Source organism: Nycticebus coucang, chromosome 6 (genome assembly GCF_027406575.1).
Source record: "Nycticebus coucang isolate mNycCou1 chromosome 6, mNycCou1.pri, whole genome shotgun sequence".
NCBI lineage: Eukaryota > Metazoa > Chordata > Mammalia > Primates > Lorisidae > Nycticebus > Nycticebus coucang.
The window spans coordinates 34,405,909-34,550,087 of NC_069785.1; the positions used below are offsets into that span (position 1 = coordinate 34,405,909).

Sequence of the window (144,179 nt, forward strand, 5' to 3'; positions counted from 1 at the left end):
GTTTTCTTCTTTTCTTTATTTTCTAAATGTTAAAAATTACTTTATTTTCACCTTGGTGCCTGTGGCTCAGCAGCTAGGGTGCCAGCCACATACACCAAGGCTGGTAGGTAAGAATCCAGCCCAGGCCTGCCAAGCAACAATGACAATTACAACCAAAAAAATAGCCAGGCGTTGTAACAGGTGCCAACTACTTGGGAGGCTAAGGCAAGAGAATTGCTTAAGCCCAAGAGTTTGAGGTTGCCGTGAGCTGTGATGCCACCGCACTCTATCCTGGGTGACAGCTTGAGATTCTGTCTCAAAAAAAAAAAAAAATTACTTCATTATCTAAATAGTAATATAAATTGCCTTCATTTTAAATACATCAATAGGAAAGGGAAAATAGCAGCAGCCAGAGTATGATAGTTGATAGAAAGATCAATAAATCAACACCCCAAAGAGGAGGTGTACTTTTAACAAGAGGAAGTCAAGAGAAAGAGAAAAATAGAAATAAGAGAAATAAATCAGTGAAACCTCAGTATTTTCAAAGACTCAGAATAAAAGGTACTCTAATAAACTGCTCAAGGAATTACAAATTGATACTATTTATGAGAATTTAAAATGCACAAATATATTTCTAGATATACTAGCATAAGAATAAATGTTATTTATATAACTATACATTAATGTTATATATACATATAGTAGAATGTTATTGATATGTGTTTATCAGTAGAGAATCCCATTATAATGCATCTATACAATGGAATGCTATGAACCTGTTAAAACTAGTTTTCCATATACAGATCTGGAAAGAGTTCTAATTTATGAAAAATAAGAAAGTGCATAATAAAATTGATAACATGAAACTTTGTGGATGTGTTGGAATTTTAAAAATCTCCATAAGAATGGACCCAAATATAACCAATGTTGAATTGTGAAAAGTAGGATTACAGGAGGCTTTCACTTACTAAGGTATTTCTGTATTATATAAATGGTCTAAAACATGGCTTTTGACTAAAAAATAGAGTTTCCCACCAACCCAGGAATGGATTAACAAGCTGTGGTATATGTATACCATGGAATACGATTCAGCCATTAAAAAAAATGGAGACTTTACATCCTTCGTATTAACCTGGATGGAAGTGGAAGACATTATTCTTAGTAAAGCATCACAAGAATGGAGAAGCATGAATCCTATGTACTCAATTTTGATATGAGAACAATTAATGACAATTAAGATTATTGGGGGGGAAAGCAGAAAGAGGGACGGAGGGAGGGGGGTGGGGCCTTGGTGTGTGTCACACTTTATGGGGGCAAGACATGATTGCAAGAGGGACTTTACCTAACAATTGCAATCAGTGTAACCTGGCTTATTGTACCCTCAATGAATCCCCAACAATAAATATATATATATATATATATATATATATATATATATATATATATAAAATAAGGGTTTTGCAATGCAAATCCTGCAAATTCAGATTAGAGATGCCAGCATTAAACTTGCTTTTAAACTGACATAAAGTTTTATCAAAATAACTATCTTAAAAATTGAAATACAATTTGACAAATGTTTGAATAATTGTTTTCTCATTTAAAAAATCGCAATTATCACTTAATGGAAATTATTCTTAATGAAGGAGTCATTACCAAGTTAGAAACTCCTATTCTGAGATGTCTATTGCTAGTTTCTTTAGAAAGGAAAAATGAGAGAAAAATACATGGGAAGAAGAAGAGGGGAAAAACTGGAGAAAAAAATAGAGGCAAGAAAGAAGAGATGCTGTCGATAGAGATACCCGTGGGACCCTTTCTGTGTCTAGCCTACACACCACGTAAAATCCCTCCATGACATCCGTCTTCTCAGTACCTAACATCTGTCTACTATTCATCTCCCTAGACTCTCATCTGGCCGCTGCACCTCACAAACCTGAAGAACTACAGAGACACTCCTTGTTCCTTCAAGACTCTTGGGTTTGCCCATATGTTTTTTGCATTGAAGGAATCCCTGAATTTTGTCACTTATTTCATTACTACATATTCTAAAAATTCTACCTTATGTATCAATTCATTAAGAATGTCTCCCTCTCTACTCCAGGCTAGAATAGATATTTTTCCTCCTTGCTTTCATGCTGTACTTGCAAATTTCTTATTTTAACTGCTTTATAATACAATTTATAATGACTAGCTTCCTTGCTAGTCCCTGCTAGATCTAGAACCTCTTGAGAGCAGGGACTGTCTTGTATTCACAAATCACAGCCAACAGTAACTGTTGTGAGTTTCAGAGAAAGGTGGATGTTTGAATGGATGAGGACATGCATATGTATATAAATGGATGGATGATTAATAATAATGTTTATTCTATCTATACCTTAATCCTTTAGAAAACTGATGACAAATAATTATTAAGATATAATTGTTACTGTAGAAATGATCACAAACAAATGCAGGCCTTAGGAAATTTCCACTGCAAAACCTATTTCAAATGTCATTGCTAGTCTCTATTGAAATATTATATAATACAGGCCTACAAATTTCCTTGTAAATCAAGAAACAATTCAGGCATATGGACCAATGAAAATCCTAACTGCCCCTTAGAATGACTGATACGAGTGAATTTTCAATAAGTACTTGCTGAATCGAAAAATAGAAATGGAGATGAGTGAGAGAGTTTTAATGTTATGCCACAAGAACTATGCATCGCCTGTGTAAGAAAAATAGCAGATAATTTTGGTAGGTTACTGATATTAATTGTACCAACTCCACTTACCTGGCCAAAAGAGAAAGGAAAAAAAGTACCAGATTCACTATTACTAGATCTTTCAACAAATACTGCCTGTGGTTAGTGCTTCTCACGACTGCTTCAGCTCTAACAACAACTTAACAACAGCTTTCAGTGACCACTTGATAACTCATGATCTCAGCATCCAGGTCTTTTATCACGGGAATTGTGAAGTAAAATAATTTATAGCCACAGGCATTAATTTAAGGGAAAAAAGTTAAGAAGTCTTATTAAGAATGTAAATGCAAAACAAAAGAAACTATGTCTCTTAAACTATAACAGCAAAATACTAAGGATGTCAAAATCTGGCCTTTTAATGTTTATTCGTAAACTAAATATTATTTAGATAATACCAGGGAAAAAATAATAGCAAGGGAAAAATACAGTATAACAGCAAAATATCAAAGATGTCAAAATCTGGCCTTTTAATGTGTATTTGTAAATTAAATATCATTTAGATTAATAGAAGAGAAAAAGTAATAACTATTAACAAACTCTTAAAATAGATATAATTTTAAGTATTTTAATATTCATTAAATTTCCGTTGCATTTGGATATGTAGTTGTCCAAGCATCATTAATAAAGATATTATTATTTTCTCCCGTTGAACAATCTTGGCACCCTGCCAAAGATCAATTGCCATAACATGTTTGGATTTATTTCCAGAGTTTTAATTCTATTCCAGTTGTCTATATGTCTGTCCTTATGCTAGTACCATACCCTTTCTATGGCTATGTAGTAAGTTTTGAAATTGGGAAATGTGATCTCTTTATTTTTACTCTTCTTTGGTTTATTTTACTCAAAAGTCAATTATTCATAAGACAATTTTAAAAATATAAAATAGCATAAAGTGAAAATTAAAATTCTTCTCCTACCAGTTACCCCCCCACCAAGAAAATAGTGAACATTTTCTATGTGAATGCTATTTATCCTTTGTTTCAATTTTTTTAGTATACTATTTTTCATCAGTTATTGATTTATAGAAAAATTGAGCACAGACACACACACACACATCCAACCCAGTTTCCTGTCACCATCTTACATGAGTATGAAATATTTGTTACAGTAAATAAGTCAATATGGATAAATTATTATTAATTGAATTCTGTGTTTTTCCCCTGAATTTCTTAGTTTTTATCTCTTTTCTTTTGCTCTTGGGTCTCGTTGGGCTACTTGGCCATGACGCTTTCCCAGACTTTCCTGGTGTTTGTGGATCTTGGCAGCTTGGAGGAGAACTGATCAGTTTTATTGTAAATCCAAGCCCTGGATTTTATTTGATTGTTTTCCTCCTATGTAAACCAGGTTTCTGGGTTCGGGGTAGGAAGATCACAGGTGAAGTGCAATAATATGATCTTCATCACAGCATATCAAGGATACATTCTATAAATATAATTTATGCTGTTCATGTTGACTTTGGCCACCTGGCTGAAATAGTGTTTGTCAGCTTTTGCTACTATCAAGTTATTTTTACCTCTTTCAACATTGTACTCTTTGGAAAGAAGCCACTGGGCCCAAAGAAATGGAGAATTATGCTCCCTTTCCTTTATGGTGGATTATTCATATAATTTATTTAGAATTTCTCTGCACAGGAGATTTGCATCTTCTCTCCCACTTATAAATTTATTCAATCATTCATATCAGCAAGGGCTAGTGGATTTTTTTTATAATATAGGTTCCTCGTGGAACTAATAAGCAATTACAGCAAGGTGAGAGGTCATAAAATTAACTCAAAATGGATTGTAGACCCAAATATAAAACTGGAGAGCATCCAGTTTCTCACCATGAAGTGTGATGTTAACTGTTGATTTTTTATAGGTGTTCTTTGGCAAGTTTAGAAAATCACCCTCTATCCCTAGTTTACTAAAAATATTTTGGAGGAGACTGAGCACCAGGCTTATAGAAGCAGCCACGGGTTCTTGAAGAAGGCACTGAGAATGAGACTATCTCCTAGCCAGCATGGAGATGTTTTGCAGCCCGGAGAACAAGCCCTCAAGCAGCTGCGTGAGTTAATGAGACAAATTAGCAAACTTGTGTTATACTTTACAACATTCAGTAGGGCAACAGGATGGGAATTGAGCCCAGGCAGAAAGAGCACTTAGCAACCATTAAACATGTGATCCTAGCACATGGTCCCCCACTTCTGTTGTATGAGGCTTCAATAGAAGGCCAAGGGAGAGGTTTCTCCAGGCTCTCGGAGGACAGACGGGAAGCCCACCTCTTGCAGGCATGTACCTTCAATCTCTGTCCTGCCTGTTTTTATTCTCGTGGTAATGGAGTGCCACAGCGGGCCCTGAAAAATGGCATCATCAGCAGGATATGACAGAATCTGGACCAGGTCTTGGACCAAAGGGGAAATTACACTTAGAGGAAGTGAAACCTTTGGCAAATGGCAAGAGGGAGTTCCAGCCAAAGGGGGAGCTGAACTTGGTTTAAGCGTGAACTTTGGTGTCTTTCAGCCAAAGGGGAGCTGCGCTCAGAGCAAGTGGGACCTTTGGCAAACAGTAGGAAACAAAAGGTCATTTTCTGACCATAGAGTCACAACAGATTGAAACTGATGAGAATGGTAATGATGGGCAAAAATGCAAGTCTATAGACCTTGTGTCCTCTCATCCATTGTCACCTTTGCCCTTGAGTGAGGAGCAGGATAATAAACTGAGTGTAATTATAAAAAATGAATGTGACACTTATGAGAGTTCTTCTAAGGAGGAAGTAGACAATACATATAGTAACAAACAGGGAGATACCTTAAAAACTATTATGGCAACCCATATTCAACACTTGCAGGACTGGGTAAATAGTCTTACAGTTAGAAGCATTACAGATCACCCAAAACTACCCATAGCACCCCCTTATGAGGATAGTCCCTCCACAACTTTGGTTATGGAAGCTCTGTTACAGGGTCAACAAATAGGTGATTTTACTTTTGAAGATACTTTGGGGTTTTTCCCTGTTATAGTTGCTGATATTCTTCCTAGTCCACAATATCCTCAAGGGGGCCAGCATTTTAATCACCATATTATCACTTTAAAGATTCTGAAAGATTTGAAACAGGCTGTAACACAGGCATGAAGTCCCTGTTTTCTAGAGGTCTATTACAGGGACTTGCACAAGAGCAATGCCTTATTCCTTATGATTGGGACATGCTTGCCAGAACTGTTCTTGAATCTGGACAATATTTGCAGTTTGATGAATCACCAGAACCAACAGAGGAATGTTCCTAAAACTTCAGAATAGCTCACTGGCTCAGGTCGGTGGATGGGGATCCTGAGGCAAATCCAATATGATGACATAGCGATAGTATAGACAAGGTTGTGCTGTCATCAAGCCAAGGGAAAGGTTCAGGCTCCAGGAGATATCTCTAAATCTTTTATTAAGGTGATGCAATCTGGAAATGAACCTTACACTGATTTTCTGGCTTGATTAAAATCCTCAGTAGATAAAGCTGTTGCCCAGCCGGAACGTAGAGACATGCTTTTCTAGACCTTAGCATTTGAGAATGCTAATTCTGAGTATCAAAGAGTTTTGCATCCTCTGAGGTCACAAAATGCTCCTCTCAAGGAATATATGTGGGCATGCTCTGATCTATAAACTGAATTTTATAAAGCTAATCTTCTTGCTACCACCTTAAAAGATGGGTTCAAATCAAATTTTGTTAAATGCCATAATTGTGGGAAGCTGGGCCATATGAGAAAGGAGTGTTGGAAAGGAAAAAATAATCAGAATGGCCATCTTTCAATCGGTAATCAAAAGATACAAACAGAATGTAAACCCCCAGATGTATGCCCCAGGTGTAAAAAGGAATTCTGTTGGGGAAAAGACTGCCACTCTCAATTCAGTAAAAATGCAATGCCTTTACAGCAGCAAAACCATCAGTCAAGCCCAACCCGGGGCCCTCGGGCAAAAAATACATGGATGGGGCTCTACCCACTCACCAACAACTTCAGCCCATCCAATCCCTTTTGCACATCACCCATAGCACCACTTCAGATTTACCAGCATGTGATAATGTTCTGTTACTTCCCAACATGGGAATAAAGAAATTAAGAACAGGAAGATGTGATCCCATTACCCCCAACTATTTTGGATTATTGCTAGGAAAGAGCAATTTAACATCCCATGCAGCACTTGTCCATACAGGTATTACTAATAGTGACTTTTGGGGGGGAAATACAAATCATGATTTCAGTACTTTAGTCAACTCAAATTTTAACAGGACAAATGATTGCCAAATTGCTGCTCCTACCTTATGTTAAGAGACAAAGCCCTCATAGAAAATGTACCCATGATCCCAGCAGTACAAACAGTACTTTTTGGCAAACAGCTATGGATAATAATCGGCCTCAATTGACACTCACCTTGAAAGATAGACTTTTTACTGGCCCATTAGATACTGGTGCTGATGTCTCTGTCATGGCTTTGAATCAATGGTCTAAGGAATGGCCTAAACAGGTAGTTGATGTAATACAATCTTTGATCCAAGAGCAATTAGAGCAAGGACATATTGAACCATCCACCAGTCCTTGGAATTCTCCAATCTTTGTTATAAAAAAGAAATTAGGTAAATGGAGAATGCTTACCAATCTTCCTAAAGTCAATGAAATCCTTATTCCCATGGGTCCCCTGCAAACGGGGCTCCGTTTACCCTCTATGATTCTTTCTAATTGGTATTTGTATGGTATTGATTTAAGGGATTGTTTTTTCACTATATACATACATTCTGAAGACCAACCTCATTTTGCCTTCTCTGTTTTTTTCTATAATCAACAGAAACCCTACCAGCAGGGTTAGGGTTAGGGTTAGGGTTAGGTTGACTTTTTATCCTCTCCGGCTAAAAGCAAGACAAGGGTCTATATCTGAGATGAGGTGATATATAAACTAAATCTGATGAACTATTATCAGAATTTTAAAGATTATTTGTTCCCTTTTTTTACCTGAGCTACTTCAGTTGGTTACTGGTCAGAAATGTATGAAAAACAATAAGCAAACAAAGCAACCCTGAGGTTATAAAAGAACTCCTATTTTGGATACCAAAACATATGAAGTTCAGCATTTGTAACTTCACTAATTTCCCACAATCCATAAAGGATAGAGCCAAGATTCAGAATAGATCAGTATCCTCTTTTAAACACAATGCTGCTAGTGTTCCCATTATTTAAAATCCCTTTCTTTTCCCTCTTACGTCTTTGCAGAGTCTATCATTCAATCAAATCTGGGGGTCTAGTGAAATGGTTCACATTGGTAATTCAAGCAGAGTTAGAGGCCAAAGCAAGAAGATCAATTGAGGCCAGGAGCTGGAGACCAGCCTGAGCAAAATAGTGAGACCCCATCTCTACAAAAATTGAAACTTTAGCCAGGTGTGGAGGCACATACCTGCAGTCCTAGCTGCTTAGGATGCTGAGGCAGGAGAATCACTTGGGCCCTGGAGTTCGAAGTTACAGAGAGCTATGATTGTGCCACTGCACACTAGCCTGGGTGACAAAGTGAAACCTGCCTCTAAAAAATTAATTAATTTCACAAAAATCTGATCTATTCTATAGCACTTTCACCAATCGGTCCTATCCATGTTTATCCTTTAATCCTATACATTTTACAGCCCTTAATTGTATAGTAACTTCTGATGTTCAATATTTATTAATCTGGACTTAGCAATGAAATAAAGCATTCTGTTTTGTTTTTGTTTTGTTTTGTTTTGTTTTTGAGGCAAAGTCTTATTTTGTCACCGTTGCTAGTGTGCTATGGCATCATAGCTCATAGCAACCTCAAACTCTTCGGCTCATGCAATCCTCTTGCCTCAGTCTCCTTAGTAGCTGGGATTACAAGCACCCACTCCAATGCCTGGCTATTTTTTTGAGACAGGATCTTGCTTTGCTCAGGCTGGTCTCAAACTCCTGAGCTCAGGCAATCCACCCGCCTTTGCCTATCAGAGTGCTAGGATTATAGGCATGAACCACCACACCCAGCCTAATAGTATATTCTTTAAGATAAGAAATCTGTGTTCTGCGGGTTGAGATTTATCACTTCTCCTCAGACAGTCTCCTGTCAGTAGACTTCCCTAGGTAGACTGCAAGAAAAAAGGTAATGGGGACAAAGCAGTGGTATCTGCTGAAGAAAACTTTACTTTGAAAACAGTAAGTTGAAAAAATCATGACCTAATAAATCCAATGGTTCCATAGATGGATAGGAAGAAGATTAAAGTAAGAAAAAAACAACCCTTAACAAAATAGAAATTGTCATGTCTTGAGGGTCTAAGAGGAAATCATCAAATAATATTAAAATTATGAGAAGGGGAGCTCATCCACCACTTAATCCTTCCCAGTTCATTAACCTTGCACAATATTCAGCCCAAAGATGTCTTGATCTACCTTAGAATTATATTAATCAGGCTACAGTTTACTATACTGCCTTCTCATTACAATTTGGTAGGAGCCCCACTGCCTAGAAACTATATAAATACCATTTCAAAGCATTTGACATTCTTACTCTTTTTTTTTTTTTTCTTTTCGCCGGGGCTGGGTTTGAACCCGCCACCTCCGGCATATGGGACCGGCACCCTACTCCTTGAGCCACAGGCGCCGCCCAGCATTTGACATTCTTACTCTAGTTGGCCATGTGGACAAGTTAAGACACCAAAACAAAGCAAAACAACAAATACATGGTCTGTTTCAAATATTGGAAAGAAAGTAACTAAGAATCATTTTAAATGTTTTTATAATTCGTAGTTTTATTCACAAAAAAACAAAGGACATGAAAAACAAGGAAACAAAATAGAAGAACACCATTTTAATTGCCTTTCTATTACTTTGTGAAGGCCCATTTGAAGTTAGGTGATAAATACAAGTTGAGAATTATAAGAAGTTTGCTGACCAAGGACCTCAACACCATTTACGTATGGTCATTTAATTGTCCCTTACAGCAGGCTGAGTGAGTGTTCAGGCCAGCACTTAAGCCTACCTATAACCACATAAGGAAATTCCTTTTAGTACAGTAATCACTTAATGCCAAATCTAACTTTCACTGAGCTAGTGTTCCTACAGTAGGCCCTTCTAAGATAATCCACATCTTGGTTTGAGACATGGACGACAACCTCTCTTTCCCACAGTACTTTGAACTTGGAAACAACTCATTTGCCTACATAATTATCTATAGTTCACTTCCTTCCTTCACCTTGAACATGTAATGAGTAATATAAATCTTCAGGATAATTTTCCAAGTCTCAAGGATATTGGACTGTGTGCACATATGGTTCACTCTCATGCCTCAGCTGAGACTGTGTGGTTACTTGCCTGGCCCCATCAAGCTGTTATTTAAGTTTACATTGTCACCTTCACACCCTGTGGCTGATCCACTGGCCAGGAAGCCTCCTCTGTCACTTATAGATATTCACAAGTATCTCAGGATGAGGCTGGACAATTGCATTACTGTCCCAGGAAAAGTATGCTCAGGTCCAGGATGACCAGAATAAACCTTTCATTCCAATAAGACCACATCTTTTGAGGCAACATCTGGTGGTAGATGATGAGGAATTAAAATCTCTGTTTAATGAGTTTATCAATACAACACAAGAGGTATTGCTTCATCCTCTATTCTGACCCATACCGCCCAGACTCTGAAATCACTTTCATTTACCTGATTTCATTCACTTAAGGCAGGTCATAAATCCAGTGGCCTTTGCTACATAAAGGCTCATTTTTCTCAGTCAGGGCACCTGAAGCTCCCACCCTTTCAGCTTTAACCTGAGGATACTTGAACAAGATCTACTGAGTAACAAAACTAACATTTCCCTCTCCCTCTTAAAAAGTAATACAACTAACACTTACACAATTGAATAGATTGATTTTTGACACACCTTACTTCGTAAAGCTGACTATGAAGTTCATTTACCCTCTGGGATATATACAGACCTTCTCCCAGCAGAAGGATAGCAGCTATCAAGCTTGGGTAAATTCTTAGAACCTTTCCAGAGGCCCCCATCACTCAGGATGATTGAAATGTTTATTTAGCAAGTTCCTTAACAATTAGAAATCAAAAGAAAGTAAACAATAGGAAGACATTCTGTAGATACACTATTCACAGCAGGCCTTTCTTGAGGAGCTTATGTGGAGTTGAGATAAGGTATGTGACTCTGCTTCCTCCATAGTCAAATTCAGGGTGTCCGATCTGCAGCCTATGTGCCACGAGCAGATTATTTGAGGACGATTTTACTTATCTGTGGTGTCAGATATCATGAAAAATATGCTTAGACCTTTTCTTTTGCTCGTCACCTATTGCTAGCATTTGGTATTTGAAGTGTTGCCCAAGACAACTCTACCAGTGTTCAGCAGAAAAGAAAAAAGGTTGGACATCCCAGCCATAATTGCTATATTTACATGCTTGTGTCCTCAGATTGTTGAGAATATGCATACAAAGGAACCCGGATAGTTTATTTACTATTTATTTTTATGGTTTTCATTACTTAAGCATAATAAACTATACTTTTGAGTAGAGATATTTCTAGGCTATGTCTCAAGACCTGGATGTTCCTTTTTGCCCACATTTCAAGCGTAGCTGACCAGGAGACTCAACACTAACCACACGTTTAGTGTCAAACCCAAAAATCCTAGCCTTGTGGCTGCTTCTCTTCCCAAAGCCCAAGAATCCATTACTCAAGTGTGAAGAAAATATTTTATTTTTTTTTTTACTTTTGAATGAAAGTAGGTATGTTTTAAATACATATTCTCTTAGTTCTTTTTACTATTCTAAAAGGAGCCACTACATCGAAGGAACAATATTTAAGCATGAACTGATTTTAAATAAATTGGATATTAAAATACTGTTCCATATGCAGATGGTCCTGCTTAAGATGGTTTGACTTCACAATTTTTCAACTTTACATATGCGTTCAGTAAAAACTGTTATTTGAGTGACTCTACAACCATTCTACTTTTTTCTTTTAGTAACATATTCAATAAATTACACAACATAATATTTAATCGTAAAATAAGGTTTGTGTTAGATGATTTTGCCTAACTTCATGCTAATGAAAGTAAACTAAGCATGTGAGCTATGATCTATCAAATGAATTTCATCTTACACTATTTTCAACCTGTGATAAACATATCAAGATGTAACCCCATTGTAAACTGGGGAATATCTGTATTATAATTCAAATTCAAAGAGGACTCCTCCACATATATATATATCTTGACATATGCACATGTTATCATGTATTACACGGAAAAAAAACTGAAACGACCCCCCCAAAATCTGAATAAAAGTTATTTCTAGTGAAAAAAGTAATCATAAAAAGGCAATAGACACAGTCTATCATATAGCTTTCTTAAAATCTAAGGTGTTGAAATTTTGAACAGTAAAACTGAATTTACATAGTACTTTATAAATGATATCAAAATAAAGCATAGGCTTTCCATATTGCTTTGTTGTTTAGAAGAATATTAACAGTAGTATTTTGTATTTAGCTTGCTAAACGTAGTACATCGCTCAAATAAACACAGAGATATTTGAGACCTTAACATGTTTCTCAACTGCTCATTGAAACCCCACAAAAGCAGCTATAAAAGACTGGCTGCTGTGTCATAGACTGACACCGACTGCATCAGTGACAAGCTCTTCTCCCCCTGTGTGTCATTCACCTCCACCACGTAAGTCATCTGGCTTCTGCCAGGGTTAAAAGTGGGAGGTCAGTTGTGAAATAACATCTTCCTTAAAAAATATAAACAAAGGAAAATTTTAAAATTGTATCTAACTTTTATCATTAGAGCCTTTATATTTGTATTCACCAGGTCCCTTTGTCTTTGACTTTAACAAAAGGCACACCATCAAGTGATACTCCCAATTCAGAGAAACTCAGAACCGATGAAGTCTCAGAGGGGAATGATATAGGTAGCTTGAAAGTTTCTCACCCCAGAGGCTACTCTGCAGAGGAATATATGCATCCCACTCTCCCATGGACATTGGTCTTGACAGAAAATGGATTGTTTGCTTTGCTGCAATATGATTTCATATCAAAATTTAGTTAAAATACCGCCAATGCTTAATCCATGGGAAAAAATATTGTCTGTCTGGTAAGATACAGTCTATATTCCATACATTTACTAACTTGTCTTTTACTTCCCTTCCTTTATTACATTAAGAGATTTTTTTACAGTGGAGTTATTGTGAAGATGATGTTAAACATTGTGTGTGAAATTTTCTGGCACACAAAGAGACACAGAGGGACTGAGATTTCACATGCCCCTGAAATTAGTAGCTCAAAAAAGAAATAGGCTTTAAAAAAGTGAGTGAGAAATAGGCATGTTCTTATTTCCTTTTTTATTTTTATCTTTCTAAGATTTCTTCTCATTGATGATTTCTGCCTTAAATCATTTTATCTTATAAATATATACTCTTGGGATCAAGAGATTAATCTTTCCTCTCTAGAACATGCTGGAAAATTCATTATAATGGTATTATTACTAGTGCTATCAATATTATTTATTTTATTAGTAATACTTTCTCTTTTGTAATTCAACAGAAATAATACTAACCATTTTAAAGTAAGTAACAAGGTGGAAAAGCAAATATCGGCTCTTAGAGTGTTTATGTAATTTGTAGCACCTACCATCTATTTCTTTTTCATCTGAAGTATGCAGTATACAGCAAGAAAATATTCAATAAGGTCTTATTGACTTGACTAGAAAAACATAAAACCTGCTTCCAAATATGCTAGTTTCTAATTCTGTTCTCAGTTTATCCCTCGTAGCCAATAACACTACTGAATTTAAACAATAAAAACAAGAACAATTTCAATTATATGTAACAACAAAGATAAGCCCAGACTCAAGAAGCAAATAACTTGAAGCCATTAGTGCACCAGCAAAAGTAATAGAATTATTATGGATACATAGAATATGTTTCATACAGCTTTGGTCCTTTGTATTTCTTCTCATATTGGTTAACTTTTCACAGCACATGTATTCTTAAGAAGAGTTTCTCATTTTGTTCATGATTCATAGAAATTATATTCATTCCCAACCACACTAAACTCTTCTCTAAAGCGGCACTCTTTTCAAAGCCTAACCCTAGTATGCTGTTTATCTGTGCTACTTTGGGCATTTACTTTGTGTTCACTTATTCTTTCAGTAGTAAATGACCCTAATTGTTATCATAATTATGAAATAACTATTGATAGTACTTAACATAGCCCTAAGATATATAGAAATTTTTTATTTCATATTAATATGAGAGTGCATATGATTAGATCATATTGTTTGCCTTAGGTGAAATCCAAGTTGTAGTTTGAGCCCCTCTTCCAAGAAGTGTGCCATATACCTTTACATTGTGCACATTAGGTGATAGCTTACAACCCTCCCTCCCTTCTCCCCTCCCCCTTCCATCCTGATTAAATTTAATTATGTTTTTCTCTCATGTAAGTGTGTAATTCATCCGCTAGTTCCACATTAGTATTGAGTACATTAGATGTTTTCTTCTCCATTCTTGTGCTACCTATATACTGTTGGTGAAATAGCAAACTAATATAGCCTTTGAGAGGAAGTAGAGAGAATTCTCAAAGAGCTAAAAGTAGATCTTCCATTTGCTCTCACAATACCATTACTAGGTATCTACCCAAAGGAAAAAAAGATCATTTTACCACAAAGACATTTGCACTAGAATGTTTATCGCGGCTCCAAAGTTGCCAAGATGTGGAAACAACCCAAGTGCCCAGCAACCCATGAAAGGATTAGTAAACTATGGTATATGTATGCCCTGGAATACTAACCAGCCACAAAGAAAGATAAAAACTTTGTACGTTTTGTATTTATCTGGATGGATTTAGAGAACATCCTTTTAAGTAGAAATTTTATAAAATGCTACTTAGCAATTTCCCAACTTTGATAAATGACTATAAAGATGATTCATCAGGAAAGAGTCATGGCTCTTGGAGGTAAGTGATCCATTGTAGAAAATCCCTTGAGATCTAGATATTTAAAAAAGAAGAAGGAAAAGGAGACTGCAAAGTGGGAGATGAGAGAAAAAAGAAATGGGGACTGGGAAAGCAGGAAGTGGAAAGACAATAAATCTATTTTCTACTTGACAGAATTAGATTTTTAAAAGAGTTCATTTAAATAGCAAAAATGAGTAATTTAGAGACAAAGTTTCTATAAATCGTTAGCAATAAACCTAATTGGATTGTATATGTCATTCACCCTGACATTGCAAAGAAAATCTTCTGCCAGTGATAGTTAGGGAGAACATAATGTATTTCCGAATCCGTGGCTTCTTAGTCTGAGGCAAGTGAGACAGTAGAAATTGCTGCCATGGATATGGTGGAAATGGAGGGAATTATCTAACTAGTATTTTGTATGTGGAGTCTCTGGGTGCCAACAGCCTTCTCATTTCTAATACTAAACTTTGTTTCTCAAGTTGCTAGTTCCTCTCCTAGTCTTCACCACAGAGTTTGGTCCATTTTAGTCCATGTAGAGACTTCCAGATACTAGTTTCTTAGAAACCAACTTGTTTTGAATTAGAAATTTAGTATCAGAAATGTGTCCTATGGGACTTATACCATGTCAGGCAAAATGGGCTTCCAAACACATTTTAGTATTCTATACTGAAGACTCAACTTCATGAGTCATCGTGACTGTGGTATGTCTAAGGTTATGAACAATTCCTTATGGATTACATAACCTTTGAGTTTCACGATCAGAGAATATTTATCCCTGACACTCATGATTTCCTCCTGCCTGGAACATTTATTCTTTCACAGGTAGCTAACCACCTCCTCCTTGACTGGTTTTGCTCTTGTACTTAGTTGTCTACGTTCATTGGTGTAAAATGTCTTGTCATTTTGTTAAGACTTGTTAAGTCTATTTTTTTGCTTATTCATTTATTTATGAATGAAACAACTACTGACATTCAGTAATGTGTTACTCTTTTCTAGACTTTCAATTTATATACCAGAACGCTTTGTCTACCATATACTCCTTAAACAAAATACCCTTTTAAAGAAGACTGTTATTTTACCTCAGCTCTACAGTACTTAATCGACCATAATTCTTGATTCATACTATATTCTCATCACTTTTTCATGCCCATTATGTATATGTTTATTCATTCATTAATAAAATTACACCTATGAAAACATGACACCATACATGAACTAAATTTGTAATGTGTTCATGTGCTATGTGCTCATTTTAATTCTAGGTTGGCCCTCCCATCATCTGAGGTTACATATACCATACATTTTCTCCTTTTTAGTTTATAAATAGTTTTCTTACTCATATACTAATATTTTACCTTGAAAAGTTTACTGTTAGTTTTCTATTGCTTTTCATCTGATAAGAATTGTGCTGAATGGATTCATTTTAAACTTTTTTACTAAGATATTTCTATATGATTTTATATAGCATTTTTTGTGATTCTGAACAATATTTCATTGTTTTGTCAATGGGTGTTATTATAAACCTCTCCTTGTACACATATGCAAGAGTTTATCTTGGAATGTAAATGGGTAATGAAATTAATGTGCCATAGGATATGTGAATGTTACTTTCCAAGAAAATACTAATTGTTTTCCAAAGTCAGTCATCATTAAGAAATTCTCTTATTGCATGTATTGTTCATTCAGAAAATCTGATATCGCTTCTCTCTTTTTTTTTTTTTAAGGTGAATTTACAACAAACTGGACTAAATGGAAGAAGTAAACCAATCTGTGGTGTCTGAATTTATTATTCTTGGGCTTTGTGATTCATGGAGGCTCCAGGCCTTGCTCCTAGTGATATTTTCTTCCCTTTACTTGATCACCATTTTAGGCAACATCTTCACTGTGGTCATAATCATTGGTGACCTCCATCTGCACTCCCCTATGTACTTCCTGCTAGCCAATCTCTCATTCATTGACTTCTGCCTTTCCTCGGTCACTACCCCTAAAATGATCACAGACTTTCTCAAAGAAAATAAGACCATCTCCTTTGGAGGATGCATGTGTCAAATTTTCTTTGTACACTTCTTTGGAGGGGGTGAAATGGTGCTGCTTGTGTCAATGGCCTATGACCGTTACGTGGCCATCTGCAAGCCACTCCATTACTCCAGCATCATGGACAGACAAAAATGCATCTGGCTGGTTGTGATATCATGGATCATTGGATTTCTGCATGCCATGAGTCAGCTAGCAATGATTTTGAATCTGCCCTTCTGTGGACCCAAAGCAGTGGATAGCTTTTTCTGTGATATCCCTTTGGTGATCAAACTCGCCTGCATGGATACTCATATTCTGGGAATAGTGATAAATGCCGACAGTGGGGTTTTGGCAACAACTTGCTTCATTCTCTTGATGATCTCCTACACTTATATCCTGATAACTGTCCGCCTGCATTCTAAAGATGGAGCATCAAAAGCTCTGTCTACCTGTACTTCCCACATCACAGTGGTGGTGCTGTTTTTCGGACCCTGCATCTTCATCTACCTGTGGCCACTCAGCATCACTTGGGTGGACAAGTTTCTTGCCGTGTTTTACACAGTAATCACACCTCTCCTGAATCCAGCCATTTATACATTGAGAAATAAAGACATTAGAAATGCCATAAAGAGACTGATAAACTAGCATAAGGATTCAAGGAATAACTTTTAGATATCTCATGAAATCAGAAAATCCATCATGTACACCACAGTGTGGCCACGATTTTGACCTGGAAATTTAACTGAGAATACTACTTATTCATAGATGTAAGCTATGAGTAGTCCTAAGAGTATGTTTATATTTTTTCCATTTGAAAATAAGCTCCAAAATCCAACAGTTAGATTCTTACCACTTAGAGAGAATAATAATTCTGCATAAATATTTCTTTGTATGTGTTCCAAAATTACTAGATGATAACAATAATGATATTGATAACCACAAAAATAATTGCCACTATTTAGTAAACACTATCAATGCGCTCAACACTGTGCAAAGCAGTTTACTAGGATTATGTATTACTTACAAAATCACTTTGAGTTAATTATCATTATTCCTATTTCTAAAAATACATAACATATCCATTCTAATTCTAACTTACCTAGAGAGTATACTAAAGATATTTGAGTAATCTACGTCTACTTAGAAAACAAAATGATAAATGGATCAAGCCATAATACTATTGCCGTGTCCTCCACAATGTAATCTCTTTAAGTTTTCAGGTGTCTTAATCATTGACATAAACATAGGGTTTCCTCTTAAATATACAGGAAGGAAAATAGCTGATTCTTATGTCATTTGATACATTATTTTTATGATTACAGTCTTGCCATTATGAAGAAATAAATAAAGTTGGTGATCAATACAAGTTGAGAATTATAAGAAGTTTGCTGACCAAGGACCTCAACACCATTTACGTATGGTCATTTAATTGTCCCTTACAGCAGGCTGAGTGAGCATTCAGGCCAGCACTTAAGTCTACCTATAACCACATAAGGAAATTCCTTTTAGTACAATAATCACTTAATGCGAAATCTAACTTTCACTGAGCTAGTGTTCCTACAGTAGGCCCTTCTAAGATAATCCACATCTTGGTTTGAGACACGGACGACAACCTCTCTTTCCCACAGTACTTTGAACTTGGAAACAACTCATTTGCCTACATAATTACCTATAGTTCACTTCCTTCCTTCACCTTGAACATGTAATGAGTAATATAAATCTTCAGGAGAATTTTCCAAGTCTCAAGGATATTGGACTGTGTGCACATACGGTTTCACTCTCATGCCTCAGCTGAGACTGTGTGGTTACTTGCCTGGCCCCATCAAGCTGTTATTTAAGTTTACATTGTCACCTTCACACTCTGTGGCTGATCCACTGGCCAGGAAGCCTCCTCTGTCACCTATAGATATTCACAAGTATCTCAGGATGAGGCTGGACAATTGCATTACTGTCCCAGGAAAAGTATGCTCAGGTCCAGGATGACCAGAATAAACCTTTCATTCCAATAAGACCACATCTTTTGAGGCAACATCTGGTGGTGGATGATGAGGAATTAAAATCTCTGTTTAATGAGTTTATCAATACAACACAAGAGGTATTGCTTCATCCTCTATCCTGACCCATACCGCCCAGACTCTGAAATCACTTTCATTTACCTGATTTCATTCACTTAAGGCAGGTCATAAATCCAGTGGCCTTTGCTACATAAAGGCTCATTTTTCTCAGTCAGGGCACCTGAAGCTCCCACCCTTTCAGCTTTAACCTGAGGATACTTGAACAAGATCTACTGAGTAACAAAACTAACATTTCCCTCTCCCTCTTAAAAAGTAATAAAACTAACACTTACACAATTGAATAGATTGATTTTTGACACACCTTACTTCGTAAAGCTGACTATGAAGTTCATTTACCCTCTGGGATATATACAGACCTTCTCCCAGCAGAAGGATAGCAGCTATCAAGCTTGGGTAAATTCTTAGAACCTTTCCAGAGGCCCCCATCACTCAGGACGAGTGAAATGTTTATTTAGCAAGTTCCTCAACAATTAGAAATCAAAAGAAAGTAAACAATAGGAAGATATTCTGTAGATACACTATTCACAGCAGGCCTTTCTTGAGGAGCTTATGTGGAGTTGAGATAAGGTATGTGACTCTGCTTCCTCCATAGTCAAATTCAGGGTGTCCGATCTGCAGCCTATGTGCCACGAGCAGATTATTTGAGGACGATTTTACTTATCTGTGGTGTCAGATATCATGAAAAATATGCTTGGACCTTTTCTTTTGCTCATCACCTATTGCTAGCGTTTGGTATTTGAATGTTGCCCAAGACAACTCTACCAGTGTTCAGCAGAAAAGAAAAAAGGTTGGACATCCCAGCCATAATTGCTATATTTACATGCTTCTATCCTCAGATTGTTGAGAATATGCATACAAAGGAACCCAGACAGTTTATTTACTATTTATTTTTATGGTTTTCATTACTTAAGCATAATAAACTATACTTTTGAGTAGAGATATTTCTAGGCTATGTCTCAAGACCTGGATGTTCCTTTTTGCCCACATTTCAAGCGTAGCTGACCAGGAGACTCAACACTAACCACACGTTTAGTGTCAAACCCAAAAATCCTATCCTTGTCGCTGCTTCTCTTCCCAAAGCCCAAGAATCCATTACTCAAGTGTGAAGAAAATATTTTATTTTTTTTTTACTTTTGAATGAAAGTAGGTATGTTTTAAATACATATTCTCTTAGTTCTTTTTACTATTCTAAAAGGAGCCACTACATTGAATGAACAATATTTAAGCATGAACTGATTTTAAATAAATTGGATATTAAAATACTGTTCCATATGCAGATGGTCCCACTTAAGATGGTTTGACTTCACAATGTTTCAACTTTACATATGCGTTCAGTAAAAAATGTTATTTGAGTGACTCCACAACAATTCTACTTTTTTCTTTTAGTAACATATTCAATAAATTACACAACATAATATTTAATCGTAAAATAAGGTTTGTGTTAGATGATTTTGCCTAACTTCATGCTAATGAAAGTAAACTAAGCATGTGAGCTATGATCTATCAAATGAATTTCATCTTACACTATTTTCAACCTGTGATAAACGTATCAAGATGTAACCCCATTGTAAACTGGGGAATATCTGTATTGTAATTCAAAGACAAAGAGGACTCCTCCATATATATATATATATACACATATATATATATATACACATATATATATATACACATATATATATATATCTTGACATATGCACATGTTATCATGTATTACACGGAAAAAAAACTGAAACGACCCCCCCAAAATCTGAATAAAAGTTATTTCTAGTGAAAAAAGTAATCATAAAAAGGCAATAGACACAGTCTATCATATAGCTTTCTTAAAATCTAAGGTGTTGAAATTTTGAACAGTAAAACTGAATTTACATAGTACTTTATAAATGATATCAAAATAAAGCATAGGCTTTCCATATTGCTTTGTTGTTTAGAAGAATATTAACAGTAGTATTTTGTATTTAGCTTGCTAAACGTAGTACATCGCTCAAATAAACACAGAGATATTTGAGACCTTAACGTGTTTCTCAACTGCTCATTGAAACCCCACAAAAGCAGCTATAAAAGACTGGCTGCTGTGTCATAGACTGACACCGACTGCATCAGTGACAAGCTCTTCTCCCCCTGTGTGTCATTCACCTCCACCACGTAAGTCATCTGGCTTCTGTCGGGGTTAAAAGTGGGAGGTCAGTTGTGAAATAACATCTTCCTTAAAAAATATAAACAAAGGAAAATTTTAAAATTGTATCTAACTTTTATCATTAGAGCCTTTATATTTGTATTCACCAGGTCCCTTTGTCTTTGACTTTAACAAAAGGCACACCATCAAGTGATACTCCCAATTCAGAGAAACTCAGAACCGATGAAGTCTCAGAGGGGAATGATATAGGTAGCTTGAAAGTTTCTCACCCCAGAGGCTACTCTGCAGAGGAATATATGCATCCCACTCTCCCATGGACATTGGTCTTGACAGAAAATGGATTGTTTGTTTTGCTGCAGTATGATTTCATATCAAAATTTAGTTAAAATACCGCCAATGCTTAATCCATGGGAAAAAATATTGTCTGTCTGGTAAGATACAGTCTATATTCCATACATTTACTAACTTGTCTTTTACTTCCCTTCCTTTATTACATTAAGAGATTTTTTTACAGTGGAGTTATTGTGAAGATGATGTTAAACATTGTGTGTGAAATTTTCTGGCACACAAAGAGACACAGAGGGACTGAGATTTCACATGCCCCTGAAATTAGTAGCTCAAAAAAGAAATAGGCTTTAAAAAAGTGAGTGAGAAATAGGCATGTTCTTATTTCCTTTTTTATTTTTATCTTTCTAAGGTTTCTTCTCATTGATGATTTCTGCCTGAAATCATTTTGTTTTATAAATATATACTCTTGGGATCAAGAGATTAATCTTTCCTCTCTAGAACATGCTGGAAAATTCATTATAATGGTATTATTACTAGTGCTATCAATATTATTTATTTTATTAGTAATACTTTCTCTTTTGTAATTCAACAGAAATAATACTAACCATTTTAAAGTAAGTAACAAGGTGGAAAAGCAAATATCGGCTCTTAGAGTGTTTATGTAATTTGTAGCACCTACCATCTATTTCTTTTTCATCTGAAGTATGCAGTATACAGCAAGAAAATATTCAATAAGGTCTTATTGACTTGACTAGAAAAACATAAAACCTGCTTCCAAATATGCTAGTTTCTAATTCTGTTCTCAATTTATCCCTCGTAGCCAATAACACTACTGAATTTAAACAATAAAAACAAGAACAATTTCAATTATATGTAACAACAGAGATAAGCCCAGACTCAAGAAGCAAATAACTTGAAGCCATTAGTGCACCAGCAAAAGTAATAGAATTATTATGGATACATAGAATATGTTTCATACAGCTATTGGTCCTTTGTATTTCTTCTCATATTGGTTAACTTTTCACAGCACATGTATTCTTAAGAAGAGTTTTCTCATTTTGTTCATGATTCATAGAAATTATATTCATTCCCAGACTAAACTCTTCTCTAAAGCGGCACTCTTTTCAAAGCTTAACCCTAGTATGCTGTTTATCTGTGCTACTTTGGGCATTTACTTTGTGTTCACTTATTCTTTCAGTAGTAAAATGACCCTAATTGTTATCATAATTATGAAATAACTATCGGAAGTACTTAACATAGCCCTAAGATATATAGAAATTTTTAATTTAATATTAATATGAGAGTGCATATGATTAGATCATATTGTTTGCCCTAGGTGAAATCCAAGTTGTAGTTTGAGCCCCTCTTCCAAGAAGTGTGCCATATACCTTTACATTGTGCACATTAGGTGATAGCTTACCACCCTCCCTCCTTTCTCCCCTCCCCCTTCCATCCTGATTGAATTTAATTATGTTTTTCTCTCATGTAAGTGTGTAATTCATCCGCTAGTTCCACATTAGTATTGAGTACATTAGATGTTTTCTTCTCCATTCTTGTGCTACCTATATACTGTTGGTGAAATAGCAAACTAATATAGCCTTTGAGAGGAAGTAGAGAGAATTCTCAAAGAGCTAAAAGTAGATCTTCCATTTGCTCTCACAATACCATTACTAGGTATCTACCCAAAGGAAAAAAAGATCATTTTACCACAAAGACATTTGCACTAGAATGTTTATCGCGGCTCCAAAGTTGCCAAGATGTGGAAACAACCCAAGTGCCCAGCAACCCATGAAAGGATTAGTAAACTATGGTATATGTATGCCCTGGAATACTAACCAGCCATAAAGAAAGATAAAAACTTTGTACGTTTTGTATTTATCTGGATGGATTTAGAGAACATCCTTTTAAGTAGAAATTTTATAAAATGCTACTTAGCAATTTCCCAACTTTAATAAATGACTATAAAGATGATTCATCAGGAAATAGTCATGGCTCTTGGAGGTAAGTGATCCATTGTAGAAAATCCCTTGAGATCTAGATATTTAAAAAAGAAGAAGGAAAAGGAGACTGCAAAGTGGGAGATGAGAGAAAAAAGAAATGGGGACTGGGAAAGCAGGAAGTGGAAAGACAATAAATCTATTTTCTACTTGACAGAATTAGATTTTTAAAAGAGTTCATTTAAATAGCAAAAATGAGTAATTTAGAGACAAAGTTTCTATAAATTGTTGGTAATAAACCTAATTGGATTATATATGTCATTCACCCTGACATTGCAAAAGAAAATCTTCTGCCAGTGATAGTTAGGGAGAACATAATGTATTTCCGAATCCCTGGCTTCTTAGTCTAAGGCAATGAGACAGTAGAAATTGCCATGGATATGGTGGAAATGGAGGGAATTATCTAACTAAAATTTTGTATGTGGAGTCTCTGGGTGCCAACAGCCTTCTCATTTCTAATACTAAACTTTGCTTCTCAAGTTGCTAGTTCCTCTCCTAGTCTTCACCACAGAGTTTGGTCCATTTTAGTCCATGTAGAGACTTCCAGATACCAGTTTCTTAGAAACCAACTTGTTTTGAATTAGAAATTTAGTATCAGAAATGTGTCCTATGGGACTTATACCATGTCAGGCAAAATGGGCTTCCAAACACATTTTAGTATTCTATACTGAAGACTCAACTTCATGAGTCATCGTGACTGTGGTATATCTAAGGTTATGAACAATTTCTTATGGATTACATAACCTTTGAGTTTCACGATCAGAGAATATTTATCCCTGACACTCATGATTTCCTCCTGCCTGGAACATTTATTCTTTCACAGGTAGCTAACCACCTCCTCCTTGACTGGTTTTGCTCTTGTACTTAGTTGTCTACGTTCATTGGTGTAAAATGTCTTGTCATTTTGTTAAGACTTGTTAAGTCTATTTTTTTGCTTATTCATTTAATTACGAATGAAACAATTACTGACATTCAGTAATGTGTTACTATTTTCTAGACTTTCAATTTATATACCAGAACTCTTTGTCTACCATATAGTCCTTAAACAAAATACCCTTTTAAAGAACACTGTTATTTTACCTCAGCTCTACAGTACTTAATCGACCATAATTCTTGATTCATACTATATTCTCATTACTTTTTCACGCCCATTATGTATATGTTTATTCATTCATTAATAAAATTACACCTATGAAAACATGACACCATACATGAACTAAATTTGTAATGTGTTCATGTGCTATGTGCTCATTTTAATCCTAGGTTGGCCCTCCCCTCATCTGAGGTTACATATATCATACATTTTCTCCTTTTTATTTCATAAATAGTTTTCTTACTCATATACTAATATTTTACCTTGAAAAGTTTACTGTTAGTTTTCTATTGCTTTTCATCTGATAAGAATTGTGCTGAATGGATTCATTTTAAACTTTTTTACTAAGATATTTCTATATGACTTTATATAGCATTTTTTGTGATTCTGAACAATATTTCATTGTTTTGTCAATGGGTGTTATTATAAACCTCTCCTTGTACACATATGCAGGAGTTTATCTTGGAATGTAAATGGGTAATGGAATTAATGTGCCATAGGATATGTGAATGTTACTTTCCAAGAAAATACCAATTGTTTTCCAAAGTCAGTCATTATTAAGAAATTCTCTTATTGCATGTATTGTTCATTCAGAAAATCTGATATCACTTCTCTCTTTTTTTTTTTTAAGGTGAATTTACAACAAACTGGACTAAATGGAAGAAGTAAACCAATCTGTGGTGTCTGAATTTATTATTCTTGGGCTTTGTGATTCATGGAGGCTCCAGGCCTTGCTCCTAGTGATATTTTCTTCCCTTTACTTGATCACCATTTTAGGCAACATCTTCACTGTGGTCATAATCATTGGTGACCTCCATCTGCACTCCCCTATGTACTTCCTGCTAGCCAATCTCTCATTCATTGACTTCTGCCTTTCCTCGGTCACTACCCCTAAAATGATCACAGACTTTCTCAAAGAAAATAAGACCATCTCCTTTGGAGGATGCATGTGTCAAATTTTCTTTGTACACTTCTTTGGAGGGGGTGAAATGGTGCTGCTTGTGTCAATGGCCTATGACCGTTACGTGGCCATCTGCAAGCCACTCCATTACTCCAGCATCATGGACAGACAAAAATGCATCTGGCTGGTTGTGATATCATGGATCATTGGATTTCTGCATGCCATGAGTCAGCTAGCAATGATTTTGAATCTGCCCTTCTGTGGACCCAAAGCAGTGGATAGCTTTTTCTGTGATATCCCTTTGGTGATCAAACTCGCCTGCATGGATACTCATATTCTGGGAATAGTGATAAATGCCGACAGTGGGGTTTTGGCAACAACTTGCTTCATTCTCTTGATGATCTCCTACACTTATATCCTGATAACTGTCCGCCTGCATTCTAAAGATGGAGCATCAAAAGCTCTGTCTACCTGTACTTCCCACATCACAGTGGTGGTGCTGTTTTTCGGACCCTGCATCTTCATCTACCTGTGGCCACTCAGCATCACTTGGGTGGACAAGTTTCTTGCCGTGTTTTACACAGTAATCACACCTCTCCTGAATCCAGCCATTTATACATTGAGAAATAAAGACATTAGAAATGCCATAAAGAGACTGATAAACAAGCATAAGGATTCAAGGAATAACTTTTAGATATCTCATGAAATCAGAAAATCCACCATGTACACCACAGTGTGGCCACGATTTTGACCTGGAAATTTAACTGAGAATACTACTTATTCATAGATGTAAGCTATGAGTAGTCCTAAGAGTATGTTTATATTTTTTCCATTTGAAAATAAGCTCCAAAATCCAACAGTTAGATTCTTACCACTTAGAGAGAATAATAATTCTGCATAAATATTTCTTTGTATGTGTTCCAAAATTACTAGATGATAACAATAATGATATTGATAACCACAAAAATAATTGCCACTATTTAGTAAACACTATCAATGCGCTCAACACTGTGCAAAGCAGTTTACTAGGGTTATGTATTACTTACAAAATCACTTTGAGTTAATTATCATTATTCCTATTTCTAAAAATACATAACATATCCATTCTAATTCTAACTTACCTAGAGAGTATACTAAAGATATTTGAGTAATCTGCATCTACTTAGAAAACAAAATGATAAATGGATCAAGCCATAATACTATTGCCCTGTCTTCCACAATGTAATCTCTTTAAGTTTTCAAGGGTCTTAATCATTGACATAAACATAGGGTTTCCTCTTAAATATACAGGAAGGAAAATAGATGATTCTTATGTCATTTGATACATTATTTTTATGATTACAGTCTTGCCATTATGAAGAAATAAATAAAGTTGGTGATCAATACAAGTTGAGAATTATAAGAAGTTTGCTGACCAAGGACCTCAACACCATTTACATATGGTCATTTAATTGTCCCTTACAGCAGGCTGAGTGAGTGTTCAGGCCAGCACTAAGTCTACCTATAACCACATAAGGAAATTCCTTTTAGTACAATAATCACTTAATGCCAAATCTAACTTTTACTGAGCTAGTGTTCCTACAGTAGGCCCTTCTAAGATAATCCACATCTTGGTTTGAGACATGGACGACAACCTCTCTTTCCCACAGTACTTTGAACGTGGAAACAACTCATTTGCCTACATAATTATGTATAGTTCACTTCCTTCCTTCACCTTGAACATGTAATGAGTAATATAAATCTTCAGGAGAATTTTCCAAGTCTCAAGGATATTGGACTGTGTGCACATACGGTTTCACTCTCATGCCTCAGCTGAGACTGTGTGGTTACTTGCCTGGCCCCATCAAGCTGTTATTTAAGTTTACCTTGTCACCTTCACACCCTGTGGCTGATCCACTGGCCAGGAAGCCTCCTCTGTCACTTATAGATATTCACAAGTATCTCAGGATGAGGCTGGACAATTGCATTACTGTCCCAGGAAAAGTATGCTCAGGTCCAGGATGACCAGAATAAACCTTTCATTCCAATAAGACCACATCTTTTGAGGCAACATCTGGTGGTGGATGATAAGGAATTAAAATCTCTGTTTAATGAGTTTATCAATACAACACAAGAGGTATTGCTTCATCCTCTATCCTGACCCATAGCGCCCAGACTCTGAAATCACTTTCATTTACCTGATTTCATTCACTTAAGGCAGGTCATAAATCCAGTGGCCTTTGCTACATAAAGGCTCATTTTTCTCAGTCAGGGCACCTGAAGCTCCCACCCTTTCAGCTTTAACCTGAGGATACTTGAACAAGATCTACTGAGTAACAAAACTAACACTTCCCTCTCCCTCTTAAAAAGTAATACAACTAACACTTACACAATTGAATAGATTGATTTTTGACACACCTTACTTCGTAAAGCTAACTATGAAGTTCATTTACCCTCTGGGATATATACAGACCTTCTCCCAGCAGAAGGATAGCAGCTATCAAGCTTGGGTAAATTCTTAGAACCTTTCCAGAGGCCCCCATCACTCAGGATGATTGAAATGTTTATTTAGCAAGTTCCTTAACAATTAGAAATCAAAAGAAAGTAAACAACAGGAAGACATTCTGTAGATACGCTATTCACAGCAGGCCTTTCTTGAGGAGCTTATGTGGAGTTGAGATAAGGTATGTGACTCTGCTTCCTCCATAGTCAAATTCAGGGTGTCCGATCTGCAGCCTATGTGCCACGAGCAGATTATTTGAGGACGATTTTACTTATCTGTGGTGTCAGATATCATGAAAAATATGCTTAGACCTTTTCTTTTGCTCATCACCTATTGCTAGCATTTGGTATTTGAAGTGTTGCCCAAGACAACTCTACCAGTGTTCAGCAAGAAAAGAAAAAAGGTTGGACATCCCAGCCATAATTGCTATATTTACATGCTTGTATCCTCAGATTGTTGAGAATATGCATACAAAGGAACCCGGATAGTTTATTTACTATTTATTTTTATGGTTTTCATTACTTAAGCATAATAAACTATACTTTTGAGTAGAGATATTTCTAGGCTATGTCTCAAGACCTGGATGTTCCTTTTTGCCCACATTTCAAGCGTAGCTGACCAGGAGACTCAACACTAACCACACGTTTAGTGTCAAACCCAAAAATCCTATCCTTGTCGCTGCTTCTCTTTCCAAAGCCCAAGAATCCATTACTCAAGTGTGAAGAAAATATTTTATTTTTTTTTTTTACTTTTGAATGAAAGTAGGTATGTTTTAAATACATATTCTCTTAGTTCTTTTTACTATTCTAAAAGGAGCCACTACATTGAATGAACAATATTTAAGCATGAACTGATTTTAAATAAATTGGATATTAAAATACTGTTCCATATGCAGATGGTCCCGCTTAAGATGGTTTGACTTCACAATTTTTCAACTTTACATATGCGTTCAGTAAAAACTGTTATTTGAGTGACTCTACAACCATTCTACTTTTTTCTTTTAGTAGCATATTCAATAAATTACACAACATAATATTTAATCGTAAAATAAGGTTTGTGTTAGATGATTTTGCCTAACTTCATGCTAATGAAAGTAAACTAAGCATGTGAGCTATGATCTATCAAATGAATTTCATCTTACACTATTTTCAACCTGTGATAAACGTATCAAGATGTAACCCCATTGTAAACTGGGGAATATCTGTATTGTAATTCAAAGACAAAGAGGACTCCTCCATGTATATATATATATATATATATATATATATATCTTGACATATGCACATGTTATCATGTATTACACGGAAAAAAAACTGAAATGACCCCCCAAAATCGGAATAAAAGTTATTTCTAGTGAAAAAAGTAATCATAAAAAGGCGATAGACACAGTCTATCATATAGCTTTCTTAAAATCTAAGGTGTTGAAATTTTGAACAGTAAAACTGAATTTACATAGTACTTTATAAATGATATCAAAATAAAGCATAGGCTTTCCATATTGCTTTGTTGTTTAGAAGAATATTAACAGTAGTATTTTGTATTTAGCTTGCTAAACGTAGTACATCGCTCAAATAAACACAGAGATATTTGAGACCTTAACGTGTTTCTCAACTGCTCATTGAAACCCCACAAAAGCAGCTATAAAAGACTGGCTGCTGTGTCATAGACTGACACCGACTGCATCAGTGACAAGCTCTTCTCCCCCTGTGTGTCATTCACCTCCACCACGTAAGTCATCTGGCTTCTGTCGGGGTTAAAAGTGGGAGGTCAGTTGTGAAATAACATCTTCCTTAAAAAATATAAACAAAGGAAAATTTTAAAACTGTATCTAACTTTTATCATTAGAGCCTTTATATTTGTATTCACCAGGTCCCTTTGTCTTTGACTTTAACAAAAGGCACACCATCAAGTGATACTCCCAATTCAGAGAAACTCAGAACCGATGAAGTCTCAGAGGGGAATGATATAGGTAGCTTGAAAGTTTCTCACCCCAGAGGCTACTCTGCAGAGGAATATATGCATCCCACTCTCCCATGGACATTGGTCTTGACAGAAAATGGATTGTTTGCTTTGCTGCAATATGATTTCATATCAAAATTTAGTTAAAATACCGCCAATGCTTAATCCATGGGAAAAAATATTGTCTGTCTGGTAAGATACAGTCTATATTCCATACATTTACTAACTTGTCTTTTACTTCCCTTCCTTTATTACATTAAGAGATTTTTTACAGTGGAGTTATTGTGAAGATGATGTTAAACATTGTGAGTGAAATTTTCTGGCACACAAAGAGACACAGAGGGACTGAGATTTCACATGCCCCTGAAATTAGTAGCTCAAAAAAGAAATAGGCTTTAAAAAAGTGAGTGAGAAATAGGCATGTTCTTATTTCCTTTTTTATTTTTATCTTTCTAAGATTTCTTCTCATTGATGATTTCTGCCTTAAATCATTTTATCTTATAAATATATACTCTTGGGATCAAGAGATTAATCTTTCCTCTCTAGAACATGCTGGAAAATTCATTATAATGGTATTATTACTAGTGCTATCAATATTATTTATTTTATTAGTAATACTTTCTCTTTTGTAATTCAACAGAAATAATATTAACCATTTTAAAGTAAGTAACAAGGTGGAAAAGCAAATATCGGCTCTTAGAGTGTTTATGTAATTTGTAGCACCTACCATCTATTTCTTTTTCATCTGAAGTATGCAGTATACAGCAAGAAAATATTCAATAAGGTCTTATTGACTTGACTAGAAAAACATAAAACCTGCTTCCAAATATGCTAGTTTCTAATTCTGTTCTCAATTTATCCCTCGTAGCCAATAACACTACTGAATTTAAACAATAAAAACAAGAACAATTTCAATTATATGTAACAACAGAGATAAGCCCAGACTCAAGAAGCAAATAACTTGAAGCCATTAGTGCACCAGCAAAAGTAATAGAATTATTATGGATACATAGAATACGTTTCATACAGCTATTGGTCCTTTGTATTTCTTCCCATATTGGTTAACTTTTCACAGCACATGTATTCTTAAGAAGAGTTTTCTCATTTTGTTCATGATTCATAGAAATTATATTCATTCCCAAAAAGACTAAACTCTTCTCTAAAGCGGCACTCTTTTCAAAGCCTAACCCTAGTATGCTGTTTATCTGTGCTACTTTGGGCATTTACTTTGTGTTCACTTATTCTTTCAGTAGTAAATGACCCTAATTGTTATCATAATTATGAAGTAACTATTGATAGTACTTAACATAGCCCTAAGATATATAGAAATTTTTTATTTCATATTAATATGAGAGTGCATATGATTAGATCATATTGTTTGCCTTAGGTGAAATCCAAGTTGTAGTTTGAGCCCCTCTTCCAAGAAGTGTGCCATATACCTTTACATTGTGCACATTAGGTGATAGCTTACAACCCTCCCTCCCTTCTCCCCTCCCCCTTCCATCCTGATTAAATTTAATTATGTTTTTTCTCTCATGTAAGTGTGTAATTCATCCGCTAGTTCCACATTAGTATTGAGTACATTAGATGTTTTCTTCTCCATTCTTGTGCTACCTATATACTGTTGGTGAAATAGCAAACTAATATAGCCTTTGAGAGGAAGTAGAGAGAATTCTCAAAGAGCTAAAAGTAGATCTTCCATTTGCTCTCACAATACCATTACTAGGTATCTACCCAAAGGAAAAAAAGATCATTTTACCACAAAGACATTTGCACTAGAATGTTTATCGCGGCTCCAAAGTTGCCAAGATGTGGAAACAACCCAAGTGCCCAGCAACCCATGAAAGGATTAATAAACTATGGTATATGTATGCCCTGGAATACTAACCAGCCATAAAGAAAGATAAAAACTTTGTACGTTTTGTATTTATCTGGATGGATTTAGAGAACATCCTTTTAAGTAGAAATTTTATAAAATGCTACTTAGCAATTTCCCAACTTTAATAAATGACTATAAAGATGATTCATCAGGAAATAGTCATGGCTCTTGGAGGTAAGTGATCCATTGTAGAAAATCCCTTGAGATCTAGATATTTTAAAAAGAAGAAGGAAAAGGAGACTGCAAAGTGGGAGATGAGAGAAAAAAGAAATGGGGACTGGGAAAGCAGGAAGTGGAAAGACAATAAATCTATTTTCTACTTGACAGAATTAGATTTTTAAAAGAGTTCATTTAAATAGCAAAAATGAGTAATTTAGAGACAAAGTTTCTATAAATTGTTGGTAATAAACCTAATTGGATTGTATATGTCATTCACCCTGACATTGCAAAAGAAAATCTTCTGCCAGTGATAGTTAGGGAGAACATAATGTATTTCCGAATCCCTGGCTTCTTAGTCTAAGGCAATGAGACAGTAGAAATTGCCATGGATATGGTGGAAATGGAGGGAATTATCTAACTAAAATTTTGTATGTGGAGTCTCTGGGTGCCAACAGCCTTCTCATTTCTAATACTAAACTTTGCTTCTCAAGTTGCTAGTTCCTCTCCTAGTCTTCACCACAGAGTTTGGTCCATTTTAGTCCATGTAGAGACTTCCAGATACCAGTTTCTTAGAAACCAACTTGTTTTGAATTAGAAATTTAGTATCAGAAATGTGTCCTATGGGACTTATACCATGTCAGGCAAAATGGGCTTCCAAACACATTTTAGTATTCTATACTGAAGACTCAACTTCATGAGTCATCGTGACTGTGGTATATCTAAGGTTATGAACAATTTCTTATGGATTACATAACCTTTGAGTTTCACGATCAGAGAATATTTATCCCTGACACTCATGATTTCCTCCTGCCTGGAACATTTATTCTTTCACAGGTAGCTAACCACCTCCTCCTTGACTCTTGTACTTAGTTGCTCTACGTTCATTGGTGTAAAATGTCTTGTCATTTTGTTAAGACTTGCATTAGAACCTCAATTTTTTTTTATTCATTTATTTATGAATGAAACAATTACTGACATTCAGTAATGTGTTAATATTTTCTAGACTTTCGATTTATATATCAGAACTATTTGTCTACCATATAGTCCTTAAACAAAATACCCTTTTATTTTTTTTTTATTTTATTTACTTATTTATTTTTACCCAGAGAAAGAAGACTGTTATTTTACCTCAGCTCTACAGTACTTAATTGACCATAATTCTTGATTCATACTATATTCTCATCACTTTTTCATGCCCATTATGTATATGTTTATTCATTCATTAATAAAATTACACCTATGAAAACATGATACCATGCAAGAATGAAATTTGTAAGTGTTCATGTGCTATGTGCTCATTTTAATGCCAGCTTGGCCCTCCCATCATCTGAGGTTACATGTATCATACATTTTCTCCTTTTTATTTCATAAATAGTTTTCTTACTCATATACTAATATTTTACCTTGAAAAGTTTACTGTTAGTTTTCTATTGCTTTTCATCTGATAAGAATTATGCTGAATGGATTCATTTTAAACTTTTTTACTAAGATATTTCTATATGACTTTATGTAGCATTTTTTGTGATTCTGAACAATATTTCATTGTTTTGTCAATGGGTGTTATTATAAACTTCTCCTTGTACACATATGCAAGAGTTTATCTTGGAATGTAAATGGGTAATGAAATTAATGTGCCATAGGATATGTGAATGTTACTTTCCAAGAAAATACCAATTGTTTTCCAAAGTCAGTCATTATTAAGAAATTCTCTTATTGCATGTATTGTTCATTCAGAAAATCTGATATCACTTCTCTCTTTTTTTTTTTTAAGGTGAATTTACAACAAACTGGACTAAATGGAAGAAGTAAACCAATCTGTGGTGTCTGAATTTATTATTCTTGGGCTTTGTGATTCATGGGGGCTCCAGGCCTTGCTTCTAGTGATATTTTCTTCCCTTTACTTGATCACCATTTTAGGCAACATCTTCACTGTGGTCATAATCATTGGTGACCTCCATCTGCACTCCCCTATGTACTTCCTGCTAGCCAATCTCTCATTCATTGACTTCTGCCTTTCCTCAGTCACTACCCCTAAAATGATCACAGACTTTCTCAAGGAAAATAAGACCATCTCCTTTGGAGGATGCATGTGTCAAATTTTCTTTGGACACTTCTTTGGAGGGGGTGAAATGGTGCTGCTTGTGTCAATGGCCTATGACCGTTACGTGGCCATCTGCAAGCCACTCCATTACTCCAGCATCATGAACAGACATATGTGCATTGGGTTAGTGACGACATCATGGATCATTGGGTTTTTGCATTCAATAAGTCAACTAGTTATGATTGTAAAGTTGCCCTTCTGTGGACCCAGGGAACTGGATAGCTTTTTCTGTGATATTCCATTGGTGATCAAGCTAGCCTGCACAGACACCTACATTCTAGAAATGCTGATAAATGCTGACAGTGGAGTACTGGCAGCCATTTGCTTCAGTCTGTTGTTGCTCTCCTACTCTCATATTTTGTTTACTGTCTGCCTTCACTCTAAGGATGGAGCATCCAAAGCTCTCTCTACCTGCACTGCTCATATCACAGTAGTGGTGTTATTCTTTGGACCTTGCATCTTCATCTATTTGTGGCCAGTCAGCATCACCTGGGTGGACAAGTTTCTTGCTGTATTTTATGCAGTCGTAACACCTCTCCTAAATCCAGCCATTTACACCCTTAGAAATAAAGAGATTAAAAATGCCATGAAGAGATTACTATGCTAGCATGTGGATTTCAGTGAGTATTTCACGGTCTCTCACATGATCAGAATGTTCCCTGTAAACTCCCTAAATTAGCAGCACCTATCCTGTTATTCTAGCCTGAGAAGTATTTGCTAATTCACAGATGAAAGTAGTACATGTCCATATGAAATGTCTGTGTCAATTCTACTTGATTTCACAATCATTTATTGGTCAGTGAATGCAAAATGACTTTCTATGGGAAATTTGGTCAGTCTTCATGACTATGATTTTGATTGTCCTCAAGGATGACTAGAAAATAATAATATATAAATGATTATTATATTGATGCTGCTACTTCAACACTCACCAGCACGTCTTGGAATTTTTTATTATGATAAGCATTTCTTTGAACAAAGCATGTCCCATCAGTCTTCTCTAAATATTTTTCAATAAGCCAGTGAATTGAGTATTGTTATCTTTACTTTTACAAATGAGTAAACTGGTCTTTCAATTAGTAAGCATTCTACCTAATTTATCTGGAGAGACAACTATTAAGGTAATCATCAGGCATTCCCCATCACACTCAGAATAAAACAGAATCAACCACAATCTGGAGATGTTGTTCCTTCGAGTCTATATCTAAGTCATGTGTAAAACAGTGTAATTGTCCTTGGTGGAGGGAGGGTAATGGGTGGGGCCACATCTATGGTGCATCTTAGAATGGGTACAGGCGATTGCACTAATGTACACAGTTATGATTTAACAATAAAAAAAGAAAAGAAAATAAATAAATAAATAAAAATAAATAAAGATGAATGCACTAACAACCTCAGGGGATTTTGCTTTTTCTCTTTTTTGTAATAAATGTGTTCTGGGGGGGTTATTATGTATACCAGATAAAATCAAAGGAAACATACTATATTCTCTAAAATGACCGAGGCCTTCTGTTTTTTGTATATCTTATTAATATTTATAATTTTGAAATAAAATAAAAAATGTTTAATACTTATAAGTTAACTCATTTAAAAATAACCTCAATAATGTATTATGTGATCATAACTAATGTGATAAGCAAGAAAAGTGTTATACAAAACACGTTATTAGAGAAAGCTTGTCAGCAAGGAATTTAAACAGAGCAGTTGTTAGATAATAACTAGCAGTTGCCAGTCATAATTTGATCAGATCAACATCCATTTGACATTTAAAGAATCTTCATTAATTTAGTCATAAAGTCAAAATTTCAGAAGTTGTGATATGTGTATAAGAAAACCCAGCCCCGGCCAAAAACTGCAAAAAAAAAAAAAAAGAAATTTATGTACAAATCTCCAAGCCCTAGGCCAACTAGAGAAGATGGGACAATTGAAATTGAGACAGACCAGAGCCCAAGTAGCAAATGCAGGTCAAATCCAAGGTCAAATCCAGGACACACTATCTCTGCAGCAATTCTTTCTCCCTCTCTTCCTAACATACGTAAGTCCTCCCACATCTTTCTTTTGTTGCTTACCTTGTCCCACTCTGTTCTTTCTTCCTCAGATCTCAAATTCTTATCTCTCTCTCACACTTCTTAGCTTTCAGATAAAATATAAATTTAATTCTTGATATCCTTGGTTTAAATTGATGAAAGAAGAATATTTCATAGTTCTTTCAAAAGTTTTACTTAACCCTAAATTAACCCTAAATTAATTAATTTAAATCTAGAATGTCCAATTTCTATAGTCAGTCTACTATCAGTAGATTTTTAAGTTGGAATCTATGCTTTCTCATCAACTTTCTATTAAACTTCCCTGGGATCCTTTACTCAGTTTCAAAACAATTAAATGTAGAATTAAGGTGATAATTTAATGTAACTTCATAGTCAATAATCTATTCTTAATATTACAAAATATTGAATTTAGAAAAAACATTTAAAAGTATTAGAAAATATGTCTTTTACAATGGATGACAGTGTTTTTCAATATAAGTAATAAGGTAATGAACATAAAAACTAATTCAAAATAGCACTTTATTTCAAAGGAATAAATACAGTGAGAGTTAATTTATCTTTTTATGAGATAGTCTTCTAATCCACAAATAAGGAAAAATGCCAACCTCTGTTAGGGTTTCTGTGACTTGAGTACTATGCTCTTCATTTCATAAACTTTCAGAATTATCTATGGACTACTAAAAATATAAGCTACACACACAAAAAAAATGTGTGCTGTCTGAATTTGAAAGTCTTAAAGGTCATAAAAATTATTCACAAATGAAAACTTGAATATGTAATCATATCAATTGTTTTTAACTTTGTACAAAACTATCCAAAATTTTCTGACCTCTGTGCTTAGAACAATTGACACACTTGGTCCAACAAGATTATATTTATATCAAACACTTTACATGTCTTTAAGATAATCCTCACATTTTGTATAATTATTTAAGCTTTTATGTTACTTAGAAATATTTGAAAATGTGATAAGTAACTTGTGTTCTTATGAGTACCTTAGGAGATCTTCCTCAGACTCAGAACCTGACTACTTAGCCTCCTCATTGCCATCTTCATGTCTTTGTTCCTCAGAGTGTAAATGGCAGGATTCAGAATGGGTGTAATCATAAAGTCCAAAATGGCAACAAACTTATCCCCTGGTACTGGGGGAAATGGCCACATATAAACAAAGATGCATGGTCCAAAGAACAAGACTACCACAGTAATGTGAGCTGAAAGAGTTGAGAGAGCCTTAGACAAACCAGCTGAAGAACGTTTCTGTACAGTAACTAGGATGAAGATATAGGAAATGATCAGTAAGAAGAAGGTGCCTGTGGATATGAACCCACTGTTGGCAGTAACCACGAACTCTGTTCTGTAGGTATCTGTGCAAGCAAGTTTGATGAACCAAGGAAGATCACAGTAAAAGCTATCTATCTCATTGGGACCACAAAAAGGCAAATAGACAACAGAAGCCAACTGGGCCACTGAGTGAATAAGACCAATAGCCCAAGCACCAGACAGAAGCAAAACACATAACCGTGGGCTCATGATGGTCAGGTAGTGGAGTGGCCTGCATATGGCCACATATCTGTCCAGTGCCATGACTATGAGCAGCACCATCTCAGATCCACCCAGGACATGAAGGACAAATATCTGGATGACACACCCTTCAAATGATATGGTATTATGCCCAGAGGACAGGTCAGAAATCATCTTAGGAACTGTTAGAGTAGAAAGGCACAAATCAATAAACGAAAGGTTTCCTAAAAGGAAGTACATGGGGGAGTGTAAATAAGGGTCAACGGTCACTGTAAATACAACTAAAAGGTTCCCTGTGACAATTGTTACATAAAACAGTGTTGAGAAAACAAGGAGGAAATGCTGCATTGGTGTAGATGTCGACAATCCCAGGAACACAAACTCAGATACATCCGTGTAATTTGCTTCATACATTATTCTGTTATTACCTGAGAGAACAAAAACAAGATAATAACAAAAGGAATTTATCAGAAATAAATATTTAAAGAGAAGATTTTAAGTTGTTTTAAAATTCTTAACAAAAAAGACATCTTCTTTTATAACCACAAGACATGAAAACTTTATGCATTCATTTATCCATCCCACTAATATTCCTGATGAGTGCCTGCGATATCCCAGGAGCTAGCCAAGTTCTGAGGTAAAATAATGATTGTGGTTTCAGGTGAAGCTAGACATTCAATAGCTTTAAATACTTTGATATACTCTGATAATTGATTTTTAAGATAAAGAATAGAGTACTATTAAAACAAAGTAATTCATCACAGTAGTGCCTGCTCAAACCTTGGAATTGTTGTATGCAAAGACCCTGTAATAGGAAAGCCAGTGGAGCAAGAGGTTGAACAATGAGAGCAGGCTGTAGTGATCAGTCAGATTTAAATTTTGTGTCTATTATAAGACTGCATTTTATCCTGAAAGCCACCAAAAGTTGTTAAAGGATTTTAAACAGTAACCTGATGATATTTCTGCTTTCAAATGATCAAAATATAAAGAATGGAACGAAAGGGCTAGAGAGAGCTTAGAGTAACCCATCAGGACACCACTGAAGAACCATATCAGGTCAGGTGGGCAGGATAAATTATTCAACTGGTATTTGCCAAACAAATGAAACTTTGAAAAATATAAATCTTTGTCTCTGGAGTTGAACACAAAAAAGTTTCAAATGGATATTTAAATGTTAGAAACAAGACAAAAGGAAGTGTTTGAATATTTAGATAAATGTTAGGTTAGAAAATTTATTTTAAGCATATACCCATATTCACAAATAACTGAGAAAATAATTGGTAGTATCCAAAATATTTTAATATTATAATAAATATTTTAATAGAATATATTATATTTTAATAGAAATATTTTAGATATACAGATAATATATAATAGTGTTTTAATACAAAATATTTTCAATATACAGATAGAACTATGTAAAGATAATATATATAAATATTTTTATATGATGAGATCAGCACTATAAAAATATAAGTATAAAAAATTATGGAAAATACAGAGGATGCCAAAAAATGCATACGCATTTTAAGAAAGGAAAAAGGTGTGTTGAAATTGTAATATTCAATGCATACTGAGAACAAAGATGAATATAAATCACATTGAGCACCTCTTGTAATTTCAGAAATCAAACATGACTCGAGAATTACAAATTTAATACAGTTTTTCCCTGTCTTAAAATGGGTATACATTTTTTTAGCACCCTTTTTAGCTGTAAAAGATTAGACACCCTTTTTAGTTGTAAAAGATTAGACAGAGTCCCCCAACCCTTTCAGGACTGAAGCACTCCTTCCGTTAGCTACTAGAACTATTGGTAGTTGGCTGCTCTCTGCTGAGTTCTTCTCTGGAAATTGCCCCTGGCTAAAGAGAGCGTGTCATTCAAGGTTCATGTTTGTGGGGCGGCAGATATCCAAAGACTGGCCATTGCCTCAATTCAAGACATCTTTGTGGGGTTTTCCCAACTTCAGAGGTATCTCAAGGGATCAATTGAGACATTTGTTGGGACTTCAGTAGAGTTCAACTTCTTGCTCTGTTTATCCTGCTTCGTTCTTTCACTCTCGCTGGTCCTCATCTACACAGCATTGCCCAATAAATACACTTCCCAACATGTACATTTCTATCACAGAGTCTGCTTCCCAGGAACCTAAACTGAATTGTTACCACTATATGTTATTTAAAGTATATAATATTTTGCATGGAAAATATATTTCATTATCCTTGTGCTTGGACATAAAAATTAACTCATGTTATAAAATTTGTTATTTATTTCAATAAAAAAAAGATTAGACAGATGGTTGATATCCTTAATATAAAATTAGTGATTTCAAATATGTAAAGAAAAGGAGTATGGTAAATCCACTTTGAAATGAGCAAAACATATAAAGACCACTGACAAAAGAAGAAATCCAAATAGTCAATAATCATATTAAAAGTAAAATGCACCCTAGTAATCCAAGTTGTGTAAACAGGATAGCATGTAATACTACCTGGTGCATAAAGAAATTATCAAACTTTTTAACAATTGATGATTTGTTATGGATGAGGCTGTAAGGAAATAGACACTCTCACAAGCTGATAATTCTGCTAACCTGCAGAATCATGTGCTAAATAAATGCTCATTGTTTTCAGGTTAAAAAATAATAAAAATGCAAATTGATAACATCTCTAGAAGGCATATCGAAAAGGGAGATCAAAGGTTTAAAACGTTCCTTACCTTATAACTAAGAATCCCACCTCAAGAAAATTTATTTCGTATAACAACAATAAACAACTAAAAATTAAGTTATATGAGCACCTAATATATCACTATTTATAAATAGAAAAATTAGAAATAACCTAAATGTCCACAATAGAGAGTTAAAATTATGTGGCACTTCCAGCTGAAGAAGTCAATCAATCTCATATGTAGAAACAAAAAAACTCAATACATAGAGAGACATTAATAAAAATATATTTAAATAGAGAAAGTTATGCGATAAAATGTCCAAGAAATCCATTTTGAAAATTTCTCTAGGAAAAGATAGAAAAGTGCTTATCTTTAATGCTTATAAATAAATTGTTAACTTCTGAGCTTGTATGTATTTATGAGTTTAAACCGTATGAAATTGTCCTTTCAGTAGATCAAAAGATGAAAAGTATCATCAGTTTTATAGAATTTAATCTAATACATTTACTTATTTTTTTCTTAGTTTTCTCAACTTCTTTAAGTGACCAAACGTTATTGATGGTCCTCCCACCCTGAACTGAATACCATGGGCTCCACTTGCACAGCCACACCATGCTTTCCCCAGCCCCACAGCATTGACTTTCCCACATCATCAGTCCTTCCTATGCTGCTCCACACTGAGCCTAGGCTCCACCACTCCAGCTGGTGGGAGCACCATGAGCACATGAGAGAGAGTCAAGAATGGACTTGAGGGCAGCCAGGTCAGGCAGGACTGGACATCCCAAGATCAGGTATTATAGCCAAACAGAAACACTGCAGAGGTGATGCGAGGAGGCCCTGCCACTAGGGCACTGAGGGGGAATTTTGCAGCTAATAATTGAGAAAAAGTTCAGCAGGACTGCACAAGGCAGAATAGGACAACCACTGAGGTGAATGGCAATGGAGGTGACTTTTGAGGGACTTGGAGTCAAATCTCTATTTGAACATTTTGACCATGCCATGTGTAAAATATGCATATTGTGGAAAACAAAAAAGGGTACATTCAGTACGTTCCTAACTGAACAAAATGAACAAAAACATTTTAAAGACCAAAGTAAAAAAATCAATAATGGTAGATTTTTTTTTCTTGGTGGTAGAAACATGAGTGATTTTTTTTCTGTTTTCTATTTCTTTATTTTCTAAATGTTAAAAATTTCTTATTACTACAATTGTTTTCATGTAATACATTCATTATGTTGTCATCATAAGAACATTATCTTGATTAAAAGGTCAATATATTAACTCCACAAAGAGATCCAGTTTGAAAAAAATAGGAAGCCTTGTCCAGGTACCTCACAACAAGAGCAACAATACGTACACATGGCCGATAAGTGCACCAGTACTTACTGATGTCCGTATTTATTGCAGCTCATCAGTCATTAGGAGCTTCATCGTTTTTTGTTTTACCAAACGGCAGGAAAAAAGAAAGGTACACAGAGAATAAATAAATGAGAAAAAGAAAGAAAATTTTCAGTATTTCAATTACTAGTATTTCCAGGTTTCAAAATAAAAGGTACTCTTATACACTGTTCAAGGAATTACAAATTGATAATATTTATTAGAATTTAAAAGGTACAGACAAATTCCTAGATGTACTAGCACAAGAGTAAATATTGATATATCAATTTGCATATACATACATATTTCTTATGTGCGTGTTTTGACACATGTCAATTAATAGTGAACTTCTTAATCACAATATAAACATCTATGCAATTGAATACTATGAAGCTATCATTATAAAATCAACTAAGTAGTTCTACATTTTTAGATCTAGAAAGATACTCGATTTAAGTTTAAAACTAGAGAATGCACAATGGAATTAATATATGGAACTTTGCTTGTACATTTGAATAAAAACCTTCTCCAAGAACGCACTCTAAATATTAACAATGATGCATCCTGATAAAAAGGATCATATGTGGTCTATATTTCTGTATTGTTTAGATGACCTGAAACAACCTCGTATTACTTATGACTTAAAAATTGATACTTTAAGTACAAAATAAGAGGTTCATAATGCAAAGCTCTGTAAATTCAGTGCAGTAATGCTGAGTACCATTCAAATAAGCTCTTAACAATTGAAATAGTTTTACAAATGTGTAAACACAGATCTGTTTTCGCGTTTTAAAAAAATCACAACTTCCGCTTAGAAAATGTTCTTAGTAAGAAATTCATCACAGAGCTAAAACCTCACGTTTGAGCAGTCTATTGCTAGTTTCTTCAGCATGGATCTGTTCTTTAATTGATTGACACCAGCAAGGAGGGAGATGAAAAGCACAGGAAGGAGAAGAGAGAGAAAGGATGGGAACAAGAAAAGGAAAAAATATAGGTAAAAAGAATAGAAGCAAGCAAGAAGAGATACCATTAAGGTTGGGAAGGAAGTAGGTGAAAAATGTACCCATGGAATATGGCAATAAAGCTTTGAATCTGTCTGTGCCCATCTCCCCAGCCTCTCATCCGGACTCTCCACCTCTCGAATCTAAATATGATAACTTTTATGGTAAAGAATGTTCATCCTACATCTTCTTCCTTTTGAAAAGTGATGGCAATAAAGTTACTTAAAACCTTCGTCATTTTATAAGTTATTACACACCCATGCCAAGTCTAAGGCAATTCACCATAAAATCAATTGTGAAGGTTGTTGCTAGTCTCTATTGAAATATAATACAAACCCAGAAATTTCATTTTAAACCAAGACACGGTCTAGGCACAAGGAGAAATGATAATTCTAACTTCCCCTTAGAAAGACTGGTATGAATGGATTCTCAATAAATGCTTGTTGAATTAAAACAAAGAAATGGAAATGAGGGGCGGCGCCTGTGGCTCAGTGAGTAGGGCGCCAGCCCCATATGCCGAGGGTGGCGGGTTCAAACCCAGACCCGGCCAAACTGCAACCAAAAAATAGCCGGGCGTTGTGGCGGGCGCCTGTAGTCCCAGCTGCTCGGGAGGCTGAGGCAAGAGAATCGCGTAAGCCCAAGAGTTAAGAGGTTGCTGTGAGCCGTGTGACGCCACGGCACTCTACCCGAGGGCGGTACAGTGAGACTCTGTCTCTACAAAAAAAAAAAAGAAAAGAAATGGAAATAAGAAAGAGTTTCAATGTTGTGACAGAGATACCATACATAACCTGTATAATGAAAATATTAATATCTGATAATTTTAGTAGTTATTAATTTTAATTGTATCATTCTCCCACTTACCTGCCCCCCCCAAAAAAAATGCCAGAAAGCAGTATTTTCACTATTACTCTTTTAACAAATGCTCTTTTAAACCAATGTTCTCCTCTTTGATGGTCATTGCTTCTCACAATTGCTCCAGCTCTGTCAGCCCCCTAACCTCCAGCTTTTGGTGACCACTTGATGACTTGTGGTCTATGTCCCCGGGCTATTTATCATGGGAATACTACTTTTAAATTCCCATGTCCTTAAAGGAAAAAAAATAAAAGTTTGGTTAAGAAAGTAAATGGGAAACAAAAATAACTGTGTCTAATAAAGTAGGACAGCTAAATATCTTCAGGGAAAATCAACATCTGACATTATAATATCTATTTATAAATTAAATATTATTTCTCATCCTCCATTTGCCAAAAATTTAAAGTAAAATTAAAGGAAGATTTTTTTTGCTGCTTGCATTTTGGTAGGTAGAGAGGAGGAAATCTGAATATAATCTGCTCTGTGAAATGACTGCATTTTGTACAGACTAGTAAGACAGGACATCGTGCAACAAATTACATCATCAATTCAGTTGCTAGCCCACAGCCATGGAATTTTGCAAAGAAAAATGCTCCTTGTTGCTGATCTTATCCTGCAGGTGTCCAAAACCCTGGTTGTACTTTTTTTCAAATATAATAACCTATATTTGTAAAAACTTAAAAAGGAATAATTACTAACAACTCATTAAATAAGCATCAAGACTCGCCTGAACGACAGTGAGACCCCGACTCGTGAAAAAAATGGAAAAACCCAGCCGGGCGCCGCGGCGAGCGCCTGTAATCCCAGCGGCTTCCGGAGGCTGAGGCAGCGGGGTGCCCGCAGCCCGTGTCTGAGGTTGTGGTGAGCTACCACGCCCACTGCACTCTGCTCAGGGGCATAGGGTGGGACCCTGTCTCAACAAAAAAAGAAAAAAAAAGGAAAGAAGTAAAAAATAAGCAACGAAATAAAATTTTAAAAAAAGCCAAAAAAAAAAAAAAGTTTTGTTGGAAGTGTATTCACAGAACATGCTAAGAAACAGCTGTAGCTGCTTTTTTTGTAGCTGCCTTTTATTTATACAATTAGCTAGCATCACTATTTTAGAGATACCAATATTAAGTAATATGAGAATTAAATATTTTGGCCAAGGTCTCTATGCTAGAGTCATCAAATATTCAAATCCAATTATTTGTGATTTCAGAATTCATGATTATAACCACTACAACGTACTGCCTCCTTTTTATACTATTGCTATAACATACAAATAGAGATTCACAGACTTATTTAGCTTTTAATCTTTTGAGCATTTTTTACATATATTATATCATTTATTCTTTCTAATAAGACTGTAAGTAAAAATGCAAAAACATTCTTCCATAACACATGAAGAAATGAGGCCGTGACTTATCTGTGCTTAATAACAGGAAGGGAACCGAATTATTGTTCCCAGACATGATTTCAGTTCAGTGGTCAGTTTTCATAATCTCAGAATATTATGTAACACGTTTTGGTTACATAGGTAGCTTTTGCATATTTTAAGTCAGGGTTATAAGTGTGCCCTTCACCGGGAAAGTGTGCAACGGACCCTTTAGTTGTGAATTTACCCATCACCTTCTCCCTGCTCCCGCCTTCTTGAATTTCACTGAGTTTTGTTTCCATATAAGTATATAAGTGTTGATCACCCAGTTCCAATTTAGTAATGACTACATGTAGTGTTTTTCTGTTCTTGTGATACTTCACTTAGGAAAATGGTCTCTAGTTCCATCAGGTTGTACAAAAGATACTAGATCACCATCTTTTATTTAAGAGTTCAGTGGTCTTTCTATTCATGGATTGATGTTAGACATACTGAATGTCTGAAATAATACTCAGAAAAACTATGCACACACATGGAAGGTCAAATGTCACATATTTTTAATTAAAAGCATTTAATACTATTATAAGAACTCCATTTAAATATATTGTTTTTTGTTGTATTTTTTTCTTGCAACAGAGTCTCACTATGCCACCCTTGGTAGAGTGCCGTGAACAGCTCACAGCAACCTCAACCTCTTGAGCTTAAGCAATTGTCTTGCCTCAGCCTCCCAAACAGCTTGGACTACCGGCAGCCGCCACAACACCTGGCTATGTTTTTGTTGCAGTTGTCCTTGTTTAGCAGACCCGGGCCAGGTTCAAACCTGCCAGCCTTGGTGTATGTGGCTGGCACCCTAAGCACTATGCTAACGGGCGCCAAGCCTCAAAATATTGTTTTAACGAACTTTATCTTTGTTAATTAAATGACTGTTAATTATCTCCATTTTACTAAATTTTTTTTATTATTAAATCATAGCTGTGAATGTTAATGCAATCATGGGGCACCATACACTAGTTTTATAGACCATTTGACATATTTTCATCACACTGGTTAACATAGCCTTCCTGGCATTTTCTTAGTTATTGTGTTAAGACATTTATATTCCACATTTACTAAGTTTCACATGTACCCTTGTAAGATGCTGGAGGGTTTAAAATGAGGGCAAAATTAGTGTGTTAAATGTAACATACTTTTTTTTTATTGTTAAACCATAGCTGTGTACGTTAGTGCAATCAAGGGGTATAATGTGGTGGTTTCATATACAATCTGAAATATTCTCATCAAACTGTTCAACATAGCCTTCATGGCATTTTCTTAGTTATTGTATGTAGACATTTGTTTTCTGCGTTTAGTAGGTTTCGCCTGTACCCATTCTAAGATGCACCGTAGATGTGAGTCCTCCCTCCACCCTAACCTCCCCCCTCCCTTCCCCTCCCTTGGCCCTTTCCCCATATTCTTGTGCTATAGTTGGGTTATAGCCTTCATATGAAAGCTATAAATTAGCTTCATATTAGGGCTGAGTACATTGGATACTTTTTCTTCCATTCTTGAGATACTTTACTAAAAAGAATATGTTCCAGCTCCATCCATGTAAACATGAAAGAGGTAAAGTCTCCATCTTTCTTTAAGGCTGCATAATATTCCGTGGTATACATGTACCACCATTTGCTAGTCCATTCATGGGTTGATGGGCACTGGGGCTTCTTCTATGACTTAGCAATTATGAATTGGGCTGCAATAAACATTCTGGTACAGATGTCTTTGTTATATTGTGATTTTTGGTCTTCTGGGTATATACCTAGTAAAGGAATTATAGGATCGAATGGCAGGTCTATTTTTAGGTCTCTAAGTATTCTCCAAACATCCTTCCAGAAGGGACGTATTAGTGTGCATTCCCACCAGCAGTGTAGAAGTGTGCCCTTTTCTCCACATCCACGCCAAAACCTCTGGTTTGGGGATTTTGTTATGTGGGCTACTCTTACTGGGGTTAGGTGATATCTCAGAGTAGTTTTGATTTGCATTTCTCTGATGATTTAGGATGATGAGCTTTTTTTCATGTGTTTGTAGATTGTGCATCTGTCTTCTTTAGAGAAGTTTCTCTTCAAGTCCATTGCCAACCCTGAGATGGGATCACTTGTTCTTTTCTTGCTAATACATTTGAGTTCTCTGTAGATTCTGGTTATTAAACCTTTATCAGAGCTATAACCTGCAAATATTTTCTCCCATTCTGAGGGCTGTCTGCTTGCTTTACTTACTATGCTCTTGGCTATGTAGAAGCTTTTTAGTTTGGTCAGGTCCCAGTAGTGTATTTTTGATACTGCTTCAATTGCCTGGGAAGTCCTCCTCATAAAATATTCACCCAGGCTGATTCTTTCAAGAGTTTTCCCTGCACTTTCTTCAAGTATTTTTATAGTTTCATGTCTTAAGTTTAAATCTTTTATCCAGTGAGAGTCTATCTTAGTTAATGGTGAAAGGTGTGGGTCCAGTTCCAATCTTCTGCAGGTTGCCAGCCAGTTCACCCAGCACCATTTGTTAAATAGGGAATCTTTTTTCCCACTGAATGTTTTTAATTGCTTGTCAAAGATCAAATAACGGTAAGAAGCTGGATTCATCTCTTGGTTCTCTATTCTGTTCCAGACATCTACTTCTCTGTTTTTGTGCCAATACCATGCTGTTTTGATCACTATCGATTTATAGTACAGTCTCAGGTCTGGTAGCGTGATTCCTCCTGCTGTGTTTCTATTGCTGAGTAATGTTTTGGCTATTCAAGGTTTTTTCTGATTCCATATAAAACGAAGTATTATTTTTTCAAGATCTTTAAAATATGGCGAGGAGAAAGATTAAAGATGGCGACTGAGTAACAGCTTCCCTGCAACTGGGAATAGCGAGTCTAGGGAGACAAGACTCCAGGCATCTCTGGCCAGTGGGATCTGCCTATAATCATCCCTTTGAGGATACAGGGAGCCAGCAAGGGACTTCTGGACTCCAAGAGGAGGACAAAAACAGTGGAAAACTGGCAAGTAGTTGCATGTGTTCGATCGACCTAATCACGCCGGCAACTGTAGTACAAGCAGCAGTGAGACTGCAAACTGGAAAGGCCTTCCCTGTGAACTGTTTCAGTGTTCTTGGACTTGGCACTCAGTTGAACTGCCTTGGGGAGAGCTTGAGCAGGAGTGTGGAGAACTTTGGGCATTGTCTGGGGCCCCAGACTGAGCCACTGAGCTGGGTGCAGGAAACCATTCTGAAAGAACTGCCCTGGCAAGCTCCGCCCTCTGGGTCTCAGAGCAAGGATTGGGCGGGTCAAAGTAACCTACTGACTGAGCAGCCTAAAGGCAGGGATTGAGCTGCCTTACAGCCTTAATCCTTAGGGGCACAGTGAGAGAGTTTTGGCACACTGGAGCCTTGGGCTTTTGCCCTGGGCAGAGTGCCATGACGTCACAGCTCATAGCAACCTCAAACTCCTGGGCTTGGCACCGCCCAGACCTCCATAAGACCTGTGCAGCAACCCCCGACCCGTGACCCACACCCACCTGGCCTCCACATTCCCTGACCAGGAACTGCGGGAGCCAAACAACCCTGTGTCCTCCCTCCTGTGTCCTCCCAGCTTCCACACTAGCCCGTTCATCTGGACAGGGACTCTGGTAGATGCGTGCCCTTTGGAGCCCTCCCTGCCTCTACACAGAGCTCCTCTCCTGGCCAGAGACTGCTGGAGCCTTGGGCTCTTTGTGCCAAAGTCACCGGATGCCTGGCACTCCCAGAACCATGCGCACCACCCCCAGCCCTGTTGCTGGATCCAGGTATGTCACAAACCAGAGCTGCTTCCACAACCAGAACTCCCTAGCTAGAACAGCCCCAGAGGAACTACACAGGATCACTCCCTACAAAGATCCAGCAACAATAGAGTGATTCCGCTGGGGTCTAATCTTAGAGAGACACCTCCCCAACACTGAGGACAGCCAGAGGCAACGGGGAAAAACAATCATGAGGCGAAATCAACAGAAAAACTCTGGCAATATGAATAATCAGAGTAGATCAACTCCCCCAAAGATCAATGGGGCAGAAACAGCACAAGACCCCATGCACAAACAAATAGCTGAGATGTCAAAAATTGAATTCAGGATCTGGATAGCAAATAAGATCGAATTAGAATTCCAAAAGCTATCTCAAGAATTCAACAGATTCAAAGACCAAATGACCAAAGATTTTGACACATTGAGACAAGAAGTTGCATCCCTCAAAGATCTGAGAAACACAGTAGAATCCCTCAGTAACAGAATGGAACAAGCAGAAGAAAGGATTTCTGACATTGAAGACAAAGCTTTCGAATGCTCCCAAACCCTCAAAGAAGAAGAGAAACAGAGAGCAAAAACAGACCACTCTCTCAGAGAGCTCTCAGATAATTTGAAGAAAACCAATATTCGTCTTATAGGGATCCCCGAAAGTGACGAAGTGGCTTCACAAGGCACAGAGTCTCTTCTCCATGAGATTATGAAGGAGAACTTTCCAGACATGCCAAGAGATTCCAAAATTCAGATAGCAGACAGTTTCAGAACTCCAGCAGGACTCAACCCAAATAAGACATCCCCCAGACACATCATAATCAATTTCACTAAAGTTAATATGAAGGAGAAAATTCTGAAAGCTGCCAGACGAAAGAAAACCATTACCTACAAGGGGAAGAATATAAGAATAACTGCAGATCTCTCTGCTGAAACCTTTCAAGCTAGAAGAGGATGGTCATCCACTTTTAATCTCCTAAAACAAAATAACTTTCAACCCAGGATCCTGTACTCAGCTAAACTGAGCTTCATTTATGATGGAGAAATTAAATACTTCAACGACATTCACATGTTGAACAAATTTTCCACAACTAAACCAGCTCTCCAGGACATTCTTAGACCTATCCTCCATAAAGACCAGCATAATTCTCCACCACAAAAGTAAACCCACCCAAAAAATTTTTGATCAAATTCCAACCTCCACGGTCACAAAAGGATTAAAAATGTCCACCGGTCTTGAAAGGCTTATCAAGACTCTCAATTAATGTGGATGGTTTAAATTGTCCTTTAAAGAGGCATAGGCTGGTGGACTGGATACAAAAACTTGAGCCAGATATCTGCTGCATCCAAGAATCACATCTTAAAAGTATCTCAAGAATGGAAGAAAAAGTACCCAATGTACTCAGCCCTACTATGAAACTAATTTGGGGCTCTCACATGAAAGCTATAACCCAGTTACATCCTAACAATAGGGGGAAGTTGGAAAGGGAGGGGAGGGAGGGGGGTGGTGGGTAGAGGGAGGGGGATCGTTGGGATCATATCTGTGGTGCATCTTACAGGGGTATTTGGGAAACTTGGTAAATGTAGAATGTAAATGTTTTGGCACAGTAAATGAGACAATGCCAGGAAGGCTATGTTAACCATTGTGATGAAAATGTGTCAAATGGTCTATGAAATGAATGTATGATGCCCCATGCTCATATCAATGTATACAGTTATGATTTAATAAATAAATAAATAAATAAAAAGAATCACATCTTACATTAAAAAACAGATATAGACTCAAGGTCAAGGGATGGTCATCTATATTCCAGGCAAATAGAAAGCAGAAAAAAGCAGGCATTGCAATCCTGTTTGCAGACGCAATAGACTTTAAACCAACCAAAATAATGAAGGATAAGGACGGACACTTCATATTTGTTAAAGGTAATACTCAATATGATGAGACCTCAATTATTAATATTTATGCACCCAACCAGAACACACCTCAATTTATAAGAGGAACTCTAACAGACATGAGCAACTCGATTTCCTCCACTTCCATAGTAGTTGGAGATTTTAACACCCCTTTAGCAGTCCTGGATAGATCCTCCAAAAAGAAGCTAAGCAAAGAAATTTTAGATTTAAACTCAACCATTCAACATCTGGACTTAACAGACATCTACAGAACATTTCATCCCAACAAAACTGAATACACATTCTTCTCATCAGCCCACGGAACATACTCCAAAATCGACCACATCCTTGGACACAAATCTAACCTCAGCAAATTTAAAAAAAAATAGAAATTATTCCTTGCATCTTTTCAGACCATCATGTAATAAAAGTTGAACTCAATAACAACAGGAACCTGCATACCCATACAAAAACATGGAAGCTAAACAACCTTATGCTGAAGAATACATGGGTTATAGACGAGATTAAGAAGGAAATCACCATATTTTTGGAACAAAACAACAATCAAGACACAAATTACCAGAACCTCCGGGATACTGCAAAGGCAGTCCTAAGAGGGAAATTTATAGCACTGCAAGCCTTCCTCAAGAAAACGGAAAGAGAGGAAGTCCATAACTTAATGGAACATCTCAAGCAACTAGAGAAAGAAGAACACTTCAACCCCAAATGCAGCAGAAGAAAAGAAATAACCAAAATCAGAGCAGAATTAAATGAAATTGAAAACAAAAGAATTATACAACAGATCAATAAATCCAAAAGCTGGTTTTTTTGAAAAGATCAATAAAATAGATAAACCTTTGGCCAACCTAACCAGGAAAAAAAGAGTAAAATCTCTAATTTCATCAATCAGAAATGGTAATGACGAAATAACAACAGACCCCTCAGAAATTAAAAAAATCCTTAACGAATACTACAAGAAACTCTACTCTCAGAAATATGAAAATCTGAAAGAAATCGACCAATACCTGGAAGCACGCCACCTACCAAGACTTAGCCAGAACGAAGTGGAAATGTTGAACAGGCCTATATCAAGTTCTGAAATAGCATCAACTATACAAAATCTCCCTAAAAAGAAAAGCCCAGGACCAGATGGCTTTACGTCAGAATTCTACCAAACATTTAAAGAAGAACTAGTACCTATACTACTAAACCTCTTCCAAAATATAGAAAAAGAAGGAATATTACCCAGCACATTCTACAAAGCAAACATCACCTTGATTCCCAAACCAGGGAAAGACCCAACAAGAAAAGAAAATTATAGACCAATATCACTAATGAATATAGATGCTAAAATACTCAATAAGATCCTAACAAACAGAATCCAACAACACATCAAAAAAATTATACACCATGACCAAGTGGGATTTATCCCAGGGTCTCAAGGCTGATTCAATATACGTAAATCTATAAATGTAATTCAACACATGAACAAACTAAAAAATAAAGACCATATGATTCTTTCAATTGATGCAGAAAAAGCTTTTGAGGATATCCAGCATCCCTTCATGATCAGAGCACTTAAGAAAATTGGTATGGAAGGGACATTTCTTAAACTAATAGAGGCCATCTACAGCAAACCCATAGCCAATATTGTATTGAATGGAGTGAAATTGAAATCATTTCCACTTAGATCAGGAGCCAGGCAAGGTTGCCCACTGTCTCCATTGCTCTTTAACATTGTAATGGAAATTTTAGCCATTGCAATTAGGGAAGAAAAGGTGATCAAGAGTATCCACATAGGGTCAGAAAAGATCAAACTTTCACTCTTCAAAGATGATATGATCGTATATCTGGAAAACACTAGGGATTCTACTACAAAACTTTTAGAAGTGATCAAGGAATATAGCAATGTCTCAGGCTACAAAATCAACACCCATAAATCTGTAGCCTTTATATATACCAACAATAACCAAGCTGAACAAACAGTCAAAGACTCGATTCCTTTCACAGTAGTGCCAAAGAGGATGAAATATTTGGGAGTATACCTAACAAAGGACGTGAAAGATCTCTACAAAGAGAACTATGAAACTCTAAGAAAAGAAATAGCTGAAGATGTTAACAGATGGGAAAACATACCATGCTCATGGCTGGGAAGAATCAACATTGTTAAAATGTCCTACTGCCCAATAATGGCAGTAGGACAATATAATTTTAATGCAATTCCTATTAAAGCTCCATTGTCATACTTTAAAGATCTTGAAAAAATAATACTTCGTTTTATATGGAATCAGAAAAAACCTCGAATAGCCAAAACATTACTGAGCAATAAAAACAAAGCAGGAGGAATCATGCTACCAGACTTGAGACTGTACTATAAATCCATAGTGATCAAAACAGCATGGTACTGGCACAAAAGCAGAGAAGTAGATGTCTGGAACAGAATAGAGAACCAAGAGATGGATCCAGCTACTTACCATTATTTAATCTTTGACAAGCCAATTAAAAACATTCAGTGGGGAAAACATTCTCTATTTAACAAATGGTGCTGGGTGAACTGGCTGGAAACCTGTAGAAGATTGAAACTGGACCCACACCTTTCACCATTAACTAAGATAGACTCTCACTGGATAAAAGATTTAAACTTAAGACATGAAACTATAAAAATACTTGAAGAAAGTGCAGGGAAAACTCTTCAAGGAATCGGCCTGGGTGAATATTTTCTGAGGAGGACTCCCCAGGCAATTGAAGCAATATCAAAAACATACTACTGGGACCTGATCAAACTAAAAAGCTTCTGCACAGCCAAGAACTTAGTGAGTAAAGCAAGCAGACAGCCCTCAGAATGGGAGAAAATATTTGCAGGTTATATCTCCGATAAAGGTCTAATAATCAGAATCCACAGGGAACTCAAATGTATTAACAAGAAAAGAACACGTGACCCCATCTCAGGGTGGGCAAGGGACTCGAAGAGAAATTTCTCTAAAGAAGACTGATGCACAATCTACAAACACATGAAAAAAAGCTCATCATCCTTAATCATCAGAGAAATGCAAATCAAAACTACTCTGAGATATCACCTAACCCCAGTAAGAGTAGCCCACATAACAAAATCCCCAAACCAGAGATGTTGGCGTGGATGTGGAGAAAAGGGCACACTTCTACACTGCTGGTGGGAATGCCCACTAATATGTTCCTTCTGGAAGGATGTTTGGAGACTACTTAGAGACCTAAAAATAGACCTGCCATTCGATCCTATAATTCCTTTACTAGGTCTATACCCAGAAGACCAAAAGTCACAATATAACAAAGACATCTGTACCAGTATGTTTATTGCAGCCCAATTCATAATTGCTAAGTCATAGAAGAAGCCCAAGTGCCCATCGATCCATGAATGGATTAATAAATTGTGGTACATGTATACCATGGAATACTATGCAGCCTTAAAGAAAGATGGAGACTTTACCTCTTTCATGTTTACATGGATGGAGCTGGAACATATTCTTCTTAGCAAAGTATCTCAGGAATGGAAGAAAAAGTATCCAATGTACTCAGCCCTACTATGAAGCTAAATTATAGCTTTCACATGAAGACTATAACCCAACTATAGCACAAGACTATGGGGAAAGGGCCAAGGAAGGGGAAGGGAGGGGGGAGGTTTTGGTGGAGGGAGGGTAATGGGCGGGGCCACATCTATGGTGCATCTTAGAATGGGTATAGGCGATTGCACTAATGTACACAGCTATAATTTAACAATAAAAAATAAAATAAAATAAAATGAAATATGGCAATGGAGCTTTAATAGGAATTGCATTAAAATTATATATTGTTTTGGGTAGTATAGACATTTTAACTATGTTGATTCTTCCCAGCCATGAGCATGGTATGCTTTTCCATTTGTTAACATCTTCAGCTATTTCTTTTCTTAAAATGTAACATACTTTTTAAAATATAAAGTATATTTTTATCTAATATCAAGTAAAAACAAATAAATTTAAATCAATTATAATTTTAAAGGTATATAGTAAACCAAACTGTGATTAAAACCTTAATTCACCCTGATACCAAAACCAGGAAAAGACCCAAACAAAAAGGAGAATTTCAGACCAATCTCACTCATGAATATAGATGCAAAAATTCTCAACAAAATCCTAGCCAATAGATTACAGCTTATCATCAAAAAAGTCATTCATCATGATCAAGTAGGCTTCATCCCAGGGATGCAAGGCTGGTTTAACATACGCAAGTCTATAAACGTTATCCACCATATTAACAGAGGCAAAAATAAAGATCACATGATCCTCTCAATAGATGCAGAAAAAGCATTTGATAACATCCAGCATCCTTTTCTAATTAGAACACTGAAGAGTATAGGCATAGGTGGCACATTTCTAAAACTGATTGAAGCTATCTATGACAAACCCACAGCCAATATTTTACTGAATGGAGTAAAACTCAAAGCTTTTCCTCTTAGAACTGGAACCAGACAAGGTTGTCCTCTGTCACCTTTACTATTCAACATAGTGCTGGAAGTTCTAGCCAATACAATTAGGCAAGACAAGGAAATAAAGGGAATCCAAATGGGAGCAGAGGAGGTCAAACTCTCCCTCTTTGCTGACGACATGATCTTATACTTAGAGAACCCCAAAGACTCAACCACAAGACTCCTAGAAGTCATCAAAAAATACAGTAATGCTTCAGGATATAAAATCAATGTCCACAAGTCAGTAGCCTTTGTATACACCAATAACAGTCAAGATGAGAAGCTAATTAAGGACACAACTCCCTTCACCATAGTTTCAAAGAAAATGAAATACCTAGGAATATACCTAACGAAGGAGGTGAAGGACCTCTATAAAGAAAACTATGAACTCCTCAGAAAGGAAATAGCAGAGGATATTAACAAATGGAAGAACATACCATGCTCATGGATGGGAAGAATCAACATTGTTAAAATGTCTATACTTCCCAAAGCAATCTACCTATTCAATGCCATTCCTATCAAAGTACCTACATCGTACTTTCAAGATTTGGAAAAAATGATTCTGCGTTTTGTATGGAACCGGAAAAAACCCCGTATAGCTAAGGCAGTTCTTAGTAACAAAAATAAAGCTGGGGGCATCAGCATACCAGATTTTAGTCTGTACTACAAAGCCATAGTGGTCAAGACAGCATGGTACTGGCACAAAAACAGAGACATAGACACTTGGAATGGAATTGAACACCAAGAAATGAAACTAACATCTTACAACCACCTAATCTTTGATAAACCAAACAAGAACTTACCTTGGGGGAAAGACTCCCTATTCAATAAATGGTGTTGGGAGAACTGGATGTCTACATGTAAAAGACTGAAACTGGACCCACACCTTTCCCCACTCACAAAAATTGATTCAAGATGGATAAAGGACTTAAATTTAAGGCATGAAACAATAAAAATCCTCAAAGAAAGCATAGGAAAAACACTGGAAGATATTGGCCTGGGGGAAGACTTCATGAAGAAGACTGCCATGGCAATTCAACAACAACAAAAATAAACAAATGGGACTTCATTAAACTGAAAAGCTTCTGTACAGCTAAGGACACAATAACCAAAGCAAAGAGACAACCTACACAATGGGAAAGGATATTTGCATATTTTCAATCAGACAAAAGCTTGATAACCAGGATCTATAGAGAACTCAAAGTAATCCACATGAAAAAAGCCAACAGTCCCTTATATCAATGGGCAAGAGACATGAATAGAACTTTCTCTAAAGACGACAGACGAATGGCTAACAAACACATGAAAAAATGTTCATCATCTCTATATATTAGAGAAATGCAAATCAAAACAACCCTGAGATATCATCTAACCCCAGTGAGAATGGCCCACATCACAAAATCTCAAAACTGCAGATGCTGGCGTGGATGTGGAGAGAAGGGAACACTTTTACACTGCTGGTGAGACTGCAAACTAATACAACCTTTCTGGAAGGAAGTATGGAGAAACCTCAAAGCACTCAAGCTAGACCTCCCATTTGATCCTGCAATCCCATTACTGGGCATCTACCCAGAAGGAAAAAAATCCTTTTATCATAAGGACACTTGTACTAGACTGTTTATTGCAGCTCAATTTACCATTGCCAAAATGTGGAAACAGCCTAAATGCCCACCAACCCAGGAATGGATTAACAAGCTGTGGTATATGTATACCATGGAATACTATTCAGCCATTAAAAAAAATGGAGACTTTACATCCTTCGTATTAACCTGGATGGAAGTGGAAGACATTATTCTTAGTAAAGCATCACAAAAATGGAGAAGCATGAATCCTATGTACTCAATCTTGATATGAGGACAATTAATGACAATTAAGGTTATGGGGGGGGAAGCAGAAAGAGGGATGGAGGGAGGAGGGTGGGGCCTTAGTGTGTGTCACACTTTATGGGGGCAAGACATGATTGCAAGAGGGACTTTACCTAACAATTGCAATCAGTGTAACTGGCTTATTGTACCCTCAATGAATCCCCAACAATAAAAAAAAAAAAAAACCTTCATTCACAATGTAAAATATTTCCCAATTTACGTTTTTTTAGTTTAGTTTATTTCTTTGTATCAAGTTAAATTCACATAACATGAAATAAATCATTTTAAGGACATAATTCCATTGCATTTAGTATATACACAATATGCATGCTGCAATGTTCATGTACATCCATCACCTTTATCAAATTCTAAAATATTTTCTTCACCTCACTTAAAAGGAAAGCCCAAATCCATTGAGCAGTCACTGCCCAGTCCCCTCTCACTCCACCCCAGGCAACTAATAATACATTCTGCTTATATGGATTAACCAATTCTGAAGATTTCATTTGAGAGGAATCAAAACAATATGTGATCCTTAGTGTCTGGATTCTTTCACTTAGCATATTTTCAAGGTTCATCCATATTGAAGTGTATATCAGTAGTCATTCCTTTTGCATGGCTGAATAATATTCCAGTGCATAAATATACCACATTTCTTTATCACATTTATTTCTCATCAGCTGAGAAATATCTGGATTGTTTCCATCTTTCGCTATTGTGGATATTGTTATTATGAACATTGTGTACACATTTTTATTTGAATATCTGTTTTCAATTATTTTGAGTAAATAAGTAGGAGGTGAACTTATAGGTCACATGGGAATTCTATCTTTAGTTTGTTTTAGTAACTTCTATACTGTTTTCCAAAGTGGCTGTACCATTTTTACATTTCCACTAGCAATGCTCAAGGGTTCCAATTTCTCCACATCCTTGCCAACATTTATTTTCTGGGTTTTTTTAATAATGAACATTTTAATGGTTTGAAGTGGTGTCACATTGTAGTTTTGATTATCATTTGCCTAATGACGAATGTTGCTAAACATCTTTTCATGTGCTTGTTGGCCATTTTTATATCTTCTTTGGAAAAATGTTTATTCAGATTCTTTGCCTGTTTTTAGTTGGGTTATTTGTATTTTATTGTTGATTTGTAAGAATTGTTTAAATATTCTGAATATAAGATTCTATTAGATACAGAAAATATTTGCTATTTTGAAAGAGTCCAATTTATCTATTTTTTCTCTTTTTACTGCACTTTTATCATCATATCTATGAATTCATTGACAATTTCCTTATCATAAAATAATTTTTTTTCTCCTGGGTAGATAGCTAATATTATATCTTTTGTATTTACCTGGATGGATTTGGAGAACATCTTCCTAAATAAAGTATCACAATAATGGAAAAGCAGGGATCTGATGTACTCAATACTAATATGAAACTAGTAGATGAATAACTACAGGCCCACACCAGAGAAAAACACAATTAAATTCAAGAAAGGAGAGGAGGAAGTGGGAGGAGAGTTGGGAAGCTCTGCCCTAACAATATAGTGATATATGGTACCCCTCCTATGTGAAGGGCTCAACTACAATACAGACTATCTAACAAACCCAACAATGTAACCTAATTATCTGAATCTTTGTATTAAGCTGAAATTCTAAAAAAAGAATCCATTGCCAAATTTATGATTATGAAGATTTACCACTATATTTTCTTTTGATAGTTTTATAGTTTTAGGCCTTACCCTCACATAAAACTTTGGTCTTTTTAAGTTAATTTTTGTATGTGGTGTGAAGGACAGGTCTAACTTCATTCTTTTGAGTATGAATATGCAATTGTCCCAGAACCACTAATTTAAAAGATTATTCTCTCTCCCATTGAAAATCTTTGGCATCTTTGTCAAGAATTTGTCACGTTGGCTCAGTGCCCATAGCACAGTGGTTATGGTGCCAGCTACATACACCAAAGGTGGCAGGTTCAAACCCGCCCGGGCCCACTAAAAACAACAACAACTGCAACAAAAAATAGCCAGGCATTGTGGTGGGCCCTTGTGGTCCCAGCTACTTGGGAGGCTGAGGCAAGAGAATCACTTAAGCCCAAGAGTTTGAGGTTGCTGTGAACTGTGATGCCACAGCACTCTACCCAGGGTGACATAGTGAGATTTTGTCTCAACAAAATAAAAAAAGAATTTGGCACCTTGTCAAGAATCAATTCCTATACATATATAGGTTTATTTCTGGAATCTCGTTCTGTTGACAACAGTCTCCTCTTATCCATAGTTTTACTTTCCGTCATTTCAATTATTCATGGTTTAAGTTACCTACAGTCAACTTCAGTCTGAAAATATTAAAATATTTTGAGATAGTGAGAGAGAGATGGACATGCCACGTTCATGTAACTTTTATTACAGAATATTGTTATAATTTTTTTATTTTATTATTAGTTGCTGTTAACCTCTTACCTTGTCTAATATATAAATTACACTTTGTCATAAGTATGTATGTATAGGAAAAAAACATGATGTCTATAGGGTTTTGTATTGTGTGCAGTTTCAGGCATCCAGGGGAAGTCTTGGAAAATATTCCCTGTGAATAGTGTACTACTGTGTCTTTTCATCATTTAGACATATGCCCATGATATGTTTTTACACTGAAACTTCATTTTCAGGGCACTGCTAAAGACAGTATATTTAAGTCTAAATGTTCCTCTGAGTCACTAGAAGGAAAAGTTCAGGTAGGGTCTTAAGTTATAAGCACAGTTGCAACATGAACCAGCTGCCTATCCATGTAATTCATCAAACTTCTGGGATTAGAATTGGCATCTTAGTTCAATTTTAGTCCTGGTATACACAGACCAAAAAGAGGATCTATCTGCCTATGAAAGAGAATAGAAGCACATTTTAAAGTTTATTTTGTTACATTTTAATAACTTGTTTTATTGTATTTTGCAAGACTAACTTGAATCTGACTTTGAAAAGGGGACATTATACATGAAGACCCAAATTTCCCCAGGAGCATAATAAGGAAACCTTTCCAAAGTTTTGGCTCTATTTAAAACACACAGCTGGAAAGTCTCCCAGCTCAGAGGCTACTCTAAATAGCATGCCACACTGAGGACGCATCCTTACCAACACTGGGCCCTGCAGAAAATAAATGGGACTTTACTTCAGACTTAAGGTAGACTCTAGAGTGAGCCTTATCAGCCAAGAAAGATCTGGTTTCCGGGGTTGATTCTTGTAAGGTAAATAGCACAAACTGCCTGATTTTTGAATTTGCTTTCAACCCATCCATTAATTTAAGAATATGCATAATTTTTACCTGTAGCTTTTTTTTCATACTTAACCGATTGGACTTAGAGTTCTAAATATATTAGTTGATCTATTAATGGGAAAAACTATGAGTCTTCCCTTCCAAATAATCCCTGGGACTTCTAGACTCTAATGGTTTTTACAGGTCATCTAATTTACTCTCATATTTTCTAATTTCTTTAGAATTTGCTTCTTCTATCATTTGCTTGCTCTATCATTTGATCAAAGGAGTAATAGAGAAAAAGTCAGTAATATTAGAAGGGCACAGAACATTCCAATATGAAAACAAAGACGGATGTTTTAATTTAACGTAAATATAAACTTCTTTCCCTATCATTATTGGCCTTTTAAATTTATTTGTATCTAGATTCATTTATTAATAAAAACTTATTTTAGAAATATTATCTTTTTTTCTTAGTTTTCTCAAAATCAAGATTCCTGTCAAAAGCCATTTCCCTTTTTTCATTAACATGAGGTTATATAAGATTAGGTGACATTGTTTGCCTTTGTAAGGTAAAGTCCAAGTTGTGGTTGTGACCTTCACCCAGGAAGTATACCATAAACCTGCACGTAATACCAATTAGGTGGGAACTTGTAGGGAAGTTATATTGGAAACTGTGGAGTCAGTCAAATCTCAGTTTATATTCTAGTTGTCACTTTCTAGCTGTATGACTAGCTTTCACATCTGTAAAATGAAAATAAATGTTGTGATTATTAAAATAAAAGATAAAATTAATATCTTTCCTACCTCTATAGCTCAGGTTTCACCCTCAGCAGCTTCAAGGAATGAGAAACACATTACGGAATGTTTGCAAAACATTTAAGACAGACCTGTTAGTGTGACTTATTACACATTTTAATCTTGCAGTTTCTAGCCTAAAAAAAGGTAAAGGAAAAAATAGAGAGGTGGAGATGAAGAGAGACAAAGGAAGAAGGTGAAGGAAAAATAAAGAAAGGGAGAGATGGAGGAAGGAAGGAAGGGAGGGAGGGAGAGAAAGAAAATTATTTGACTTTCTGGCTTAAATACTATTTTTCCACTAAGATTAATATAAAATAATATAGATGAATACTCTAAAGAACAAATAAACTTAGAATTTATATCTTCTCCCATTAATAACCACAATGAATAAAATAATTTTCATATGCCTATCATATAAGCTTGCTCAGAAATGAAGCTCTCGTATCAATGAAGGATAATAGGCAGTGAATGTACTAAATAGATATTGGTCATTAATTCCCAATTCTGCTAATTATTTTCCTTCCCAAATATAAAATCAATTTATAACTATGTGTCTTGAACAATAATGGAGAATCTAAAAGGGAATTGATTTCTCTGTGTTTCTCATTCCTTGAAGCTGCTGTGGGTGAAACCTGAGTTATAGAGGTAGGAAAGATATTTTTATCTTTTATTTTTCAGCATCTGTTTTCATAATTGTCCTCTCCCCTCCTTTTTTTTTTAATCCCCATAACCTACTTCTCTTTTTTATCCCTTTCTTCTTTAATTCTCTTTATTTGATTGCCACTTAAACTGTCTAATACCCTTAAGGTCTTGCTCTCATAGTCAAAATTGTATTAGGATAATGTACACAGCTATGATTTAATAAAAACTTATATTAGAATATGTACATAAAATAATCTTCAAGTGCTAGTCTCTTTGCTAAAATACTGTGTGAAGTATCTTGAATCATCCATCTCTTTTCTCTCTGAAGCAGGATTGTGAAAACAAAATTAAAATCTACTATGTCTTGGTTATTCCATGCCTAGTGACCCAACACTAAAAAGCATGTCGGTTTTATATTTGCCAGAAGGATTCCATCACTATTCTCAATCTGAAAAACTCAAAGTTTGTTTCCTCCATATCACCAAAGTTATCATAACAGACAGCATTTAGTTAGCCCTTACGTAAGACCTTGAGTTACTCTGGAATCCAGCTACACGCTTATAATTCAATCTATTGGTACTATTTAAATAAGTAATCTAGTATTTAATAAATAAACAAATAGGGCAGACTCTCACAACAAAAATGAAGGATTATCAGAGGAGAAACTATCACTATGTGTTAGTGAAAGACATAAAGAAATCAGAAAGGTAGGAAAATAATTAGGGGAGATTTGTCAAGAAATAGTCAGATTGCCTTTAGCTGCGATTACAGAAAATCTGGTTTATAGAACAAACTAGAGTTTATTTTTCTCAAGTTAAGGAATAAATGTGAAATGAAATCCTTTCTGGCTTTGAAAAAGTAAGCAGCTAAACATGCCTCTGGGATCCTTGGTCCTTTCTAAATTTTGGCTAGAAACAATGTTCTGGTATGTTGAGTTGTAGAACTTCGTGGTGGCTGCTCCCTTAGGAATAACAATAGCATTAAATGCACAGACCAGGAAAATGTCATCTCCACATGAAAGTTTGTCCTTTAATTTGAGAAGGGAAGTCCTCCAGAGGAGACACTTACTCATAAATATCATTGAACAGCTCAGGGCAATATGCCTAATATATTTTTTTCCCTCACACTATTTTTTTTTATTAAATCATAGCTGTATACATTAATGCATTTATGGTATACAATGTGCTGATGTTATATACAATTTGGAATGCTTACATCAAACTGGTTAACATAGCCCTCACCTCACTTAATTATTGTGTTAAGACATTTATACTCTACACTTAATAGATTTGACATATCCCCTTACAAAATGCACCATAGGTGTGGTCCCACTGATTACCCTCCCTCCATCCAATCTCCCCCCTCCCCTCCCCTCCCTCTCCTCTTCCCTCCCACATCCTGGGCTATAGTTGTGTTTTATCTTTCATATGGAAGTGTGGATGATTATATATTTGTTTCATAATAGTACTGAGTACATTAGATACTTTTTCTTTCATTCTTGACATACTTTACTAAGAAGAATATGTTCCACTCCATCCATGTAAACATAAGAGGTAAAGTCTCCATCTTTTTTAAGGCTGCGTAATATTCCATGGTGTACATATACAACAATTTATTGATCCATTTGTGGGTTGATGAGCCCTTGGGCAATTATGAATTGGAATATGCCCAATATTTGATGAACTTGTGACCAATGGAAATGGGACTATAGAAACTGATTTAGAAAAGTTATATAATATGCTCCCAATCTGAGATAAGGCCACTCTTTTCTACAGTTGAGAGATTTTAGCCCACAGCTTGAACAAATGGAATTTCTGTTGGCAAGAGGTGGGAAAGGAATGACTTTGTAGAAGCCAAGAAGCCAAGGGCAGATGCAGTTTCAGAAACAAGGCCATGGTAAACAGGATCATATACTACAGGGAGATTGAGGACAATAACTACTAAACACTGATCATTGTATGAGATATTCACAATCCAGATTTTCCTTCTATAAAAAAGACATCTGTGGAAACTGAATTATTTTGATTGACTTGTATTGAATGAGCAAAAAATGAGATCTGCCAATAAAGAGCTGGGGAAAGAAGAAAGCAATTAGAAAGAGACACAAAATTTAGAGATTTGATTCTTCAAAAAGAAAGTTTACTATCTTGATGGTAAGAAGATTCAAAAAGTTGAAGGAGTTTTAACCAAAGGCTATTTGGGGAAGACCCAGGGTATACTGAACGGGTAGTCCTGAAAGAACAGAGCACCATGGCCGGGATCATGGATTACAGGGTACTACGCTTCTAAATATAAGTCCTGATTCCAACACTTGATCCTTCTGAGACTCAGTTTCTTCATTTATATAATGAGTCTAATAAAACAGCATTTAAATATATTGAATTTTTTTGAAATTTAAAAGAGAAAGTATGCTTAAAACAAAGCTCTCCATGAAAGAACTTTAAGTGTTTTCTACTAATATTATCATTCAACATTTTTACTTACTAATAGGTGCTCGGTGTTGTACCCATAATTTGTTGATATCGAGGTCCATGGACACACTATAACATTGATAATAACATGTCGTGAACTAAACATTATGAATAATCTCAATCTGTGCACATGATCTTTATCATAAATTGTACAACAAAAGTAGAACATACATGTAAGGTGAAATAAGGTGAAACTTGTTAAACCGTTTTGACTAAAAATCTCTATTTCACCAGAGAAATATGAAATTCATCTAAGGAGAATTTTCAAGCTAGTAGGAAAACATTAATGGTGAGAAATTTCTGTCACCTGAGATCATTATGAGGGGACAAAACCTAGGTAAGTGGCTGGAGAAACCAGCTAGAAATCCTTGGGAGGCAAAAAAAAAAAAAATCTGACAATGGAGTAAGAAAGGAAGTAAGCTCACTTGCCTCTACCTAATATATTTATAATTTTCTTTCTCTTTTATGTAATCAATCTCCTGGACACCATAATTCTATTTCTTTTATTTTTTCATATCTAATTTAATGTTTTCTAACTCTCAAATAGGCAACCTATACTGCACACTAGAAAGTTAAATAGGGAATATACTTTATTACCACTGATTCTGACTTTTCATCATTTTGTGTCCTCAGGTAGTTTGAGGTCAGCTCTTCTGCCCAAGTCAATGGATGGGCTAAATGACTCTTCGGTTTCTGAGTTTGTGTTGTTGGGACTGTCTACTTCTCGGGGAACAAAAGTTTTTCTCTTGTTGACATTCTCCTTGCTCTACTTAGGGATCATCCTGGGAAATCTCTTCATTGTGTTTTTGGTAATTGCTGATTCCCACTTACAGTCCCCTATGTACTTCCTGCTGGCCAACCTGTCCTTCAATGACGTGTGGGTTTCCTCCACCACAATACCCAAGATGATCTCAGACCTTGCAAATGAATACAATGTAATTTCTTTTCAAGGTTGTATGACTCAGATATGCTTCATCCACATCATGGGAGGAGTGGAGATGGTGTTGCTCATAGCCATGGCATTTGACAGGTACACGGCAATCTGTAAGCCTCTTCACTACTTGAATATTATGAGCCCAAAAAGATGTGTTGCATTTGTAATCACTGGATGGATAACTGGGGTGATCCATGCTATGTCTCAATTTGCTTTTGTTATAAACTTGCCTTTCTGTGGCCCTAATAAAATAGACAGCTTTTATTGTGACTTTCCCAGGATCATAAAACTTGCATGCACAGATGGAGCCAAGTTTGAGTTCATTGTTGCTGCCAACAGTGGGTTTATGAGTATGGGCACCTTCTTTCTATTAATCCTTTCCTACATCTTCATTTTGGTCACCGTCTGGAATCGTTCTTCAGGGGACTTATCCAAGGCATTTGTCACTTTGTCAGCTCACATCACCGTGGTCGTTCTCTTTTTCACTCCATGCATGTTTCTGTATGTGTGGCCTTTCCCCACATCATCAATTGACAAATACCTGTTCATTGCTGACTTCGCTATCACTCCAGCCTTGAATCCTGTCATCTATACATTAAGGAACAAAGATATAAAGATTTCAATACAAAGATTGAGCAAATGTGGACATCATGACAGATTTTGCTGGCCAGATCTGTCTTCAGAGTTCTAAAACATACATCCACCTGTCTGTTGAACAACTCTTCTTAGATATTTGCCATTTAAAATGGCTAACTGGACATACCATCTACCTACTTAACATATGTCTTCTACTTCTTTAGCACATTTACTCTTTGCTTTTACTATGAGAAATGTGAAAGGACCATGATATTGTTTATTTTGGCAGACATCAGCAATACTTATAAATAATTTTGTATAATTTAACTTGTGATCATTTGACCATTAAGAAGGCATATAATGTCATCACTTATGCTTTCCATAAGGTTCATGAATATGCTAAAAATTTTGCTTTCATGAATGTTAGGAATTGTCATATGGAATGGTTGGATTCAAAGACAAACTTTGAAAGCAAGTAGTTTACTTCAAAGCTAATTGTTGGAAGCATCAATGAGAAAGTGCTACTGAGAAGGCAAAGATGCTTAATTGAGAAACTGGCAAGCCTACTGTGGCCCTTCAGGAGACTATTTAGACTCTACGACTTAGAATTATGTCATTGCGGGACAAGGTATCTGGAGTATTTCATAATTTTTTAAAAATGCATTAATACTTGACATGGCTAGTCAAATGTCTTGCATAAAATATTCTGTGTGCATTTTAGAAAGCTAGAGATAAGCTATTGGGTATATTTTCTGGTGTTCACGGTAAAAAAAACCATCACCAATAAAAATAAAGGACAGCCACCTAACATTGCTGTGTTGCCTAGAGAAGTGAAAATTAAACGGTTTTGCTCTTAATTTACATAGTATTAACTGATAAGTTAGTATAGAGAATCTATAACCTAAAATGTTTCTCTATTTCCCTGCTTTTAACAAGTTTCATAAAAACAGTAGCTCAGGTGGCCACTCAGCCATTGGTTCAGCAAGTCAGTGACCAACCTGGGGCTTCAGCTACCACAGAAGACCATCATCTTCCACCAACACAAGTCATATGACTTCTGTTGCAACAGGAATTAACATCTTAGTTCCAATACAAAACTATAGATATAGGCCAGGCATGGTATCTCATGCCTATAATTTCACTATGAGAAACCAACATGGGAGAATCACTTGAGGTCAGGAGTTGGAGGTGGCAGTGAGCTGTGATGCTGCCACTACACTCTAGCCTGGGTGACAAAGCATGACTCTGTCTTAAAAAAAAAAAATCTATACCTATAGCTATAAATAAATAAAGATTCTTTTCACACCCATGAAAAGAAATAAACAGAAGGATATTTTAAGATTCTACTATACTGTCATCTCTAGAATCATTATAATTGATTCACTCTATATCTTTACTTCTAAATTTAAGAAGGAGTTCACTATCAGATGATATTAAATTTGTGGAAACTCAAAAACTAAGAATTTCCACAAAACAGGACATACGTAGTCTGCCCATTAACTGTGATTACTCACAACACAGAGCTCTAGAGATGCTCACCCAAGAAGCTGTTCTCCAAAGTAAATATATTCTATCCTAAGGATAATGCTCTCAATAACAATATTCAAACAAAAATTGTATTGGTTATTTTCCACTGGGTTCCGACTGCTTTGAAATGTAGTTAGAATTTGAAAGCAGCTTTATCTATGACATGTAATCTGATCACAGATAATGTTGATTCCAAACTGAGATTTATCTTATATGTACTAATTTCTTAACATTTCCCTTATTTCTCTTTTTTTTTTCACTTTTAAACCAAATTTCAGAGGAATTTTATTTGAACTTTCTATAAATAACCAATGAAATTTTCTGGAAACCTTGTAAATCTTTCAGAGACACTGAGGTTTTTGGTTTGGGTTTTGTTTTTGGTTTTGGTTTTTTCCAGCTGATTCCTGGGACTTCTGGACTCTCTGGAACAAGAGGCCTTTCAGCACCAAGTGGGATGCCTTACATACAGTCCCAGAGCTCCCTAGGTATAAAAATTCAGGAAGCTCAATTCTCACGTCATAATCCATAGTTCTCCTGGATTAAGGGAGGGGTATAGGCAGAGATATATAATGTATTTTATAGATATCTCTGAACAAGAAATTGTTCACTAAGAGTATTGTTGGTTAATGATTTTTGTGGGGAAGAACCTAAATGGACCTTATAGAAGGAAATTTGCAAAATGCTTTGAAAATCAGTTATTTTGCAATGAGGGCTGATACACTGAAAACTTGTTAAGCTTTTAGGTGCTCTTATCACAAGAAAGGTATTTATGTAAGATAATGATATGTTAATTCGAGATAGCAATCATTTCTCTGTATACATGTATATAAAAATCATGCTGTACACATTAAATGTACACAATAAAAATAAATTTAAAATATAAAGGAAAGGCAAAAGTGTACAAACAGAAAATATCTCAGGGGTTGCCCAATTCAGGAGAATCTGGGGTATACTAGGACTGTTGCATATCCTGATGGTGTGATGCTTACTCGAATTTATGTGTGAAACTGCAAAACCATATACTTAAAGTTTTCATTTTGTTAAATGTAAATTATATCTTAATAAAAAGAACACATATTAAATTGTATTAATAAATTAAAAAATATTTATGTAATGAATTTTCATTAAATTTTATTAAATTTTTAATTTTACATTTAAAAGAGTTTTTTTAAGATTCATAGGAATTATACACTCATGTCAACTTTACTCTAAACCAACATTCTTCCCCAGATGCTACCTCTTGCTGGTCCCTCACTGAATAGCTGTGTGACCTGGGCAGATCACTTAGCCTCTTTCATCATTTTGCTCACCTATAAATGAGCCTAAGTGTCATTGTGATTGAAATAAGTGGTATTGGAAAGTGTTTTGGAGCACCCCAGCTAGTGAATGAGTACTGAGACTTTGTGGACTCTATAGACATCTGCTCACAATAATGGCTTGTAGAGCAAATAAGTTCACTTAAGTACTTTGAGACCTAGAAATGAGAGGGTAACAAAAGACTGGGAGGAAGAGAGGAAGACATGGAAAAAGGGGGGGGGGGAAAGCAGGGACAGCAAGGGTCAGGAGAGAAGCAAATGGAGATGTAATAAGCATAACCTTCCACATCTAATTAATTGAAGTCAAATACCTCACATAAGTGTAATCATGCAGTATTTGTCTTACTGATTGGCTTATTCATTTAGTATGATGTCCTTAAAATTCATCCAAGTTGTTGCTAATGACAGTATTTACTTCTTTTTTTGAGGTGGAATTGTATGTATGTATTACATTTTTTTGTTGAGTCATCTATTGTGGACACTTAGGACGTTCTTATGAACCTGAGAGTTCAGATATCTCTCTGACATACTAATTTCACTTCCTTTGGATCTAATGGTTGGATTGCTAAATCATACGGTAGTGCTATTTTTCGTTTTTGAGGCCCCTCCACCCTGTTTTCCATAACTGCTGCACTATTTCACAATGCCAGCAACAATGCACAAAGGTTCCAGTTTCCCCACATCCTGGCCAACACTTTTTATCTTTTGTTTACGTTTTATCATCTAACATTTTAAGTTGTATTTAACTGGTCTAACTTGAACCTACATTTACAAGGATGCAGTGTTATATGGTGTCTTTAATGCAAGGAAGTTGGAAGCTGAGGATCCCTTAGGAACATAAAAGCAAAGTGGTTTCCAAAATCATGGCTCTATCTAAAACACAGCTGGAAAGTTTCCATCCCTGAGGCTATTCTTGCAGTATATATACGTCACACTGCGGTACATACTTTGTCACCAACACTGGTCACTGCAGAAAACAAACTGAACTTTATTTATTTATTTTTTTTATTTTTTTTTTATTATTTTTTTTTTGTAGAGACAGAGTCTCACTGTACCGCCCTCTGGTAGAGTGCCATGACATCACATGGCTCACAGCAACCTCTAACTCTTGGGCTTACGCGATTCTCTTGCCCCAGCCTCCCAAGCAGCTGGGACTACAGGCACCCGCCACAACACCCAGCTATTTTTTCATTGCAGTTTGGCGGGGGCTGGGTTTGAACCCGCCTGTGGCTCAGTGAGTGGGGCGCCAGCCCCATATGCCGAGGGTGGCGGGTTCAAACTGGACTTTATTTCAGACTAAAGGTGGAATCTAAAGGGAGCCTTATGCACCAAGAAGTCTCTGGTTTCACAGGTGATTCCTGTAGAGTAAGTATATCACAAACTACCTGATCTTTAAACTTTCTTTTTCATCCCACCACTAATTTAAAAATAATTTTTTCTGTAGCATTTTTCCATACCTACCTATTGATCTTATAGTTCTAAATGTGTTAGCAGATGTACTTACTAAAAATATAGATTTTTCTAAGAGTCTAACACTAACAAAAAGCACTATGTTTCCATAATCTTAGAAACTCCCAGATGCCAAGATTTGGGGAGAATCATTTTTCCAGACATTTCAATTTACCTTAATATTTTCTAATTTTTTTTAAATTTGGGCTGTTCTACCACTTGATCAAAGCAATAAATGCAGAAAATTGTAGTCATAATAACATTAACAAGGTAAAGTGCATTCCAGTATGAAGACAGACTATGACATTGAAATGGTTTTAATAAAACATAAACTTCCTTTCCTATCATAATTGGCCATTTAAACTTGTGTCTGGATTACCTCTTATATAACAAAGTATCTTATTTCACAAATCTAATTTTCTTAGTCTTCTCAGTCTCAAGACTACTATCAGAAGCTATTTCTAGTAGGGAAGTTATTATACTGAAGCCTTTCGAGTCAGGCAGACCTCTGTCGGTGTTCTAGTTGTACCACTTCCTAGCTGTTTGAGGAAATCAAGCTTTCACATCTGCAGAATGGAAATAAACATCGTGATTAATAAAATATAATGTTGGTAAAGTGCTTAACACAGATCTGGTGTGTACTATGTATAGTCAACATTTTAATATTCCAGTTTCTAGCCTAAAAAAGTAAAGAAAAAAAAGAGAAAAATAAAAGAAGAAGAGGAAAGGAAGGAAGGGAGGGAGAGGGTAAGGGCAGAATAAAAGAAGGAGAGGAAGAGGGAGGGAAGGAGGGAAGATGAAAGAAATTAGAAAAACAGAGTTAGCTTTCTGGCTATGGAAAATATAAATATTTCCACAGACATCAATTTTAATAATGCAAATGAATAATTTAAGTACAAATGAACTTATAATTCATATTTTCTCCTGTGAAGGACAGTCATAACCAAAGTAGCTTTCAAATATCTATCATTTAAGCTGTCTCAAAAAAGAAATCTGCGTTAGTAGTGAAAGTCAAGGGCAAGTCAATATACGACAATAAATGGCATTGCTCAGGCCACAGAACACATGATTTTGTGGAAATAACTTCTCATGGGACATTCAAAATGCAGAGAAATATGTAATGGTAGAAATGTGTGGTCAGAATCTGCGGTCTGTTTTGGAACATAAACACCATTTCTCAAGTCATTTAATAAACAGTTTGTGTTTGTAATATACTTCTGTTCAATTCATTCTATTCATACATATCCACTTATCAATAGATATATTTATGAGAATTACGTATTTTTATCATAAATATAGCATTACATTATTGCCCTGGATTTATCCTGATAAAATAGCCTCCAAATATACTCTATAGCTATGCACTAAAATTAGGTCTTTCTGATTTCCAGGAGTAGAAGTGAATTCAAGGCTTGAAGAAATTGTTTATGAAAAACACTTACTTCTGACAATTTTAATCAGATAATCCATTTTGATATCCATGAGAGCTATAATTCTGATCACAATGGGCAATGTTTTTGACCTACAATTCTATACTTAGGTTCCCTTCTTGGCCACAAGGCTGCGCACACATCTAAATTCAAGAAACATTTATTTTTAATGTTGTGTTTACTACAAGGCTGAGATTTCAGTTTTGCACAAGAAACATATTGATCTAGTACCTGACATTAACTTTTTCTTTCTGTTCTAGAAATTTAGTTCATCTCCTTTCCCCAGGTTCCATTGTACTAAATGGAAGAAGCAAACCAGTCTGCGGTGTCTGAGTTTGTTTTTCAGGAACTTTGTAATTCAAGGAAGCCGCAGACATTCCTCTTATTGCGGTTTTCTGTACTTTACCTGATGACTGTTGTGGGTAACCTTCTTGTTGTGCTATTAATCATCAGTGACCACCATCTCCGTTCCCCCATGTACTTCCTCTTAGCCAACCTCTCATTTGTTGATTTCTGCCTTTCCTCAGTAACTACCCCTAAACAGACCACAGACTTCCTAAAGGATATTAAGACCATTTCCTTTGGGGGCTGCATGAGTCAGATCCTTTGTGCTCATTTCTTCGGAGGGAGTGAGATGGTGCTTCTCGTGACTTTGGCCTATGACCTTTACGTGGCCATCTGCAAGCCACTCCATTACTCCAGCATCATGGACAGACAAAAATGCATCTGGCTGGTTGTGATATCATGGATCATCAGATTTCTGCATGCCATAAGTCAGCTGGCAATGATTTTGAATCTGCCCTTCTGTGGACTCGAAGTAGTGGACAGCTTTTTTGTGATCTTTGGTGGTCAAACTAGCCTGCATGGATACTCATACTCTGGGAATAGTGATAAATGCCGACAGTGGGGTTTGGCAACAACTTGCTTCATTCTCTTGATGATCTCCTACACTTATATCCTAATAACTGTCCGCCTTCATTCTAAAGATGGAGCATCAAAAGCTGTACTTCCCACATCACAGTGGTGGTGCTGGTTTTCGGACTCTGCATCTTCATCTACCTATGGCCATTCAGCATCACTTGGGTGGACAAGTTTCTTGCTGTGTTTTACACAGTAATCACACATCTCCTGAATCCAGCCATTTATACATTGAGAAATAAAGACATTAGAAATGTCTAGCTTAAGGATTCAAGGAATAACTTTTAGATATCTCATGAAATCAGAAAATCCTCTGTGTGCACCACAGTGTGGCCACGATTTTGACCTGGAAACTTAACTGAGAATACTACTTATTCATAGATGTAAGCTATGAGTAGTCCTAAGAGTAGGACTACTATTTTAGTAGTCCTAAAAATATAAACATATTTTTTCCATTTGAAAATAAGCTCAAAAATCCAACAGTTAGATTCCTACCACTTAGAGAGAATAATAATTCTGCATAAGTATTTATTTGTATGTGTTCAAAAATTACTAGATGATAACAATTATGATATTGATAACCAGAAAAATCATTGCCACTATTTAGTAAACACTATCGATGTGCTCAACACTGTGCAAAGCAGTTTACTAGGATTATGTATTACTTACAAAATCACTTTGAGTTAATTATCATTATTCCTATTTCTAAAAATACATAACATATCCATTCTAATTCTAACTTACCTAGAGAGTATACTAAAGATATTTGAGTAGTCTGCATCTACTTAGAAAACAAAATGATAAATGGATCAAGCCATAATACTATTGCCCTGTCCTCCACAAAGTAATCCCTTTAAGCACAGTCTTGCCATTATGAAGAAATAAATAAAGCAGTTCTGAGTAAGGGGAAAGTGAAGGATGCATTGCTTTAAAGCAAAAAAAAAAGACATGGACTGACAATAAGAAAGCCAAGGAGAAACCATTACTAAAACAACACAGAACAATTACTCATTTATTCACTGCAAAGTTCAGATAAGCTATGTGTGTCTAGGCTATGTACCTAATACTTTTTTGTTTTCTAAGGATGCCCTCACCTGAAACCCCATGCCAAAAAATAAATGTGTATATATAATATATACACACATATGTACTACATACAATGCATTTAATACATATGTAGCAAAATATAGAGAAAATTAAAATGCATATAGTTCATTTTTATTCACAAATAGTTAGCATGGGTAAGGTCAGTTATGTCAACATAATGTGACCTTCTAAAATAAAATAGCTTGCATAATGTTGCATATTCTACACCTTTGGATGATATGTGTCATCTCCTGGATAAAATTATTTTTACACATCTTTACAATATCTTAATTTCTGCACAGAGAAAAGCCATAATTTCTTGGTTCTCATCTCCCCATGCCTAATAAGTTAGTAGTAGTAACCAACCATTCTCTCTGTGCCAATAAATGAAAGGCTTCATCATGATGATGACATAACTGATTTAACAGAGGCATATAAGTCACTGTGGTCGTGGTTTCCCCAAAACCAGATGATCATGGAAGCATCACTCATTGTTGCCTTCAGACCTGAATGGGAACATAGGGTGGTTCTTGGAATGTTTTAGAAATGGAATTGTCTCACTAGTGCTCATCAGTATAACTTTTTAATGATAGGAGTCACCATCACTTCAGGAGTTATTTGAAGCCTGCATGTAGCTTCCTTCCTCTCTTCCCTCTGAACAGAATATAACAGCAGAGCATTTTGATTGAGTCCTTGCTATACTCTATAATTAGTTCTTATTGATTACAAAATGAGATCCTACTGTCCATATGATCTTTAAGCATATGAGTTTTGGTTAACTCATTAGCAGTTTCTTTTGTTTTTATTATTAAATCATAGCTGTGTACATTAATGCGATCATGGGGCACCATACACCAGTTTCATAGACCGTTTGGCACATTTTCATCACTCTGGTTAACATAGCCTTCCTGGCATTTTCTTAGTTATTGTGCTAAGACATTTACATTCCACATTTACTAAGTTTCACATATACCCTTGTAAGATGCACCGCAGGTGTAATCCCACCAATCCTCCTCCATCAGCCCACCTCCCCCCACTCATTTTCCCCCTTCCCCCTATTCTTAGGTTGTAACTGGGTTATAGCTTTCATGTGAAAGCCCTAAATTAGTTTCATAGTAGGGCCGAGTACATTGGATACTTTTTCTTCCATTCTTGAGATCATCAGCAGTTTCATAGGATTCACTTCTAAGTATTTCATGTTTCAAAAACATCACAATACAAATTTTTTTTTTTTTTTTTTTTGTGGTTTTTGGCCAGGGCTAGGTTTGAACCCACGACCTCTGGCATATGGGACCAGCGCCCTACTCCTTGAGCCACAGGCGCCACCCACAATACAAATTTTGAACAATCAGTTGGAACTGAATACTAATAAAAATACGATGAATATAGAAAGTACGTAGTGCAGCCACAGTCATGCTTACAGGGACATTATTACATATGCATGTATTTCTTAAAAGAAAAGATGCATATTAATTACCCAAGTACCCCTCTTGAGATAATTAACATAAAGAAAATAAACAAAAATTCTTTTTTTGAATTTTACAATTCATCAATCAACAGAAACAAAGTTGATTACTTCAAAAGGCCAACAAAGGTATTTAGCAAAAAAAAAAAAAATCAAGAAGGAAAGCAAAAAGACACACATAAGCAGAAATCCAGGATAAAAAAGAAAAAGAACAACTCTATAGATGCGGTAATCTTTAAAAATATTCCAAGATGGCATTATATACTACTTTATACCAATAAATTTTAAATATTAATTGTTATAGGTTTTACTAATATTTGTTAAATATGAAGAAGGAAAAATGGCTACCAAAATAACTAGTTAATAAAGCAAGAATATCTTAATGGTCCCCTATCTGTTAAATAAATTAAACTTGCAATTAAAAGATTTTCTTTTTTTTTTTCTCTTTTTTTTTTCCTTAGTGGCATTTTTCTTTTTTTTTGTTTTTTTATTAAATCATAGCTGTGTACATTGATATAATCATGGGGCATCATTCACTAGCTTCACAGACTGTTTACCAAGTTTCACATATACCTTGTAAGATGCACCACTGGTGTAATCCCACCAATCCCCTTCCCTCCACCCACCTCCACCTTCCCTTTCCCCCTTCCCCCTATTCTTAGGTTGTAACTGGGTTATAGCTTTCATGTGAAAACCCTAAATTAGTTTCATAGTAGGGCTGAGTACATTGGGTACTATTTCTTCCACTCTTGAGATACTTTACTAAGAAGAATATGTTCCAACTCCATCCATGTAAACATGAAAGAGGTAAAGTCTCCATCTTTCTTTAAGGCTGCATAATATTCCATGGTGTACATATACCACAATTTATTAATCCATTTGTGGTCGATGGGCACTTGGGCTTCTTCCATGACTTAGCAATTATGAGATTTTCTGATATATACCAACACTAGTCAAGTTGAAAAAACTGTTAAGGACTCTAACCCATTCACAGTAGTGCCAAAGAAGATGAAATACTTGGGAATTTATCTAACAAAGGACGTGAAAGATCTCTACAAAGAGAACCATGAAACTCCAAGAAAAGAAATAGCTGAAAATGTGAACAAATGGAAAAACATACCATGCTCGTGGCTGGGAAGAATCAACATTGTTAAAATGTCCATACTACCCAAAGAAATATATAATTTCAACCCAATCCCTATTAAAGCTCCACTGTCATACATTAAAAATCTTGAAAAAACAATACTTCGTTTTATATGGAATCAGAAAAAAACCTCGAATAGCGAAGAATTACTCAGAAATAAAAACAAAGCAGGAGGAATCACACTACCAGACCTCAGACTTTACTACAAATCGATAGTGATCAAAACAGCATGGTATTGGCACAAAAACAGAGAAGTAGATATCTGGAACAGAATAGAGAACCAAGAGATGAATCCAGCTCCTTACCGCTATTTGATTTTTGACAAGCCAATTAAAAACATCCAGTGGGGAAAAGATTCCCTATTTAACAAATGGTGCTGGGTGAACTGGCTGGCAACCTGCAGAAGACTGAAACTAGACCCACACCTTTCACCATTAACTAAGATAGACACTCACTGGATTAAAGATTTAAGCTTAAGACATGAAACTATAAAAATACTAGAGGAAAGTGCAAGGAAAACCCTTGAAGAAATCGGTCTGGGAGAGTATTTTATGAGGAGGACCCCCCAGGCAATTGAAGCAGCTTCAAAAATACACTACTGGGACTTGATCAAACTAAAAAGCTTCTGCACAGCCAAGAACACAGTAAAAAGCAAGCAAACAGCCCTCAGAATGGGAGAAGATACTTGCAGGTTATGTCTCCGACAAAGGTTTAATAACCAGAATCCACAGAGAACTCAAACACATTAGCAAGAAAAGAACTAGGGATCCCATTGCAGGCTTAGGAAGGGATTTGAAGAGAAACTTCTCTGAAGAAGATAGGCGCGCGGCCTTCAGACATATGAAAAAATGCTCATCATCTTTAATCATCAGAGAATGCAAATCAAAACTACTTTGAGATATCACCTAACTCCAGTGAGACTAGCCTATATCACAAAATCCCAAGACCAGAGATGTTGGTGTGGATGTGGAGAAAAGGGAACACTTTTGCACTGCTGGTGGGAATGCAAATTAATACATTCCTTTTGGAAAGAGATATGGAGAACACTTAGAGATCTAAAAATAGATCTGCCATTCAATCCTGTAATTCCTCTACTGGGCATATACCCAGAAGACCAAAAAGCACATCATAACAAAGATATTTGTACCAGAATGTTTATTGCAGCCCAATTCCTAATGCTAAGTCATGAAAAAGCCCAAGTGCCCATCGATCCACGAATGGATTAATAAATTGTGGTATATGTACACCATGGAATATTATGCAGCCTTAAAGAAAGATGGAGACTTTACCTCTTTCATGTTTACATGGATGGAGCTGGAACATATTCTTCTAAGTAAAGTATCACAAGAATGGAAGAAAAAGTACCCAATGTACTCAGCCCTACTATGAAACTAATTTAGGGCTTTCACATGAAAGCTATAATCCAGTTACAACCTAAGAATAGGGGGAAGGGGGAAAGGGAGGGGGAAGGGGGGTAGAGGGAGGGGGATTGGTGGGATTACACCTGCGGTGCATCTTACAAGGGTATATGTGAAACTTGGTAAATGTGGAATGTAAGTGTCTTGGCACAGTAACTGAGAGAAGGCCAGGAAGGCTGTGTTAACCAGTGTGATGAAAGTGTGTCAAACGCTCCGTGAAGCTAGTGTATGATGTCCCATGATCATATCAATGTACACAGCTATGATTTAATAAAAAAAAAAAAAAGATTTTCTGTCCCAATTATTATTATCTCTCAACACAAAAATAACTCTTTTTTAGTCAGTCTTTTGATGCTAGGACTCTGCAAACCACTTTCCTATTTCCCATCTGGCTCCATTTTATCCTCTGCTGCAGGGACACTGCAAGTGCATGAAGGAAGGGATTTACTCCTTCCTATTTGCTTTTTCTCTGCTTGCTATGCCTGCCACCTACAATAATCAGCTTGTTCACATGACAATGGCTGAATCTAGAACAGTTTTAGAACTACCCTCATTACTCCCCCTTAGAAATAACAGGATCAGTATGCTGGCACCCTAGCTTCAAATTTCTGGGTTATAGACCTATGGTGCTTCCCCTCTGATTTAAAAAAAAAAAAAAAGTCGCCAAGATACACCATCTCCAAGAGGTCTGAGCTTCAACCCCCTTAGACCCCTTTTCTAAATCATTAAATGTCAATAACCCCAGTATCTCACCTTTCCTCTGCCAGCCCTAGGTGAGGTAGTTTCTTCCTGCACTACAGTTCCCACTTACATAATAATTTAGAGTTCTTTTTATACTTTCGGATACCTACTCACAAGTTTATATCTCATTAATTCTTACATTAAATTCTGTCTTTTCAAATAACATATGTTTCTTCTTTGCTGACTGATAAAATTTTCCAAAGAAAAAGAGAAAAAGCTATAGGTCTAAATGGCTTCCCTTGTGACTACTTCAAAATATTTAGGAAAGAGAATGAAAGACAAATTTTTTTGCATAAACTCTTCTTGAGAAGAGAAAAAGAGGAAATACTTTTTAAGAGGGCTGAAGTTACCACAGAATTATCAGAAATAGTATGACACATCAAACACTATGAATAACTCAAGGGTTACTGGCAGGAGCAAGACACAGGGAAAGCCTGGAGAATTCTGAGACCATCAACGTGACTCCCTCGGTTTGTTCTCACTGCTTTAGGACACACCCTGAGCCAGATGGAACAAATGAAGACTAGACCCTAAAGAGGCACGTGTGACATCGCTTTAGAAAGAGAGCTTATCTTGTTCATGAAGGATCTCCAAGTTTTACTTTGATAATTACATAGATAACACTTAGCAGTTATAACCACACGTGTATATCACCAGTTATAAAGTGACAGCACTCTTCCCAAGAAATCCACAATTTCTAGGGTAATTTATGATTATCAAACTAAATAGATCAAAAGTATTCTACTAAAAGTATTTTATAGATGAAGACTTCCCCTCTCTTTCTATAGTAAATACCATTAGGAGGTCAAATGTGCATGTTTGCAAGGGGTTTGGCCAGGTCAATGCCATCATTTCTTCTGTATTTTTCTTTCTGGTTTGATATCCATTTGATAGGGAAAATGGGTTTCAGACCAACTGTTGACCCTTTTCTTCAATTCATTTATAAAGCTATCATGAATTTGACTTGAAAACCACACAAAGATAAACTATGGGTCATTCACTCTCATTAACATAGATACAAAAATAATAAACAAAGCAATAACAAAGACACAGGAACAATACATAATAAGAATAATATATGATGAGAAATTAAGTTTGCACCCGAAGTGCAAGGTTGAATTAACAACTAGAAATCGATCACCAGGTTAAGCAAAAGGAGATCTAATACACGTTTGTGATAAAATTCTTAAAAATATAGACAAAGAATGAAAATTATCCAGTCTGATAAAGGAATTTGCAACATGTCTCCTGCATAAGTTGTAGTTAGTGAAAAAGTAATTGGAAGCTTCCTCCCACTGAGACTGGGAGTGAGAAAAACATGCTTCCCCCATTTATTAGAAGGCCTGGCCAGTTAAATAAGGAAAGAGAACATATAAAATGTATTAAATAATAGAAATAAAGTTATTCTTCATAAGCAATATCTTCCTTCAAAATGTGGAGCTCAGACTTCATCGAGTCTGAGACAGTCTATCTACTCATAATAATATTTAACCCAGGCTGGGCATAGTGGCTTATGCCTATAATCCCAGGTTGATTGAGAGGCTGAGGCAGGAGAATTGCTTGAGGCTGAGTTCAAGATCAGCCTAGGCAGAATAGTTGAGACCCTGACACAAAAAAACCATTAAAAACTAGTTGGATGTGGGGATGTGCACCTGTAATTCCAGTTATTGAGGAGGCTGAAGCAAGAAGATCACTTGAGCCAGAATTTAAGTTTGCTGCAAGCTGTGATCACACCCACCACTGCACTCCCTGGGCAACAGAGTGAGACCCTGTCAGCAGGGAAGGGTAGGGAAGGAAAGGGGAAGAGACAAGAGGCAAGGGGAGGTAAAAAGAAATTAACACACAGTATCATCATTTCTTTAGTTTTTCTTTAAAGATGGTAAAATGACTTGCGTGAATTGTAGCATAAACATGAATATAAAGGTAAATTGAATAGTGTTTTATAAGAAAACAAGTAATGGCAAAGAAAAATAGGCCTCTGTCAAAACCAAGACAGAAGTACCAGCACAATGAAAAATTCAACAAAGGCTTCAAATGGCGTAGAGTCTGCTACAGCACAGGAAGGGAACCACTAATAACACTGCACTTAGCCAGAGAGTGCATCACCCTACCTGCTTTCAAGACAGAACTTGCTGCAAGGAGTATAGTTGTCTAACAGTTCCCACTTGTCTTTTCAGCATTCAATCAGGCCGCATTGTCACCAGGCTGCTCCAATCTAATGATAACACAAGTATGCCAGACGCAGGAAATTCCTGCCCGATGTGGAATTCCTCTAATGGGCAATCTTTGCCCTAGAATTCTCATCAACCTAGTAGGGAATTTCTCAGAGCTGCACTGTAGTCTGAGGCCATTACATCCAATCCTCCATCCTTCTCCCTTTCACAGGGCCACACTGTTATTTTGTTATGAAAGCTTTCTCTGCATATTACTGTCTCTTTCTCCTTTCATATTTCCCTTTTTTTCTCCCAAGAAGTATCTTAAAATTCTTTCATGGCCACTGCTTCACAGAATACCTGAACTGACACTAATGCGTGGTTTGAAGATTGACCACTAATCAATTTTAATATGATTTTTACAATCATATTAAAAAGGGTACAAGGTGTTCAATGGTTGTTAAAGATTTTCCCCCAAAACTGAGTGTTTGAATAACAAACAATTTTGCCTCATACACTGACTCACCTTCTCAACCCCCATTATACATAATTATAAGATGGTAGAAGTTATTGTGAGTGTGGGCCAATTATTGTCCCAAGGAAATCTATACTACAAATACAAAAGATAAATGTGTTTGAAAAGTGTAGCATTGGCGCAGCGCCCAAGGCACAGTGGCCACATGCACCAAGGCAGGGGGGTTCAAACCCGGCCCAGGCCTGCTAAACAACAATCACAACTGCAACAAAAAAATAGCCAGGCGTTGTGGTGGGTGCCTCTAGTCCCAGCTAATTAGGAGGGTGAGGCAAGAGAATTGCTTAAGCCCAAGAATTGGAGGTTGCTGTGAGCCATGACGCCACAGCACTCTACCAAGGACGACATAGTGAGACTCTGTCTCAATTTAAAAAAAAAGAAAGAAAAAAAGTGCAGCATGAACACAAAAAGGGGGATAAAATTTACACTTAGTGGTTCTTATTAGAGGGAAGGGGAGAGTTAAAATTGTAATAACTTCTTTTCTGTTTGTTTTTCAATTTCTTTTAATTCAGATTAAATATAAAGGTACAAATGATTAGGTTACATTGTTTGTGTTTCTAAGGTAAAGTTCAAGTTGTAGTCGAAGCAGTGGCACAACTTTGTCCTGGGGGTGTGCTCTACACGCTCACAATGTGTCCATCAGGTGAGAGCCTAACTATCAATCCCCCTCTCTCCTCACTTTTCCTCTTTCCCTCCTCCCCCACTTGAATATACTTGTGTTATTCCCTCATTTGGGCATGTAGTTGTTTTTCTGTTTGATTCATGTTAGTATTGAGTGCATGGATACTTGCTTTTCCATTCTTGTGATACTTTACTAAGAAGAATGCGTTTCAGCTCCATTCAGGTAAATACGAAAGATGTAAAGCCATCATCTTTTTTCATAGCTGAATCATATTCTACGGTAGACATATACCACAGTATTAATCCATTCATGGTTTGATGGGCACTTGAGTTGCTTCCATATCTTGGAAATTGCATTTTTATGAAGAAGAAAATATTCGTTAAGCTTGCAACATAGGCCGTGGGTTTTCTCTCATTTGGGCCTATAATTGTTAATCTACTAGTTTCAACATAGCTTGCTTTTCCATTCTTGAAATATTTTACTTAGGAGAACAATTTCCAAATCCATCCAGGTAAATACAAAAGATGCTAAAGTCTCCATCTTTTTATGGCTGAGTAGTATTCCATGGTGTACATATACCACAGTTTATTAATCTATTCATGGGTTGATGGGCACCTGGGTTGTTTTCACAACTTTGCAATTCTGAATTGAGCTGCTGCTGTAAACATTCAAATGCAGATATCCTTATAGTAAATGATTTTTTTCTTCTGGGTAGATGCCTTATATGGGGATTGTAGGATCAAATGGAAGATCCGTTTGGGGTTCTTTGAGCCCCAAAGACCAAGACCTCAAAAGCACAGGCTCAAAAGCAAAAGTAGATAAATGAGACTATAAAGCTAAAGTGAACAGGCACCTATAAAATGGGAGAAAATATTTGCAAAATATGCATTTAACAGGGGTCTAGTATTTGGAATATATAAGGAACTTAACCAAAAAGAAGAAGAAGAAACATTAAAAAGTGGGCAAAGAATATGAGCAGGCATCTTTCAATAGAAGATATGCAAATGACCAACAGGCATACAAAAAGACATTCACCATCTCTATCAGAGAAACACAAGTTAAAACTACAATGAGATATTATCTTACCCCAGTCAGAATGGCAATTATTAAAATGTCAAAAACTATTATATGTTGGCAGGGATGTAGAGAAAGGGGAACTCGAGTACACTATTGGTGGAAATGTAAATGATTGCAAACTCTATAGAACTACTCCATCCCTCTACTTGTTACCTACCCAAAGGAAGTCATTGTATTTATCACAGCACTATTTATAATAGCAAAGATATGGAGTCAACGCAAATGTGAATTGAGCTGCTGCTATAAACATGAGCAGATGATATATATGACAAATAACATGTGAGAGGGAATACTACTCAGCCATGAAAAGAAATGAAATCTTTTTTTTTACAGCAACATGGATGGAACTGGAGGCCATTAACTTAAGTGAAACAAGTATATACAGAAAGACAAAATTCTCACTCATAAACGGGAGCTAAATAATGTTCACATATGGATGTACGTCATGGAATAGTAGGCAGTGCAGACTCAAGAAGGATGAGGGAGTGAGAGGGAGATGGAGAATGAGAAATCACTTAATGAGTACAGGTGTATTATTAGGTAATGAATACCCTATAAGCCCTAAATTTATGGGGTACGAGGGCAGCTTTTATAAATGCATAGATGACATAGTGGGAATGCATTTATAAAATGCATTTATAAAAGCTGCCCTTGTACCCCATAAATTTATACCCCCCCAAAAAAAACCCAAATTTTTGAGTCAATATTCACTTTATTCTTGACACTCCCATATTTTTCAAATACCAATTAATTATTTCTCAAAATTCTAGGTGGAATAAGCAGTTAAGGATATATAATGATAGCTGATCTTTAACCTGACATTGATCCAAAACAGATCAAGTCAGTGATTTTGATAACTTTCAATAATTCGATGAATATCTAAAATATCAAATTTTTAAAAATAAAATATCAAATTTGAGAAAATTTTACCAGAACCACATAATTCCTGCTCATCACATCAAATTTTTCAATTTTCTTATTACTCAGTATTGCATCTCATGATACTTAACCCTTGGGAAAAGCAATGTGCATGAAAGACCTACTTTCTATAGAAAGCAAATAACGGAGTGAATACTGGTCATTATTCCCAGTCTGCTAATTGGTTTTATTTATAAAGAAAAAAGCTATTTATAACTATGAATCTTGAGATGTAATAACAAACATAAAAAGGAAGACATGTCTCTCTGTTCCTTATCCCTTGAAGCTGCTGAGGATGACACTTACACCTGCATGAGTAGGTAGGATACCCACTGTAATGCTCCAGCACCATGTTGCATAATTATCACACCTTTTGTTTGTTCCCCATAATTATTTCTCTTTCTGTCTATATTTTCCTTTGTTAGCTCAATTAACTGAAGAGTTTTAATTTACTTTTAATATATTTCTAGTCTTATTCTTCAATTTATAATTGTGTTACAAAACGATCACAAAATATTCTTCAAAAGCAATAGTGTTTTTGTGAAAGTGATAAAGTATTTTGAATCTTCCATCTCCTTTCTCTCTGAAAACTAGAATCAAAAAGATGAAAAGTAATACCTGTGTATTGATTATCCCATTCCACAGACACAGAAAGAAAAAGTATACAAACCTTATTTTTGCCAGAGGAATTCAATCATTGTTTCTAATCTGAATATCATCAAAATTATCATAATAGGTAACAGCATTTATTATATGCCAGAGTATTTTCTGATTTTTTTCCTTATTTCAACACATTTAATCTTCAAAACAGCCATATGAGGTGATGATTCTTAGTATCTGTCTTTTACAGATGATGAAAGGGAGGCATCAGACATTTTAGTAACTCATCTTAGAACACACAGCTAGTAAATGGAAAATCTGAAGATGCAAACAGTTGGTCCCTCTATCTGTGCTTTTAAACACTGCATTATGCTGTGTTTTGGAAATTGCTGTTACATAAATTTTCATTTCCCCTCCATCAATTTTGAAATATCTAGTTTTTAAATTAGAAAGACAATGAGTGCTACCTCTAAAAATAGAGTAAATCAAGTTGGGGAAGAAGAAATTAGCATAAAATTATTTTAAATCCCACTACCTATATAAATTTTGAGTAAATATTGAATATTTATTCATGGAAAATGATATTTGGTTCATCCAAAATAAAAGATCTATACTTTGTTTCCTTGACTTATTGATATTCTTTCCACACTAATTAACATAGACCTAATAACCATTTGTAAAGTTTACATTGTCTTGATTTATCCATTTACTTAACTTAATTAGTCTCTTACTTTTGAATAGTTGATTTGTTTCCACTTAAAATCATAAGTAATGCTCATAATTAAAGTAAAATAACTTTACCAATACATTTTCTTCTATTTGCTTGTTTCTTTCTTTACAATTAATTTCATGAAATATGAATTTACTATGTCACAAGTAAAAGAGTTTTTATTTCTATTATTCTTTTGCCCTCTGGAGTGATTGCACCCTTCACATTCCTATAAGCTGAGACTGAGAAGCACTGGTTCCCCAATTCCACAGCAGCAGATTTAATCATTCTGTTTGGAAATTAATATAAAAATGGAAGCAAGTTTCTAAATTTGGAGGAAATTTAGAAGGGGCTTCTTAGTTTTATTACAATTTCATAATTATTCTTTTGCATTTAAGCTTTCTAATTATTCAGATCTTATTTTGCCATAAGATGCAAGGTAACATACAATTCTCTTTCCAGTGAGCTCCATGTTTAACAGCTATTAAATACTATGACCTTTTAAATAATCCTTCACTTTTCTATATAAATATTATGTCTTCTTTATTTGAACTAAATTTCTTGGGTTTTTTCTTTTTTTTTTTTTTTGTAGAGACAGAGTCTCACTTTACTGCCCTCGGTAGAGTGCGTGGCATCTCAGCTCACAGCAACCTCCAACTCCCAGGCTTAGGCGATTCTCTTGCCTCAGCCTCCCAAGTAGCCGGGACTACAGGCACCTGCCACAATGCCTGGCTATTTTTTTGCTGCAGTTTGGCCGGAGCCGGGTTTGAACCCGCCACCCTCGGTATATGGGGCTGGCGCCCTACCCACTGAGCCAAAGGCGCCACCCATATTTGCACTAAATTTCTAATACGTACTTAATTCTTGAATGTGTTTTTTGTTCCATTTTCTGTTCAATTTAGCCACAAATTCATTGTCTAATTAGCACAGTTTATGACATTCCAATTTATTTTCACAATTTCTCTCTCACAACTCTTGTTGTTTTCTTTATTAAATTTCCCTAGATTGTGACATGGACTACTGTGTCATTTTGTATTGTTCTGACAGATTTCCACTAGATATTTAATGAGCACTACAGTTATCCCATGCATTAGTTCAATGAGAATTGTTTTGTTTTGTTTTTTGAGACTGAGTGCTACTCTGTCACCTTGTGTAGAGTGCAGTGGAGTCAAAATAGCTCAGAGCAACCTCAAATTCCTGAGCTCAACTAATTGTCCTCCCTCAACCTCCTGAGTAGCTGGGACTACAGGAGCCTGCCACATCATCCCACTAATTTTTCTATTTTTAGTAGAGACAAGGTCTTGCTATTGCTCAGGCTAGTCTGGAACTCCTGAGTGCAAGAGATCCTCCCGGCTCTGCCTCCCAGAGTGGTATGATTGCAGATGTGAGCCACTGCACCCAACCAAGAATTGATACTTTTGTAACTTGCAGCCTTTTTTTTCCCTATTAGTATCATTTGACCTCTCATTTTATTCAAAGTTTTAAATATATTATAAAAATTTCTATTTTTTTCAATAGAATGCATACATAGCATGTTTCTTTATAAACAAACGACATCTTGTATCATTTTAACAGCTTCTTGACTTTTTGTATTTATTTAAATAATATTGGATTTAATATTACCATTTAATTATCTTAAGATTTTGAAATATACAGTTGTGCGATTTGACAATCCATAATCACAGCTTTGCTGCCTCCTCCTTGATAGTATTACTTGATTTAATCTTCTTATGTACTTTAGAATAACTGTAAGTGTTAGCAGGCTTTCTTCCATGTGTTCTTTTTTTTTAAATCATAACTTTGTACAATAATTTAATGTTTCACATTCTGATTTCTGTTCAGATCATATAAATCTTTCTCCTTATTAATTTAATCTTTCATCTATAACCAAAAGCTGACTGTTGGTTTAAAATTCTATTAAAAGCATCAAGAATGGCACCAGCCACATACACCTGAGCTGGCAGGTTCACATCCAGCCCGGGCCCACCAAACAATGACAGCTGCAACTAAAAAATAGCCAGGCATTGTCATGGGTGCCTGTAGTCCCAGCTACTTGGGAGGCAAAGGCAGGAGAATCACTTGACCCCAAGAGTTGGGTGTTGCTGTGAGCAGTGATGCCCTGGCACTCTACCCAGGGCGACAGCTTGAGGCTCTGTCTCAAAAAAAAAAAAGCATCAAGAATGAAAAATTTCTTATACTTCGTATTTTACTAAGATTTTTGTTAAGAGTCAATGTTGTGATGTATATAGTACATTCATTGTATAGTATATACAATACATTCATTTTAGTAAATATAATACGTCATAGTATATACAATACATTCATAGTATATACAATACATTCATTTTCTAAAATTGAGTTGATGGCTATGTTAATCTGTTTTATTTAAGCATTCCACATTGTATATCAAATCATTACATGGTACCCATAAATGTATACAGTGTAATTTTATTTAAAAATTAATAATAAAAAAAGAAATACCCTCTGAAATCAAATTTTGCTGTCTTCACTCTGAAATTGTATGAGCTATAGAGTGGGACTTCAAAAATTTTTCTTTGATAGACTCTCCAAAGGATTTTAGTTAGCAAATCACAAGATCATATTTCATGTTTTGGTAGACAGCTCTGGAAGCGTTGTATAGGATAGTCTGGTTTGGGGAAAGAAAAGAAGCAGAAATGTCTTTGAGTAGCCTTTTTAATGGTCAAATTGATAAAAACTGGAAAACAGAAAGAAAAAATGGAAATGTAAAAGAACCTGAATTAAGAAATATTTGGGAGTAAAAATAGTGCACCTGGAGATTCGATGTGAAGGACAGACAAGAGTGTCACAAAGGTCTACATTGGGCATCTGTGAGAATGGGGATAATAGTTATTAAGGCATTGGAGTAGAGCAGAGTGGCTTGGAGGACAAAATATAGTAAATAAGATCATGAGTTCAGTTTTGACCTGTGAACTTGAAGGTGGGTGTGAACCTCCACTAGAATACACCACATGCAGTTTTGGATCTACAGCTCAGGCTCAGGGATAAAGCTACAAACTTAGAAGTCAATATGGAGGTACTAGCTTACGTGAATAAACTGACATTAAAACAAAAAACACTTGAGTCAGAACTCTGAATTACACCAAATATTAAAGGCTGGCAAAGGAAATCATTGTTTCAATTAAAGATACAGGAAAGAAGTTGGAAATGTAGAAGAACGGTTAGGGGAGAGCTGTCACAGAAATATTCGGATTGCGGCTCTCCGCCCGCCCGCCAGCTGCCCGCCAGTCCTCTCAGCGCGCTCGGCCGCCAGGCCACGCGGGAGCCGCACGCGCCGGACCAAGAGGAAAAACATGAAGCACGAAATTGCTGCTGTTGTCTTCTTTTTCACAAGGCTAGTTTGAAAACATGGTAAGTTGAAAAAAGAGGCCGTTGAGAGGTTTGCTGAGAAATTGACTCTAATACTTCAAGAAAAATATAAAAATCACTGGTATCCGGAAAAACCATCAAAAGGACAGGCTTACAGATGCATTCGTGTCAATAAGGTTCAGAGAGTTGATCCTGATGTCCTGAAAGCTTGTGAGAACAGCTGCATCTTTATAGTGACCTGGGCTTGCCAAAGGAGCTTACTCTCTGGGTAGACCCATGTGAGGTGTGCTGTCGGTTTGGAGAGAAAAACAATGCATTCATTGTTGCCAGCTTTGAAAATGAGGATGAAAACAAGGACGAGATCTCCAAGAAAGTTACCAGAGCCCTTGATAAAGTTACCTCTGATTATCATTCAGGATCTTCTTCCTCAGATGAAGAAACAACTAAGGAAGTGGAAGTGAAACCCAATTCGGTGACTGCAACACCAAGCCCAGTGTACCAGATTTCGGAACTGATATTCCCACCTCTTCCAGTGTGGCATCCGTTGCCTAGAAAAAAGCCAGGAATGTACAGAGGGAATGGCCATCAGAACCACCACCCTCCTCCTGTTCCATTTGGTTATCCAAATCAGGGAAGGAAGAGTAAACCATACCGTCCAATTCCAGTCACATGGGTACCTCCTCCTGGAATGCATTGTGACTGGAATCACTGGATTAATCCTCACATGTTAGCACCTCACTAGCTTCTTTTGATTTTGTTGGTATCATGTTGAGAGAAAGGTAGAATAAACCTTACCACGCATTGAAAGTTAAAAGTTCATACTAATAGCAGTGAAGTTAGATGGACCAAACCATCAAACTTATTTTTATAGAAGTTACTGAGAATAATCTTTCTTAAAAATATATATGCACTTTAGATATATTGATATAGTTTGGGAAACTTTATTAAAGTTAGTCAAGTGCCTGAGTTTTTATTATTGGACTTGAGTATTTATATATTGTGCATCAACTCTTGAATATGAGAACACTGTAGGAGTGGATGATCTGTTGTAGCACCTTTGAGCATTTACTTTATGGAGCATTTACTTTATGGAGTGTATGTAAGTTATTTATATACAAGAAGATCTATTTTATGTCGTTTGGAAATCATGTAGTTGCAAATAAAAAGTAGTTTGAGGCATGAAAAAAAAAAGAAATATTCAGATTGCAGTCAGATGCAATTAACAGAAAACCTGATTTATAGAGGATCAAACAAACTGGAGGTTAGTTTTCTTGCATTATGAGAAATCTGAGGAAAGATCATTACCGCTTGGATAAGTGGCAAATATGTCCTTTGGATCCTCATTCCTTTCTAACCGTTTGCTATTACTTTATGTATCTGAGAATTTCATGTTTGAGTCACCTTAGCATGACATTAACATTAAATACAGGGGAGAAAAATGGACTGGTAAAAAACCTCCACATGAAGGTTTGTACTTTTATTTGAAAAGGAAAGTCCTCCAAAGAAGATACTGGTTTACATTGTCATTGAACAATCCTGGGATCATAAATCCTATCTTAAGCAAATCCATAGCCAAGAGTAATGGGATTAGAGCAACTGGTTTACATACATCGTGATCTTGATTTGCAATAGGACTACTTTATCCTGAAATGGTAGATTTCAGCCCACTACCTGAGCAGACGGAATTTCTGTTGGCAAAAAGTAGGAAGGGGAATTGCTTTATAGAAGCCAAAAGCCAAGGGTAGAAGGAGTTACAGAAACTAGTCCATGATAAAAAAGTATCAAATTCTGCAAGGAGATTGAGTAAAATAAGATTTAAAGATGATTATTACATAAAATATTGAAAAGCATAACTTTTTTCTCTAAAAATGAAACATGTGGAAACCATAACATTTTATTTTATTGAATGGACAGATAGCATTGTTAACTTTGCCAATCAATGAAAGGGTGGAGAGAAAAGGAGTAAGTCAAATTCAGATACTTGATTTTTATAAAAGAATTTCACTATGTTATTTAATAACAGTGTAAGGAAAGCAAAAGTTGAAGAAAGTTTAAATGATGGATGCTTCAAAAAAATACAGTGTATACTTGAAAGGACTGGATCTGAAGAACGGAACACCGTGGCTAAGAGCATGAATTCCAGGGTCCTATAACTCTGGATTCAAGCTCTGCTTCAGACCTCTCCAAGACTTAATGTCATCATATGTAAAATGGGTCTAATAAAACAATATGGGGGATTTTGTGAAGTTTAAATGCCATGACATACTAAGTGCATTGCAGAGAAAAAAATTGCTTAATAAATGTTACCTATTAATATTATCACTGTTGAATTACCATATTTTACTTTCTAACAGATATTATTTTTGTTTACAATAAAACATTGTGTACAGAGGTTCATGTATGGATTATAATAATAATGAGTCATAAATTAAACATCAATAATCTCAACCTGTGCACCCAACCTCCGTGCTAAATTATTCAAACAAAAAAAATGCATACAAAGTGAAACAAGGTAGAATTACTACATAGCTGGAACCTGAAAATAAGCATTTTATCAGTGAAGTAAGAAATTCAGCTAAAGAAAATTTTCAGGTTAATGAGAAAACAATGTGTGAATAATTTCTGTCATCTGAGATTATTAGGATGGTCATGGGAAATATCTAGAAATCCTAGAAGTAAAATGAAACAAAATACCCAAGATCCCCCCCCCAAAAAAAACAATGCCAACTCCATGAGACCTTTCTTTTTTTTTTTTTTATTAAATCACAGCTGTGTACATTGATCCATGAGACCTTTCTCATAGAATAAGAAGGGAAGTAACTCCATTTGCATCTATCTAATACATTAATAATTTTCTTTCTCTTTTATGTAATCGCTTTCCTGACCACCATAATAATTCTATTGCCTTTTTCTCTTATCCAATTCAATATTTCTTTTTTTATGGTCACATTTATTAAAGTCAAAGTTACATGTTGTAAAATTCACTTTTTTAATTTCTGATTAATATGAAGGCACATACAATTAGGCCATATTGCTTGCATTTCTAAAGCAACGTCTAAGTTGTAGCTATGTCCCTCACGCAGTAAGTGTGCTAACTCTAGTGTATATAATCCACAGAGCAGTCTCACACAACAAGTAGGAAATATGATTTACTACCACTGATTCCAATTTCATTATTTTCTATCCCAGGTGGTTTGAGATCACCTCTTCTGCCCAAGTCAATGGATGGATTAAATGACTCTTCGGTTTCTGAGTTTGTGTTGTTGGGACTGTCTACTTCTCGGGGAACAAAAGTTTTTCTCTTGTTGACATTCTCCTTGCTCTACTTAGGGATCATCCTGGGAAATCTCTTCATTGTATTTTTGGTAATTGCTGATTCCCACTTACAGTCTCCTATGTACTTCCTGCTGGCCAACCTGTCCCTCATTGATGTGGGCCTTTCCTCTACAGCCATCCCCAAGATGATCTCAGACCTTGCAAATGAATACAATGTAATTTCTTTCCAAAGTTGTATGACTCAGATATGCTTCATCCACATCATGGGAGGAGTGGAGATGGTGTTGCTCATAGCCATGGCATTTGACAGGTACACAGCCATCTGTAAGCCTCTTCACTACTTGAACATTATGAGCCCAAAAAGATGTGTTGCATTTGTAATCACTGGATGGATAACTGGGGTGATCCATGCTATGTCTCAATTTGCTTTTGTTATAAACTTGCCTTTTTGCGGCTCTAATAAAATAGACAGCTTTTATTGTGACTTTCCCAGGATCATAAAACTTACATGCACAGATGGAGCCAAGTTTGAGTTCATTGTTGCTGCCAACAGTGGGTTTATGAGCATGGGCACCTTCTTCCTGCTAATTCTTTCCTATATCTGCATTTTGGTCACCGTCTGGAAACGTTCTTCAGGAGACTTATCCAAGGCATTTGTCACCTTGTCAGCTCACATCACTGTGGTGGTTCTCTTTTTCACTCCATGCATGTTTCTGTATGTGTGGCCTTTCCCCACATCATCAATTGACAAATATCTGTTCATTGTTGACTTTGCTATCACTCCAGCCTTGAATCCTGTCATCTATACATTAAGGAACAAAGATATGAAGATAGCCATAAAAAGACTAAGCAAATGGAGATATTATGTCCAATTTTGCTGACCAGATCTGTCTTTGAAGTTCAAAAATGTGTCTGCCTTTTGGACATTTTTCACTTGACCACCTGCCATTTAACATGATGTTGAGGCCAAACTGGATGTGGCATCTGCCTCATTCAGTAGATTTCTGCTACTTTTGTACATGTACTGAATTGCTTTTACTGCCAGGGGAAATGTGAATCTTCTGTAATATGAGTTATTTAGTGAACAGCAGCATTATTCATAAATAAAGCTATGTTGATTAGTTTGATGTAAGCACTCCAAATTGTAGAAAAAATCAACACATTGTACCCCACAAATGCATAATAGTATTCAGGATCTATGTGTATATGACTTAATAAAAGGAAAAAATAAAACAATAAAAAGATAGTTTATGATTTAAAATTGTAAGCATTTTTGCCATAATAAACAATACATTGGCATCTCATTGTTTCCTATAAGCCTCTTGCAATGGCGTGTTTTGGTAAATGTCAGAAATAATCATATAGAATAGATATATACCCATACATAGGTCTAGTACCTCTACTTAGTCACTTAGGTTGAGTTGTCAGATGAGGACCAAAAAACAAATTTTGTATGTAAGTGGTTTATTTGGAAGCTGATTTTTGGAAGCATCAGTAAGAGAGTGGGAAAGTGATTCCAAGAAGGAAAAGACTTTTGTGTTGATAAATGTAACTGGGATGCAAACACACTGTGGCCCCAAGTGACTCTGTAGATTCTGTGACTTAAGAAGATCTCAAACATGTGGATTTTTTCAATTTTAGAGAGTGAGTGAATTAACCCCTTAGCATGTCTAAACTGTCCTGCATAGAACACCATCCATGTTATGAAATCTAAGGCAAGCTGGCCTGTAGACTATCAGGTGCTAACAGTAGTGAACCATCTCCTTGTTTGGAAACAATAAAACCAGAGGAAGAGTCACCTTTTAAAGGCATAAATTTTACTTCATCTGTCAGAGATTCTTTATGGTGGCATCTATTCATAATTTCTGTCTCTCTCCTCTCTCCCCCCACCACACACACACACACAAATTAAAACTGGAATTAGGGGGATAAGCTATAGCACCATTTTTACTCTAATTGATAGCCATCATCCTCTCTCTTACTGCTCATTTTAAATTTCCCTTATCCTCAGGTAGTTCTTCTGCAGACCTTGGATGCTTGCCAAGTAAAGCATCCAGTTTTTATAGTTTTCATCAATCATGAAACCACCAGGTGGTGGTACCTAGGTGTTCAAACTCTTCCTTATCTGTCTTTACCTAATATGGGAAAATTCTGCCTGCTGTTCCTCCACCAACATGAGGAACATAAAATTATAGGAAAATAGCTAAAAATCTGAGATTTTTTTTAGAATCCGTACTCTGTCTCCCAAAAGAAGAATTGTCTCCACTCTAATTGATCCTAAAAGTTTAGGAATAGAAAAAGAAACTTCAAGGTCAGTTTCAAGTTCACTAAGATTTGTGGTAATAAATACTACTCTTTTCTGCATCCTTTGCTTTACAGAGCTACATATTTTATCCATAGGAGACATATGACCAATGAAAGGTTATTGGTTCAAACCATGTATCTTAAAGCACAGATTCTAACTTTACAGACTATTATCTATAAGCTGGTTTCTTGGTTGCAACTTTGAAAAGCTATTCCAGTATTCTATCAGATTGACAACTCTCAGTTACCACAGTAGGATCAGTGGGTTCTCTAGTTTTGTGTGCTTTTGTGCACTTTCTCTCCTTTAAAGTGGATACTGTTTGTCTAAGAAAATATTATGTAAGATTTCATATTGGAAATTACTCTATGAATTCTTGGATAGAGGTGCTGAAAAGTACTGAAAGTAGATAAGAAGCCCACTCAGTGGATCCCATGCATAACCTCTCTTTCTACCATAATATTGTCTTTATTCACGAATGCATGGTGCAAGTACTAGCCTGGCTGAAAGGCTAACAAAGGAAAGGTTAACAATGATTTACCTATTCGATTAACTAGTTAAACTCTTCATACCTAACAGACGATTCTCTATTCCATATTAAACTATCATGATAAAGTGAACTTCATCAAAACTAGAAACTTTTGAAATTCAAAATAAACTTCTGAAAAAAAGAATTATCAGAGCCCAGAATTATTCATCCTCACATGGAAGTAACTGCTCCATGTTCCTGTAACTCTTCTCTGCCAATTGTGATAATTTACCCTTGGGGAAAACTGGGTGCACTGAAGACCTGGTTTCCTCAAGAAGCAATTACGGACATTCAGTCCTACTCACCAGTCCCGCTAATTGACTTCCTTCTTAATGGTCTGAACTATTTATAATATTTTATCTTAAGAAAAGGTGGTGATTCAAAAAGGATGTTAACCTTCATGTGTGTCTGGAAGCTGCGGCTGAGTGAAACCTAGGCCTGAGCAGGTATGTAAAACATCTGCTCTTTAACTCCCTAGCAACTAGTTACATTGCTCCTTCTTTTTTCATTCTTTTTGTTCCCAGATCTCCTTTCTTCTCTCCCAGTTTCCTTTAGCTAGTGCTCTTTATTGAAAGGATGTCTCTCATATTGCTATATATCCTTGTGATCACATTTTCATAATTTTATCTGAATCATGAGATGAATTTCTGTTCAAAGCTCCATTATCGTTATTAAATCAATATGCAATGAGTCTTCAGTTTCCCATCCATTTTCTCTCTGAAACTAGAATCATGGAAATTAAAAGTTATGTCTAAGTCTTGGATATTTCAACTGAGACCAATCTGGCTGACCAAGCTATTTCTGTTCGGACAGAGTTGAATAATCATATCTTAAAAGTTATAATTATTTTTTAAGAAAAAACTTGTTGAGTACTTATGTGCCAGGGCATGCTCTGGTGTTTGCCATATATTAACTCATTTAATTTTCACAACAGCCCTGTGAGGTACATACTATTATTATCCCTATTTTACAGATGAGGAAATTGAGGGACAGAAAAGTGAAGCCACTCACCCAAGGACATATAGCTCATAAATCAAGGAGATGGAGATTCAAACCCAGGTAGTTTGTCCCCAGAATCTGTGCTCTTAGCAACTACACTACACTGTTGTTTATGAAATTATCCACATCATTTTCCTATTTCCTCTACTAATTTTAAAATTTCTTTCAAAACTAAAAAAAACTGTAAGTATTTCTTATAAAAATATACAAAATAAGAGTTAATATTTAGAAAAAATACAAAATTATCACAACCTAGAGACATTGTGGTGTAAAGTCAAAATATTTCCATATTCATTCACTTTATATTTGTAGTGTTTTATAATCTTTTTAATTTAATAAAGTATTGTATACATATCTTCATGTTAGTTTATCTTAAGCTTTTACTCATTCACATTGTATCAAGTTTGTGTTATGAGTTTAAATAAAGTTACAGCTTGTCTTCCTTATTCATGTAGGACTCTCAAAGAGGTCATAGTAGAAAATGAAGAAGTAATGTGCAAGAAATTACAACATACTTTCTTATAAAAATGTAAACTTCACATACATTTCAGAGGAGGTGATATTTGATCCACATCTTGAATGACAAATGAAAGGGAAGTAACATTTGCATGAGAAAGTTTTGCTTATGTTATCTCAAGTTTTCCCAGAATCAAGACAAGTAAGTTATACTTGTATTTTGTGCACAAATATACACTACCAGCTCATTTAGTAGCTGTCTCAGATTTATATAGCTCTAAAGTGTTAATGGTGGTATGACAACCAAAGTCTATCCAGTCTTTACTCCACTTTATGATGACCAAGAATAACACAGGCAAGAAGATATGCAAAGGCAGAAATAGTAAAGGGTGTTCAGTTTGAGAAAGGTTTTATGTGATATCCTTTGAATTTGAAATAGTCTTACAAATAAAACCTAAACTTTAAATAAGAGAGTAGCATCATCTTTCAAAGCTCAACCTAAAGAAAGCTGCACTTTTAGGCATCGCATTAATACTGAGTGCAGAAATTTAAAAGGCCGGGAAAGAGACTTTTCCAAAAGAAGATTTTTATTTTAATCTGGGAAAGATAACTTTCCACATAGTTCCCCAACTCATTAGTCTAGATTACATGCCCTTTTTAAGCAAAGCCATGTCCACGTGAAATTAGATTATCATCTTTTATCCTGGGGCTCTTCTAGGGATACTCTCCCTTCAATCTGAGAGATCTCTACCAAATACACAGGCAGATAGGTGTTCTATCAGCAGGAAATGTGGATGAGAAAGGCCTTGGGATCAGCAAAATGTATAGGAGCCAATTTTTGAAAATGAAGTACTAAATTTAAAGAATAAGTAATTAAGATAATGATAGAAAAGTGATTACTGCGTGTGATACTTTTATACATGGACAGTTGTGTGCCATATGCCTGCATCTGAAGTTTTACAGCTTCAATTAATATCTTTTTCAATTAATATCTTTGATTAATTACAATTGTTATATTTACTATTCTTTAAGACATTTAATAATTTATTTTAACTATCCATTAATTTATTTATTAAAAATGGTTATGGATAAGAGATGATATTATGTCATGAACCAAGTATTATAATTTTTTTCGAGTCCTATATACCTGAGTTCACTTTAAATTTTAAAACCTCAAGATTAAGGAGTGATGAGCTATATTTCAGTACTTTTGACCTGGTAATCTTTATAAATCTAGTGACATAAGAGAATATTAATGGACTAAGATAGGTTCTGATAAAAGAATACACAATTAATGTGAAAGTATTAATGGTATGACAGAAAATACAGCGTTTTAGTGGAATACCTAGAGAGTGATAAGGAAAATGATCCAGAAATCTCTTAGAGAAAGAAAAAGGAGTTTAACTATGGGAGGCAAATCGAAGTCTCCCTTTTGGCTCCATGTGCAAAATTTACAGTCACATTTTTTTCCCCAGAAATCCTTTCATATAATAAATTTATTGATAGTCTTGTTTCTTCTACATTTCTAATTGTTTTACTCCTAAGTATATATAACATAATTAACAGAGCAAATAGGTAATCTATTTTGTTCAAAATGGTATTTATTCCTTTTAATTTTTATCCTCAGGTCACTTGAATATCAACTCCTCTGTCCCAGTAAATGGGTGGACTAAATGACTCCGTGGTCACTGAGCTTGTGTTGCTGGCCCTTTCTTGTTCTAGAGAGAAAAAAATTTTTCTCATCTTGATATGTTCTTTGCTCTATTTAGGCGTCATCCTGGGAAACCTTGTCATTGTGTTTTTGGTAATTGCTGATTCCCACTTACAGTCTCCTATGTACTTCTTGCTGGCCAACCTGTCCTTCATTGATGTGGGCCTTTCTTCTACAACCATCCCCAAGATAATCACAGACCTTGCAAATGAATACAATGTAATTTCCTTTCAAGGTTGTATGACTCAGATATGCTTCATCCACATCATGGGAGGAGTGGAGATGGTGTTGCTCATAGCCATGGCTTTTGACAGGTACACGGCCATCTGTAAGCCTCTTCACTACCTGAAAATCATGAACCCTAAAATCTGTGTTTCATCTGTAATCATTGGCTGGGTAACTGGGGTGATCCATGCCATGTCTCAATTTGGTTTTGTTATAAACTTGCCCTTTTGTGGCCCAAATAAAGTAGACAGCTTTTACTGTGACTTTCCCAAGATCATAAGACTTTCATGCACAGATGGAGCCAAGTTTGAGTTCATTGTTGCTGCCAACAGTGGGTTTATGAGCCTGGGCACCTTTATCCTGTTAATCCTTTCCTATGCCTTTATTTTGGTCACCATCTGGAAACATTCTTCAGGAGACTTATCCAAGGCATTTGTCACTTTGTCAGCTCACGTCACCGTGGTTTTTCTGTTTTTTACTCCATGCATAATTCTCTATGTCTGGCCTTCTCCCCCACCATCAGTTGATAAAAATCTATTTATCGTTGACTTTGCCATTACTCCTGTCTTAAATCCTATCATTTATACTTTAAGAAACAAAGAAATAAGGGTAGCAATAAAAAGATTGAGCAAAAAGAGACCTTATTCCAGATTTTGTTAACCACATCTCTTTGTAGCAGCTTTAAAACTAAACAACCAACTGCAGGTTGGCTTATCTCCACTTAAGCACCTCAAATTTCACAAATCCAGAGCAACTGATCATCTGCCATCTAAACCTGCCTGCACTTCATCTCTAGAACGTGAGGCCAGTACCATTACCCTAATGAAAAATGTATGCCCATCAAGCAAAGAACGGATATTCTTGCAGAGAACAGCTTGGTCTACCAAAAGACATTTTATTCTTGAAATTTTGCTTATTCTGCAAATAAAAGAATATAATCACATTGTTTCTGCTATTCATCATGCCTAACAATAACCTATAAATTTGTTGTAGTGAATGTAAAGAATTTTCACATTGGATTGTCAAGTATAAAGATCCAGTAGCTTTATTTATTATTCAAAAGAAGGCCCAAGGACAAAAACCTCAGAGCAAGGTAGTTTATTCTAAAGGAAATTCTAGAAGACACTGCTTTGGGAATGTATAAATGAGCCAGGAGAAAGAGGAATGCTGGTAGATAGTGCATTAATTTATATCTTATTGCTGTGGACAACTGGGCGCAGACCAGCTGTGACCTTCAGAGAGCTGTATAAATTCTGTAACTTGTCACTTTTCCCCTTTAGGGGCAAGGAAACTGTGTATTTCTCTACTGGTTTAGAGTTGCTATGGGATATAAACTCTGTAGCAATCCAGACTTTTCCACACAAAATTCTAAGCACTCTTGATCTCCAAAGAAAAGTCCTCAAGCAAAGAATCTCAGAAGCTTACAATACATGTGTAAAACAATCCAAATTCTTGGGAATATTAAATACAGAGGGGTATGTGGGAAAGACCAACAGCATTACATAGAGTCCACATCTTTCCAGGCTTGGAGGCATTTATTCTCCGCATGAGTTCACTCCTTTGTTGACCCTGTCAACATGTGTCCTTTGTTGGCCCTGTCATTACATGTGTTCATAGAATGACACACATCATCATTGCCCTTTACAACTCATTCTAGATTCCCCTCATGTTTATCATGCACCTCTGATGGTCAAGGCCACTTGCCAATATCCATGATTACCATGCTCCCATCAGGCTGCAACTGCTGTAACAGTCCCTTATAGTTACCGTCAACCATGACTGATGCAAGCATAGCTGCAATGCTATTTCTTCACTAATTGCGAGAGTAAACATCATATACTAAATTGACCTCTAAAGGTCAATTATACCCATCATTATGGTAACTTTCTTCTTTTTCTGCTCACCTAAAAAATCAAGGAAATGAAAAAAAATTACTAAGGAGCTGCTAAAATTTGGAGCTTATTGGAATGCTCACTATGTATCAAAAGAGGCATTCTCCCCACTGGGGCAGGGCTTAAAGTTTCAGGTCTGGAAGTTCCAGTTCCCCAAGTGATGGTGAGAGGAGCCATTCTCACCATATACCCTTGGTTTCCATACCTACATATTCTGAGACCCCATACTTTACAATGTTCACTGGTTCAAAGTATCACATTAAAACACAGAGCCCCAACTATGCAGAGTGCCACCTCCCAACTAGCACTTAGTTGTTCATTTTCTTGCACTTTTCAAAGGCTCTTTTTATGTTCTAATAATGTGGTATCTCTGTTTAATACAGCATATTATAGCAGTAGTGGATCACTTGGTCATGTGTTCTACTTTCTTTGCTGTAAAGTATATTCCTTTGTCCTAAGGCATGTTATGAAGGACATTAGACATTCTATGCATCTTTTTATAGTTTAACAGCCAAGGCCTCCATCAGTGGTGTGAGAATCAAAGCTGCAGCTGGAATACATATTTATCTGAGTGAGAACAAATTGCTGTTCTTCCAGCATGGAAAAGGTCCGGTGTAAACAACTTGCCTTCAAGTTACCAAGTGAATGCCATGACGGGTGAAACCATTTCAAAGTTTGACATCCATATGTGGTTCTGAAAGGTCAAACAAATTAACAGCAGCTGTGCCTGGAACTGCCTTGATAATATGCAAACATTCTGATTAACCCATGCAAAGACCTTATACTTGCCATTTATAACTACTTCGTTCCTGAGCCCTTTGTACAGCACTGAAGTGTCTGAGCCAGGCTCTCAACTCTACTATGTAACACTGTTTTGAGAGTATGGAGTAAGATGAGAAACATGAATAAGTATCTATGTATTTCCTCCTACTTTCTCCTGGCTGAGGGAGAAATGCCACATCTTAAACTGACTTATGTATAATTAATTGGTGTCAATCTTAAGTAAAAATCCACAGTTGTGTAGAAATTAGAACACCGTCCCACACAGAGAAACTAATTGCGAGAGTAAATATCATATACTAAATTCATTTGACAACTCCCAAAAAAGTGATAGGTGGATTTCTATTTTTGCTTTACTTAAAAACATAAAATAAAAAAGGTAACCCATGAGGAATGCAATGTAAAATAAGCGACATACCTAAAGCTAATCAATTTGTAATTAGGAAGAAGTTGACTAGGATATCTGTGCTACTGATTGTACATTAATCAATGGGACTTTAAATAATTAACAATAAGAAAACAATGGTTATGATAGTAAAGAAAGCAAAGAGAGCCAAATATTGTCCTATAATAAAGATGTATTATCAAACCATAGGTGAATAAATTCATATATTATAAATAATTACACTTTTGAAAAAGCAAACAAAACATCATATTTTTATACATACAAAAATTGGATACATACATTCTAAAATAAATTAATTAGATGAAAATATTTGAAAATTACACCACAAAGTAATGTGTTAAAATATGGATGAAATTGGAGGTGGAGCAAGATGGCAGCCGAGTAACAGCTTCCTTGCATCTGGGCACCGTGAGTCTAGGGAGATAGGACTCCAGGCATCTCTGGCTGGTGGGATCTGCCTATCATCACCCCTGAGAGGATACAGGGAGTCAGCAAGAGACTTCTGGACCCCAAGAGGAGGACTAAAACAGTGGAAAACCGGCAAGTGGTCACGTGTGTTCAATCTGTCTAAATCCGCCCGCAACTTTCACAGGCACGAGAACTTAAAGAGCAAGTGGAAGTGAAAGGAAAATTAGGGCAAGGAAACAGATAAAAGAAATCACTCATGAGGAAGAATCAGCAGAAAACTCCAGGCAACATGAAGAACCAGTCCAGAACAACCCCGCCAAGGGAACATGAGGTAGCTACTGCAGAGGATTCCACCTATACAGAAATGTTAGGAATGACGGAAAGGGAATTTAGAATACACATGTTGAAAACAATGAAAGAAATGATGGAAACAATGAAGGAAACTGCTAATAAAGTGGAAAATAACCAAAAGTCCAAAAACAGAATCAAATAAGAGATGAACGATATGAAGAATATAAAAAGGATATAGCAGAGCTGAAGGAAATGAAACAGTCAATCAGGGAACTTAAAGATGCAATGGAAAGTATCAGCAACAGGTTAGACCATGCAGAAGAAAGAATTTCAGAGGTAGAAGACAAAGTTTTTTAGATAACTCAGATAGTAAAAGAGGCAGAAAAGAAGAGAGAGAAAGCAGAACGTTCACTGTCAGAATTATGGGACTTTATGAAGTGTTCCAACATACGAGTTATAGGAATTCCAGAAGGGGAATAAGAATGCCCCAAAGGAATGGAAGCCATACTAGAGCATATTATAAAAGAAAATTTCCCAAATATCACCAAAGATTCTGACACTCTGCTTTCAGAGGGCTATCGGAACCCAGGTCGCCTCAAATCTAACCGAGCTTCTCCAAGACACATTGTGATGAACCTGTCCAAAGTCAAGACAAAAGAAAAGATTCTGCAAGCTGCCAGGAGTAAGCGCCAGTTGACATACAGGGGCAAATCCATCAGAGTGACCGCAGACTTCTCTAATGAAACTTTCCAAGCAAGAAGACAATGGTCATCTACCTTTAATCTACTTAAACAGAACAATTTCCAGCCCAGAATTCTGTACCCTGCTAAGCTAAGCTTCAAAATTGACAGAGAAATCAAATCATTTACGGATATACACATCGAGGAAATTTGCCACAACAAGACCAGCTCTACAGGAAATACTTCAACCTGTTCTGCACACTGACCACCACAATGGATCTGCAGCAAAGTAAGAACTCAGAAATTAAAGAACAGAACCAAACCTCCACACTGATGCAAAAGATAAAACTAAGCAATGGACTCTCACAAAATAAGACGAGTAGAATACTACCACACTTATCAATTATCTCAATAAATGTTAATGGCTTGAATTCCCCACTGAAGAGACATAGATTGGCTGACTGGATTAAAAAACACAAGCCATCCATTTGCTGTCTGCAAGAAACACACCTGGCTTCAAAAGACAAATTAAAGCTCCAAGTCAAGGGTTGGAAGACAATTTTTCAGGTAAATGGAATTCAGAAGAAAAGAGGAGTTGCGATCTTATTTTCAGATACATGTGGATTTAAAGCAACTAAAGTCAAAAAAGACAAAGATGGTCACTTTTATTGGTCAAGGGAAAAACACAACAAGAAGACATTTCAATTCTAAATATTTATGCACCCAATTTAAATGCTCCCAGATTCTTGAAACAGACCTTACTCAGTCTGAGCAATATGATATCTGATAATACCATAATAACAGGGGACCTTAACACTCCTCTTACAGAGCTGGACAGATCCTCTAAACAGAAATTAAACAAGGATATAAGAGACTTAAATGAGACCCTAGAACAACTGTGCTTGATAGACGCATATAGAACACTCCATCCCAAAGATAAAGAATATACATTCTTCTCATCACCCCATGGAACATTCTCCAAAATTGATCATATCCTGGGACACAAAACAAATATCAACAGAATCAAAAGAATTGAAATTTTACCTTGTATCTTCTCAGACCATAAGGCACTAAAGGTGGAACTCAACTCTAACAAAAATGCTCGACCCCACCCAAAGACATGGAAATTAAACAATCTTCTGTTGAATAACAGATGGGTGCAGGAAGAAATAAAACAGGAAATCATTAACTTCCTTGAGCAGAACAACAATGAAGACACAAGCTACCAAAACCTGTGGGATACTGCAAAAGCAGTTTTGAGAGGAAAATTCATCACTTTAGATGCCTGCATTCGAAAAACAGAAAGAGAGCACATCAACAATCTCACAAGAGATCTTATGAAATTGGAAAAAGAAGAACAATCTAAGCCTAAACTCAGTAGAAGAAAAGAAATATCCAAAATCAAATCAGAGATCAATGAAATTGAAAACAAAAGAATCATTCAGAAAATTAATGAAACAAGGAGTTGGTTTTTTGAAAAAATAAATAAAATAGATAAACCATTGGCCAGACTAAAGAGGAATAGAAAAGTAAAATCTCTAGTAACCTCAATCAGAAATGATAAAGGGGAAATAACAACTGATCCCACAGAGATACAAGAGATCATCTCTGAATACTACCAGAAACTCTATGCCCAGAAATTTGACAATGTGAAAGAAATGGATCAATATTTGGAATCACAGCCTCTCCCTAAACTCAGCCAGGAAGAAATAGAGATCCTGAACAGACCAATTTCAAGCACTGAGATCAAAGAAACAATAAAAAAGCTTCCAACCAAAAAATGCCCTGGTCCAGATGGCTTCACTCCAGAATTCTATCAAACCTTCAAGGAAGAGCTTATTCCTTTACTGCAGGAATTAAATTAATTTTTGAAATTATTCCAAAAAATTGAGGAAGAAGGAATCTTCCCCAACACATTCTATGAAGCAAACATCACCCTGATACTAAAACCAGGAAAAGACCCAAACAAAAAGGAGAATTTCAGATCAATCTCACTCATGAACATAGACGCAAAAATTCTCAACAAAATCCTAGCCAATAGATTACAGCTTATCATCAAAAAAGTCATTCATCATGATCAAGTAGGCTTCATCCCAGGGATGCAAGGCTGGTTTAACATACGCAAGTCTATAAATGTTATCCACCATATTAACAGAGGCAAAAATAAAGATCACATGATCCTCTCAATAGATGCAGAAAAAGCATTTGATAAAATCCAGCATCCTTTTCTAATTAGAACACTGAAGAGTATAGGCATAGGTGGCACATTTCTAAAACTGATTGAAGCTATCTATGACAAACCCACAGCCAATATTTTACTGAATGGAGTAAAACTGAAAGCTTTTCCTCTTAGAACTGGAACCAGACAAGGTTGTCCTCTGTCACCTTTACTATTCAACATAGTGCTGGAAGTTCTAGCCAATACAATTAGGCAAGACAAGGAAATAAAGGGAATCCAAATGGGAGCAGAGGAGGTCAAACTCTCCCTCTTTGCTGATGACATGATCTTATATTTAGAGAACTCCAAAGACTCAACCACAAGACTCCTAGAAGTCATCAAAAAATACAGTAATGTTTCAGGCTATAAAATCAATGTCCACAAGTCAGTAGCCTTTGTGTACACCAATAACAGTCAAGATGAGAAGCTAATTAATGACATAACTCCCTTCACCATAGTCTCAAAGAAAATGAAATACCTAGGAATATACCTAACGAAGGAGGTGAAGGACCTCTATAAAGAAAACTATGAAATCCTCAGAAAGGAAATAGCAGAGGATATTAACAAATGGAAGAACATACCATGCTCATGGATGGGAAGAATCAACATTGTTAAAATGTCTATACTTCCCAAAGCAATCTGCCTATTCAATGCCATTCCTATCAAAATACCAACGTCATACTTTCAAGATTTGGAAAAAATGATTCTGCGTTTTGTATGGAACTGGAAAAAAACCCGTACAGCTAAGGCAGTTCTCTGTAACAAAAATAAAGCTGGGGGCATCAGCATACCAGATTTTAGTCTGTACTACAAAGCCATAGTGGTCAAGACAGCATGGTACTGGCACAAAAACAGAGACATAGACACTTGGAATCGAATTGAACACCAAGAAATGAAACTAACATTTTACAACCACCTAATCTTTGATAAACCAAACAAGAACATACCTTGGGGGAAAGACTCCCTATTCAATAAATGGTGTTGGGAGAACTGGATGTCTACATGTAAAAGACTGAAACTGGACCCACACCTTTCCCCACTCACAAAAATTGATTCAAGATGGATAAAGGACTTAACCTTAAGGCATGAATCAATAAAAATCCTCAAAGAAAGCATAGGAAAAACACTGGAAAATATTGGCCTGGGGAAAGACTTCATGAAGAAGACTGCCATGGCAATTGCAACAACAACAAAAATAAACAAATGGGACTTCATTAAACTGAAAAGCTTCTGTACAGCTAAGGACACAATAACCAAAGCAAAGAGACAACCTACACAATGGGAAAGGATATTTGCATATTTCAATCAGACAAAAGCTTGATAACTAGGATCTAAAGAGAACTCAAATTAACCCACATGAAAAAAGCCAACAATCCCTTATATCAATGGGCAAGAGACATGAATAGAACTTTCTCTAAAGACGACAGACGAATGGCTAACAAACACATGAAAAAATGTTCATCATCTCTATATATTAGAGAAATGCAAATCAAAACAACCCTGAGATATCATCTAACCACAGTGAGAATGGCCCACATTACAAAATCTCAAAACTGCAGATGCTGGCGTGGATGTGGAGAGAAGGGAACACTTTTACACTGCTGGTGGGACTGCAAACTAGTACAACCTTTCTGGAAGGAAGTATGGAGAAACCTCAAAGCACTCAAGCTAGACCTCCCATTTGATCCTGCAATCCCATTACTGGGCATCTACCCAGAAGGAAAGAAATCCTTTTATCATAAGGACACTTGTACTAGACTGTTTATTGCAGCTCAATTTACAATCGCCAAAATGTGGAAACAGCCTAAATGCCCACCAACCCAGGAATGGATTAACAAGCTGTGGTATATGTATACCATGGAATACTATTCAGCCATTAAAAAAAATGGAGACTTTACATCCTTCGTATTAACCTGGATAGAAGTGGAAGACATTATTCTTAGTAAAGCATCACAAGAATGGAGAAGCATGAATCCTATGTACTCAATTTTGATATGAGGACAATTAATGACAATTATGGTTATGGGGGGGACATAAAGAGGGAAGGAGGGAGGTGGGTGGAGCCTTGGTGTGTGTCACACTTTATGGGGGCAAGACATGATTGCAAGAGGGACTTTACCTAACAATTGCAATCAGTGTAACCTGGCTTATTGTACCCTCAATGAATACCCAACAATAAAAAAAAAAAAAAGAAAGTGGGAACTAAACAAGGGATCTGTACACTTATAAAGTGATGTAATGGTCATTCAAAACTAAGAAGGGAGAAGGAGGAAGGGGAAGGAGGTATAAAAATCCCATCTTTTGGGTACAAGGTACACTATTCTGCTGACAGATACACTGAAAGTCCTGACCTCAGAATTGTACAGTTCACCCATGTAACAGAATTTGTACCCCCTAAATCTACTGAAATTAAAAAAAAAAAAAAAAGACTGCTTACGGCGCTATATCCATTGCATTTAAGCCCTCTTGCTGGTTTCTGAAAGAAAATCTTGGCACACATTGGGCTGACTGTCTCCCACACCACGGATGAGAGCATGTTCAACAATTGTGGATGACTTTTCACTCTCCTTCCAATTCATTTAATCTGCATAGCTCATGCCCCACACTCCTAACATTTCCTGTCCTACAGAGAACTTATTTCCTGTCCATGAGCACAATATGCAGAAAATATCCTTACATATTTATTTTTCCTTACCTCTCATTGCCCAGGAACTCTTCTGATATTTTTTCCTCTTGGAAAAATTAATATGACTCATAGACCTGGCAATTAGAGCTCTAAGAGGCAACAGTGGTTCACTGACATTTAGTGGTACTTCTTCTCAAACCTACTGTTCTTTCAGTATACTCAGCCCCAATAAATGGCATCAATATTGACCTAGCTGTACAATCCAAAATCTGGGAATAACAAATTCATTCCTTCCCCTGATGCCTAAGCATCAATAAATCATCCAGTTCTATTACTTCCACCTTCTAAAAAGCTCTTACAGATTCGTCCTTAATTTCATCTGCAATGTTACCATTGTTGTCTAAGGCTTCAAATGTCATTTTTGGAATAGAATATGGTCACCTATGTAATCTTCCCCCTTTTAGTTGTAGTTGCCTTAATTCTCATTTTCTACAGTTTAGTAAGAAAACTTTTATTTTAATCTGAACGTGTGATTTTTTTTCCCTCGAAACACCTGGTTGTCATTTCCTTAAATTAAAAGACTAATCCCTTATTAGAGTTTATCAGGCCATCCAAGACCTGGCTTCCGTCTCCCTTTCCAGCCTCAGATAATAGCATATGATCTGTAATTCCAGAGCAAATTTGATTTTCTTTTACTTGCCTGAAAACGAACTCTTTCATGTCTGGGGCTTTGCACTGGCTGATCATTCTGTATGAAACATTTGTCCTTGATGTTTTGTCTACGAACATTTATTCATTCTTCAACTCTGAATTTCATCATTTCACCAGGGAAGCTTCCCTGAACCTGAGTCCAGAAGAGCTCCTTCCATTATATGTTATGTTACTCTAACACTGCACAGCACCACTTTTGTAACATTCGTCACTGTCATGGTTTATATTCAATGTACATCTTCCTCACTGCATTTTAAGTTCCACGTGGGCAGGACCACGTGCTCCTGCTATCACATCACACACTTAACAAAGAGTAAACAATTTCCAAGGTGAATGATTTATTGATGCTTAGATTTCTTTGTACATTCGATCAAAGGCCATGTGATTAAAGAACTTATTTCTGTTTTTATTCTATTATCTCTTCTCAATTAATGTTTTCTGTCTCTGTCTTTTCCACATCTCCTGGGTGAAATCCACAGATGAGTTTCCTTTGCAGGCTTAGACCATTTCAAATCTTGAGCCAATCTCAGCCGAACCAGCCTGCAAATTGTTGACCTCAGACTTCTCCTATAATCCTAGGTTTTAAGAAACCTACATTTAAAAGATCAGCTCCTCTGTTGGCATGGAAGATTTCCACTGTGCCCCATCCATTTGAGGAGAGAGCCTGCAAATTAAGGCATGATCTGTATCTGGCTGGCCAACTCCCTAGGAGTCTACTTCTGCCTAGATTCCCCCTCATTCCCCCTTCATATACTGTTCCTCAGTCTCCCATTTAGAACAAAGAAAGGCACATCATGGCAGAAACACATTTGCATGGTAAAATGATTTATTAGACATTGTGTTGTTCACCTGTGTAGGGGCAGCAGGAGAAATTTTCCTCTCATCTCCTACGCACCTGTTTTACTTCATCCAAGGTACATGATGATTTGTGTAACTGATCATGTATGCTTATTTTTTTAAATATTTCTGCCCAAATTATCCTCCAGTTTTTATCTTACTTTTAAATTTTTGGAAGTCATTATTTTCAAAAATTAATATTGGATCAACCAGTATGTCTCATTAGGATGATAGTCTAAAGAAAATCATTTTCTTCATTTCTGAGCAAGAGAAAATGAAATACAGCACTAACCAAGGTAGTGGCTAACCTTGACACTTGTAGGCATCCATGATGACCTCAAGAGTAGATTCTCTGTGTCTGTTCGTCAATGATAAAGTTCAGGTTCTCTAGTGAAATCCACCAGGCTTGTCTCAATGGCTCAACAGAGATCCTTTTGGGTGATTATCTCTCCCTCAGGTAAACACATACTCCTGTTAAAATAACTCAAGATAACTCCCTTTGTTTTTTTTTTCCCTAGGATTTTTTTTTTTTTTTTTTTTTTTTTTTTTTTTTTTTGGTTTTTGGCTGGGGCTGGGTTTGAACCCGCCACCTCTGGCATATGGGACCGGTGCCCTACTCCTTCAGCCACAGGCGCCGCCATGGTTTTTTTTTTTAATGTTTATATAAGTTTTCTCAAGATCTCTAAACAAATTGATTCAATAAAATGTAAGTTTTAATTGTATTCAGTCAATTTAAGAAGGATAAAGTTCAAAAGCTTTCAAGGAGCCCTTCATCCCCAAAACCCTCATGTTTGGGACACAGGTAGGCATCCAGAGGCAAATATGTACTTACCATAGTTGATAACAGAGGAAAATCCATTTATTCCCATGTTATCAATTATAGGCACTGTGTTTACAGGTCAGAAGTTTTAGATTTCTTCAATTTTTATTCATAGTATCATAAGTAAAGGTATGTCTTCCCACCTTGAATATGTTTTCACTCCAACTCAATCATTCCCAGAAATTCAGACCACCCTAAATGAAAATTGTTTTATACTAGCAAACATTACTTCAAAATCTTTCTTTCCCTTTGTTTCATCACTAGGCAATTCTTTCGATACATCTCTCTTGGGAAAACCAGTGAGACTCAAAGATCTGGTCCCCAAGAGAAACTAACAATGGGGTGGTTATTGGCCGTCTCAGCAGCATTCCTGGGTCACCCTCCCGTGCAGCTAATTAACTTCATTCCTATCACAAAGAATCCTGTATATAGCTTTGTTTTCAGGAGGATTACTTATAGACGTGAAGACTAAGCTATCTGAATTTCTCCTTCTCCTAAAAATACACATTCTATGACTGAGCAGAAGGTAAGAGATATTTTTAATCACAAAACTGCTCCTATCGTGGTTGTTCCCCTTTCACTATTCCTCTAAACACTCCCTTTCATTTTCTGCCCTTCTGCAAACATACGTATCCAAGATATTCTCCTTCTGAAATATTTTTGTCCTTTCATTCCACATCATCTATTTTCAAATTTTAATAATTGAAATGTATTAAGTCTTATAAATTAATTCCATACACACTCCCCTTTTGTATTTTTAATTTCTCTCCTTAGTGTAAAGATGTTTAAGATTCCGGTGCTTTTGACATTTGTTCTTCTGAACTAATTATAAACTTCATTTTCCATTGTGCAAAGCAAACATCTAGCCTCAACTATTACTACCCTATTTGAAAACCAGGTTCTGTTATAAACTAGAGGAAGGAAACCACAAGTCTTGACCTCCATCATTCTGATATGATTCAGCCTCTTTTACTATAACTTTCTTCCGCATTTGAAGGCTTCAGCCTAGGCTGAGAAGCTTTTAAATACAGAAAGATTCTAGCCCCATATCAGGAAGTGGTAAAAATGGGCTGCTGACTATGAGTCCTGAAATGGAACTGTTTGAAGACTAGGCAGTTTGTTTGAAGAAAGGGAACTGGGAAAAGAAATGCCCATTGAAAAAGAAGAAATAATCTTTTAGGAAGGGAAGGCTAATTTCTATTTTTTTTTTTTTTTATGAGACAGAGTCTGCTTTGTAGCCCTCGGTAGAGTGCTATGGCGTCACAGCTCACAGCAACCTCAAACTCTTGGGCTTAAGCAATTCTCTTGCCTCAGCCTCCCAAGTAGCTGGAATGACAGGCACCCACTACAAAACCCAGGCTATTTTTTTTTCTTTTTTTTACAGATGACGTCTTGCTCTGGCTCAGTTTAGTCTCGAACCTGGGATTACAGGATGAGCCACCACACCCAGTGGGAAGGCTAATTTCACTGCAAAACAAAAAAGAACTTAAGAATAAGAGAGTCCCTCCAACAGGCTTCTCAACCTGTGGGTCACAACCCACAGGAACTGTGTTAAAGGACACAGTAGGAAGGTTGAGAACCACTGGTAGAGTGATCTTATTAAATAAAAATACTTCTAGCTTTTTTGTGAACATATCTACTAAGCAGGCATAGAGCATTGTTGGAAAAGACCAATGGACTGGAATTTTGGAGATCTGCTGATTCTGGCTTTGTGAATGTATTGCTGTGAGCACTGTGGATAACAACTTAACTTCACTGGGTTCTCTACTTGTAGAATGAAGTAATTGGATTAATTAATTTCAAAGTTCTTTCCTCCTTCTATACAAAACTATAATTCTGATGATCTTCTTTGTTTAATATGTGCCTGCATCTCTTATTTGAAAATGTGTCTTTCCAGACCCAGAATGACTGAAATATTTTAAATCTATGATAGGAAGATGACAAACTTCATGGAGACTTGGCTTCTGAAGAATTTCTATGTACTTCACTAAGTCATCAGTTTCCTAAGAAGGCAGAGAAACCAAATACATGATCTTTTTCTCCAAACAAGCTTTCTCAAGTCATCAAGATTTCTTCAATAATAATACATCATAAGTCCATATACTGTAATAGAATGGGTGAGACCTTCTTCATTAATTTAAATATTCCCTTTTTTTATATGACTGGGTTGTCACCAGGAAGTACAAGATTGTGGACAAGTATTATTAAATATAATTTTATAATGTATTTGTGAGAGGTACTATTTTGTTTCTGATAAAAGCAATTACTATCCATTTTTACAAAATTCCTCCACCAGACTCAGTGCCCATAGCTTAGTGGTTAGGGCTCCGGCCACATACACCAGAGCTGGTGGGATTGAACCTGGCCCAGGCCTGCTAAATAACAATGACAACTACAACAACAACAATAACAAAAGCTGAGCTTTGCGGCAGGCACCTGTAGTTCCAGCTACTTGGGAGGCTGAGGCAAGAAAATTGCTTAAGCCCAAGAGTTTGAGGTTGCTGTGATCTGTGATTGCATGGCACTGTACCACAGGCAACATAGTGAAACTCTATCTCAAAAAAAAAAAAAAAAAAAAAAAACCTCATCTATCAAATAGCTCTTGAGCTATTTTATGTACCAGCCACTGTTGTATGCAGGTAGTATGGCATTGTACAAAGCAAAAATGTTCCCTGCACTCATTGACTTTAATATTACATTTATGAAAAGCTACAAATATTAGAACTAGGGTAAATAAACACTGCCTAGGGTAATAAAAACACAGACATATTTGTATCAGGTGCTCCCTACTTTTTTAGGAGATGACTCACCTGTCAGCTGAATCACCACCAGCAGTTTCAAGTAGCCACCCCATCCCACCTACTTCATTGTCACGTCTATTCACTCATATGCTTAAACTCTTAACTTTCCTTTGCATTAATATTTTTTTCTACAGATTTTTCATTGCTTTCTACTTTTCATGAGCAATATATATAAACAGTGTATGAAAACTCAACAAAAGTCTATTCTCTCAAGTATTCACAATACATCAATGTATGTTGCTTTACACCATGATAAGAAATCTAAGTAAAAAGGTACAATGTTCCACCAGTGCTTCCTTTGATCATCACTTTATCTCCCTTATTTCTCCTTTAGAATTCTTCCTTATTCCTCCTCCTGTCCCTCCTTTTTGTATTCTCTAACTCTTTTTCTAATTCGTATTCCCTCTTCCTTTTTCTTTAGGTCTTCTCTTCTGCCTCTTTGTTAACCATGCTTTTGACTCTGCCTCCACCATACTGCTTACATTCATAGTTCCATATTTTGGTTGTGATTGGCCCAATTTATAATGGTGAAAGGTCATGAGTAGATAAAATTACGTGCTGTAATAGCATTTTTGAGTCTTTAGACTAATAAGGTCATATCATTTGGGATTTCCCTTTTATTTATTTATTTATTTATTTATTTATTTTTAATTTATTTATTTTTATCGTTAAATCATAGCTGTGTACATTAGTGAAATCAAGGGGTACAATGTGCGGGATTCATATACAATCTGAAATATTCTCATTAAACTGTTCAACGTAGCCTTCATGGCATTTTCTTAGTTACTGTATGTAGACATTTGTTTTCTGCCTTTAGTAAGTTTCTCCTGTACCCATTCTAAGATGCACCATAGATGTGGCCCCACCCATTACCCTCCCTCCAACAAAACCTCCCCCCTCCCTTCCCCTTCCTTGGCCCTTTCCCCATAGTCTTGTGCTATAGTTGGGTTATAGCCTTCATGTGAAAGCTATAATTTAGCTTCATAGTAGAGCTGAGCACATTGGATACATTTTCTTCCATTCCTGAGATACTTTGCTAAGAAGCATATGTTCCAGCTCCATCCATGTAAACATGAAAGAGGTAAAGTCTCCATCTTTCTTTAAGGTTGCATAATATTCCATGGTATACATGTACCACAACTTGCTAGTCCATTCATGGGTCACTGGGCACTTGGGCTACTTCCATGACTTAGCAATTATGAATTGGGCTGCAATAAACATTCTGGTACAGATGTCTTTGTTATATTGTGACTTGGGAATGCACACTAATACGTTCCTTCTGGAAGGATGTTTGGAGAATACTTAGGGATTTCCCTTTTTGATAAACTTAATTATCAGTCACACTCCAAGAAAAACACCATTTTAGCAGTAACACCCTGATAGTAATAGGAATGCCCAAATCTGACAAAGTAATTCAGAAACTTTAATTGCTTTTAATTGCTGTAAAACAGCTCTTAATGAGATTCTACCTTCATGATGCGAGTGTTGGAGTGCTCGTTGTGTATGTTGCGTCTTAATTTACCGGGATAAAACATTTGAACTTAAGCAGCCAACGTGATTCTTAAGCTTCAGCTTTACTTCTTTACTTCTTTATAAATAAAAGTTTATGAATTGGATCCTGAGCTTACTAAGCTGCAAAACACCTGCTTCTCAGCAAAGTAAAGGGCATTGCCATGAAGTCTCCCAGGGATGATCTTATCAACTGTGTAATGCTTCCCAGATTCATTTCCCTGCCCCAAATCTTTTGTCCTTATGCCCCTGTGATTTGGATGAAGTCTAGGGATAGTAGTATGAATGAATCGAAGGAATCAAAACATTTTAAAAAGTACAGATAGAAAAGTAACATGCTCCTTGACTTATAATATATGTCCTAATAAACCAAACATAAATTGAAAATGCAGTTAATATACCTAACTTACCAAATGTCATAACTTGGTTTACTTACCTTAAATTTGCTCAGAACACTTACGTTAGCCTATAGCTGGGCAAAATCACCTAACACAAAGTCTATTTTATAATAAAGTATTAAATATCTCATCTATATTGAATACAATTTCTATTAAATGCATATTGCTTTCTCACCATTGTAAAGTCAAAAACTTTTTTTAGTTAAATCATAGCTGTGTACATTAATGCAATCATGGGGTACAATGTGCTGGTTTTAGTAAAGTCAAAAACTTATTAAACCATCCAAGACAGGGACCTTCTATGTATAATTCATTGAGAAAATACTAGAAAGAATATTTAAGAGAACATCTAGGTGAGAGAAGGTAGGAAACAATGCAGAAATTGACTAAAAGGAAAAAAAATTGCATTTTGTGGAAATAGAAAAGGAATTCAACTTACATGTCTCCATCTGATATATATATATTCTTCCTAAAGAATTTTAAATTGTATTTTTCTTATCCTATGGTACCTTATCGCTTCTATTTCTTTGATCATTCATTATGTGTCTCTTCATATTTCTCCTTACAACATTACAAACTGTGCTCCTTCTGAACTTGATGAGAACACTAGAACATCTATTTTCCTTATAGTTATTTTCTGATGACCAGAATTCATTCAATGTGGCCATTCCCAGCCAAAGTGAAAGAGGGGCAATGCCTTGCACACTGCCTGAATGGAATATGCCAAGAAGTTTTAACTTTACAATAGTTTATACAAAGTCCAATAAATTTACTCAGGACCCTTTATTTAAGGACCATGTATCTCCTTGAGAATCTCACCTATGAAAACAATTTTAGCAGTTCATGAAAGGAAGTAGTAGAGTTCTTTATTAAATTGGTTTGCCCTCTTATAGTTATGAATCAATTCTGGGTTTCAAACATTCTTCATTCTGTTTTCTTTGCCATTCTATGTTTTATCAAAAGTCTAGTATGTGTATAAATATGTATACTGAAAGATACTTCAAAGCCTACAAGGAGAGTTTCAGAGCATTTTAAAGCACTAAAAAAAATTCAAAAGCAACTACTGTAATTTAAAATGTTGTACTATGCAATTTGTTTACCTTTATTACATTTAATATTTATAAGAAAAGTATTTCTAATGCTATTATAAGCCCTTGCCTCCATGTTTATTTTAATAATACTATATTACATTTCATTATGTATATACATGATAATATACTTAAGGCTAATGTTTGGTATTTAAATTGTTTCAAGGTTATACCACTGTCAGTAAAGTATAATGAATACTTTTGTGCTGAAAACTTTTGTACAAGTAGAATTCTGGAAGGAGGATTATCACACCAAAAGGTATTAATTCAAAATTATTAATATATGATTTCAAAATGCTTTCTTTTAGGTTTAAATTAGTCTGTATTTCCTCCAGGAATGTATTAAATACCATGCTCACTGAGCCTTTGCCAATTTTGACAATAATAATGTAAAACGTTTTCTAATTTAATAGAAAATTAATAGTATTACAGTTTATCATATTTCTTTACTTTCTAGGACACACACATACACAGCTTATATTTCTAATTCTCCTTTTATCATTTATTCCTATATTTCTCAGGGGGGAGGTTTTTATTGAATGGTTTGAACTCTTTCATATACTATGAAAATAGCAGTCTTTTGTCTCTCTATAGCATTTACATTCAAGCAGGAGTAATGTGCTAGTTTGAGGTAGATTATTTTAAGCACATGTAGGAAATATCCTTCAGTGTTGTCTTTTTTTCTTTCTTTCTTTCTTTTTTTTTTTTTAGTAAGACAGAGTCTCACTTTGTTGCCCTCGGTAGAGTGCTATGGCGTCACAGCTCACAGCAATCTCCAACTCCTGGGCCCAAGCAATTCTCTTTTCTCAGCCTTCTGAGTAGCTGGGACTACAGGCCCCCACCACAATGCCCGGCTTTTTTTGTTGTTGCTGCAGTTGTCATTGCTGTTTTAGCCACCCTTGGTACATGGGGCCAGTGCCCTTCCCACTGAGCCATGGGCACCACCCAGTGGTATCTTAACTGTTATGCATTTATGTTCCGTTCCTAATTTTTACTTAATTTTTTTACTCTTGATTACATTTTGAAATCTATTTTTATTGATGATCTTTTGAAACCCATTTTACATGCTTGTATACAATCTTCCAATTTTATACCTTTTCACATTTGGATTTTTTTAACCTTTATTCTTTTTTGCCTGAAATTTCTTGTATTTATTTTATGCATTTTTTTCTAACTTCTTAAGTTGCTGATAAGTTCACATATTCGAGCAAATAAGAACATTTAAACCCACACATCACCTCTCGGTGCAATTTTGTTCATACTCCATTAATCTTTCATACCCTGCACTCCCATTATTTTGTAAATAGTCAACTGTCGATTAAATAAGAGATTGTTTATGTAATCAATTTTAAGTTGTTAACTTTTAAAATACTATTTTCAGTGCCTCTAAATTAATTCCTTCCTTTGTTTCCTTCAGGTCACTTCACAGTTTTCCCCTCCTTCTGAGTCAATGGACCAATCAAATGACTCTGTGGTAACTGAATTTGTATTACTGGGACTTGCACAATCCCTGGGAATGCAGTTTTTCCTCTTTTTCTTCTTCTCTTTATTCTACCTGGGAATTATCCTTGGCAACCTCTTCATTGTGTTCACAGTGGTTTTAGACCCTCACTTACACTCCCCCATGTACTTCCTGCTGGCCAACCTGTCCCTCATTGACGTGGGCCTTTCATCCACCACAGTTCCTAGGATGATCTCAGATCTTTTCACTGACTGTAAAGTCATTTCTTTCCACAACTGCATGATACAAATGTTCTTTATCCATGTTATGGGAGGAGTTGAGATGGGGCTGCTGATAGCCATGGCATATGACAGGTACACAGCCGTCTGCAAGCCTCTCCACTATCTAACTATTATGAATCCCAAAATATGCATGCTCTTGGTGGTAGCTGCTTGGGTCATTGGGATGATTCATGCTGTGTCTCAGTTTGTTTTTGTTATAAATTTACCCTTCTGTGGCCCTAATAATGTGGGGAGCTTTTACTGTGATTTTCCTCGGGTTATTAAACTTGCATGCATGGACACTTACAGACTAGAATTTGTAGTCACTGCCAACAGTGGCTTCATATCCTTGGGCACCTTCTTTTTCTTAATTGTGTCATACATCTTTATTCTGGTCACTGTCCGGCAACATTCTTCGAATGATTTATCCAGAGCATTCTTTACTTTGTCAGCTCACATCACCGTAGTGGTTTTGTTTTTTGCTCCATGCATGTTTCTCTATGTGTGGCCTTTCCCTGCTAAGTCATTGGACAAGTTTTTTGCCATTGTGGACTTTGTTGTCACCCCTGTCTTAAATCCTGCCATCTATACTTTACGGAACAAAGATATGAAGGTGGCCATGAGAAGGCTGAGTAGACAGGTTGTGAGTTCTAGGGAGACGACCTAACAGATTTCCTTGATAAGAGCACAGGATGAAAGTCAAGAACCATCAAGACCCCCAGGGCCACCAAAAACACTACAAAATGTGTACATTTCTATTATTGCCTTAAAAAAACTGAGAAATCTTCAGAAAAGGCAGTATTGAAGCTAAGAATTTTATTTCAGATGAAGTTGCAGTGATTTTTGTTAATCATAAATAATAAAGTGTTATATACTTCTATATAACCTGTATGCCTAAATTGTAGTTACCAACTATGACTACATTCACTTATAATGTGGTTATTTTGTATCATATGAATACATATGCATCTATAATTTATCTCTATTTATTAGCATCTTTATACTGATAATAGATATCACTGGAAATTAATAAATGTTTCTTATGGAAATTAAGTGAATCCAATGGATAAAATATGGGTTTATATAAACCAACAGAAGTTAAAATCAAGGAAGAAATAATTCTCTTTTTAATTATACTTTAAGTTAGATGACTAAGAAAGTAGGTGCTATGTTACAACTCAATTATTATTTTCACTTTGATTGTTAATATATTTTATACAATGTTATTTAAGAACTGGACTCTAGCACTTTGTATTAAGCAAAATTTGTTCCACTTTTTTAATGGCACAGTGCTATTCCCTTTGCAGTGTTCCCAAAGTGTTTCTTGATTCACTCTAAAAAAGCATCCATAGTTCTAAAAATATTTGAAATACCTCATTTCCTAAAGGAGGGTTGAGATGGGGCTGCTGATTGCCATGGCATCTCAGAATTTAGATCTCAGAAACTTACTTAATGTGCCTGCTCTTAAGCTAAGGTGCTTAGGACAAAGAAGATGATTGACATCTTTTAGTTAAAACCAGAAAGCCTGGTGGTCAAAACACAATGGAAACATCGCTTAGATGTACGCAGATTTCAAGAACATGAACTGCAGCAACTCAAGCTCATTTTTTACTACTGCATGGTAATTGAAGATGCAAAATAAAATGATGTTATAAGTGAGACCTGAGACTTTTTTATTATTGGTTAAAGTATTTCTCCTATATTTTCTCCACAAATTGATTATCAAAATTCTATGCTATCTTCTTTTTATAAAATCTAAGTATTACTCACTGTCTTATTAACACCTTTCTGGGTTTTGTTTTGTTGGTTTTTTTAAATATATTTTTGAGGCAGAGTCTCACTCTCTCACCCCGGGTAGAGTGCCATGGTGTCATAGGTCACAACAACCTCAAACTCTTGGACTTGAGAAATCTACTTGTGTCAGCCTCCCAAGTAGCTGGGACAACAGGCATCCACCACAATACCCAACTAATTCTTTTCTTTTTAGTAGAGACAAGGTCTCACTCTTGCTCCGGCTGGTCTCAAATTCCTGAGCTCAGGTGATCCACCCGCCTTGGCCTCCCAGAGTGCTAGGATTTCAGGCATGAGACCCTTTCTGGATTTTAATTTTACAACTTCATTTTATTTGTCTTACTATTAATATAATTCTTTTAAAATCAACTTTAGACTCAGTGAGACAATAAAAATATCTAAATGGTAAAAAAAAAACCATGGCAATATTTATTAACTCAAGAAGATTCCGTGTGTTTCCTCTAATAGCCAAGGGAAAACTTGTGAGACTATAAGAGTTAGTTTCCGTACTCAAATCTCAGGCTGACTATTCCCAGATCTCTTAACCTGGTCACTTTTATAAAAGGCTCTTAATGAATCAAGTGACTTACTAAAGAGGAAAAGTAACATAAATACTTTTCTCTTGAAAATTTTATGCTTCGAGAGAGTACAAATAAAAGGAAATCTGTACCCCTCTTTATCAGAAAATAACTGTAATCTCTTCCAGTTATGAAGAAGGTAGGTGGAAAGATAAAACTGAAATATATTAGTGGAACTAACCAAATGGCAGCACGTTATTGACAATGATATGCTTCTACTGCTAGGAATCTGTTCTGCAGAATCCAGTTGTTTACCTTCAGGGAAAATGGAAGGATGATTGGCTTAAAAACTTAGAATAATTAATAGTAATAATGTTTGTTGGAATAACCCTTGTTATACTGGCAACAATCGTCAAGTCCTTTGCCTGACTCTTGTAGGCTAAATTATTCTTTCCTCTCTACTTAGTGGTCTTTCTCTCCGTCTTCCCCAAATGCATTGTTTCCTTGCCCACTTTCTTCCATCCCTTTTGTAATTCCAGTGAAACCTGGTTTTGAATATTTCTTTCACATAAAAGTACAAAACATATTTGTAGAGCTGTGGGAATTTTGAGTTTGGATGGATCATTTTTCAAAAGTAGAAAACTAAGTCCCAGAGACTTTTTGAATGTCATGCCTGAAATCACATAGTGAATTTCTGTTAGACCCTAAGTCCCTGATTTCCATCTCAGGAAAATTTACAGAAACACAAGGTTGTTTTTTTTTGTTTTGTTTTTGTTCTTTTTTTAAAGATGGATAAAAGGTGTTTAAGAAATGCATATCACACTCTGGGGGTTGAATTCTCAGCTTACACTAGGGCATAGGGAAGAATTTTCTTACTCAGCTATGGCTGGCCCTTCATGGTTGCTACCAAGTGTGCAAGATTCTGTAGAACTCCTTTAATAAGCCTAAACTTAATGTTTAAGTTAAAATCAATAACAACTCTTCTAAAACTTCTTAATCATTTTTGAAGGGTTAGAAATGAGCTTTGAACGGTCTGTGAAGCTAGTGAATGATGCCCCATGATTATATCAATGTACACAGCTATGATTTAATAAAAAAATAAAAATAAAAATAAAAATAAATGAGCTTTGAAAGGACTATGGTGATGAAGGATCTTTGTAGCTGAGAATCCCATATTATCACTCTCCCCACAGCAGCGTAAACTTGGGATACTTTCTTAAGTGAGAAAAAAATTCCTTTTGCTGAAGTATAGCATTCCTAAATTCTTACTTGCTATCTTGATAGAAAGTCTTTTTTGCTACAGATGAAAAGAACCATTGGCTTAATCATCATTCTTTGTATATTTCTTGTGGAGATATAATTTCAAGTTTGTGCTTTTCTATCAATGAAAAGAAATAGCTTCATACCACTAAATATCTAAGGTCAATTCTATTCTATACTTCAGTTATAAAGAACCATCTCAACCAGTCATGTCAGCAATTATCTCACAATAGAAATTCTATCCTCTTGATTTTTAATGATTAGTATAGTTACATTTATTATTATTCTAGGCAGAAGAGAATTAAAGTGAGTGTTCATGACTTATTTCACTATTGGACTTTATTCTTAGAAAAACATTAGAATCATTAAATTTTTATAGGACTTTGAAAACAGTAATTTGGTGTTTGGGTGGGTAGGGCTAAGGAATGAGATTCCAAGTATGAAGAGAAAAGAATAATTTTGAAGGGCTATGGAATAACTGTGATTAAGAAAATGGCAAAAGTAAACAATAGTATTCTACAAAAAATATTGGAAAGTATAATTCTGTATGCCTTCATATCACCCATGAGACATTATCCATCAATTTCTTCTTCTCTCTTTTACCTCTTGCTTGACCAGTAATTCTTACACCCAATCCAGTAAGTATTCTCATGGCTGTATTTCACCATCAGTATACCTTTCATTTGTTTCTTCACATCACTGCAAAACTTCTTAAAACAGTACATATTTTCTCTCTCAATACACCATTGAAATGCCTCTCTCAACTCATGTCCAACAGCCACTGTTCAATCTCCCTCCTAGCAAACAGCAACTGGCAGGGGTGTTCCACCAACACCTCCACATGCCTAAACAATTATCATGATCCTTTACCTCTTTCCTAATTCATTCCTGCTCCAAAAGTAATCTGTGTGCTTCATATTTTATGATAGCATTTATTATGATTATTACCAAAGTGGTGGCTCACATCTGTAATCCTAGCACTTTGGGAGGCTGAGGTGGACGGATTGCTTGAGCTCAGGAATTCAAGATGAGCCTGAGCAAGAGGGAGACCTCACCTCTATTAAAAATAGAAAAACTAGCCAGGCATTGTAGTGAGCGCCTATACTTCCAGCTACTTAGGAGGCTGAGGTAAGAGGATTGCTTGAGCTCCAGAGTTTGAAGTTACTGCCACAGCACTCTACCTCGGGTGACAGAAGGACACTGTCTCAAAAAGGAAAAAAAAATTAAAGCCATCAAAATGTTCCAAATTTATTCCATGAATAAAAACATTAGAATGATATTTTTTCATCTTGTTATTACTACCTCAATGATGGCTATTCTATATTAACCACATACTATGTGCTAGAAAACTGATATACATGCTCACTTCCAATCCTCAGAGCACTCCTATGAAGTAGTTCTGCTATCACTCATCTTTTCCAGATATGGCCATAAGACTTAAAACATGTAAGTGACTTGTCCAAGGTTATTCAGCTACACAGTGAAGTGAGGATGTGAACCCAGGCCTCACCGCACACAAGCTCACATCTTAGCCATTATAATGTGCTGCTTGAGGGGCCCTCACAAATCTTCACTCACCCCTTTCCTGTTTACACAATGACAACCTGCAGATATTACCATTGTTGACTTTAAAATAATCACTTGGCTTTATTTCCAAGCTCCCCTCTTAAGGGTTCATTTAACTCTCCTTTCCAATTTTAACTCCTATTAACTCCTTCCCACTTTCTCTCACATAAACTTTGTTGCATTTTTTTCACTCTACCATTGAATTCCCATTATTTTGTCCTCTCTCATTTTTTAAGTTTTAGACTTCTGAAGTTCCATTTCTTTTCGATGTTTTCATTTTTCATCTTTCATTTCGACATGTCTCTTTTGCTCCTAAGAATGTTAATATCAACAAATGATATAGGATATTTACTACAGAATATAAACTATCTTGACATTCAGACAGGAATGTCAGGATTATAGTCTAGACTTAATCTTGTAGAGAGGGTAGCATGAACAATGGTATCTTATTAGGAATAGCATACCTAACACGAGTGGGGAAACTGAGAAGACTGTAATAACTGAACTCCAAAGCATAGATAGGCAAGAGAGCAGTGTGGGATAAATTATGAGTTTAGGTTGTTGAGTTCTGAAAGCCTTTATGTGATGAACTATATAGTACATCATTATAAGAGTGAGCAGAATGTTACAAAATGAGGCTTTGAGTTTGATAATTCTGACTTACTTCTCGTTCTCTTCTTCAAGGCAGCTGCAGAGACTATTTCCTGGAATGAATCACTGAGTAAAACAAATCACTCCATGGTATCTGAGTTCATTCTACTGGGACTTTCTGATTCTTGGGAACTCCAGGTTTTCCTATTTGTGTTGTTTTGTGCACTCTATGGAGGAATTGTGTTTGGAAACCTTCTTATTGTCATAATGGTGGCTTCCAACTCCCGCCTTCACTCCCCCATGTACTTCTTCCTAGCCAACCTCTCACTCATTGATCTGTCTCTGTCTTCAGTCACAGCCCCTAAGATGATCACTGACTTCTTTAGTCAACACAAAGTTATCTCTTTCAATGGCTGCCTTACTCAGATATTTCTCCTTCACTTTTTTGGTGGGAGTGAGTTAGTGATCCTCATAGCCATGGCATTTGACAGATACACAGCAATCTGTAAACCCCTACGCTACACTACAATTATGAGTGACAAGGTTTGTATTGGCATTGTGGCTGCAGCATGGGGGATTGGCTTCCTCCACTCAGTAAGCCAGCTGGCCTTTGCAGTACACTTGCCCTTCTGTGGTCCCAATGAGGTTGATAGCTTTTATTGTGACCTTCCTAGGGTAATCAAACTTGCCTGTACAGACACCTACAGGCTAGATATCATGGTCATTGCTAACAGTGGTGTGCTCACTGTGTTTTCTTTTGTTCTCCTAATCATCTCCTACACTATTATTCTAATGACCATCCAGTATCGCCCTTCAGGAAGGTCATCCAAGACTCTGTCCACTCTGACTGCTCACATTACAGTAGTTCTTTTGTTCTTTGGACCATGTATCTTTATTTACACCTGGCCATTTCCCATCAAGTCATTAGATAAATTTCTTGCTGTGTTTTATTCTGTAGTCACTCCTTTCTTGAACCCAATTATATATACACTGAGGAACAAAGACATGAAAACTGCAATGAGATGGCTGAGCCAATGGAATGTGAATTCTAGTGTAAAGTTTTAGGCCTTATATAACTATAAGATTAATCTAAGATAATGACTTAATATATAATGAAGTTGGTAAATTATTTAGTAAAGCTCATGAAAATTGTACCTTCCATTCTCGTATAACTTACTGTCAAAGAGCTTTTACGTATGCTGCCTCAATTTGTCCTTCAACAATGTTATATGTTATGTTTTTGGTTACAGATGCAAACTTATGTCATGCTTTCAAAATGTTATCTCACTTCTCAGAACAATGAAAGGCATAAATTTGTTAGAACTTATGTATATCTGTGCCTTCCTGACTGATCTTGAGTTTAATAGAAAAAAATAATAGAAACTATACTGGCTTATAAAATTTCTTAAATTTTATTGGGCTAATTTTCTTTAAAAAAACCTCATAAAAAATAAATTAGGGCTCAGTGCCTATATCTCAGCAGCTAGGGCACCAGCCTCTTACACCAGTGCTGGCGGATTTGAATCCAGCCCGGGCCTACCAAACAGCAATGATAACTACAACCAAAAAATAGCCAGGCATTGTGGTGGGTGCCTGTATTCTCAGCTTCTTTGGGGGCTGAGGCAACGGAATCGCCTAAGCCCAAGAGTTTGAGGTTGCTGTGAGCTGTGATGCCACAGCACTCTACCCCAAGTGACAGCTTGAGACTCTATCTCAAAAAAAATAAAATAAAAATAAATTGCCACATGCTCAACTCAAAAATATACTTAGTGATAAAGGGCTATGTGTCAACTTTTAAAAGGTAAAAAATAGAAACTCTTCTCATTGAAATAGTTTAGAATTCATGTCCTACCTCTGTAACAGCCCATACTCCATGAGTGCATTTTTAGGAGTGATATGAAGAATGGATCTGCCAATGTGGAATTTGCCTGGAGGCCTTGGACATCCTGTGTATATTGACAATAGCTCATAAGCAGTAAAAAGAATTTAAAGTCATCCGATCTCTCAACATTGGCATAAGATGTATATGTCTTAAATCTATGTGATTCTCCAGTTAACTTTTAAAAGACAGGCCAGGCTTTAAAGTTGAAAAAATCTGGGTTTAACTCTGGTTACTCCTTATTAATTATACTTTTGGGTACCTTACTTAATTTTTGTAAGTTTTTGTTTTCACATTTGTAAAAAGGAGATAATAAGACTCACTACATATGGTTATAATGAGGTATAATGAGATAATAGATATCAGTCAGATAGCACAATTTGTGGCATATCCACCACTCAATAAATATTAAGTACTATTATAATTACTATTTAAGTCCTATATATCAACAAAGCCAAACATTCTCAACCTTTGTTTTTTCCCAACATACTCATGGGGTATGACACATTCTAATCTTAACACACACTGTTTTGGAGCATTGTAGACTATCAAATATTCTAAGAGGTAAAAAATGTAATTTGTGAAAATGTGGCTTAAATTAATAGATAGAGAGTCAAATGATAAGAGAGATAAAATAATGCTAACTCCAGGAAAAATAAAATAGAAAAATCTATGAGTAGATTAAAACACATAATAAAATTAGTAATGGTAATATCTCAGATCCGTGGGAAAAAGAAGGACCTATTAATGGGATGGTGGTATAAAAAGACAATGATGTGGAAAAAGGTATATTGAATCTATTTGTCATACCAATACTGCTCTAAAATAATCTACAAAATACATCTTAAGTGAAAACTATAAGCTGCAAAAGAATGTCTCTATAATTCTAATTTTTGTTTTAAAATAGATATACATATACTTATATAATATATAATATTTATATGTAATTTATAATTTTTATAAATTTTTAATAAATATACTTTAAATGGCAAAAAAAATAATAAAATGTTTTCTTCTGGCAGGAAAAGAAACAAGGCAATGTACAGGGATGAAAGCTAGGCTTTTCTGAGTACATCTCATAGGATTTGACTTTGTAATTACATAACTATTCTACATATTTAAAAGTGAAATCAAATCAACAGAAAAAAAAGTTCAGTCTCTAACCATCAAGGTCAAACCAAAACAAAATGATTTAGTAGCATTTTAATTAGATAGTATAACATCAGAGAAAAGAATTCTTTCATTAGACAGCAAAATACAATCAAAATACCATGAGTTATTTGTCCTGAGGACAAAACATGCAAAGAACTCAAACTGTCTACTTGTTGTTAAGAGTAAGATTAGTTTTACTATTTTAAAAGACCTTATGAAAAAGTCTGATAATTAAGTTTGTGAACTTGTCCTAAAAAAAGTACTATGTACCTCATTGCTGAATATCACTCCAATCACCTTCAGTGTACTTCCTTTGGGAAGGTATGCACCAATGTCAGCACCCAGTCCACCCCTCAAAGAAATTTTGGAACTCTTTTCTGGAATGACCATCAAAGCTGTCACTGTACTTTTACACAACAACAATAAACACCACTCAGCAAGACACCACCACACATCAACAGGAGCACAGCTGTGAGACATTGATATGCCAAGGTTATGAAACCTTACCGAATTGTTTGTACAGTGCTACCAACCTAAGCACACAGTGGCAAGTTTGTGAGCTTCATTTCATACAACTTCATCTTTTATGGTCTTTCCTGAAAGAGTTCCAAAATTGCTTCAAGAATGAACTAGGTGTTGGCATCAATGCATAATTTCCTAAGGGGAGTTCTTCAAAGGTGACTGTAGTGATATTTAGCAATGAGGTATGTAGCGCTTTTTCTGAAATGAGTTTGCAAACTTAATTGTCAGACTTCATATATTGAGATAAATCAAATAAATAATATGTCAATACCAACAGAAATCAATATTTTCAGCATGAGAGAAAGAAAATACCAAACAAAGCAGCTAAGTACATAATTTGTGTTCTATAACTTTATTTAGAAATTAAAGGTTATAATAAAGTTTAATAATTATAAAGTAACAATTTATTTTTATCTTACTAAAAATTTAGGGATTTCTTAACTCTGTCCACTGAAAAGGCATAGCAGCAATGACAGCACAGTGGCAGTAAACATGTCCAATGCCTTTGTGTGGTTTCAAATACTATTCTCCACTAAAAAAAAAGGGGGGGGGCTTCTTAGTATTTATTCTGCCTTTCTTATGTAATAATCAGGGGCAGATAATCAAACAATTGATAAAGAAAAAAAATTTTTTTTTTTTTTTTTGTAGAGACAGAATCTCAGTGTACCGCCCTCAGGTAGAGTGCCATGGCGTCACACGGCTCACAGCAACCTCTAACTCATGGGCTTACGCGATTCTCTTGCCTCAGCCTCCCGAGCAGCTGGGACTATAGGCGCCCACCACAACGCCCGGCTATTTTTTTGTTGCAGTTTGGCCGGAGCTGGGTTTGAACCCGCCACCCTCGGCATATGGGGCCGGCGCCCTACTCACTGAGCCACAGTCTCACTATGTTGACCTCAGTAGAGTGCCATGGGTCACAGCTCACAGCAACCTCTAACTCTTGGGCTTAAGCAATTCTCTTGCATTAGCCTCCCAAGTATCTAGGACTACTGGCACCGACCACAACATCCAGCTATTTTTCTTTGATTGCTGTTGCAGTTGTCATTGTTGTTTAGCAGACCTGCACCGGGTTCAAACCCACCAGTCTCAGTGTATGTCGCTGGTGCCCTAACCACTGAGCTACAGGTACTGAGCCTGAAGAAAATTGTTAATAGGAAAATTCAAGTTAATAATTGCATAAGGAATTATAGAATTAGAAAATCATCACTTTGCAACTCTTAATGATGCAATAGGTCTAGGACAGTAGCCAACAGAAGTTGAAACAATTGAGTAGCAGTTTCAGAAGAAAACTTGTAAGGAATGGATCATTTGAGTCCATTGATCAATTTTCAAATCATATGGAATGAATATACATAAAGTATAATATAAAGTATTTAGAACTAGCTGTAAATGAGCCCGATTAACAAAGATTCCCTATTTAATGATAGTAGACAGGAAATATGTGGAAGAGAGAAACATGCAAAAACACTATGCGGATTTAAAAAGATACATGTAAGGTGTGTAATATTTAACAAGACAAATGACCTGGATTATTTAGCAAATACACTGATTGAATAAGTACAAGTGGTGGAAATTGGTATAGATTAAAAGAGACTAAAAGTGTACATCACCCAATGCAATATTAAACCTTGTTTAGATCCTGACACAAATAAACCAACTTTAACGAATGTTTTTGAGATGATCAGGAAAATCTGAACAAGAACTAGTACTTGATAATATCAGATATAGGTAGACAAAATAATAGAGAAGAAAGAAAGAAGGAAAGAAGGAAGGAAGGAAAGAGAGCAAAAGAAAAGAGAGGGAGAGAGAGAAACAGGATGGAGGAAGGAAGGGAGTGGAGGGAGGGGGCAGAGGGAAGGAGAGAAGAAAAGAAAAATATAAAAGACAGGTGGGAAATGAAGAACCAAGATTGCAGATGGAAAAACATTGTCCATTGAGATGAGGCTACCATCTAGCATAACATTTCCCCCCACAGTGTATTTATCAATTCTCGCCGTAATCAAAAGGCTGAAAAGTCAGGCATGTGGAAATTGTTAAGAGACAGAGAAGACAGTAGAGCTTCTAGCAAGCTCATCTCGTGAGAAGCCAAAAACCAGAGATGAGGACTACTGAGGCAACAAGGACATGAGGAGCAGAGTCTTCTGTGTGTAGAGTTCATTGAGTCTTCTAATATGTAACATGGTATATCTCTACTTATTTTTATCTTCTTTAATTTCTCTCAGTAATGTGTAATTTTCAATGCACAATTTTGTTAAATAAAATCCTGACTTGTTTTGATATTATTATAACTGGAGATGATTAATTTATTAACTTCATTTCCAACTACATGCTACTAACATACAATATAACTTTGTATTGATATTATATCCCATAATCTTGCTAAATTCATGCACCAGATCTAGTAATTCCTTTGTAGATATTTTAGTATTTTCTACAAAAATAATGAGGTGATCCACAAACAGAAAGTTTTTCCAAAATTTTTATTTCTTGTTCATCTTTTTATTGTCTCATTACAATGCCTAAGACTTCCAGTATAATAATGAATAGAAGTTCTAGAACAAGAGATTTCTTGCCTTGTTCCAAATCTCAGAAGAAAAGTTTTCCTTTCTTTTAAACAAATTTGTCAATTTCATCCATGCTGTTAAATGTATTGGCATAAAATTTCTCCCAATATTTTTTTTGACCGTGTTAAGGCCCTTAGGATCCTCACTGATATCTCCTCTTTCATCATAAAAATTGTTTGTTTGTTTTTTTCTTGATTAACCCAGCTAAGGACTTATCAAGTGTATTAAACAATTTGAAGATTCAACTTTTGACTTGTTAAAGTGTGGTAGCTAATTTTATGTGTCAACTTAGCTAGGCCACAATGCCCAAATACTTGTTCAAATGCTAGTCTAAATGTTGCTGTAAATGTACTTTTTAGATAAAATTAGCATGTACATCAGCAGTCTTTGAGTAGATTATGCTCTATAGTGTGGGTGGGCCAAAGCCAGTCAGTTGAAGATCTTGAGGAAAAAAATGAAATTCTGCCTCCAGAATATCATTGAACTCACAAGCTTCAATCTCATTGAGCTGCAACATCACTTCTTCCCTTGGCTTAAGGTCTCCAAATAGTCATAGTTAAACTTGTCAGCCTCCCTACCTGGTTGAGCCAATTTTTAAAATAAATACACACACATATTCTCTATTGTTTATATCTCTCTGGAGAACCCTGACTAATACATTAATCTACTATATTTTATCTATTTTTTATTTCATTTTCTGCTCTTGTCTGTACTACTTTTCTTCTTTTTGGATTTAATTTGCTTCTCTTAGCTTCTTTTTTAAGTATTATTAAGGTATAATTGACAAATAAAAATTGTATATATTTAAAGTGTATGACTTAATGTTTTGATATAGGTATACACTGTGACATAATTGCCAATCAGACTAATTGACATAACTGTCACCTCACTTAGTTATCATTTCAATGTGGTTGCACGAGGTGAGAACACAAGATCTACCTTCTAAGTGAATTTAAAGCATACCCAATGCAATATTGTTAACTATATTCACAACGCTGTACTTAGGCATCTTGAATGCATTCATATTGCATATCTGAAACTTTGTACCCCTTGACCAATATCTCCTCATATCACCTTTTCTCCAACCCCTAGCAGCAATTATTATACTCTGTACTCTCAACTTCCATGAGATTGACTGTTTTATAATATATTCCACATGTAAGTGAGATCATGCAGTATCTATTTTCCTGTGTCTGGGTTATTTCACTTAACATGTCTTCCAGGTTCGTCCACATTATTGCAAAAAGCTGGATCTCCTTTTTCTTCTTTTTTAAGATGGAGTATCACTCTGTTGCCCCATGCTATGATGCATGACATCAGCCTAGCTCATAGCAACCTCAAACTCCTGGGTCCAAACAGTCCTTCTGCCTCAGTCTCCCAAGCAGCCAGGACTACAGGCAGCCACAACACCCAGCTGGTTTTTTTCTTTTCAGTAGCAGTGGGGTCTCTCCCTCTTGCTCTGCCTGGTCTACAACTACTGATCTCAAACGACCTCCAGCCTCGGCCTCCCAGAGTGCTAGAATCAAAGGTGTGAGCCACCACACTCAGACTGGATCTCCTTTTTGTTAAAGGCTACATATTATTTCTTTTCATTACGTAGGTGTATCACATTTTCTTTATCCGTTCATTTGTTTTGAGCACTTAAGTTGTTTCCCTGTGTTAAGAATTGTGAATAACGCTGCAGTGAACATGGGAGTGCAGATATCTCTTGGAAATACTAATTTTGTTTCCTTTAAATACTAAAACTTGATAAAGCTACATCATATAGTGGTTCTATGTTTAATTTTTTGTGCCATATACTAGCTTTGTAATGGCTGTACTAATACATATTTTCATCAACCGTGGACGAAGGCCTCCCATTTCTCTGCATCCTCACCGGCCTTTCTTTATCTTTTGTCTTTCTAATAATAGACATTCTATAAATGTGAGGTAATATTAAACTTTGGTTTTGATTTGTATTTCTCTGGTAATTTGTGATATTGAGTATTTCTTCATACACTTGGCTGTTTATATGTTATCTTTTGAGAAATATCTGCCCAGGTCCTTTACCCATTTTTCTTTCATTTTTTTATTTACAATTAATATGGGTGCATAATAGTTACATAGATTTACATGATATATGTGATATTGAATGCCCATTTTTGCTATTGGGTCTTTTTTTCTATTGGGTAATATGATTTTCCTATATGTTTAGGATATTGTCCCTTTTTCATATATATAGTTTGTGAATATTTTCTCCAAATTCTTAGGTTGCCTCTTCTTCACTCTGTTGATTGTTTGCTGTATAGAAGCTTTTGTAGATGCAATGCCACTGGTCTATTGTTGGTTTTATTGCCAATTTTGGGGGTCATATCCAGAAAATTATTGCCCAGAGCAATGTCAAGAAGATTTTTCTTTATGTTTTCTTTTCATACTTTTATGGTGTCAGATCTTATGTTTAAGTATTTCATTTATTTTGGGGTTGCTTTATACGTAATATGAAAGCAGGATTTAATTTCATTCTTCTGCATGTGGATATCCAGTGTTTGTAATACCATTTATTGAAGAGACTATTTTTCACCAGATGTGTTCTTAACACCCTGGTCAGGCAATTTTGGAAATCTTTTTCTGGAATGGCCATCACAGCTGTGGTCATATGAGGGCTAACAATTAAGTTCATGAACTCATCCTAGAAACAGTGCATTAGAAGATGGACTAGTGCTGGCATTTGTGCATAGCTTCCCAACAGGAGTACTTTGAAAGTGACTGTAGTGATATTTAGCAATGAGGTGTGTAACACCTTTTCTCAGATGAGTTCACAAACTTAGTTATCCAACCTTGTATATCATCAAGTGCTGTTCAGATATAAAAAGGAATGAAATGATGTCTTTTGCAGCAACTTGGATGGAACTGGAAACCATTATCCTAAGTGAAGTATCTCAGGAACGGACAAACAAATACCATATATTCTCACTTACAAGTGGGAGCTAAATGAAGGGTGTGTGTGGTATATGATTGTAAAGTAGTGTGGTGGACACTGGAAACTAATAAGGGTGAGGATGGATAAGGGGTGAAGAATAAAAATTACCTATTAAGTAAAATGTGTACTATTCCTGTAGCAGATACACTAAAACCCCTACCTTTAGCATTTTACAATTTATCCATGTAACAAAAACACTTTTACCCCCTGAATCTATTAAAATAAAAAAAGACAAAACCAATATTTAAAACTAAAACAAAAAATTTTCCTAAAACATGAAAACCCTAAATCTCTACTTGAAAATGCCCATAATGTACCTGGGATAATTGATCTAAAATCACTTCAAATAAATGTCACTGTAAATATACTAGATTTTAAATGCTTTTTTAAATTTTTTTTTTTTAATTCACAGGGCCTCCAAGCAGAAGGACCAAATTAAGGGTAAGAAAATTAGGTGGCTACCATATTTCTCAAGAGCAACATATAGTACAACACCATGTTAAAGTAGTAATTTAAAGAAATTCAAGGTGTACAGCATGTTAACTTTAGTTGATCTAGATTAACCATATCTTTATCTCAAGATATTTACCCTTGACAAAAGCTATGAAATGTATTAACTACAGATAAATGATATTCTGTAACCATGAACTTTCAAATTATTTCAGGGGAAGAATCTACCACCTTCTTGGCATTATTTAGCAAAAATAATAAAATTTATAATTTTCACTTGGTTAGGATGGAGCCAGTAGTGAACCAAGGGGAGAGTTTCAATAGTTGAGAGTGGTCACATACCTAGAATGTACCTGTTTGACAACTCATTGTGACAGCACAACACAACTAGCTGACTTTGAACTTTCTGGTAATAGGGCATGTCTTATACAATCCACTGGTAGTTTGAGACCTGGACACAGAGCACATTCTCTGTGGTCCAACAGTGGAAGGATCAAGAAGCCTGTGCCTGACATCTCTGGACCACTTTCAATTCATATTCTTCTCCTACTGCCACTATACTTTATCCTTTGCCTATAAAGAAATTGTTGTATGAGCGTAAACTATTTGATTCTATGAACTTTGAGCAATTATATACGGTGTTTAATGCATAACTAATGCAATTAATGCACAAGGAAAAAAAGAGCAAACTATATACATCTAAACAGCTCATAAAGTATCAATGTTTTTGAAAAAAAAATTCCACATGTCAAAAATCAGAAAATATGATATTCAGAGGAATCTACTAAATGATGAACTTCAACAAAGAGATAGCTGGAAAAACCTTCAAGGAAAGATTCATAGTGAGCATTCTATATATTCAATTGTATAGCTCAGATTAAAATAAAAGTAAGAATATGGTTTCAATAAAAGTATGCAAATACCACGTTATCACAAAATAGAAATAACACAACCTAAAATAATGAGAAGAGAAGAAAGAAAAAGAAATGTAGAATAAGATCATTAATTGTTGTGGAGGAAATAGAAAGAGTCAAATGATGCTATTTAAAAATACCAAACCAAAGAAATAGCAGACGACATTAACAACTGGAAAAAAAATACCAACCTTTTGGCTGGGAAGAATCACCAGTGTTAAAAATGTCTATGCTACCCAAAGCAATCCCCATTAAAATATCAACAGCAAACTTGAAAGAACTGGAAGAAATAGTACTTCAATTTGTATGGAACCAGAAAAAAACCCATATAGTATGAGCAAGTAGCCCATGCCTGTAATCCTAGTACTTTGGGAGGCTGAGGTGGGTGGAAAGCTTGAGCTCAGGAGTCTGAGAGCAGCCTGAGCAAGAGTGAGACCCTGTCTCTACTAAAATATAAAAACTAGACAGGCATTGTGGTGTGTGCTTGTAGTCCCACCTGGTTGGGAGGCTGAGGAAAGAGGATTGCTTCAAACTAGGAGCTGTGAACTATGATGCCATGGCACTCTACCAGGGTGACAAAGTAAGACACTGTCTCAAAAAAAAAAAAAAAAATATATATATATATATATACATGTACATATATATATATGGCCATTTTTAGTAATAAAAACAAAGCCAGAGGTATCACCCTACCAGACTTTAGGCTATATTATATCAAGTCCAAAGTGATCAAAAAAGCATGGTACTGGCACAAAAATAGAGACATAGACATATGGAACCAAATAGAAAGCAAAGAGATAAAAACCAGTCTCTACTTGCCATCTGATCTTTGTAAACTAAAAAAAGCATACACTAGGAGGGAGGGGAATCCTATTCAACAAATGGTGCTGCTGGGAGAAGTGGATAACCACATGTAAAAGACTGAAACTGGACCTGCACCTTGTACCACTTACAAAAATTGACTCAAGATGAATAAAACATTTAAATCTAAGGCATGAAACAATAAAAAATCTTAGAAGAAAATATGAGAAAAACATGTAAGGATTTGGCCTGGGGCAAGATTTTATAAAGAAGACTTCAGTGGCAATTGCAAAAACAACAAAAATAAACAAATGGGACTTAATTAAGCTGAAAAGCTTCTGGACAACTAAGGACACAACAATCAAATCAAATAGACAACCTTTAGAATGGGAAAAGATATTTACATGTTATGAATATGACAAAGGTTTAATAACTAAGATCTATAGAGAACTCAATCAACAAAAAAAGGAAAAAATAATCCCATCTACCACTGGGCAAGAAACATGAACAGAACCTTCTCTGAGGAAGACAGATGAATGGCTAAGAACATATGAAAAATGCTTATTGTGCCTAATCATCAGAGAAATGAAATCAAAACCACCCTGAAATATCACCTACCCCTACCAAGATGTAGCCCACATCACAAAGATCCAAAAATGCAGATGCTGGCACAGATGTAGAGAGGGGGGAACACTTTTACACTGTTGGTAGGACTGCAAACTAATACAACCTCTTTGAAAAGAAGTATGGAGAATCCTCAAAGAACTCAAATTGGAACCCCTATTTGATCCCTCAATCCCACTCCTGGGCAAATATCCAGAAGAAAAAAAAAATCATTTTATCATAAAGACATTTGCACTGAATTGTTTATCACAGCTCAATTTACAATCTCCAGGACATGGAAGCAACCTAACTGCACATCAACTCAGGAATGGATTAAGAAATTGTGGTACATACACACATGTAATACTATTCAGCTATAAAAAAAGATGGTGACTTCACATCTTTTGTAATATTCTACATGGAGTTGAAACACATTCTTCTTAGTAAAGTATCACAGGAATGGAAAAACAATTATCCAATGTCCTCAGTACCCATATGAAGCCAGTAGACAATCTGATGCATGCCCATATAGGTGAAAAACTCATTTCAATTCAAGATGGGGAGGGGCAATGAGGGAAACGGAGGGGAGAGGGTTGGGTGCTTTCACTGAATGCGCACAAGGTGGGGGTGTTCGGCACAGCTTTTCTGTGTGGGACATAACCACAAGGGGGACTCTACCTAACAAAATCAAATATTTTGACCTGGTTATTTGTACCCTCACATTAACCTGAAATAAATTTACTTTAAAAAAAAAGAAAAAGAAAAAAGAAAACTCCCCCAAGCACAAATCCACATATTCAAAAATCTCAAAAACTCCAAGGAAAAATGCAAAGATATTCACACTGAGACACAAGATAATCAAACTATCAAAAGACAAAGAGACTCTCTGAAAGTAGGAAGAGAGAAGCAATTTATTATTTACAAGGGGTCCTCAATAAAACCAGCAGCAGATATTTTATTATAAACTGTGGATGCCAGAAAGGCATGAGATAACATTTTAAAGTACTGGAGGAAAAAATGTCCACCAAGAATTCTATGTCTGGGAAAACTGCCCTTCAAATATGAAGAAGAAATTAAACATTCCCAGATTTAAAAAAAAGAAAAAGAATAAAACCTGAAGAAGTTCATGTCTAGCAGGCTGTACTTCAAGATATGCTAAAGAGAGCCCTTAAGGTAGAAATTAAACTACACCAAAGCCACTTGAAAAAATAAAAAAAGACTCCAGTAAAAGAAACTACACTGGTAAATGTAAAAGACTGCGCTATCACGTTCTTTATTTGTAACTCCTTTTTAATGTTCTCTGTGATTTAGAAAACAAATACATAAAATAATAACTATAAATCTTTGTTAGTGGGAAAAAATGCATAAATGTAGTTTGTGGAATTAATGACATACAGAAGGTGGTAAGATGCTTATAAGAAGAAAGATTGTGTATGCTAGTTAAGTTTGTTCAATAAAATTTTTCTAAATTAATAATGTTAAATGTAAATTCCCATCCTAACCAATTGAAATATCTTTTAAAATGTCTTAAAATACCCTTTGGAAAAGGGAAAGTCAAGTGCAAACAGAATGATACACCACAAAATATCAATTAAGCACAAAAGAAGGCATTAATAGAAAAATTAGAAGCAAAAGCAGTATAAGACAGAAAACAAATAACAAAATGGTAGTAATAAGCCCTTCCTTATTACTGACTGCATTAAGTAAAAATGGATTAAACTATCCAGTCTAAAGAAAGAGATTGACAGAATGAATTTTTTTAATGATCCAATTATGTTGCCTACAAGATACTCACTTTATATCAAAAGACACAAATTGATTGAAAGTGAAAAATACTCCACACAAGTAATAAGCAAGAGATTTGGAGTGAATATACTCATTTCAGACAAAATAGATTTAAGTCAAAAAACTGTTACAAGAAACAGAAAAGGACATTATATGTTGTTTTAAAACTTAATCGGGAATATATAACAATTATAAACACATGCACACTAAACAACAGCTCCAAAATTTATGAAGTAAGCTTTGAGAGAACTAAAGGAATTTATAGACAATTCTACAAAAATAATTGGAACCTTCAAAATCCAACTATCAATAAGGAATAGAACATCAAGAAAGAAGATAAGAGAGAAATTCCACCTGAATTGAAAAAATTGGCAAAAATTCCCAAAACTGATAGAAAAATACCTCTTAAACATATAAAAAATTTTCATCTTCACCCATAATAAGATAAAGGCAAATTAAAATCACAATGAGATGCCATTTCTCACACCTCAGGTTGGCAAAAATGTCAAAACTCTTGCCAAGACTGTGCAGAAACTGTAATTTTTTTCTGAGAATGGAAAATAGTTAAACCCTGAGGAAGGAGAACTTGGCAATATTTAACAAAGCTATGTGTGTATCAGTCTTTGACTCATAAATCCCACTGTTACAAATTTATCCCTGGGGATATACCATCAAAAATACAAAAATATACCTTAAATTTAAGTCCTTTATCCATCTTGAATCAATTCTCATGAGTGGGGAAAGGTGTGGGTCCAGTTTCAGTCTTTTACATGTAGACATCCAGTTCTCCCAACACCATTTATTGAATAGGGAGTCTTTCCCCCAAGGTATGTTCTTGTTTGGTTTATCAAAGATTAGGTGGTTGTAAAATGTTAGTTTCATTTCTTGGTTTTCAATTCGATTCCAAGTGTCTATGTCTCTGTTTTTGTGCCAGTACCATGCTGTCTTGACCACTATGGCTTTGTAGTACAGACTAAAATCTGGTATGCTGATGCCCCCAGCTTTATTTTTGTTACAGAGAACTGCCTTAGCTATACGGGGTTTTTTCCGGTTCCATACAAATCGCAGAATCATTTTTTCCAAATCTTGAAAGTACGATGTTGGTATTTTGATAGGAATGGCATTGAATAGGTAGATTGCTTTGTGAAGTATAGACATTTTAACAATGTTGATTCTTCCCATCCATGAGCATGGTATGTCCTTCCATTTGTTAATATCCTCTGCTATTTCCTTTCTGAGGATTTCATAGTTTTCTTTATAGAGGTCCTTCACCTCCTTCGTTAGGTATATTCCTAGGTATTTCATTTTACTGGGCATCTACCCAGAAGGAAAAAAATCCTTTTATCATAAGGACACTTGTACTAGACTGTTTATTGCAGCTCAATTTACAATCGCCAAAATGTGGAAACAGCCTAAATGCCCACCAACCCACGAATGGATTAACAAGCTGTGGTATATGTATACCATGGAATACTATTCAGCCATTAAAAAAAATGGAGACTTTACATCCTTCGTATTAACCTGGATGGACATGGAAGACATTATTCTTAGTAAAGCATCACAAGAATGGAGAAGCATGAATCCTATGTACTCAATTTTGATATGAGGACAATTAATGACAATTATGGTTATGGGGGGGAACAGAAAGAGGGAAGGAGGGAAGGGGGTGGGGCCTTGGTGAGTGTCACACTTTATGGGGGCAAGACATGATTGCAAGAGGGACTTTACCTAACAATTGCAATCAGTGTAGCCTGGCTTATTGTACCCTCAATGAATCCCAACAATAAAAAAGTAAATAAATAAATAAATAAAATACAAAAATATAGATGCAGCAGTGATTGTAAAATATTGAAAATTACATAAATATGCAACTATTGCAATATAGGTTGAATAATCTATGAAACATACACACAAAGGAGTACTATGCAGCTATAAAAAACTCAAGAACTGATAAGGAATAACTTCATAAGTAATAAATACAAAGTACAAATGAGTATGCATAATACTCAAATTTACTTTAACACAAAAGAAGAAATAAGAAACATATTAACTTATTAACTTAACATATTAAATTGTTCATTTTTCCAAAAAGAAATGCAGCAAAAATGTGTTAGAATTTGATGACATACGGTTTCTATGAGAATTAGGAAAGAATCTGGCAAAAGGGATACAGTAGAATGGGAAAATCCCTTCAGAATGCTTTATGCATAATTTTAAATTATTATGAGTTAATCTTTTGCATCCTCAATAGTTAATACTAAGCAAAGACAAATTGTTAAGAGACCTTAAAATTGAATGCAAAGTGAAATAAATTAATCTAAATATATTGCAAATGAATTAATGGCATAATCAAACCTAAAAGGAAAAAGGAATTAATCTAATTAACGAGGATGGGCATGGTGGCTCATTCCTGTGATCCTAGCACTCTAGGAGGCTGAGGTAGGTGAATATCTTGAGCTTACGGGTTCAAGACCAGCCTGAGCAAAGGCGAGACCCCCATCTCTACCAAAAATAGAAAAACTGGGATAAGAAGATCACTTGAGCCCAAGAGTTGGAGGTTTCTGTGAGCTATAATTCCATGGCACTTTATCCAGGGACACAGCTTGAGACTGTCTCAAAAAAAAAAAAAATCTAATTAACTTCTTTACTGTTCCTTCTTTTATTTCAGATTAACTTTTGAACATAGTACTTTGACACTATTCCTTAAAAATAAATTAATTGCAAAAAAATTGTTAAATTGTCATATTTCTTTTCCTTTTTATATTGGTATTGATATAGCCATTCTGAAACAATTGTATGTACATTTCAAGATTAAGCCATCTAATAAATATATTATTTTCTTAGGACCCAGGGTTCTCACACTGAAAAGAGAGAGATACAAATATGGAATAGGAGAAGGCAAGAAGCCCATGGGATTGGATTAGAAGTGATGTTATCAGTATAAACACACTTCTCTCCTTCCTTCTCGCTCTCTCTCTCTCTCTATATATATATATATGCATAATGTGTACATAATATTATATTATCTACTACTATATATGATATTATATATACACTCATTTATGTATATATACACACATACATACATGTATACATATTGAACATTAAACAGGTGCTACATACTAACAGAAAAGTCATAATTAAATCTCCTGATGAATGAGCACACTACCACCTATAATCTTACCAAAAATAAAATCGAACGTATCTCATCAAACCTCTGGATCCAACTATCATTTGGATGAAATACAAAGATTAGTGGAATGTTAATTTTCAGTCAGAGTCTGTAATCAGCAAAATTTAGAGTATGGAAATCAAGTAACAGAAAGCCAAATTTTTTAACAAATAAATTGTACATATAAGAACTTGTACTAGACTGTTTATTGCAGCTCTATTTACAATCGCCAAAATGTGGAAACAGCCTAAATGTCCACCAACCCAAGAATGGATTAACAGGCTGTGGTACATGTATACCATGGAATACTATTCACCCATTTAAAAAGATGGAGATTTTACAACTTTTGTATTAACATGAATGGAAGTGGAACACATTAGTCTTAGTATAGCATCACAAGAATGGGGAAGCAAGAATCCTATGTACTCAATTCTGATATGATGACAATTAATGACCTAGTACATGATGAGGGGGTGTGGGAAGGGGGAGAGCAAAGGGAGAGAAGGAGGGAGGGGAATGGGGATCACAATGTGTGACACAACTTTTGGGGGCAGGAAACAATTGTAAGAGGGACTTTACCTGACAAATGTAATCAATGTAACATGGTTCTTTGTACCCTCAATGAATCCCCAACAATAAGAAAAAAAAAAGAAAAGTATTAGAAGAGATTTTAAAAACATGTCAAATGAAAATAATGATAAAGACTAAGTAATAGTGTCTTGGAATTCATGCTTGAAAGATAAATCTGTGAAAATCCAAAAAAGTCTTTAACAGTTCAACAGTCTGGATAATGGTTACTTTTGAAGAGAATGGTGGTTGCCATTAGGAAGAGCCACGCAGTGGATTTGGGGGATGGCTGGCAAAGTTCTAAATCTTGACATGAATGAGTACAAAGATGTTTATTTTGTAAAAATTGATTAAGCTACAAATATTTGGTAACATTTTCTGTATTGTGTTTTATTTTAAACTTAAAAATAATACATAAAATCAAAATCAAAGTTTTTTGAATAAGTGGTAACACAGTCTTCGATCTATACCACTCTTGTCTGGAGACCTACATTCAGCTGCCATCGCCAGAGACTAATCCTGTCTGTGTGCTCATACTTTTAATACTGAAACATGACAAACCTTTGCTCCTCTGACATGGGGCATAATGCAGCTGCATCTTCAGGGAATCAAACAACTCAGAAAGTTTCTGTCTGTTGCATAATACTCTCATGTGCAATGAGTTACACAGAAGGCTGCCATAGTTAATTAACAGCACTAATTGTGCTTGGGTAGTGACCAAATGGAACTTCAGAGACCTGTTATTGCCAGCCAGAAGTTGGTATGTTATGGGAATTATCCTCTAAAATCAAGTTGGTTTTCCCAAGGTATCTAAGGGGAAAAGTGGTTAATGGGTCACTTGGGGGTGCCATCTTTTTCTGTAAATTACCTTTTCTTTTTTCTACTAAGAATTTTTTTTTTTGGTCTTGTAGCCAAAACATAGCCCTTGAATTATAAGGAAAGCAGATTACAATTGCATAAAAATACAGAAAGAAGAACTTGAGGGAACAATTTTATGCTTTTAAAACTAATTCTACATTACAAATTTCACATTCGGAATATAAACCATAGCCTCATCCTAAGCACTTAACTACCTTCAAGTAGCCCAAACAATCTATTGCTTTGCCTATCTATCCAATTATTAACTTCTTCATAGCAAATGGGGCAGAGTGAGGGGAATGCAATGGAATAAAATACAACGGAAGTTACAAAAATCTAGGTGGGAGAAATATTGATGACTTGTTTGTCCATAAAAATTTTCATTATCAAAGTATAGACAATACAAAGTATAAACATTCATGAGGACATTAATACACATCTTAGAAATATTAGTTTTGCTCTGACCAGGACTGTTCAAAGGTTAATTTTCTATAGTAACAATTTTAAAAGAAAATGTTTGATCTAGTTCATGAGAATACAATCAATGAAAAAGTACAAATTAATAGTAAACATAAATTAAAAGAAGATAAATGCCTAATATCCAAATATAGCCAAAAGAGGGAGATGTCTGGATAATCCTTAGGTCCATGATAAAAACAAATGAAATTATAGTGGCCAGAGTTTATTGATTAATTCATCTGTGTCAAACAGAATATTAATGCTTTATTTTTATTTTTCACTTAATCGTTGCCCTAACCAAGAAGTTCGTGGAGCTCACATTTAAATGTAGGATATTTGATCCTCTAAACCTCCACCTCTAGCCATTTTTGCTAATATTTGTTCCCAGTGCATTTTGTAACATATTTGTTGCATATACACATGTACATATATGGAATGGAAGAAGACACGGAGAGATAGAGACAGAGATAGAAAGACAGAAGGTGACAGAAGGACAGAGAAAAAGTGTGCAAAGGTGACTTTTGGAGTTTGGTGTTACTCAAGAATAATTACGATTAAGTAACAGAGGATTTTTTTCAAATAATTTATATCAAATAGAAAAATAAATATAGGCATCAGGAGACTGGCTCTATCAATCTGTAACACAGCAGAACCTCCCTAGTTGACCTCCACCCCACATTGACCACCTCCTTAAGTTGACCTAATTTTCATAGACTGGACGTGCACATTTGTCTGTACAGAAAGCCTAGTTCCTAATGTTGACCACCCCATGTGTTGACCAGTTTGTTACAGTCCCTTGGGTTGGTCAACTTATAGAGGTTCTACTGTATTTCCATCACAATACTAGAGTCTTAAGTCAGTGGCCCAAACACACTGTTCAGTTCAACAAATACTGATTGAGTAGCTACGGGGAACCAGAAAATATACTGGATGCTCAAGATGCAAAGATGTGACCCAGAAGCTAACTATCTAGTGAGAAAGCTAAACATATAAAGAAAGTAATGTAATAAGTGAAAACCAGATTAATTATTAAAATAATATTAAATCACAGAGGAAGGAGTTCAAGGAAGGCTTCCAAAGACAATGATACCTCAGATGAATCTTGAAAGTAAGCAAAAATTCAGCACGTGAACAAATGTGTGAGTTTTCTAAACAAAAAAGGGACAGCATGAACAAATGCAGAGTGGTAAGAAATAAAGAGAAGTGAAAAGTATGGTAAGCAGCTTCGTACTACTGGCAGATAATTACAGGAATATTGGGAGTAACAAGAGATGTAGAAAAACGTGTCCAGTTGTGAGGAATTTTGATTAAAATATAAGAAATTTGAAATATAAGAGATAGGAAGACCATGAAATATTTTGATAAAGACAGTATTTTAGGTTGATCACTCTTGTTACATTGTGAGGGGGAAAAATTAAGAACAAAACTGGAAACAAGGAGCATATTTAGGAAACTATAGCTTCAGTACAGGTGGGTGGTGATCAAGGCCTGCATTGAGTAGTGAAAATAAAAACAAGGAGGCAAATTCAAAAAATGTGTTTAGTAGTAAGAAGAATGTGACCTGGTATTAGATTGTGGGAAGTGAAGAAAGAGGATGAGTGATTGATGGATGATGTTTATTCCAACAAAAGCCTCCATCTGCTCTTAAGAGTGTGTAAGCTTGTATGACCGCCAGAGAGAAGGTAAGAAGGAGATGGGAGTTAGAAAGTATCCTGAATTGACTTGGTAAACGGTCTGTGAAGCTAGTGAATGATGCCCCATGATCATATCAATGTACACAGCTATGATTTAATAAAAAAAATAAAAATAAATAAATAAAATGGAAAGAAAAGCTCAAACATATAACTCCAAAAAAAAAAAAATAGAAATTAAGTCTCCCTGTGTTGCACAGGCTGGTCTTGAACTTCTGTGCTGAAGGGATCCTCCAATCTCAGCCTGTCAAATAATTGGAATTACAGGTGCATGCCACCACACTCAACTTCAAAAATTTTATATATAATACCATATATAGTTACATTAAAAAAAAAAAAGAAAGTATCCTGAATTGATGGAAAGGGGAAAATATTCTACTGGAAAGAGTATGAAAATATATACTTAGTGTTTAAAGATTAACAGCAAAGTGAATGCTCACGTATCCACGATGCAAGGTATGAAATAGAACATGACCAGTGCGTTAGAAGTCACTTGGGTGGCCCTTCTGAATTGCATTTGAAACCAAGAAGTAGATTTGATTGGTCTGCCTGCCTTGCTTGCTTGTTTTTCATTTGGGGGTTTTGTTGTTGTTGTTGTTGTTGTTGTTGTTGTTGTTGTTTCTTATTTTATGAAGCTGAAGGCTTTGAGGCTGAAAGGTAAAACTTGAGCTGCACTGGCTGCTTTATAGATATCCTTTATAAGTCACCACTGTAAGGGTGCTTCCGCTGTCATTCAGAAAATTGGGCTAGCCCCTGTCCAGTTCAAATAAGTTGAGACCAGCCACCCTTCATCTAGGCCTGTGCAAGTGCCCCAGAGATGGCGTTTTGACATCAGAAGGCCAAAGACTCCATCTTCAGATCATGCTAATGCTACCCTTTCAATACATATAATTGTATTGAAATATAAGAAATTATAAGAAATTTGAAATATAAGAGATAGGAAGAACATATTTGTAGAACACATGTTCTACAAATTGCCATGAACCCTGACCACACATGCTCAGAATAAACCTCTTACTTCATTTGTCCCCACTGCCAATCATCTTTCTCCACCCCACTTCCCTAACTCGTAAATATTCCTGAACCTCATCTTCAAGAATCTAGATCTAAGAGCTGTTCTCCCACTTCTTTGCTCAGTGGCCTTGAAATTAAATCTGTTCTCTTTTGCAAAATACATGTCCATGCAGGTGGAACAAATCTGGAGCTGGCTGGTAAAACATTCTCTTCTATTTTCTACTGGAAATAACCACTATCCCTCCATTCCATTGTGCGTGTGTTTTATAGACTATAATGCATGAATGGATCTTAAATGATTCCTTATTTATTTATGCTCTCTTTGAATGTTATATAAATGGAATCATATTGTAAAAATTCTTCAGTAAAGTACCCTTCACTTTATTCAAAAATAAGTTTGCATATTTCAACCATGTAAAAAATATTGCTGTAGTTCATCCATTTTCATTTTTATATGGTACTCCTTTGAGTAAAGCTCTCAGACTTCATTCATTATGTCTATTATTGATGGATACTTGGAATTTTTCCAGTTTTTAACTAGTACAAACAATGCTGCCCTGAACATTCTTTTGTACTTCTCCTAGTACACATGTGCAACAGATTCTCTGGGATATATACTGAAGAATGATATTGTTGAGGTATTTAGCCTTGCCATA

The 144,179-nt window shown here is 35.8% G+C and overlaps 8 protein-coding genes and 2 pseudogenes across 8 annotated transcripts; 9 read left to right on the forward strand and 1 right to left on the reverse strand.

Annotated features, from left to right (window-relative positions):
• The first annotated feature begins 16,430 nt into the window (after positions 1-16,430).
• Positions 16,431-17,342, forward strand: LOC128589087 (olfactory receptor 4K3-like). The gene has a single exon (XM_053595979.1). It carries the CDS (start codon positions 16,431-16,433, stop codon positions 17,340-17,342), a length of 912 nt encoding a protein of 303 aa, XP_053451954.1.
• Positions 17,343-24,943: 7,601 nt separating this feature from the next.
• On the forward strand, positions 24,944-25,882 carry LOC128588655 (olfactory receptor 4K3-like). Its single transcript, XM_053595532.1, has one exon. It carries the CDS (start codon positions 24,944-24,946, stop codon positions 25,880-25,882), a length of 939 nt encoding a protein of 312 aa, XP_053451507.1.
• Positions 25,883-33,463: 7,581 nt separating this feature from the next.
• LOC128587225 (olfactory receptor 4K3-like) lies at positions 33,464-34,375 on the forward strand. Its single transcript, XM_053593161.1, has one exon. The coding sequence runs from the start codon at positions 33,464-33,466 to the stop codon at positions 34,373-34,375; it is 912 nt and encodes a 303-aa protein (XP_053449136.1).
• Positions 34,376-36,812: 2,437 nt separating this feature from the next.
• LOC128587323 (olfactory receptor 4F6-like) lies at positions 36,813-37,751 on the reverse strand. The gene has a single exon (XM_053593341.1). It carries the CDS (start codon positions 37,749-37,751, stop codon positions 36,813-36,815), a length of 939 nt encoding a protein of 312 aa, XP_053449316.1.
• A 21,965-nt stretch (positions 37,752-59,716) lies between these two features.
• On the forward strand, positions 59,717-92,198 carry LOC128588295 (olfactory receptor 4F15-like). Its single transcript, XM_053595029.1, has 2 exons — positions 59,717-59,840; positions 90,912-92,198. The coding sequence occupies exon 2, from the start codon at positions 90,944-90,946 to the stop codon at positions 91,877-91,879; it is 936 nt and encodes a 311-aa protein (XP_053451004.1). The 5' UTR covers positions 59,717-59,840; positions 90,912-90,943; the 3' UTR covers positions 91,880-92,198.
• LOC128588656 (olfactory receptor 4K3-like) lies at positions 71,293-72,170 on the forward strand (annotated as a pseudogene).
• LOC128588298 (protein BTG3-like) lies at positions 87,707-88,906 on the forward strand (annotated as a pseudogene).
• A 4,746-nt stretch (positions 92,199-96,944) lies between the features above and the next one.
• LOC128588657 (olfactory receptor 4F15-like) lies at positions 96,945-97,880 on the forward strand. Its single transcript, XM_053595534.1, has one exon. The coding sequence runs from the start codon at positions 96,945-96,947 to the stop codon at positions 97,878-97,880; it is 936 nt and encodes a 311-aa protein (XP_053451509.1).
• An 18,255-nt stretch (positions 97,881-116,135) lies between these two features.
• On the forward strand, positions 116,136-117,074 carry LOC128588294 (olfactory receptor 4F6-like). Its single transcript, XM_053595027.1, has one exon. It carries the CDS (start codon positions 116,136-116,138, stop codon positions 117,072-117,074), a length of 939 nt encoding a protein of 312 aa, XP_053451002.1.
• Positions 117,075-122,249: 5,175 nt separating this feature from the next.
• LOC128588303 (olfactory receptor 4F17-like) lies at positions 122,250-123,291 on the forward strand. Its single transcript, XM_053595034.1, has one exon. The coding sequence runs from the start codon at positions 122,281-122,283 to the stop codon at positions 123,196-123,198; it is 918 nt and encodes a 305-aa protein (XP_053451009.1). The 5' UTR covers positions 122,250-122,280; the 3' UTR covers positions 123,199-123,291.
• Positions 123,292-144,179: the final 20,888 nt, after the last annotated feature.

What these genes read in the sequence shown, in the direction of transcription:
- LOC128589087 (XM_053595979.1), top strand. Translation starts at nt 16,431, where the DNA reads ATGGAAGAAGTAAACCAATCTGTGGTGTCTGAATTTATTATTCTTGGG.
- LOC128588655 (XM_053595532.1), top strand. Translation starts at nt 24,944, where the DNA reads ATGGAAGAAGTAAACCAATCTGTGGTGTCTGAATTTATTATTCTTGGG.
- LOC128587225 (XM_053593161.1), top strand. Translation starts at nt 33,464, where the DNA reads ATGGAAGAAGTAAACCAATCTGTGGTGTCTGAATTTATTATTCTTGGG.
- LOC128587323 (XM_053593341.1), bottom strand. Translation starts at nt 37,751, where the DNA reads ATGTATGAAGCAAATTACACGGATGTATCTGAGTTTGTGTTCCTGGGA.
- LOC128588295 (XM_053595029.1), top strand. Translation starts at nt 90,944, where the DNA reads ATGGATGGATTAAATGACTCTTCGGTTTCTGAGTTTGTGTTGTTGGGA.
- LOC128588657 (XM_053595534.1), top strand. Translation starts at nt 96,945, where the DNA reads ATGGGTGGACTAAATGACTCCGTGGTCACTGAGCTTGTGTTGCTGGCC.
- LOC128588294 (XM_053595027.1), top strand. Translation starts at nt 116,136, where the DNA reads ATGGACCAATCAAATGACTCTGTGGTAACTGAATTTGTATTACTGGGA.
- LOC128588303 (XM_053595034.1), top strand. Translation starts at nt 122,281, where the DNA reads ATGGTATCTGAGTTCATTCTACTGGGACTTTCTGATTCTTGGGAACTC.